Below are 141,550 nucleotides of genomic sequence, written 5' to 3' on the forward strand. Positions count from 1 at the left end.
ATGTGCTCACCTGCATCCATGCACACACCTGTGCACACACATTTATGCACGTACATACATATGCACACACACACACAGAGTACACGGGCATGCACCGCCAGAGGGCGGCAGAGACTATTTAAAGGGGTCGAGGCAGTGCCTTCCCCCCATCCTTCCCCGTACCCCCTATCTCCTACCCCATAGCCCCCTATCCCCTGCCCCATACCCCCCTATCCCCTGCCCTACACCCTTTATCTTGTAGCCTGTACCTCGGCTGCAGGTGGCACAGCCGCAGCTGAAGGGATTTGGGAGGCATAGGTGGAGGATGAACCGCCACCCAGGGGAAATGGGCAGGTCAGGGCTGAGTGTCTGGGTCCTGGTGCCACCTTGTTCCCGCTGATGAAGCTCCGTGTTCCTCCCAGCCCCAGGACCTGGAGGCCCCTCCGGCACACACCTTCAAGATGACGAGCTTCAAGAAGGTGAAGGCATGTGGGATCTGCCGACAGGCCATCACGCGCCAGGGCAGCACCTGCAGAGGTGAGCTGGGGCCGTGGGCACGCGTGTGCATGGGGACATGCCAGGGAGGTCAGGACATCGGGGATATGTGTGTATCCCTGCATGCACGAGGATATGAAGGTGGGAACATGTGCCTGTGCCAATCTGTGCACACACGCGTGCCTGTGTGTTAGAGGGAGAACTGTGGTTGTGAGAGAGTATGTGCAGTGCCTTTGTGGGTGGGAAGGTGGCTGGGAGGCGAGGGTGGCCCGTGGAGGCACTTTGGTGTCGCACATGTACGTGGCTGTGTGTCAGCTTCATGCGTGTGCAGTGGGTGTGCAGCGGCCACCACGTGCGTGCACATGGGTGCAGGTCTGTGCACACACGTGGGTGCTCACCCCCTGAGCCGTGCTTGCTGCCCATGGCACCCCGTGGGTCACAGGCGGGGCTGCGAGCCCTCGCACGTGTGTGGTGTCGTTGAGCCCCGTGCAAGGGGCGGACAGAGGAAATGGGAACAATGAGGCTTCCTGTGCTGCAGGAAACAGGCCCAAGGGGAGCAGCAACTGGGGTGCGGCTGTGGCCTGGGCCATGCTGCGTGGGACCCTTGTGTCCCCTGGGGATGGGACACGTGTCTTTGCAGGGCTGCCCAGGCAGTGTAGTGGTGCCCTGTGTAAGTGCGTGTCCCCAGCAGTGGCAAACACGCCTGCACTGCCCATGTGCACGTGGCCTCCGTGGGGGCGCGGGTGGAAGTGTGCAACAGCAGCGCACTGGAAGGAGGGAAGGAGGGCACTGGCAGCATCCCTGTAGTGCTCTCATCCATTCCAGTGTCCATGCGAGGCCCTGTGAGACCTGTCCATGCATGGCCTCTCTTCATGCTGTTCACCCTGGGCACTGGGGCTTGCACACGTGCACATTTGCTGGCACGTTGGCACAGTGTGTGCCCCAGAGCCACATTTTGTGCGCCTGCTGCTGTGCCGTGCTGGTTCCACCTGGAACGTGTGCGCAGCAGTGCAAGGTGTGGGCGTCCCTGCGCGCGTGTGCACGTCCCGGCAGCCAGTGCCCAGTGCCAAGTGCTCTGTGCCTGCAGTGCCCCCTTTCTGCCCTCACGTGGGGTGCCCGCAGACTGCCCCCAGCACTGCTGCCCCTCCTGCATCCACTAACCCTCTCTCCCCTCTCTCTCCCACAGGCTGCAAGCTCTCCTGCCACACCAAGTGCCAGGCCAAGGTAAGGCCAGTGCCCTGAGGTGTGCCCAACCCTGCCTGGGGGCATTGGAGATTCAGAGGGGGAATGCCATGGCCCATGCCAGCTGACCCCACTGGATGGGCACCCAGATGGGCTGGTGGCGCTGGGCTGGTCATGGTGGCACTGGTGTCACTGCTGGGTGAGGCTGACAGTGCCATCCTGCTGCCTGGTCCCTGACAGCACGTGCCTGTCTGTGTATGAGGCTGGGTTTTGGGGTGCAGCCCTTCTCAGAGAGGACCAGCAGGCATCTGTTCTCCAGTACCTGGAGCGGGGTGCCCTTTGCCAGGGTGAGTGCTGCCACACGTGGGTGCCATGCGCCGCAGCCGAGCGCTGCCAGCTGCATGCACACAGGCTGAGCACCTCTGCCGATACCCAGCCGGGGGCGGATCTTGCTGGCAGGAGACAGTGGAGCTGAGGATGCCCGGTGGTGTCTGCCTATCCAGCTGCTGCTCCGGCAGAGGGGGACCCTACAGCAACCCAAGTTCTCCGAGGAGCTGGAGGTGGGCACGGTGCCCACCACTGCACTGCCGGGGCAGGGGAGGCTTTGTGTTCTCAATCCCTGGGGAGGCGTGTGTGCCAGCTGTCTCTGGGGCTGGCATCCTGGGCGGGAAGAGGCTGGCATGCCCCGGGCAGACAGCGTAGGCTGGGACATGCCTGTTCCCGTGCCCATGCCTGTGCCCAGCTGGGCAGGGAGGGAAAGGAAAGGGGGGGTGCTGTGCCGGGGGCCGGGCACACGTTGGGCTTTGCAGGGTGCCACGGTATGGGTGGTGGTGCAGGGCAGGCACTGGCAGCAGCCCTGGCACCGAGTTCTGGCTGGGCTTTTGGGGGAAGGGGGGGCTGTGGGGTATCCTGGGCCTTGAGCGGGCCAAGCAAAGGCGGCTGGGAGGCTTAGTGGATCTGTGCCAGCCCCAGGACCCTGTGTCAACTCTGGGCCACCCCAGGATCCCGTGTCACCCCGGGCAGCCTGTGCCAAAGATGCCAGGAAGGCTGAGGCCAGAGAAGGTGGCCTTGCCGGAGTACTGTGGGGAGAGCTGAGAGGGGCGTGCGGTGAGGGGATGCCCATGGTACGGCAGGCGGTGGCAGGGAGCATCTGCCAGTGGTTTCCAGGAAGGAGGGAGTGTCAGGAAGCATGTGTGTCTGGCTGTGAACCCGGTGGGGACTCTCCAATGTCTGATAGGGGGTTGTATACCAAGAGGGGGTTCATACCAGGGTCCCAGCATCTGGATAGACTGTGCGCAGGGGCAGCCTTTGGCTCGCTCTTGTGGCCGACTGCATTTCATTAGCCTCCATCACCCTTCCCACGCTCGCTGGAAGCTGGAGCCCCCTCGGTGGGGCCAGCTAGCTGAGGGGTGTGCTGCTGGGGGGGAGCGTGCATGGGGCCAGGGCCAGGGGCCTTCCGCGGAGCTCCTTTGGGCCAGCGCCCAGGGAGGGGCTCCTCCGGTCGGGCAAATGGCCAGCTGACTCACACGCCGGCTTGTTATTGTGGGGTCTCCGGGGAGGGTGTGTGTGGGGAGGGGGCTTGGCATGGAGCAAAAATGGCCTCTTGTATACCTGAAGTCCCTCATATTTAACCCCTGCACCTCCAGGATACTTTGGAGAGGGAAGAAGGACTCGCCCCCAAAGTGCCGGCAGCTGCACCCCGCAATGCTTCCTCTTCCTGCCCTGGATATGCTGCCAAGGTCCTGGTGTCCCCTGGCTCTGGTTTCTTCTGGCCCTGGAGTCTGCCCCACCATGCTGTTGGCAGTGTCTTCTCCTTGGTCCTCATATTCACCCCCCTGGGACTTCCTCCACCTCCTTGTTCTGCCCCCCAGCATGGCCAGCTCCCAGCCTGCTGCATCCTGGCCCAGCCAGGGGAAAGCCCCCACTTAAAAACCTCAAATGGACTGGGTATAGGGGAGGGGGGAGAGATGGGGTTGTGGGTAGGGTGTAAAGGGTTTACTGCTGGTAATCAGTGTGGGGTGCTGGGGGGTACCACAGGTGTGATGGGGAGGGGGGCGCTGGAATGTATGTGGGAATACCTGGGAGCTTTTGGGGTGCCATGAAAAGGCAGTGAGCAGGCAGAGCTGTACCAGGGAGGGCAGGACCTGTGCCCTGACAGTGACTTGCACCCCTCAAGTTTCCATCCTGCCTGACAGACAGTGGGGGAGCAGTGGTGGAACCTACTGCCCTGTGGTGCCAGTGATGCTGGTGGGATGCCCAGTGCCTGTGAGTGGCTGTGGAGTGGCCAGGGCAGCTGCACACACATCAGCAGGGAAGAACAACAGTGTTCCCATGCCCATGTAAGGCCCTTCTTGCGCCCTGCGCCTCCACTCAGGGATTTTTCCTTGCTTAGCAAACCTCCCTCCCTCTCTCCAAGAGGGATGGTTGGATGGATGGACACTGGTATGTATGTGACACACACAGCCTGCCCCCTCCCTCCTTCCCTGCACCAAAACTGCCTGCCCAAAGCTGCGGGGGTGTATCTTCCTTTGGGAAGTGGGGAAACTGAGTCACAGAGCCCTGCCTGGGGCCAGCAGGAGTCAGGGAACGTGGTGTGGGGTGCAGTACTTCTGTGTCTGCATTCAGGCGTGGGTCAGCCTGTGTGTTGGCACGTGCCAGTAGTGGCACAGCCAGGATCTGGTGGTGACATGGCTCTCCTGACCGAAGATGCTCCAAGCAGTGGGGCCATGCAGGCATGTCCCAAATCAAGGGATATCCTGGTAGTGTCCCTGTCCCCCGGGATGCCTTCACTCTGACTGTGGCTGGATCTTGCCATGATGCTGGTTGGAGAGGCTGAGAAAAGATGGGGGATGACGCTGTTTCCTGTAGTGAGAGCTGGCCCTGTGATGGATGGTTTGGCTGGGGGACAGGGAGCGCTGTGGTGTTTGGCTGCCGAATCAGCTGGCGATTGCTGGTGCTTGGTTCTGGGAAATGGCGCCTGTGCCAGCCCCTGGGCCTGGCAAGGCTCCAGCCTGCCCTGCTCGCCCCTGCCACACAGGGGCCCACTGGTGCTGGGGGAGTGGGAGTGCTGGGCTGTGCCAAGAGGGGAAACTGAGGCACATCACTTAGCATGGGGCCAAGGGGCCTAGGGGGTTGTCCCCCAGTGTCTCTTCCTGGGGAGCTGAAAGTGCACACTGGAGCCATGCCAGGCTGCTGGGCCACGTGTGTATGTGTGTGCTGTGTATGTGAGCACCTGTGAGCACATGACCGTGTGTGCTCACAGACGCATGCATGAGTGCATGAGCTGCAGGGAAATGCACGTGTGTGCGAGAACATCCATCTGTGTGCATGAGCACGCGCGCACACGAGCAGGTGGTCACATGCATGTGCTCCCAGTTCACTGCCATCTATCCCCGCTGGCCTCACGCCAGGCCTGGGTTGTTTTTCAAGTGCCCCCTGCGATGGGACTGCGGGGGGGGGGTGGGTTTGTCCATCATTAAACCGGGGGCTGGAGCAGGGCCAGGGCCGGGCAGCGAGGCATGTCCCGGCCAGAGCAATTGGTCCCAGTGCCCGCGGTGTTGATGGGCCCTTGGTGGTGGAGGAACGCTGTAGGACCCAGGGCAGGGTGTGTGGTGGTGGTGGTGGTCGTGAAGGGGATGTGCCACCCCTCAACTGGTGCTGGGGATACCCCCTGCTTGTAAAACAAGTCAGAACTAGGAAGGGAAACTGAGGCAAGGAGTGGTTGGACAGGCTCGACTCCTGGTGATCAGCACCCTGCAGCCGTGCCACGGCCAGGGGCCCAGGCAGTGTTGGGGGGCATGGCCAGGCAGTGTATTGCAGGTTCCCGGTGGCAGTGCCAGGAAGAGGGGCTGCAAGGAGGGGACACCCATGTCCCAGCTGCGGCAGGCTCTGTCCATGGGACTTGTGGCTGTCCAGTCCCTGCTCCCTGCCCCAGCCACTCTGCCTCCTCCAGTGCTGTTGAGGGGATAATGTACTGGTCATGTGGGAGCTGCCCATCAGGTCCCTGTCCCCAGTGCTCCTGTTCAAAGCCACCCCCCCCGTGCTTTGGCACAGGTAATTAGCAACACCCCTGGTCTCCACAACAGAGTGGGCGGGGCGGGGGGGGGGGGGGGAAGGAATAGTGCAGGAATATGTCCTTGACCCTGGCATGGGTCCAGCTGGGGTGGAGGGATGAGGGGCTGTGGGGGCTCAGCCCTGCCCCGGTGCTGTGCCAGGTTGTGTTTGTGCAGCAGGTCCTGGAGGGGGTTTTGTTTTTTTTTCCCTGCCTCTTTCCTTTTTCCCCTTCTTTACGTCACTGCCCAAATATTCGGCCTCTCAGCTCCAGTGGGGGGCCGGCTCGGCTGCTTGGATGACTTGGGGCCCTCCTCTGCACCCTCGGGGTGCTGCACAGAGAGGGTGGGCAGGGCAGAGGGGATGCTGAGACTGGCCATGCTCGCTGCACTGGTGAGCACTGGCCAGGACAGGCCTGGGTGGTGTCACATGAGGCAGCAGGGACCACCAGCCTTCCTCCTTGGCAGCTCCTGGGGCTGCAACCATCTTCCCAGAGCCCTGCCGTGGTGGGAAGCAGGGTCCATGTCTGCCTCATTTCTCACTGATTTTCTCCCTTCCCAAACCAGTTTGCATCCCCCATGGCCACCCCTCCTGAGACCTGCCCTGGGAAGGGTGCTCCAAGAGGTGGCACTGATCCCAAAACAGCTGAAAGGTTTGGCTCAAGAGGGGCTCTACAGACCCTGCTCTGGGGCTTATCTCCTGTGTGCTTTCATCTCTGGAGATGAACCGCACCTGGGTGCCTGGTCCCCAGGTCTCCTTTCTTCCACTGACATCTGGGGTAATGATGCTCAAGGGTGTTTGTTTAGAGTCAGAGAGGAGCTGTTTCATGTGAGGGGTGGTTTGTTTGGGGGGGCTGGGAGTCACTGGAGCCACTTTGCAGACTGCTGGACTTGCTCCCGCTGGCACTTTGACCCTATGGCTCCGGGAGATACTTTGGCGGCTGTAGTTCAAGGATGTTGTCAGGACTTCTCTAGCTGTGTCCTGTGAAAGGGACACGTCATGTTCCCAGGGGACAGTTCCTGTCACTGTCCCGGGGACCAGGACAGGGACATGCTTTTAGTGCCCTTCACTCACCCACTCATTTCCATCCCATTCAGTTGCTGATACTTTCCCATCTGGCTCCAGCTCTTCCTCTGCTGATGTTTCCCAGGGCCTGGGAGCCATCCTGTGGCCTCCTCCCAAGGAGTTTGGGCTCTGGGGCCTGTGCAGGGGTCCATGCTGGAGCTGAGCTGGGGTTCACGCTGTGCTCCGCTGGTGCAGGATGTTCCTTGCCCCTCCATCCTTGTTGCATCACTCCCATGTTTTTGGGATGACTGGTTTTTGTGGGCTGTGGTGATGGTGGGACTTGTTTAGGGGTGTCAATGGATCCTGGCCATGTGGTTTTGTCCCTAGAGTGGTGGCTGTTGGGATCTGACCCTGTGCTGTTGGGTGCTGGGGAGGGTAGAGGGCCTGGCTGGTGCTTGCTTGGGATGGGGGTGAGGAGATGCCCTCCAGAGATGTTTGGCTCTGGCGCTTTGTCCGTGGCAGCAGGAAGGGTCTACAGTGCCTTTTGGTGCTCCCATGCCATGGCACTGTTGGGTTGCTGTGGAAACTGAGGCATGGAGGGGCTGGGAAAGATCTCCTGGAACTGGAGTGTACTCACAGGAGTGGTGTCCCCTAGGGGGACTTGGAGGAGGGCAAAGGGAGAACCCCTTACCACAGACCCTTCCCTGGTGACTTTTGAGGGGGTGGTGACATAGGAGGGGTGTTGGGGTCCTGCACCGCTCCAGCAGAGCCAGTTCCAGCCTTTTGGCTGAGCCCACGGCTTCAGGACGGAAATGCAAACAGGAACGGGGAGGCGTTGGGTGAGAAAATGTCAACAGCGCTGGGCCGGGTGCCTGGCTCGCCGCCTCCCTGGCCAGCTCGCCACTCTTTGGGCCGTGCTGGTGGGCTTCCCCTCTTTGCTGTGGGGTCTCCTGGCACTGAGCACTTGCTTGTACAGCAGGGCTGGGGCTGGGTTGCCCCAGGGGCGGCCAGGGAGACCAGGGCTCCATCCATCGACATGCAGCCCCCCGAGGAGGAGGAGGAAAGAGGAGGAAGGGAGGCAGGAGGAAGGCCAGGGGGATGCTGGGCACACTCCAGGTTTGGGACAGGCAAAGGGGGACTGGCATGACTTCACATGCTGAGTGACAGACGGGGCTTTTCCAGCATTTTGGCTTTGATTTTTAGTTGAGAGGCGGGCTGATAAATGTTCACATCCTCCCCAACACTGGGGGTGTGGGACACCCAAGGACCATTAGGTGGGCACTTGGTCCCGCATATGGCAGGGGGGCACCAAGTTGTGCCAGGGGGTGCCAGGCAGGCCCCAAGCAGGGCCCCACACACCGGTCCCTGCCACCCCCCCGCCAAGGGCACAGGGACGCCGGTGGCGTCACGCGGGGCGATAAGGCCCCGACCCCGCTGCACCCCGCCGCCCGCCGCGGCCCCTCGGCACCGGGTGCGAGGAGTTTTGAAGGGGGAGGTGGTGGAGGTGTGGTGGGGGGTAATTTTTTTTTTTGGGGGGGGTCTGCCCACCTGCCGGCACCCCTACCCCCGGGCCAGCTGCTCGAGTCAGGCTCCTGGTTGCCTTTAAGGGCGTTTTTGGGGGAGGCGAGGGGAGCGGAGCGGGGCCGGACTTGGAGCGCGCCGTGCAGCTGGGGAGAGGGAAGAGAAGAAAGAGGGAGAAGAAGCGAGGGAAGGGAGGGGAGCGGTGGAAAAAGTCGCCCGGGACCCCACTCCTCCCCAGGGCTGGGGCCGGCGCCCCCGGGGTCCTCAGCCCCCGGCCGCCCCGGGGGTGCGGAGGGGAGCGGGGAGCCGGCGGGACCTCCCTGCGCCCCTCCATCGCCGGGGTCCCGCTTGTGGGGAGCGAAACCCTTCGGCTCTCCCCCTCCTTCCCTCCCCTCCCTCCTCCCTCCCTCCTTCCTTCCTTCCTTCTCCAGGCTTGGCCCGGGGAGGGAGGGGGGCTCTGCCTGCAGTCTGCCTTCACGCCTGCCCGCCCGGGCGACGCCGGGCTCCCGCCTGCCCCCCGCGGCCCCTCCGGCCGCCCCCCGCGCCCCCCGGGCCAGGTGAGGCTGCGGTGCCGTCCCTCTCGGATGTAGGCAGGCGAGACCCCGGATGGATTTCGGGAGCGTCATGAACCAGGTACGGGCGGGCGGTGAGGGCACAGGGGTCTCCAGGCCCCCCGGGACTGGGGGGGTGCTGGAGGGGGTGTCATCTCTCCAGGGGGCGGGGGCCACGCGTGATATCCGAGCGGTGATGGGGTGGTGCGTGGATGGGGGTGCTGCCCCCCCGTGTTGGGGGGGTCCGCAGTTGTCGGTCACCAGAGGGGATCTCGGGGTGCGGGGGGGCTCGAAGAGGGCGATGCGGTGCTCGCAGGGAGGAGGACTTGGGTAGGGGGTGAGGGCCGGTTTGCTGCCGGCTGGGACCTGTGAGCGGCTCCGGGGGCCGTGCCCCCCGTGCCCCTCTCGCCGCCTCGCCAGGGCCGGTGACTCTCGGGGTGCCCCGGAGCGGGACACACAGGCGCTGCGGTTTGCGTGCCCCCCCCCCTCTCCGAAGTGCGTAGGGACACGTCCCCGTGGAGCGAGGACTGCGCGGGAAAGCGGGGTCCGCCCCCGGCACCCCGCTCCCGCCCCGCAGCCGGGGGGCGATGCCGGCCGCCTGTCACCGCCGCGGGGGGGACACGGTGGGGGGCTGCCCCTGGGCCGGGACACCCTGGCAGCCCACGGGTTAACCCCCCTCCCCGGCGGGACCGTCAATGGTTAAACTCCGGGTTAATGAGTGGCGAGGCAGCCCCGGCGGGTGCCAGCCCCCCCCGCCGCCCCCCCGGACAGGGATCCCCGGCCCCTCGGCGCCGCTGGGCCCGCAGAGGGTTAATTCCGTCAGGGCAGGTCCCGGCGCAGATGTTTTTGGGCTGTGCTTCTGGGAGAGGAAACGGCCGAGCGAGGGAGGCATCAGCCCGCTTGAGTTTAGGGGGAAAACAAGGAAAAAACGAGAAGTGCTCCGTTCCCGGGCGCCTGAGCCCGCTCGGCGCTGGCGTCAGCCTTGGTGCGGGACCGGTGACCCACACACCAGTGTGCGTGCTGGGGGACAGCTGGCAGGGACAGTGGGGTGACAGTGGCTGCGCCCCCTGCGTGCTCATGGCACTTGAGTCTGGGGGTTCTGAGGGGCAACCAAGCCGGCGCCTCTTGTCCCTACAGCGTGTTGGCACTGGGAAGACAACGTGTGTCCTGTCTGGAGTCTGAAACCACCCCCAGGGAAAGTGGATCGGTGGAAAACGAGCCTCCAGCTCTCACCCTCTCTAATGAAGCCACTTTGTTAGTGATCCTGCTGGCCCCGGGCAGGGTGCTGGGCCTTGGAGCTGGGCTTCCTGAGCCCCCCTTTTGGGGTCCCTAGTTGCGGGGTCCATTTGCCTCTGCCCTTGGCCACCCTTCTTCCTGCTTTGCTACTGTCTGGTCCCTGGCCTTGTGCAGGGTATCTCCAGGGTATCTGGTCACAGTGCCAGCAGTCCCTGGTCAGCACTGGAGTTTCCCTGATGGGTTTTGGGACACAAGAGAGAAGAGCAGTTCTACAGCACAGCTCCTGGTTGGGGGGGAGTATCTTTGTCTCCACTTCTCCCTCCTATTCCTGCATCTCCTCAAAACGGCAGATGGGGGGACACCACTTTTGGAGGTGCTGCTCAGCATTTCAGTTTCACTGCAGAGTTTTCAACTCTATCCTACAAGGTGAGGACACAGCACTGACTCCAGTCTCCATCTGCCTTGGGCCTTTCCCTCACAAGTAGAGCCCCTGGGCTCAGTACTGGGGAGCTAAGACCCCTTGGGGCAGCCAGGGCTTGTTTTGGCACCTTAACCACCCCTTGAGGTGGGTTGCAGACCCATGGGCACTGTCAGGTGCCCCTGATGCTGGGAGGCAGCCCAAAGCATGCAGCGGGATCTGAGTGCACAGAAAGGGGTTTGGCTGATGCTCCACCAGAGGGGATGTGTGGGAAGGATCCATTGCACTGGGCTCAGGGTGGGGCGCAGACTGCTGACAAGCTGGTGTGCTGACCAGTCCCACAGAAGTGCCCGTGCTCCAGCCAGTCCCATGCCAGAATCCATTTGTTGATCAGTCCCATGTGAGAATCCATGTGCTGGCCAATCCTGTGTGGGAATCACTGCTCTGACCAATCCTGCATGAGAATCAGTGCTCTGACCAATCACCTGTCCAAATCCATGGATTGACCAGTGCTCTGGGACAGTTTGTGGAGTGATTAATCCCATGTTAGAATGCAATGTGCTGGCCAATCCTTCGTGAGAATCCATGCATTTACTAATCTCAGGTGAGAATCCATGCACAGACCAACCCCACATGAGAATCCAGTTGCTGCCCAATCCCATGTAAGAATCATGCATTTACCAATCCAGTGTAAGAACCTGTTCATGGAGCAGTCCTGGTGGAACCCCCTGCAGCAGAGTCTGTCCCAGCCAGTCCTGGTGTGACTCCGTTCCTGGCCTATTCCCAGTGCGGGAGCTGCTCCCTGGCCAATCCTGGTGTCTGGTTTGACTCTGGGGAGTTGGTGAGAGGGTGGGGGGGGTCCTGGTGCTTTTTCTTGGGGAAGGCTGGTGCAGAGGGGGGCAGTGACCCCATGCTCTCCCTTAGGCTGGTTGTGGGATCCCCATGGGACTGGGCTTAGGGGTGTCCCCACAGTGGGATGGCAGCACACGTGTGTGGTGCTGGCAGCAGAGCAGGGCAGGGCAGGGCAGGGCTGGGGCTGTGGGGCCAGAGCCAGGCAGGCGCGTGCTGGCCCGTGGGGCTGGATCCAGACCTGCTGCCTCCAGATGTTGCCTTTTTAGGCACTGGAGCACAGCACATCCCTGCCTGTGGCCGGCCCTGTGCCGAGCCAGTGCCTGCAAGCAAAGTAGGGACAGTCCCTGTCCTGGTCATGTGGAGGCATCTCTGTCCCCCTTCTGTCCCCCAAAAACACCCTTCTCCCCCCAAACAGGGTCAGGGATGCTACCTTCTCTCCCTTCCCCTCATCTGCACTTGGCAGCACGGAGGCTGATTGCTCAAACCGCCCCGGAGCCGGGACCTGCCCTTATTTGGGTTGAAACCAGGGCTATTTTGGTGCAGCTGCCTCCATTGCAACCCCTTGAAGCTTCTCTGTACATTGTTTTTCCTGTCCTGTCCCATATTCCTGTGCCAGGGCTGCTGGCCAGGCCAGCCATGGGCTCCTGGGGACCATCACCCTCCCAGTGTGCCGTGTGTCCCAGGGTGTCTTGGGGTGCCACTGGTGGCCCCCATGGCCACTGTGGGGTGTCCCCTGTGGCATTTCATCCCTGATTTGCAGGGCTGTGTGTACCGGGTAACCTCTGTCCTGGTCCTGCTGCCGCCTTCCTGGCGGGGATGGGCCACAGGGCGGCTCCTCATCAACATACCAAGGGAGAGACAGAGGAGATAGCGCTTGTCCCAGCGTGGGGGACATCCCTGGATGGCTCTTTGCCGTGTGGTACCCTCCCTGGTGCCATCAGCATCTCTTGGCAAATGCAGGGGTGGGGCAGACTTGGTGGCCTCTGCCCTGGCATGGGTGCTGTTCAGGCATCCAGGCATGGAGGGGATGGCACAGTGACAGTCCCTGACCCAGCTGCAGGGTGGGCTGGGGATGCTTGGAGGGAAGCCTGGGAGCGGTGAGACCTCCGTGCCCCAGCATCAGCCCAGTCTGACTCACCCTGAGCTGCTGGCCAAGCCGCTCCCATGCCCTTTGGCGCATCTGTCAGTTACTCCCACCCGATGGGAGAAGTCCCAAAAGCAGCACCCCGGGGTACTGGTGGGGGGGCAGAGAGGAGCTGTGTGGTGCACGGGGTGCTGCCCCCTCCCAGGGACCCCCATGTTTGCAGTCTGGGGCTCTGTGTGGCTGCCCTGTGCCTCGCACACTGGGGTTGTGCTGGGCAGGGTGGAGCTGGGGTGGGGGGGGAGCGGGTGTGCATGGAAACATGCCGTCCTCCCGCCGGGGACATGTTGCATAAACAGGAGTTTTGCCAGAGCTGCAAAATATGTGAGGGCAGGAGCAGCCAGCACGTGGTGTGGGCAGAGGGTACCTGACCCCTGTGCAGGGCAGGGGGCTGACCAGAGCACAGACCCCATAGTCCCTTATGCCAGGCAGGGGAGAAGGATGCTGCAGCTGGTCACATTAGGAATGGGGGAACAGGGGTGCTGGAGAGGGAAAAACCTTCCCCAACATCCCCAATTTGGTGGTCCCGACCCATCCCCTAGAAGTGTCTTCTGCTGTGAGGTGCCCGATGGCAGCTCACATTTGGCCCCACACTGTGGCTGAGAGAGGGCTTGGCACAGCTTGGCTGTGGCTGGTCTGGAGGGACTGGTGAGTTGGGGAAGGGCTCTGAGGATGGCTGGGGAAGTTACTGTGGCCTGTGGCTGTCCCTGGGACTCCCTTTGCTTGAGGCAGGATCTCGGGGTGAGCAGAGAATCGTGGGGTGCATGGGGAAGTGATTTGCAGCCCAGCTGGGATGTAGGTGGCACAAAGCTGAGATGAACTTGCTTGGGAGGAAGTGGTCCCTCATGGGGTGATGTGGGACTCACATGGGCTGAGCTGGCGTTTATGCTGCCCTAGCATTGTCCTGTGGGATGCCAATGTGGCCACTGAGTCACATTCCTCTTTGACAACTGCATTTCCAGACCGCAGGGAGTAGTGTGCCTTGCTTCTCTCTCTTGAGTCCACATCCTTTCTGAGTAGTGGGGCCATGAAGGTCTGCCTGAAGCTGCCTTGCTTTGAGAGGGTCCGGGATGTCAGAGTGTCCCTTTTGACAGCATGTCTCCAGCTCCAACCACACCACCTGGGCTGGCTTGCTGGCATCTCAGTGCCTGGCCATGGGAAGCATCTCTGGTGTGCTGGGCTCTGTGTGAGGGCTAGGCTGGCTGGTGCTGCATCTGCTCCTGGCATAGTAAGGGTCAGCACCAGCCCGGATATTGTCCGGCTCCGGAATGTTTATCGGAGCTCCTGGGGAAGGGAAAAACAAAAACCGCCACCCAAAGGAAGGGATATGCGTCAGAGATGGGCCTGGATCACCCACCGGCAGCCGGACGGGCCATGCTGTGGGCTGTGGGCCAGTGCTTGCCCGGCTCCAGCAGCCCAGCTGGGGAGACCCCAGCACGCCCAGTACTGCTCTGATCCAGCCCGTTCCTGAATCGCAGGGTCCCTCCATGGAGGTTTGTTTTCCCCCAGCCCTGCTGGCATCTTGCAGGTTGGGGCTACAACCCACAGGGATGCCCCACTGGAGCAGCACCTGGCAGTGTCCCTGGACACTTCCACGGGTGTAAGGGCTGTTTTACTGAGGGAGGAGGAGGGAGAGGAAGGAGGTGCTGAGGGAGGGAGGTGTGAGCAGTGGTTGCAGCATGGAGAAGTCTCTGAGGTGTCTCATCCCTGGGTACGAGGTGGATGTCTGCATTCCTCCAGCCTCGCTCAGTTCTTGTGAAATGGTGTCGAAGTCCCGTCGGGATCTGTGGTGCAGAGGTCAGTCCCTGAGCTGCAGCTGGAAGGGTTAGGTGGAAGAGAGATCTCATGAGCTACTCTGCACTGTGGCGGTGTGGCCAGGGACTGTCAGGGTTTTGCCAGCCAGGTGTTTATTTCTGGGCTTGGATGTGTCAAGGGTATCGAGTTTCTCTAGGTATAGCGACAGCTGGTGATGAGCGAGGGAGCCCATCATTGCTTTGCAGCGGAAGGCTGCAGGGTGTGCCCAACCCTTTATGAGACATCAGAGAGTCCTATCACTCGTGGCCACGGGGCCTCGTTTGCTGAGAAACTGATTTTTCTGCTTGGCAAAACTCGGGTCTCACGGCAGCAGCTTGTGGGATGTGGCTGCTGGGATGGATGGGGCTGCGACCTGGGGGGCCGAGTGGGTGGGTGGGGGGCCATGGGGGGCTGGTGGGGTGGGCGGCAGCCCTGCTGCGCCTCGTTCCTCGCATTCCTGGGCAGGGCTGCTGGGCGGCGGGGTCGGCGGCGGGGGCCAGCCGGCAGGAATGCAAACACCGGTGAGGGGGAGAAGAAAGGCCGCTGTGTCTGCCACGGCAAAGCGAAGCCTGGACCAGGGCTGTGCGGGTCCCCCTGCCTGTCCCACCCCTCCCTGCACCGAGGGATGCAGGGATCCCTGAGGACAGAGATGGTGGCTCTTCTGGGGGTCGCTGCAGTCCTGTATGGAGTGATACTCTCACGGGTCCCATGGGGCGAGAGGGGTGCTCCTGCACCTCTAGGTCAGGAATTGGTCTTCCCTCGGGAGGGAAGGGAAGGGGCAGGGTCTTCCTTCTTAACTCTTGGTCTGAGGGCATGTTTGAGCCAAACTTGAGAGAGGGATGGAAGCTGGAAACAGCTTTACGTTCCTGCAGTCCTTGTAAAACTGCCTTTCTGGGATGCGAGAGTGCCATACAGCCTGAGTTGCTGTCTCCTGTGGATGGGAAGAGTGGTGTCGGGTGAGCACTAGCCCATAATAGACATCAGAGAATCCTCAAGGGCAGGGAAATACAACCACAGGCACCCCAGTTTTTTCCCTTTTCCAGCCAGAGGTGCATTTGTAGCCTGCAAACTTCCTCATGCCGACAGCAGAGGAGGGCTGGGCATGGACTCTACCTGGCTGTGGGACCAGTGTGTCCCATGGTGGGGGAGCTGCGCATCCCCCCCCATCTCTGGCCCTGTAGCTGGGGCTGGGCGGGGGTCAGGGGCGCTTGTTGAGCATCCCCAGGGGAAGAGCACGGCAGTGTGCGGGGCACGGTGCAGGGTACAGCACAGCCCTCGTCGGCTCCGTCCTCAGCAGCGGCTCGCTGCCGGAGAACATTCCAGGGAGGCTGGCGTGGGGCCAGCGCCGCGGGGCAGGGAAAGGGGCCTTTTATGGAAGCGTTTCTGCATTAGAATAAAATCATAATAATAATGCGCAGGGGAAGGGAGCGGGAGGAGGAGGAACCCCTGAAGAAAACAGCGAGACGGGATGGGAGCAGGCTAGCAGCTGGGGAGGGGAGCAGGCGCTGGACATCACCCTCTGGGACCAGTGTGGGATGGGATATGGGTGCTCCAAGTGGGGTGCTTGGGGCAAATCCTTCTTTCTATGGCCCAGGGCAGGAGAGGCAGAGTGGGGTGCAGTGGGTCCCCATGCTGCCACGGTAGAGGACCAGCCCCTGAGTGGTGTTTGCCGTCTTGGCTCCGTCCTGGGATGGGGCAGGGGATAGCTGACTGGGGTCACTGCTCCTGGTGGGGTTTGTAGAGGACGCAGTGCCGAATCACACCCTCCCACTACTGTTGGCATCTCTGGGCCAACACAGGGCTGGAGTGCCTGTGCCTGCTGCCCCAGCACCAGCAAGGCACTGCCTCTCCCACCCTGGCATGCTGCTGCTTCCCGACGGACTGGGGTGCACACAAAACCCAAGGTTAATTGTCAGTAATTGCCGCTGGTAATTAAGGTAACAATAGCTGGGCTGTTCAGCTGGCGGCTGCAGCAGCTCACGAGGCTGGGCTGGGGTTTGTTCCAGGAGCTGCTCTTGGCATCAGGCGTCCACCCTGCGCCACGCTGTGCTGTGCCCGCCATGCCCACCTGGGCTGGGGCTGGGACTGGGGCTGTCCTGGCTCCCTGGCCAAGGATGAATGGCACAGCTGCCATGGCCCTGAGCCTGCGCCCATTCCCAGGAAGCCAGCCTTGACCTTGGAATGCGGCCTATGCTCCTGCCTGGGGTGGCAGGAGTGCCCCTGCCGGGGGTGGCAGCAGTGCCCCTGTCACTTGCTTGGGTGGGTGCCGTTTTCCCTGTGGGGTGGGTGGGGGTGAATGCTGCATTCCAACCTCTTCCCATGCCGTATATTGGACAGGGTCTTCAGGGACTAATCCTGGTTCTTTTCTGCTTCCTTGCAGGCTGTGACCCCCTGCTCCCCCACTGTCAACTATGAGCTGGTAAGTGACACCTCCACTGTGAATCCTAGGTGACAGCCAGGGCTCTGGGGATGCTAAAGCATCCTGCTCTGGGTAGGGGGCTTTCTCTGTCCTGGGGCTTCAGGATGTGTCTTCCACCCTCAAAGCCACAGGGGTCTTGAGCTGGGGGTAATGGCACCCCCATTTTGGTGCTGTGCCCCCCACCATTGCTGGCTGAAGGGCATCCCACAGGTGAGCAGCACAAGTTGGAGCAGCCCAGCTATCATGGGACTCCTGCAGCTGGAGCTTTCAGGGAAGAGGGGCTTGCAGGGTTGCAGAGAGGGACAGGCAGATAGGACGTGACCATCCAGGGCTCCGGGGTCCCCTGGCGCAGAGGGCCTTCTCTCCCTGGCCAGATCTGGGGTGGTTTCTTACACACCCGGAGATGGCTGTACCAGATGTGCTTTTGGCTCGGGCGCCCAAGGCCGTGCATTTGCAGCTCTTGTTATTGTCACCCTTTACTATTGTCTCTCCTGGGAGTCTTTAATGATCTGCTGGGGCCAGGGCGTCGCACGGCCGTTCCCACCCTGTCCTCTCTGGACACCAGGAGAACAGCTGGATGCATCATCTCTGTTCACCCTGTCCTGGGGAGAGTGGATGTGGGGGTACTGGGCAGACAGCCACAGTCCTTTGTCACACTGCTCCAGGCCATAACTGGGCTCTGGGGGTAATGGGGCACTGGGATGTCACCTGGAGCCGGGCCATGCCCAGCAAGAGGTTTGGGAAGCATGGCATGATGGTGCCTACCAGGCAGTGTCCTGCCAGCAGAGCAGCTCCCCTGCCCCGTCCCCAGCCTGGCCATGCCCATGGCAGCAGGCAGAGCAGGCACGGGCAGTGGGGAGACTGGCATAGCCTGGGGCCAGTGCGGCAGTCCTTCCTATTTGCTCCAGAAGTGTGCCAAGGCTTGCTGGGGCAGGCGCCGGGGGGAGGAGGCCCTGGCACGATTTCAGCTGGGGCTCGGCAGCCTGGCAGTGCCGCAATATCCGTGCCTCACACAGGGCCCTGGGCTGGGCACCCCATAGCTGGGCAGGGGTCTCACCTGGAAAGTGAGTGTAGGGGATGTAGGTCTCACCTGCAAGCTCATGAGGGCAGTGCAAGAGCCCAAGTGAGCGAGGGCATGGGGTAGGAGTGGAGCATGCTCCCTGCCCTGGGGCCCCACGGTGGTTATCTGCCCCAGGTTTAATCTCTGCCTGCACCCCCCATCCCTGCCAACCTCCTTGGGCACTTATCGACAGCAAAAATATGTTGGCTTCGAGCTGGGATCGTTACTGTGGCTTTGGGAGGAAATCGAAAGGGGTTTGCCCTGTCTCGTGGATGGAAATGTCTGCTCTGGCCCTGCTGTCAAGAGTAGAACAGCCTGGTTTTGGGGGTAACCTCCATCCTCCTGGTCCCAAGACTCCCATCTGGGGACCCACCCATCTGGGTCCTTTTGCTGTGCCACCCCCAGGCACCATAACCACCATTCCCAGACAGAGGTATCTGTCTCCTGCTTCATATATTTGGGGTCCAGACACTTTCCCCAACCCAGGAAGTTAATTCCTGTCCCCAGCCTCCTTTCAGAGCTCTCTCCAGTGGCATGTTGCCAAATTTTCCCCTGTTTTGAGCATCTCAGACCCTGGCTCTGCTCCCACTGGGGTCCTTCACTGGCCCTGTGGGATCAGGCTTATCTTGGGGAGCTGGTCTTGCTGGTGGCCAGTGGCCAGGCTGGGTGTGGGACTGCACTGGGCTTGCCCTGTTGCTTACTTCCTAGCTGTAGGGTCTGACCATGGAGGATCCATCTGGAATCCCAGGGATGTGGGGGCACCAGGTGCCCATCAGGGAGCAGGCTCAGAGTTCAGCCAAGTGTTTCCCACTGGCAATGGTGGCCCCGTGCCAGTGGCTGTGGCTGAGAGGCAGGATGGCAGCGTCCTCGGTACCTGAGTATCCCAGCTCTGCACCTGGGTTTTGGGGGATTCCCGACCTTCAGGAAGAGCACATATGTTGGCAGGCAGGGAAGGAAACTGGACTGTGGTGCGTTTCCTAGGAAGCACCAGAAATAGCCAGGGGGAACTTTTGACCCTGGCCCCGCTCTGTGTGTTTCTCTCTCTCAAGCTCTCCTCTCTTGCTTGCCTTTTTCTCACCTTCTCCTTGCTCCTGCCTGCAGCCATCCCCGGGAGAGAGCATCACCAAGCAGGTAGAAGTCCTGGTAAGTGCAACCAGTCACAGAGGCTGATCTCTGCATCAAGACCTCCTGGGGGGACACTTGTACCTGTCCCATTGCTGCAAGCACCCCCTGCAGCCAAAATCCCTCAGCCTGGAATGCTCCTGTAGTTTCCCAATGTACCTGGGACCCTGAAGTCCTCTCTCCCTGCCAGCCAAGGTAATGATGGCCATGCCAAAGGCCAAGCGAGATGCCCAGGTTTGGTGGCAGAGGCGGTGGTGGAGCCCAGCATATTGGGGGCCGAGGCTTTTGCTGCAAAGCTGGCTTTCCTGTTTCAGAGCTGGGGATCTGTTATTTAATCTGTGGACATGAAATTGCTAAGACAGTGTAGACAAATGCACTGCCAAAGTCAACGCGGACAGCCTCCCCCCCGCCTGCAGCCAGCTTGCTGGCCTCCCTGCATGTTGGGGCTGGGACCCAAGGGATGGAGGCATGATGGTTCCCACGAGAAGGAGGATGAAAGCCTTCCTCACCTGAGATCTGGCTTTGCCTCATCCCTTTGGTTGTCCAGGAGATGTTTCCAGCCGTGAGAAAGAGCATCCTTAGCTAGAAACAATCCAGTCAGAAACCTCCTTTGCTGGCTTTGCTGTCTTTCAGGGATGTGTCCTGGTATTTCTGAAGCCTTTCTCATGCCTTTCATCACCTTCTCCAAACAGAAGGGACCTGCGGGTTTTGGATGCTGCCAGGAGCTTGGGGACATGCCAAGCTAGCTTGGGACTGAAAGGTGTATTCTTGATGGGGTTGGCTGAGGGATCTTCAACCCAAAGTGACTGGGACCTGTCCTGTGCTGGGCTGGACTGGGTTGTACTGGCTTGGCTGGAGTCTCTCTCCACAGGGGACGTTTGCAAGGTCTCTCCCAGTGCGGCGGCAGGCAGGAGTGTTTAATAACAGGAGCGCTGGCTCCTATCAGCTGATCGCAGGCTGACTCTTCCTCGTGCAGGGGCTGGCGGCAGAGATGCGGCGTGGCCGCGGTTGGGAAGGGGGGAGCAGGGCAGAGCCTGGGGAGCAGGCGGAGCTCAAGCGCCCTGGCTGTGGGCACCCTCTCGCCCGGGTCTGGAGGGTGCCAGGAGTGGGCCCGCCATGGCGTGGAAATGGATTAGCAAGGGGCTCACTGCTATCCAGGTATGGGGAAGGAGAGGGGCTCTGGTGTCCCCAGCTTGCTTGCCCTCCTGTGCCTCAGTTTACCCATGCGGGAGCTGGGGGTGAGTCCTGGTTTCCCCATGTCAGCTCTCTGTTGGGAAAGGCGGTGGTTTTGGGAAGTTGTTGCAGCTGGATGGGGTGACATGAACTGATGAGGCTCCCCTGGCCAGTGGGTGTGGGTGTGGGACCCTGGAAATCTCCATTATGAATATCTGGGGCACTGCACAAGCCACGGTGGGGATCCATCCTGATCACTGGTGGGTGATGCAGGGACGAGCCCACATTCAGGTTCAGGCTTGTTCCATGCATCCTGGCTCTCCCAGGAGAGGTTTTACCTCTCTTTTTGTTGCATTTTAACACCTTATTTGCCCTCAGCAATGCTGGGGGGTTTCTGGGGTGAGCAGGCAATTTGGGACACCAGGAGGAAAAACTGGAGGGGGAATTGTCACTACTGTCCAAGCACCTCTGGGCACTGAGGCGAAGCTGCTGCCTTCTGGAGTGGCTTTGGCTGGGAGGGGAGACATTGTCCCCAGGCCCCAGGGCTGCTGAGCCCAGCTCTGCTCTGCAGGGCAACCTGACCTTGAAAGGGGCACGCAAGGCTGGTGGAGGGTGACGCTGGCTGTCCATGGGAGCAGCTCTGGGACTGTGCTGGGTGGGCAGAACGTGGCAGGCAAAGGATATCAGGGAAACCTCTCTCCCACCTCCTCCTGTTTTCTTGGGTGTGCTGGCTGTGGGATGCCGCAGCCCCGAGGAGAGTGGCAGCAGTCCTGCAGCTCTGGGGACCAATGGGGCATCCCAGGAATCAGCTGCAGGATGCATCTCTTATTTCTGATTCTTCCAGGCGTGTTGCCTGTGTGAGATGAGTCTTTAAATGACTTCTGCTTATTAGCTGGAGATACTAAAACTAATGAGGTGCAAGTGTGTTTTTCCTCAGCGGTTTTTTTTGGAAACCCTGCTTTGTTTTTCGGCTGAGGTCACAAAGTCACAGAGCAAGCCGGCTGCAGATGAAATTTTCGAGGCCGGAGAACATGCATAAATAGAAGTTTCCTGCTCCAAGAGCTCAAACATTTCCTCCAGGCGTTTGGCTCGGTGGAGCCGGGGCCAAAGCAAACTGTCGTGCCTGGCTGGCTCCTGCCTGGCAAACCTGCCCCTGCTCTGGGCAGGGCCAAGGCAGCTCTGTCCCATCAGGTGTGTGCCTGCAGCCTGATGGAGACAAGAGGGATTTGTGACATGCCTGAGACTGTGTCTACCAGCTCAGCATCTTCCCAAAAGGTCCTCTGGGACCCTTTGGCAAAGCACCTGCCCCACAGTGCCCATGGCAGCTGGTCCCAGCTGCACTGGAGTTGTGAGAGTTGGGTTTTGCCTGTGGGATTAGTCTCAAGCTGCTTGTGCCACTGGGATGCTTGGTGGGATTTGGAGACAGCGATATTTTGGGGTTGTTAGGGTGCTCAGTGCAGTGTGGTGGTGTGGTGGGGGTGGGATGCTTTGGCAGCACCATCACACCCAGGTCTAGCAGGACCCCTGTGCTGGCTGTAGCTGCGTCATGGCAGTAACTTGCTTTTCCTCTCTGGTTCTTTAGGATGCCACAAAATCCCCCAGGAGTGGGCAGTCACGCTGCAAAACATCCAGGTAGCTGCCTCAGTTTCCCCTTCTGATGACCATCTTTGCTGTGCTTGAAGCTCCCTCTCACCAACACCTGCTTCTCCAGAGGTGCTACACCTGGGAGATGCTCCCAGTAGAGAAGACACAGGGGTTATGACCCACCACTCCCAACCTGGATCCCCAAGACACCCCAAGAGGACTGGGAGCAGGGGAAAGGCTGCAGGCAGCTGTGTCCTCATGTGTGCCAGCCTGTCTTGCAGGGTGGGGAAGGGTCCCTGTGTCCCCTCCCCGTGCCATGTCTTGACAGTGGTCCCGTCCCTTGCCCAGGAGCATGAGCCTGACTGCAGCCATGGAGAGCAGCTGTGAGCTGGACCTGGTGTACATCACGGAGCGGATCATCGCCGTCTCCTACCCCAGCACGGCCGAGGAGCAGAGTTACTCCAGCAACCTCCGTGAAGTGGCCCACATGCTCAAGTCCAAGCATGGGAACAACTATGTGGTGAGGGGCACAGCCAGGTCCCTGTCAGGCTGGGGAAGGGGCTGGGGTGCTCAGCCGCTGGGGATGGGTGCTTGCAGGGGATGGATGCTGCACCCTTGTCTCCATCTGGGCTCCGTTGAGGGAGGGTCTTTGCACTATGGGGGATATTTTCTCGTTGAAGGTCACCAGTGCCTTTCAGACCCCCTGGGAGTTTTTGGTCGTTGTATTGCCCTGTGGCAAGGTGTTACCCAGGGTAATGTGTCCAGGGAAGCCTCTCATAGCAGGATTTGGGAAGGCTTTGGGGTGAGGAAGAGGTGAGGTGGCAGCAAGGGAGGAAGATGTCCTCTCACTCTGTTTTTTGTCTTCCCTAAAGCTTTTCAACCTCTCTGAGCGGAGACGTGATGTCAACAAACTTCACCCCAAGGTGGGTCACAGCTGTGAGAAGCAGTGGGGGTCTCGGGGGCCTCAGGGCAGGCCTGTGTGCAAGACCTGCTCCCTGCTACAAGATGTCTGGGGGAGGAACCTATTCTACCCAGCTGGGAAAAACCCTGAGAAAAGCACTGAGACTTCACACTGTATTTGTGATATCTCAGCCTGACTCCCATTGCCCTCCCAGTCCCCCATTCTCAGCTGAAAACGGGCTGTTTGGAATCTCCTGGAGACCTCCCTAAGGCATTGTCCTCATCCCTGTGACAAGGGGGGAGCCCTCAGAAGCTGACCCAAGTAACCTGGGATGAGGAGCCTGAGATCTGGGACCACGATGGCCTCCCTGGGCCAGGGATCTGGGCAGGGGGGTGCAGGGTTGGGGCTGGGAGGTGCACCTCAGAGCAACACAGTTAATGCCCACCCTGGATACGTGCCCTGGGCTTTGCACAGTGGCAGGCTGTGGACTCTGCATGGGAGTGCATGTGGATGTGAGCCCAGGCTGTTCCCCCTGTTCAGGTGCTGGATTTTGGGTGGCCTGACATGCACACCCCTGCGCTGGAGAAGATCTGCAGCATTTGCAAAGCCATGGACACGTGGCTCAATGCGGCGACACACAACGTGGTGGTGCTGCACAACAAGGTGGGCAGGACCCGTCACTGGGGCACAGCGATGGCGGCACTGGGGGTCTGTGGGGCTGCAGGGATCGGGCTGAGCAGCCTCAGAGGCTGAGAGATGTAGGGAATGTGGTGGTTTGTGGCTTGGGGTGTGGGTAGGTGTCAGCACATATGTGTAGATTGGTGTGTGTCTAGTAAGGGTTGGGGCATCTGTGGGCTGGCGTGTGCATATAGGGATCAGTGTGTGCCTCTGTGTGGGGGGGCTGTGCCCAGGTGCTCACAGGCCCTGCTGCCCCTGTGACACCCCTTCTGCTGTGTGTCTGCAGGGGAACCGTGGCCGGCTGGGGGTGGTAGTCGCTGCCTACATGCACTACAGCAACATCTCAGCCAGGTGAGAGAGACGTGAGGTCTTGGGGTGGCCCTGGGGCCCAGGGGTGACCTCCATCCCAGTGGTGCTGGTGCTAATACTTTCCTTCAACCTCATCTGCCCTTTCATCCCCACAGTGCTGACCAGGCTCTGGACAGGTTTGCCATGAAGCGCTTCTACGAGGACAAGGTGGTGCCGGTGGGACAGCCATCCCAGAAGAGGTGGGTGCTGGCATGCCTTTGCAGGCTGGGTTTTTCCCCATAGGGTGGTTGGATGCAGGGGTCCCCTGTGGGTTCTGCCTCTGAGCTGCCTGTCTGCCCTCCAGGTACATCCATTACTTCAGTGGGCTCCTCTCTGGCAGCATCAAGATGAACAACAAGCCCCTCTTCCTCCACCACGTCATCATGCACGGCATCCCCAACTTTGAGTCGAAAGGAGGTAGGTGCCCCCAGCTGCTTCCCCAGCCTGCTTTCTCCCACATCACCACCCCACACTGCCTGGCCAGGCTTGTCCTCCCTGGGGGGATATTTTCTGCCATTTCCTTGGCAATTTGAATTTCCCTTTCCCTCTCAGAGACTGTTCACTTGTATTAGCAGGGTGCTACTCTTTCCTGGCAGAGGTGCCCTCAGGGGATGCTCTCCTAATGCTGGGCACTAACCTGAGCTGTGGGGTAACATGACACCTTTTCTGACAGCTTTCGGAAGGATGGCACCAGACTGGGATTGGGGTTTGGGATGCAGTACCCTGTCTGGTGCTGGTAACTCACCCAGGTCATCATCTCACCCTATCCCCAGCCCAGCACTTGCCCTAGGTGCTACAGGACCCGAACTGTGAGGGCTTTGCCCTTTCTCAGCTCATGCACAGCATCCTTTCTGCCCATTGCAGATGTTGCCCTCGGTCGGTGCGGGCTGGCTGGGGCGGGGAGCGGCTGTTTGCCTTGGCTCCCTCCCTGTTTGGATTTCTCCCCCGTGACTAATCCCTGCCCTGGCCTCTCCGCCCAGCCGGCTAACAGCAGTGTGCCTTTTCTCCCCGCCTTGATGTCTTCCAGGTTGTCGGCCCTTCCTGAAAATCTACCAGGCCATGCAGCCCGTCTACACCTCGGGGATCTAGTAACTATCTCCTCACCACGGGGCTTTCCTCCTGCCCAGCACGGGGGGGGGAGTGGCAAGCGGGGGAAGATGGAGAGGGTCAAGGACAAGTCCCCTGTGGTCTTGTGCTCTGTGCTTAGTCTGTTTGAGGTCCAGGGAACTGAAAAAAAGGGGATTCCTTTTTTTTTGGAGGTGGTAACTGCCCATACTGGGCCGTACTGGGCCATACTGGACCGTTCTACTGAGAGGGCTGTAGTGACTCCACGTATCAGCAGAGGGAGCCTGGGGCTGCACGGAGCCTGGGGCTGGGTGTCCCCGGAGGGAGTCAGGACAGGGATGGGGACATCTCCCTGGGAGATGACGGCAGTTCTTCTCTCCCTGCCCAAAGAACTGCTCCTCCTGCCTGGATTAGTCCTCACAGATCACAGAATATTCTTAGACCCAGAAGGATCATTGAGTCCAACTCTTAAGTAAATGGCCCGTACGGGGATTGAGCCCACAACCTTGGTGTAATTAGCACCATGCTCTGACCAGCTGGGCTAATATCCTCTTTTTTTTTCCCCCCAAAAACGATTTTCCCCCTGTTTTAATCTCCCCACATTTTTTTTCTGATGCTGATCCTGGGAGCAGGCACTGACGAAGGCAAAGCAGGAGTTGATTTCTCCAGCCTCCCAGACACTCTGCCAGTGCCACATCCCAGTCTGGGTGGGACCCTGGCTCCTGATCTCCCTGGAGGGACCAGAGCACTTCACCTCCGGGCTATTCCCATCTCAACCCCCAGGAGCAGGATCTCACTTCCATGCAGCCATGGGTCCCTGTTAGCTGAGATTTACTGCCATCCCAGCCTTGCCTTTCAGCTTTTAATAGACTGTTTATGGGATGCCTGTAATAAACTCCAGGTTTATCTTGCCTGTGAAATCCAACTCCTTTCTTCCCTTGTCCCTGGCTGCTGACGCCACCGCCCGTCGGCAGCCTGTCGGCCGTGCTCTGGGAGGGAGGGCTTCCCGCAGGGAAACTGAGGCAGGGAGAAGAATCTTCCCTGAGATTTACCCCTCTGTGTCCTAAGCTCCACTTGAGCTGTGGGAGCCGAGTGGATGGTGGAGGGTTTGCCCAGCCTCAGCACTTGGAACTTGGGCAAACCCTCCCACCCAGCAGTTTTTGCACCCTTGCTGAGCTGTGCCTCAGTTTCCCTTTCCCATCCTTCTTCCACTGGGAATGGGTGCCCCTTGAAGTGGTGGACAGGACCCCTCTCAGTCACAGGGAGGGCCAGCTCTGTGCTTTTTCCTGGCTGGTTTTGGGTGGAAGGGCTGGTTGAGGTGGTGCTAGGAGTTTTTGGGGGGCTCTGTACCGCAGCTCACATCCCTCCACCATTCCTCTCTGCAGCAATGTGCAAGGAGACAGCCAGACGGGCATCTGCATCACCATTGAGCCTGGCTTGCTGCTCAAGGGTGATATCTTGGTAAGGATCCTCAGCTCAACTCCTGGCGTAGGAAGCAGCCAGGGGTTGGGTGGTCTCCTTGCCTCAGGACCCCCAGATTTCCCCTTGCCTGGGTCTGGGGGCTTGTTCTGATGGCCCATCCCCATTCCCCTCTGCAGCTGAAGTGCTACCACAAGAAGTTTCGCAGCCCTACCCGCGACGTGATTTTCCGTGTGCAGTTCCACACGTGTGCAGTGCATGATCTTGACGTTGTCTTTGGCAAGGAGGACCTGGATGAGGCCTTCAGAGGTAACTGCCCTGGCACTTTCCTGCTCCAAACTCCCTCATCCTCCTGCCCCTGTAACTCTGGTGTCATCATGGGGACATCTGGGCACCCATCCCAGATCCACCCCTGCTGAAACAGGGCACCCCCTGCTCTGTCTGCAGGGTGTGGTGCTGTTCAGGAAGTTGTGGCACCATCGTCCCTTTCGTGTCCAAAACCATTACTGATGCAGAGGGGCTGCCTCAGGGTTGTTTTGGGGGCTAAAATGCACTGCCCCATGCAGGGATATCCCCTAGCAGCTCCCAGCCTTAAGCTGGTCTGTACGTGTGTTTGGGGTGACTGGCTACTACTGGAGGTATGGATGGAGTTAGTCCCTTTATTCTGCTCTCTCCTTGCCAGATGACCGCTTCCCCGAGTATGGGAAGGTGGAGTTTGTGTTCTCCTATGGCCCTGAGAAGATCCAAGGTATGGCTGGCTCAGTGCCATGGGGGTTTGGAGCTGGATGCTGTCTCCTTTCCCTCTCCTCAGCTGTATCCCCTGCTCCCTCCCTTGTGACCTCCACCTGTCCCATTGCAGTCCCTTTGTCACCAGGGTGGGATGAGGCATCCAGGCAGTTAAGACTGATCTAGGAGCACCCATGGATGCCCTATCTCTCTCACTCTCTTCCCCAGGAGGCTGCTCTCCAAAGCCCTTGCTGGCCCGGGAGAGATGGAAGGAATGTTTGGCAATGAAGGACTCCCTTGCTCAGAAAGTCCAGACCCATGCACACTCACTGTCAGTCTGTGTGCCGGTCTCTAGGCAACCCCAAAAGCCCCAGGCAGTCTTGTACACCTTGTTTGTGAGTCTCAATGTACATCCTGTGCTCATCCACGTCTTGATGCTGCCCTTCCTACAGGAATCTCCTGCCTTGCCCTATGGCTCCAGTTCTATTTTCCTTGCATGCACTTTTCTCCACCTGTTCCCTCGTTCCACCCTTGCTGGTTCCATTGTCATCCTATCTGACCATCCTGCCTCTTTCCAGGCATGGAGCACCTGGAGAATGGGCCCAGTGTTTCTGTGGACTACAACACATCTGACCCACTCATCCGCTGGGACTCCTACGAGAACTTCAACATCCAACGTGAGGACAGTGCAGAGGGGGCCTGGGCTGAGCCACCCCTGCCCAGCAAGCACCTGGAGAAAGGTTAGGGCTCACAAGGTGGTCAGTGGCCAAAGTGTCCACATGGAAATACCCCCTACCCCAGGAAAGTGGACACTGGTGGGCAGCAGAGCTTGGGACAGGTGGCAGCTGGTGGGAGCATTGTGGCCATGGGATGGGAGAGGAAGATCTTGTGGACTTTGCCTTCTGCCACTGTGCCAGGGAGCTTAGGCTTTTTTTTTTCAGCACTTTGCTGTCAAAGTCCCTGTTTGCACAAGCAGAGTCCAGCTGTAGCTTATGACCCAGAGCTTTTGGAAATCCAAACCCCATGTCTGCAGGACCATTAGGTATCCCAGCTACTTCCTCATGCTGCAAGCACGGCAGGATGTAGCTGTACCCTAGTTTCCCTGGGGGTGAGGATGTTGTACTGGCCTTGGAGAGTCTGTTGCATCTCTCAGAGCTGGGAAAAGCCCCTTGAGCACCCATTTTGTTGCAGCAAGTTGACTGCTGTCACCCACTTGGCAGGAACGGGCAGGACTTGTATGTCAAAAGGTGGGGGGCCCCTGTCCTGGAGGCAAGGCCACCCGTGGCCAAGCAGATGCCTGGACTGTCCTGGCCAGATCTGGAGAAGTGTCCCTGGAGCAGGGACAGCTGCGGTCCCTGATGTCCCTGAAGGTCACCGGCTGCTTCGAGTGGGAGCTGTGGATGCCATGCTCGCAGAGGAGGGTGGGGGCTCTGGGTGCCTGGGGCGGGCGAGAGTGTCTCTGCTATGGTGGTCACATGGAACCGGACCTGGGGCGGCTCTGTGGAGCTGGCACGGGCACTTGCCTTGGCACAGGGCAGTAAACAGGCAACTCGTGATGTGCAGGCTCAGCTATGTGGTAGGAGCTGGGGAGCTATGGGTCCAGCCTCAAACTGGCAAGACTGCCTGGCAGCCCCCTCCTGCCTGCAGAGACCTGAGTGCCTCATTGCATGTGTTCCCCTCTGAACCCTGGGCCAAAGTTTCTGCACCCCTAGCCCCTCACAGGGCTGCAGGGGTACCCCAGGACTCATCTCTGTCCTCTCATGGGGGTCTTGGTGAATATTTGGGCTGCAGAAGTGCCCCAGGGCTCCTTTCCATTCCCCCTTCGGGGGTCTTAGCAGACATCAGGTGCCTCCATGTGCCGACTGGGCTGTCCTCTGTGCTGGGAGGGTGGCAATAGGGAGTGAGGGCACCTTGAATTTTTAAACATTTCCCCTGTTTGGAGATGAGCCGGGACTGTGGAAGGGTGAAGCCACAGGCAGAAGGCTCCCCTCTGACCCCTGCCAGCACAAGCAGCTGCAAGAAGCCCATCTATAAGGGGTCTTTCCCCAGCTGTCCCATGGGCCACTTTGAGCAGTGGTGGTGGGAGTCAGTGAGGGCTCAAGGGGCTCCCATCTTCTTCCCTCTCTGTTGTCACTTTTCCTCTTTTCCAGCCTGTCCCGAGCCAGGATGGGGACTCTGGTGTCCGGCTGTGCAGGGGGGGGTCCCTGTTTATGGTCGTTCTTGCCTTATTTGGTCAGGGAATTGCACGCCACATTTTTGGCACCACCAGGCGTGAGCAAGCGGCGTCCGGGGGTGGAGGGGGGTGAGGTTGGCACCGGGACCCACGCCGGGCTGGGATCAGCCGCTGCTCCTTGTCCCGGCCACTGCCCGTTCTGCCACTCGGTGAAGGCTCCCCACAGACCGTCGCTGCAGCCTGGGCCAACGGGATCGGGATCGCCTGCCGAACGGTGGGTTCCCCCATGCCGCCTCTCTGCTGGCCACAGCCGCTCTCAGTGGCGGTGGATGCCCTTTCTCCAGCAGCTTTGTCTCAGCATGGAACGCCCATAAGGGCTGGGGGGTGCCTGGCAGGGTGGGATGGTCCTGTGGGACCCCAAAGCTGGAGAGGCAGGTGGGTGGCTGGGGATGGTGCCTGTCCTGGTGTTCCCCTCGCCTCTGCTGTGCTTATCTGTGGGGACTTGGAGAAGGGGAAACTCATTTGCAGCGGGGTCATCAGTTGGCTAAGCTCTTCCAGAGCAGGAGGCATGAGAGGGGGATCTGTACCCCCACATCTTCGTCTCTGGCTGAGGGGACACAGCTGGATTCAACAGGCTCTCTGTGAGCCACTTCCATGGGACATGCTGGCCCCATCAGTGAACTCGCCCTCTTTCCTTGCTCAGCAAGGTCTCTGCTGCCCACTGTGTTTGGGCTGCCCCATGGTCCTTCGGGAGAGTGGGGTATGCTGGGATTCCCCCACAGCCTGTCCTTCTGCCCCTCATCCATGTCTGCACAGCCTGGGGAAGGCAAGTGGCTCTGCGGGCCCTCCTTCCCCTTCCTCAAAGGGGCTTTGGGGTCAATGGTGGCTGCATGGCAGGTTCCTGCTGCAGTCCCCATGGCCATTGGTTGGCTGAAGGTGTTTGAAGGCCAAAGGGAGGTGATGGCATGCTTCTTCTTCTGGCTATTTTTGCGGTTGCCAGCACTGTGGTAGCTCTTCTTGGGGTGCCAAGCTGGCTCCAGGGAGGCAGGAGGAGGCTGGAAGCTGGATGTGGCATTGCTGGGTGTGCAGCAGGTTGGAAGATAGCTGCAGAGAAATGTTTGGAGTACTGCAGATGCTGGTGGGTAACTCTGGGAGGAGATCGTTAATGGCCTGGTTTGGTTTTGCTGATAAAACCACTGCTGATGGAGAACAGGGTGCTGGGGCTGGCATGGAGTCAGTGGAGGGGTTGTCCTTGAGGTCTTCATGCGTGATTGCTCTGCCATCCCAGGGTGGTGTGTGAAAATGTGAAAAGGCTGGGCATGTGTCCCCACCCCAGCAGTTCCCTGTAACCACTGGACCCACTGTGGGCTGGCCCTGCCTCCCCCATCTTTTTACCGGGCTTGGAAGAGAGTGGCCAGGGCCTGGCCAAATCCAACATCTGCAAGAGAGTTCCTAAATCCCCACCTGAGTCATGGTTCTGGCATAGGGCTCCCCTGCAGCTCATCCCCACTCACAGGGCAGGGCTGGCCGGGGTGGGGACTGGGAGGAGCATCCCACCCTTCCAGTGAGGGGAGGTCACAGCAGAGCCTGAACTGTGTGTGGCAAAGGTCAGGGCGTCCTGGAACCCCACAGGTGGAGCTGGATGCTGATCCTACACTTTTCCATGGAGGAGAAAGCCCCTCGATGGGGTTGCTGTCACCTGTTTGTCCCCCAGGAGTGGCATCTCATGGGGCACACCTTTCCTAGTGGGGTCAAATCCTGTCCCACTTATCAGGAGGGGCTGAGGCTGCCCAGATGGGCAGGCCAGGCTGTGCAGAGGTGGAGAGCTAAATGGGCCAGGCCAGAGCTGTTAAATCCATTGCCGGAGCTGCTGGCGGGCTGCTGCTCTCCCCCTGCGGCTGGATCGGTCCCTAGGCCAGGCTTGATGAGGAGGGGGGCCACTGGCTCTCCTCTTGCCTTCACCAGCTGACTAAAGCTGAAGGAATCCACTTCCCCTTCCTTATTCTGCCCCTCTCTGCTGCTCTCTGCTCCATCTCCTGCAAGGTGAGGGTGAGTTGAGGTGGGCATTTTGGAGGGGATTGGGGATCTGTGTGGGCTGGATGGGAATTCACAGGGAGTGTCCCCTTTGTTTCTGGTTATTCCCCATTGGAGAAATGCTGGAGCATCTGTGGGCTTGGCGAGACATTTCAGCTGGAGTGTGGCTATTCCCAGGGCAGGATCTGTCCTCTGACCTGGTATTTGGGGTTGTCATGTGGGGTGGTGATGGGGTTTGTTCCCACTGGGACCAGGAACCAGGCAGGGCTGGGATGCAGGGAGAGAGAGCCCAGCTGGTGGAAGCTCAGCCCGTTCTCTTCCCCCTTTAAACTGTCCTTAAAATCAAAACTTGTAGCAGTTCCTGTGCTTAGGGCTGGGGCTGTCCCCTGGCAGGAGTGGGGAGCTCTGTCTCTGCCCTCCCACAGCCGACATGGCCAGGACAAAAAGTAAGGCAGAGAAGCAAGCAAACTTTGGAGGTTTTGGAAGGACGCTGGCTTGGCATGTGGTATTATCTGGGAGCAAACAGGGCTGTGAGTCAGGGGGCCGGCTGGAAACACTGCTCTCATCCCCTGCCGTCATCCATGGGGGTGTGGGAAACGTGCGGTTTGGGGGATTAGAGTGGAAGAGCCTCACGTTTTGCCGAGGATGTTGGATCAGTTGAGGTGGGGAGTCCTGAGCATGGGTTCAGGCAGGGGCCTGGACGTGGGGTGGGCTTGCTGTCACCTGGACCAGCAAATTGTCAGCACCATCCTAGCATGGATTTTGCTTGGAGCGGAGCAGTTTGGTCTCAGACAGCTCTGGACTGGATGGGATCGTGCCATAACTCCTGTCACAGAGCAGGGCCGTGTGTGCATCCCGAAAACAGTGCTGGCGTGTCCATGCTGTGCCTGTGGTGCTGGCAGGGCAGGCAAGGGGATTGTGAAAATGGGTCGTCAGGGTCGGTGGCTTGTCCATGGCTGATTTCCACCCCTCTTTAGCTGTGTAGTTATTGCAAGACATTTGAATTTGCAGACCCGTCTGGATTTCAGCATCATGTGTGGCTTGGAAGTACATCCCCACCCCGAATGTGTTGCTGCTCTTTGGGGACAGGTGTGACGCATGCACACAGGAGCTGGGCAGGGCTGGGTGTCTCAAATGAGAGGGTCACCCAGCGGGGTGATGCTCAGTGCACGGTGCGAGGCGGGCAGGCTGTCCAGCTGTCCGGCTGTCTGTCCTGCCTAGGAAACAGTTAACGCGGCGGAGCCCTGCCTGTGGAGGAAGTAGTTAATATTCATAGCTGGAAGCTGTCTGTCTGGCTGTCCTCCCTCCATGGCTCCCACCCTCTCCGCACCTCACTGAGGTTAACTCGGGCTGGGGCTGGAGCTTAGGCGGCCCCGCCGCCCTCCCCGCGCCGCTCCCCTTCCCCTCCCGCTCCTCCCTGTGGTCCCTGTGTGGTCTGGGGCGGAGGGGAGCACGGCCGCACCTCCTCGCCTCCATCCCATCTCCGCCACCTTCGGCTCTTCCATCCTCCCCTCCAGTTCCCCGTGTCCTGGGGTTCCCCGTATCCCACCCCTTCCGGCGCCCCGCCGCCGGCCGGGTGCCCCTCTCGCGGCCCCGCGGGACACGGCGCTGGGAAGGGAGTAGTTCCCTCCGCGAGAGGGAAAGCAAAGCCAAAGGGACAAACGCCAACCCAAGCCAGCTCCAGGCCGTCGGCTCCTGTCCTGGACGGACACACGGAGCTGGCTGCGGACGCCGTTCGAGCTGCCGCCACACCAGGTGCCCCTGGAAGGCTCTGGTGCTGGAAGGGGTGAAGGAAAGGGATTTTGCTTCCTGCTCCGTCCCTTGGCCTGGGATCTTTTCATTCCCGTCCCTTTTGGTAAGTCCTGACTTCGCTTTTCTTTGGTCTGGGGGCTGGGTGGGGAATTCATGGCTGTGGTGACCCACGGCTCAGGGGCTGGGGTTGCTCCGTGCCGTCATATCTGGTAACAGGATGAAACCAGCGATGAGGAGGCTGAACTCTTCCCTGTGAGATTCAGCTCACACCCCAGATCCTGCAAAGGGTCCCGGGATCCCAGGGTCTTCCCTGCAGGAGCGCAGAGATGCATTGGGGCCAGGGCTCTGGGTGGTGGGGAGTGGAGGCAGCAGGTGGGATGTTCCTGGGGGCGGGACAGGGGGAGACACGGTGATGCCTCAGCCTTATCTTCAGCACTGGTGCGTAGCTGTGGACAGGATTTATGCTGGTGCATGATGCTGTGTGCTGCACCCCACTGCGTGTGAGGCAGATGCCTGGGATTTTGGGGATGCAAGCTGACCCCCTCAAGTGTTGTCACACTTTCCTGGACCAGTTTTTTTACTGGGTGTAGCCACAGGGTGCTGGGGAGGGAGAGGGCAGAGCATTTTTCCTCTGGGGCAGTGAGCCCGGCAGCAGGGCTGGGACCCAGCTCAGAGCTTTTCGCAGCTGCCTCCATACAGCTGGAGCAGATAGAGCCAGAACAGAGCTGCGTCTGGGGCTGAGCCCAGGGCAAACCCAGCCCACGATGGGATGGCACAGTCTGCCAGGCTGGAGCTGCTCTGACCTTCAGGGATGAAATCTGACCTTGCTGGGAGCTGCAGACACTTTGCAAATGGGGTCCTGAGAGCCTGCTGCTTTGAGGGTGGCTGGTTTGGCTAAGGCGTTCTGTCCCATTATCCCTTAGTTTTTATTTTATTTTATTTTATTTTATTTTATTTTATTTTATTTTATTTTATTTTATTTTATTTTATTTTATTTTATTTTTTAAAATTTTATTTTATTTTATTTTATATCTTCTCAGGTGACAAGCAGTAGATAGTCATATGAGTGATAGTGTGGCCCAGGGTTAGTGGAGGAGGCTTCAGAGTGGCAGTGAATAGCAGGATTTGTCCCATGGCGTCAGAACCCAGGAGGTCCATGGGGCTGAGGACAGGATGAACAATCAGGTGTGGGTCAGAGCAACCATAGGACGAGGGCTTGGCTGATGGCTGAACTGTCACAGGCTCTTGCTTACTACCCTGGTACTGCTCTTGAGGGGCAGTCACCAGCCCCCCTATGTCCCCTCCTAGCCAGGGTTTTTGGGGAAGGTGGGACATAACACTCGGAGCTTTCTGGCTCTGCCATGAACTGCATTGTGTCCCATCCTGACCTCTCTTGGAGACATTTCTCCCAGCCGTGGGGCAGTACCCAGCCCAAAGAGTAATTAAAGCCTTTCCCGTTTATTTTCTCCCTTGGCACCATGTGCTTACATTTATATTTATTTATTCCCTTTTGCTTTCCTTTCCTTTGCCCTTTTTGTCCCAGCCCCCATCCTGGCTTTTGCCCTGTTTCCCGAGACCAGCCAGCACCCATTGCTGCCATCAGACAGGAGGGCTGTGCCTTTCCTCCCGTCTCCAAGCAGTGTCTCAGCCTGTCCAGCATTGACACGGCCCTTGGATATGCTGCTTTTTTCTTTTTCCCTCCATAGAAAGGGTTTTCCTCTCTCTCTTCCCCTTTTCCCTAGTAAGGGAGGTGTTGTGGAGTTAAATGCTGCTGGCTCCTGGCTTTACTGGCTGGATGAAGAAGCTCTGAGTCTCTGGGAGAAATTCTCATCCTTTCCCATACCGAGTGCCCAGAGAGGACCTTGCTACATGGTCCTGAGACATCTTCAAGCCAACGGGAGGCTTTGGGGGCTCAACTGCCTCCTTGGGATACTGCCAGTGGGGGTTCAGGAGTGGAAAATCAGCGACAAGGAGAGGGCCATGACTTGGTAGGACTTGGGCTCGGTGTTATTGCCCCCCTCTGCTGTATGGTGAGGGGGTTGTTGGCGTGGGAGCTGCTGGAATGCGGGTGCGGCGGCGTGGGACTGGTTAAGCTGTCCCGGCTCGGAAGTGTTTTGCTTGCAGATAGGACCGCTCTGATTTCACACTATCGTGTTAGGGCCGTCTTCCGTCCCTGAGTCAGCCGCCTGGCCCCCCGCCAGGGAAGAGTCATTTTTTCCTCCAAAAGAAAGTGTTTAACACTGCTCGCGGGACCTTCCAGGAAACCTCGTCAGGGAGCTGGAAAAACAAGAGTTTGCAGCCTAGTCGGTCCTGCGCTTGCTCTGGCAGGGGGGGATGCAGCTTGGGAATGATTCCCATTGCTGTCAGTGGTGGAGGTCCCTCTCTATCCCCAAAATATGTCTGCTCCACTTGGAAAGGTTTAAAGTGTGCAGCTGGTTGTGGTGTTGGTGCTGACGGATGTGATGGGAGCTGGGGGCTCAGAACTGGAGTGCAGGATTACTGGTGGTGATGCTGCCGTGCCCTGGCTACCCCCCAGCCTTTTGGGGCTGCGGAGCAGAGCCAACTGCCTGCACTGGACTTGAATCATGGTGCCGGGACCTTCCTGGGGAGGAGGTGCTGCATGTTCAGGGTTGGGCAGTGGCACTGCTGGTGCGGAAGCTCTGGGGCAGACTGACCTGGCCTGAGAGAGGGAAGGGAAAGAACAGAGAGGATGGGAGCCTGTCTGTAGCCAGGGAAGAAAAAGTCAAGGATGTCTGTCTGGCTGGATCCATGCATCATCTGGGAGGAGAGTGGGCAGGGAGAGGGAAGGTGGGTCTGTGGTTCATCTGTCCTTCACCCGTGGGATGAATACATCCATCCAGCTGGAGACACAAAGAGCTGCAAGGCCACATCTTGACTGCCTCCACCCGTCCTCCTACGGCCTGTGGTGCATCTCCTCCACCCTCCCTGTTTGCCTCCCTGGTGCCACATGGCCCTTTGGGGCTGGATGAGCCCTGCGGAGCAGCGATGGCTGACTGTGTGGGTAGCCCTGGCCCTTGCCAGCCATGAAGAAGAATTGCCAGGAATGATGCCTGGAAGTAGGGCAGGGGATATTTGGTGGATCCCAGGGGAGCAGGCAGTGCTTGTGTGCAAATCGGGGGGCTGTGGGGGCATGGGGATGGGGAGGATCTGGCTCCGATGTCTCTGCATGGTGGCGCCGGTGGGAGTGTGGAGGGTGCCGAGGAGACATCGATGCTGGTCGTTAAGTGTTCTGGCACACGGAAGAAATCGAAATCACCAGCTAATGGGACCCATTAGCTCCGTGCAGAGAGCCAGCAATTGATCTGGGGTCTCGTGTTCGTTTCTCCCCTTGCAGAAGTTGGGCACACGCAAGGGCCCCTGGATGGGAGCCTCTACGCTAAAGTGAAGAAGAAAGACTCCCTTCACGGCAGCACCGGTGCCGTCAACGCTGCCCGACTCCCGCTCTCGGCAGCACCCAACCACGTCGAGCACACACTCTCAGTGAGCAGCGACTCGGGCAACTCCACCGCCTCCACCAAGACCGACCGGACTGATGAGCCGGGGGTGACCGGGGCGCCCAGTGGCCAGGCGGTGCTGAGCCCTGAGGAGAAGCAGGAGCTGGATCGTCTCCTTGTTGGCTTTGGCTTGGAGAGTGCGCCGCCCATGCACAACCACGTGCCCGGCCCTGTGCCGGCACGCCTGCCCACCATGCCGGGCCGCCACGTGGTGCCGGCTCAGGTGCACGTCAATGGGAATGCCGCGGCACTGGTGGCCGAGCGGGAGACAGATATCTTGGATGATGAGCTGCCCAACCAGGACGGGCACAGCGTGGGCAGCCTGGGCACGCTCTCCTCCTTGGATGGCACAACCACTGCCAGTGAGACCGGCTACCAGGAGGCACCCCGGGTGGGCAGCCTGTCGTCGCTGCCCAATGGCCCCTCGAGCTGCAATGGGGCTGAGAAGCTGCTGAAGGAGGGGCTGTACGATGCTGAGCCGCTCTCCAATGGTGGCTACCCCTACAACAACCAGAACACCCTGATGGGCCACCACCTCCATGACACGCTGCCTTCCTTGCGGCCCTCGGCATCCACTCAGGAGCACCTGGCTGGCTACCCACAGCGCCTGCCAGGCTCCCATGCCCCGGGGTGGCTCCAGCCTCAGCCACTGCCCAGCTCCCAGCCCTACCTGTATGCCTACGACCACCCTGGAACCTACCGCTCCCGGTCCTTCCCGGCAGTGGACACTGCCAAGTATGATGTGAACCCAGCGCTGCCCCAGGCCCCGGCTCGCAGCACCAGCAGCCGGGAGGCTGTGCAGAGGGGCTTGAATTCCTGGCAACAGCAAGGAGGAAGCCGGCCACCTTCCCGGCTGCAGGAGGGTGGCATGGAGAGCCACAGCCCCAGCGTCTCTAGCTGTAGCCCCCAGCCCAGCCCGCTGCAGACGGTGCCCCCTCACAGCCACAGCATGCCTGAATTCCCCCGGGCGCCCTCTCGCCGGGAGATTGAGCAGTCCATCGAAGCACTGGATGTCCTCATGCTGGACCTCGCACCTGCTGTCCACAAGTCGCAGAGTGTGCCTGCCACATCCCGTCAGGACAAGCCAGCCGGATCCCTGCCTTCCTCCCTTTCGACCCAGCCCATTGCTGGTCTCTACGCCCGGCCAACTCCGCAGGTGGCCCAGCCGAGGTCCTTCGGCACGTCTGTGAGCCCCGTGGTCTCCGAGCCCGGGGCCAAAGCCTATTCTCCCGGAGAGCTGGACTATGGGGTGCATGAGTATCGGGAAACCTATTCGCCCTACAGCTACCAGCTGGCACCGCTGCCGGAGCCCAGGAGCTACAGCCATGCCCCAGCTGGAACACAGATGGGCACTGTCTCACTCAGCACCTCGTGCTACAGCCCTCTGGGGTCTCAGCAGCAACTCACCTCCTCCCCACCTTCCCCCACTGTCCCAGCACAAAACCAGACGCCCCTCAAGGGACCGGAGAGCTATGAAGACCTGTCGAGGTCGGCAGAAGAGCCCTTGAATCTGGAGGGCCTGGTGGCCCACAGGGTGGCAGGTAGGATTCTTTGATTCCTTGGGGCGATGGGGAGGATCGCATGTCCCGAGGTGCTGGAGCATGTGGGGGTGGCATACATGGTGGAGCTGGGGATAAGTGATGCAGAGACTCCTTGTTCATGCTGGATCTGGGCTTGGGACTGAGCCACCTGCCATGGAGATGTGCAGGGCAGGGGAGCAGCCTGTGCTGCTCTTCTTTGCTGAGATCCTCCTTTGCAGCTTGCTGTCTGCAGCAGCATTGCCCAGAGGTGGGAAGGGGTGGCTGAGAGCATCAGATCTCCCCCATCCTCACCCCGTTAGGGCTGGTCCATCCCTGGTGGCAGGGCCAGTCACTGGGTGTCAGGGGGATTTCTTTCTTTTTGGGGAGAATATGCAGAGTTTGAGAAAATATTTTCATCTCTGGCTGAGGGTATCCTGCCTGTACCCCACTTGGGCATGGTGCTCTCCCTGCCCAGAGCATGATCTGGTGTAGGGTCCCAGCAGAGAACTTGCCTTGTGTTTGAGATAGCTGCTCTCATCCCTGATTTCAGTCTCTGCTTTCCCCCCTGGATTGCTGAGTTCAGTGCTTGGACCTCCTCCCTGGGCAGCTGTGATGCTGCTGGAGTGGGGACTAGGCTGTTGCCTGTAAGCTGTAATTCTGCCCAGCTTGGCTCAGGGTGGTTTGAATCTGGACCTAGCCATCGGGCAGTGGTCAGGGGCTCAGAAGACATTTCCCAGCCCTGCCAGAGGGGTTTGGTGTCAGTGCTGTGGCTGGATGAAGGCATTAACTCTGTGCTGTGGAGGGGAAGCTGCATCCACCAATGCCCTGCCTTCCTGCAGCTCTAGCTCAGGGGCTTAGGGGACACAAGAGTGTCCCAGCCGCCCCAGAAGAAGGTGCCATGGCGCTGTGGCAGCTTGGTGCCCTCCTTCCCCACTGCTTCAGTTGCAGTTCTTCAATTGTGGAGCGACATTTGGGAAGGGTTTGGGGCTGTGGGCCAGCTCGTGATGCTGGGGCTTGGCAGCTCCGTCCCTTCCAACTCTGTGCTCAGTCCAGAAACTCGCCCGGCATTAGAGGGAGGGGGAAAAGGCTTGGCTGGAAAAATCCAACAGCATCAACCTCCCAGGAGTGGGGACTGAGTCACAGGGTGGGGGGCAGGAGGGGTGCCCGTGGCAGGAATGGAAATGAGGAGGTTCATAGAGTCATTGGAGGAAGTTTGCATCCGTCTGAACCTGACCTCAGTGATCCAGATCAGATTCACAAAGGGTTGTGGGGCTTCTGCAAAGAATTTAAACAAACCTAAGGAGACATGGATGCCCAAACTGTGCTGTATGTCTGGACTTAATATAAGCAGCACGTGCCTGCCCTCCCCTGCCGCCCCATATGAAGTATTAAAATGGGCTGGAAAAGAGGACAGCTCTAAGGAGAGGAGGAAGAGTATTTGCAGTGTGTGGGAAATGGATTTTTGATGGTGTCTACCAGAAAAATCCATACCCCCAACCCTGGGGTCAGGCCCTCAGGGCTGGGCTGGGGTCACTGTCATGCCCCTGCAGCTACTGGGCTTCTCAGGGAGGAGAGAGGCATCTGGGGAATGGTGCCCAGCCTGTGGCCACCTGTCTCCGCTGGAGCTGGGCTGTCTGTGTTGAGGTGGGGACAGCGCAGGCGGGTGGCCTGATCTCTGGCAGGAACAAGGTGTCCTGAAGCCAGCATTGGGAGGGGACAGCCAGCAGGGACAGTGGGGCATGGACATGTTTGTTTACATTCCCTGCTGCTATAAATTGCCTGCATGTCCTGGCGTAGAGATGAGGAGCATCTCACACCTCCTCTGTTCTTGGTGGGGAAATGCTCCCATTCCTTCTTCCCGCTGATGATGGAGGGGAAGAGATGGCACAGGGCAGCACTGGTATGCCCAGCACCTCTCCACAGGGAGGAGGTGGTTCTGTCATCCTTTAAGTCCCTCTCATCTCCTAGCAAGGCATCTGGGGTCACCTCTTCTTGTCCCAGCCCTGAGCATTCTGTGGTGGAGGGGACCTGCATGGTGCAATCTCTGAGGGGATGGTGATGGGGCATTTGTAGTGTTGCACAAGGCTGTATATGGCTAGGAGGCACCATTGATTTCCCATGTGGGTTTATGTGGTGCCTGGAGGCAGGCAAGTTGGCTGATAGAATAGCAGCTCCAAGCAGAGACCGAGCTCCCTCAGACCCCAAATGACCCCAGACTCATCTGTTGGACCCCAGCTAATATTTTCTCTTCTTTTCTCTCTCTCTCCCCCTGTTGTATCTTGTGGCATTTGTCCTGTGTGCCCCTTCCTCTCTCTGTGGGGGACTGTGTCTGTCCTCTGTGACCTCCCACCCTCCTTGCACTCCCTGTCCTGGTATGCTGGCAGAGTACAACGCCAAGCTCAGGGAACTCAACAAGAGCACCAAAGTCCCCCGTCCTCCTCTGAACCAGCAACGGTCCTTCTCTGGTTTGTTCATTCCACCTCCTTCCTTTCCCCTCCTTCCTTGTTCTCCAACCTTCCCCATCCATCCTTCTTCCCTCTCCTGCATCCTTCCCTCTCATCCTTCCTTCCTTTTCCCATCTTCTCTCTCTCCTTCCCTTTCATCCTTCCTTCCTCCTCTATCACTGCATGCTGAGTGATCTGTGTGTTGCATGGATGTGGGATGGAGGGAGACTCAGGAGATCATCTCCATGCAGGATTGATCCCTTTCCTCAGCAGAGTGATGGTCAGAGCTCCCAATGAGCTCCTCCAGTGATGGGGGAGCCCCTGGCCCTGGATATAGACTCCCCTGCCCATGCTTGGTTTTGCATCTCATCCAAGCCTGGCACTGCTTGCTGGTGGGGTTTTCATTACTGGGCCAGTTCTGGACCCTTGCTGAATCCCCTCCAAGTTTTGCCCTGACCATGGCCTCACCCCTTTGGGAAGGAAGGGCTGGGGTGCAGCTCCACAGAACCCAGATTTAACCAGCTGTCAGCCCAGCAGGGTCTCTCCTACATCAGTTTAGGGATCCCCGTGGGCTGGTCTGCAGCTGGAGGGTGTGGGCTGCTGAGGCTGCATTTTATGCAGTGTGACTTTGCTCCTTGGAGGTGAGTCTGCCCTTGGTGATGTGTGCTGGTGACCTGCTTGGTGCTTGTTGTGCACCCACTTGTCCCAGGGCAAGGAGAAGGTGGTAGATGGAGTGGGGCTGGGGAGTCATCAGCTTTCTGTGTGACCTTTCTCTCCCCACTGGTGCCGTGGGTTTCTCCCCAGGATGACCAAAGAGGTTTGAACCCTCTGAGCCCTCAGCACAGAGTAAGGTATTTTATCGTGCCCATTTGGGGTAATCAGGTGGGAGGTGGGGAGCAGTCTGTGCTGGGACTGGGTGAGCTGGGCTCTGGTGAGGAGCAGCACAGGATAATGTCTGTTCCTCATGCAGACAGGGAGTGAGTTTGTATCACTCTTCCCTGGGTGTTGTGTGTCCTTGTCTGGCTTTATTTGCTGAATGCAGATCCCAAGGGCCTTGGGATGCTTCTTTGTTCTCTCCTGTCCACCATGGGGATATCACCTGGCTCTTGCCTGGCAGTAGTTCTAGCATCTCATGGCCTAAAAGCAGATGCCTCCTGATTTGGCCTAAAAACCTGGCTCCCCAGCTGCAAAATTACCTGGGTTTGCCACCCCTCCTGTTTCCTCCTTCCCCAGCTGTTGTGCTCCCTGCCCTTCCCCAGCCCTAGAGCTGTGCTGAGTCTGAGGGCAGTGGTTGGTACTAGGTTAAGTACTTAAACGAGCAACAAGAGGAGTGACAGTGCCACAGGTGCTGGGTGTGAGGGTGAGGAGTGGGGTGCAGGCTGCTGCTCCCCCTTTGAGAACAGGAATCTGCCATCCTGCATTCGGCCAGGGAGTCCTTGGGAGTCCAGTGACAGTACCATGGCTAAGGGAGGCTGTATGTCTGCTGAGGGGGCAAAGCAAGCTAGGGAAAGGAGAGTTTGTTTTTCAAGCATAGTTTCCATCCCATAAATCACCCAGGGGGTCGGGGGAGCCATGCTCAGAGCCTGGGTTTCCTCCAGGCTTTGCTCCGGGCGGCCTGTGAAGTTTCCCACTCTTCGCTCCTGAACAATGAGTCCCTTTTTTCCCTTCTCCTCCCTCCCCTCCCTGTGGCCCCGGCCGCTTTCCATGTCTGGGGAGTGGAGCAGCCAGAGCTTGCTGAGCTCCTGGGTGTCCCAATGGGCCAGATCCAGCACCCTGTGGTTAGGTGACGTGAAGCCCTGGGGATGGAGCAGGGGGTCCCATGCTGCACATGTGTGATGTGCACTGATAGCCAGGCTCCATCAATCTGCCATGGTTAGTGCTTCCCAAATGGAAAATGCAAAGCAAGGCAGGCATGCACAGCTCGAGGAGCCAGTCCCTGCCTCTCTGAAGTGCTTGGGCCCTGCAGCTCACTTTGGAATGGGCCAAGGGATGCTCCTGGTGATGCTCCTGCAGTGTTCAGGAGAACCCATAGTGCACAAAATGGAAGGAAAAAAAAGAAAATATTAGAATTTGCTTTATTTTTTCCCAGTATCTTGTTTCTCCTGTGCTCACAACTGCAGGCTTCAGTTCCTTAAAGTGAAGAGCAGGACAAAAGATATGGGGTGGCCCTATGGAATACTGCCCATGCCTGCAAGGCAGCTTCCCAGGCACCCTCTCTGTGCCCCTCTTCTTTCCATGGGTCTTTTTAATGGCCATCCCCCGTGCCGGTGAGCACCTGCAGAAGGGATCGGGAGTTGTGTTTCAAAGCTGCTCTTAGTGGAATTTTCCAGGCCGCCTCCGCGGCTGGAGCCAGCCCCGTTGGCTTGCGTCCCCCGCCTCGCAGCCTGGCCGCCTCTCCCCCCGAGCCGCGATTTTATTGTTGTTGCCATTCACTGGGCTGATTATTTAGAAATGCACCCAGGCCACCTCCTTCCCTCCCGCCCTCCCAGCCCTTTCCCCGCTCCCAGCCTTTTCCCCGAGCCGGGAAAGCTCGGGTGCGTGTGCCGAGCAGTGAAGAGGGGAGGTCAGCGGGCGTGAGGCGTGGGTCCCATGCGGAGCCCCGGGGAGTGAGGGGAAGCAGCTGATGGCTGGTTTTCCTCCGCCAGCCCGTGGGAAAGGAGTTGGTGTTTGAAAAGTGCATTTCCTGGAGCGTGATGCTGGCCTTTCTCCTTTTTTTTTCTTCTCCTTTTTCTCTTTTTTTCTTCCTTAATATGCTGACCAAGGAGAGCATGAGTGCTCAATGATTCTGTGGGAAAAGTAGAGGGGACAGTGTTGTCACCTCTGCTAGTGGGTAGGAGTGAGTCCCACGGGGCTCTGCGCTGGGCCTGTGATATTCTGTGGGGTTGCTGTGCACTGAACCTGGCACCATCATCCATGAGCCCAGATTAACCTCTTCATCAGGCGAGGTGGGATAGAAAGTGTGTTTGGGCACTGTCAGGTGCTGGGAGAGTTGAGCTCCCCTGCCCTGTGCCAACTTTGTCTGTGTTCTTGGGCTTTATCCCAGCCAATGGGGATCTCCACAGCCCAAGAAACCCATTCTCCTGTGATGACTTGCTCACTCTGTTCTTCCCCCCAGGCTGTGGACATTGGTGGCTCATACTGCTGGGACCTGGGAAGGAGGTTTGGGGGGAGATGGAGGGGAGACGCTGATCTCTCCTTTTAGAATGGCTTTGCACTGGGGACAGAGCAGCAGTGGTTTTTTTAGGGTTCCCTGCACCATTCCTCTGTTGGGTTCTTTCTTCTTGATCCAGTGCTCCCTCTGCCTTGGGCACTCACAAAACCAGACTTTTTCCACTGCTGTGGTTGAAGCCACATCTGGCGGTGGGAGCAGGGAGGCAGTTGAATCCAGCTGTCCTTGTGCTGGGTGATCTGGTCCTTTCCCATTATGATGCTGTCGGGAGGCCCTGTTACTTCCCTGCTCTGCAGAGCTGGGCTGTCTGGGCTAATCTCAGGATGCTCTTGCCCCTTACACCTACTGCTGGAGGTTGTTGTCCCTGGAAGTCTAATGGTGCTTGGGAGGGCTAGTGCAGCAATTTCAGCCACTAGCTACAACCCTGCCTTGCTTTATCACCTGGTCTGGGGTCGCTGCTGTAGGGTATATCTGCTCCAGCTACCCATGCTGGTCTGGGGGTTTGATGCAGTTGAGTTCTGAAACTGAGACCTCTCAGGTCAGACCTGAAGCATCTCCTGCTCGTCCCCATCTCAGCTGGCAGCTCCTCACCCCTCTACCACCCTGTGCTTGCCCTGCAGGGGTGCAGTCCCGGGAGAAGCCTCTGGAGGAGAGCGCTGTCCCTGCCCGCAAGCGGACCCCCAGTGACAGCCACTATGAGAAGAGCTCACCAGAGCCCAGCTCGCCCCGCAGCCCCACCGTCCTCTCACCTGAGGTGGTCAGCACCATCGCAGCCAACCCTGGAGGGAGGCCCAAGGAGGTGGGCTGGAGTAGAGGAGTGCTGGGGTTGGGGGGTGGCTCACTGGGGACAAATGCCTCCAGGGAGTGGGATGGCTTGGTCAGCATTCACAGCATCTGTTGCATTGGGGATCAGTGATGCTTCTTGTGGTGGTGGTGGTAGTTAGCAGGGAGGAGGTGAAACCCTTCCCTTTGCCCCCTCTCCTTGGGGTGTCCTAGAGGTTTGTGCCCATCATAGGGATGGGACTGACCCTTTCTTCTGCTCTCCCCAGCCTCATCTCCACAGCTACAAGGAAGCCTTCGAGGAGATGGAGGGTGCCTCCCCCACCAGCCCACCCTCCAGCGGCGGTGAGATTTCTCCCCCCACCCCAGCCTTCCCTGTGTCACCACAAACCCCTTACTCCAACAGCTGTAAGTGCCATGGCTCTGGGAGGCAGAGGGGCTCGGTGGGTGGCTCTGGGCAAGCCAGAAATTTGCCAAGGGTCAGACAGCTCCAGGTTCCAGACACCCACCGCCATCTTAACCACTCCTCATCTCCATCCTCCTTTCTCCTCCACATCCTGGCACTCCGTGCTGCTGTCAGTGTCCCGCTTACTTCAGCATCCCATGCTTGGCACCTTCCTCTTGGCTTTTTCCCACCCTCCACTCACTGGGGTGTTTTTGGATGGGATCCAAAGGTGGGATGAGGAGACAGGCATGCTTTCACCCCATCCCGGTCCTGCATCTCCCCATCTTTCCTGCCGGCATGGCATGAAGAGAAGCAAGACTGCTGTGGAGGGTGAGTGGGAGGGAGCTAGGAGGGAGTGAAGATAGGAGGGCAGACTGACACACCATGTCACTTCTTGCTCGCAGTTTCAAAGGCAGGAGGGGAAAAAGGCTGGGATGCATGCCCTTTGTGTGCAGCTTGTCTCCGCTCCTCCGGTGCAGCATCTCTGTTCTGACTAACCCTGATGCACTCACGGTGGGTTTGTGTGGACTGGGTTTGTGTGACCAGCTTGAGCGACAAACCCTGAGGAGCAGCCACACGTCGGCACAGCCTGACTCAGGCCAGAGCAGTGCAGTGGAGCAGCTGGTCAACTGGGAAACCCATTCAAAAGATGGCAGCCCCCCCATCCCCTCTAAAACACTTCTGTAGGCTGACGGCTGAGGGATACTCTAGGGTTGGGGCAGCCCCCTCTGATGCCATGTCCTGGTTGCAGTGAAGCCACCTGCCCCCCCCACAGCTCAGCCTGTGGGGCTTGGGGTTGTTTCCTTCTGTACTGTTGCTCTTCCTTCCCAGCACTCCTCTGATGTTTGAGCCCTGTCTCTTGGGAGGAGGAGAGGAGTGTGGGAGCATCGTAGGGGTGCTTGGCAGCTCAGAAATGGCCCTGTTGTTCCTGGGGACTGAGAGCTTGGCCCTGGGGGAGCAGCAGCTCCTTTGGCAGTAGGTCAGTGGCTTTGGGGGATGAGTCACTTGCAGAGGTGATGGCAACAGCCTGGCTGGGGTTGTGGCCCCAAGGCCGTGCTGCTTATCCAGTGTCAGCCAGAGAAGCCTGGGAAGCTTGAAGCTGAAGCTTTCAGACTTTGCCAAAGTGGCCCTGGGGGGATACAGGAGCAATTCCTCTCTGTTGGGGGATGGTGGTCCTGGGAGAATTCCTGGCCCTGTGGGAATCCTGATGCTCATCATCCAGCTGAGGTGTGAGCTGACATTGTGCCTTGGGGTCAGCTGGATTTGAGGAAATCAGACACCCACTGGGGAAGGTGCTGCCATCTTAGTTTCCCAGGGACTTGGCTGCTCGGCTGCTCCAGCCCCAGGCTGCTGGGTGGACCTGGCCTCAGGGCAAGGGTCTGGCTTTCCTCTGGAGCTCCCACCACCCACCGCCTCCCAGCCTCACCACAGGCCCTGTGCCTGTGCCACCAGTCAGAGATGTTCGAACACTGCTGGAGGCTCGGGCCCTTTGGTCCCTCTTGCTGAAGATGATGCCCTGAGGTTTCCCCTGGTATGGGAAAATACAGTGTCAGGGAGATGAGGCAAACCCAGTGGGTAAGAGGGGAGAAGAGGTCCAATTTGCTTGGGGCGATCTGCCCTGCCCTGTGAAACCCTACCGCCATCCATACCATAGCCAAACAAACACGCAGCTGCTCCTGGTGTGTTTGTCTGGGCACAGGGGTGCAGACCTCACATGTACATTGCCACCCCTCTGTGTTAACATCCTCACCAACCCATTGAGCTGGTCTGGAGGGCAGGGTTTTTTTTGGCAGTCCTTCTGTCCCGTTTATGGGGGTGATGAGCTGCTTTGGGACAGCTGGATTCCAGCTCGGCCAGATGTGGGGATTGGCAGAAAGGAGTTCAGGTGTGAGAGAGCTGGGTTGGGATGGCTGCTCACATAGGGGAAATGAAAGGGGCTTCATGCCTTTATGCTGGGACTTTATGGGGATGGTGAAGGAGATGGGGTCTGGTCTGTCCTGGTGGGAGTTGTCCCCTTTCTCCATCCTGCTAGCTTTGCAATAGGGCAGGGTGCTTGTTCCCAGTCACCTCCTGCCCTGTGTCCTCTCCCAAATGAAGAGGGGGATCAGTATCCTTCTGCAGGGTGTTGCTTCATACTAGGCCATCTCGTGTTCTCAGCAGCCCTCCCTTGCAGCCAGTGGGTGGGATGGGCTATGGGGGCTCGGAACCTGTGGGCAGCTCCAGCCTTTCTGAAGCATCACCTCCCACCTCTCCATTAACACTCCACTTGTGTCCACTGTGCCGACAGTGCGTTCTCCCCCTGGCCTGGCCAAGACCCCGCTCTCAGCACTGGGGCTGAAACCCCACAACCCGGCTGAGATCCTGCTGCATCCAGTGGGAGGTGAGTGTGGGCATGGGGACTGCACGCAGGTTTTTTTGTGGGGGCGTCTGTGAGGATACCCCGGAAGGGTCCCTAGTTTGGAGAAGGCACTTCCACCTCCCTTTTGGGGCCAGGTGGCCATGGGGGTCCTTGTCACCTTTTGTGGGGACTCTGGGACTGTGTAAGTGTGGGGGATGCTGGTGCTGCCCTGGGGGGCTCAGCGCAGTAAGGTCTTCAGCGGTGAAGGCTAGATAACCCTGTGGCCCTGTTTCCTGCCCAGCCCCATATTCTTCCCTCTCCCACCCCCTACATTCCTTCTCCTCTCTAGGACAGCTGGAGACAGTTTGCTCTCTGGGAGCTGAGCCTGTCAGCCAGAACAATATCCAGAGCTCTTTCCATCCTGGACAGCAGTCCCTGAGTGCAAAGGCCCTACCGTCCTGGGGATGTGTCCTGAAGTAGCCTGCCAAGCCAGACCTTACTGCTTCCCAGCACCCAGGGCCCCTTCCTGAGCCAGCTCAGAGCTGAGTGTGACCTCCCCAAATCCATCTGAGCCTGGGGGCAACAGGCTGATTGAGCTCACACTGCAAGACCCTTCTCCCTCTGCCTTTAAGGGCAAGCTGATGCTTATTTGGTGCTTGCTGGGCTTCTTGGAGCAGCCCTTTGGTCACTCTCTGCTGCACTGTTCCCTCTTTCTCATCTGAAGCCAGCCTCCTGGGTTTTGGACATAATTTCTGGGATGTTGATGTGAACTGTGGGGGTTTCTGAGGCTGGGTTTCCGTTTGGAGCATAGTGTCAGGAGGTGTGGGGCGCTCCTTTCTGCTCTGTGTGCCCCTGCCTGAGAAAGGCAGAGCTGCTTAACTCTGATTTCTCTTTCTGTCTCGCACCTCCCTTCCTCCTCTTCCCACTCCCATCACTCCCCTGCCCCTCCGTCCCTCAGAACTAGAAGGGGAAGCAGGCGGTGACTCTGAAGAAGGTAAGAAAGGCTTTTCTTTCTCTGTCTCTCTCTTCCTCATGCAACCTCACTGTTGGGACTGTGACTCAGAGCAAGCCCTGGTGTCTGTTCCAGCAGCCTTCCCTTGCACTGTCGCTCAGGGATGTAGGAGCCTGAGTCTTGCCTGTCCTGCTCCCTTTAGAGGAGGGGCACATCATGCCTTGTGTCGTGATACGATTTCTCAGTGTCCAAGTTGGACCTGAAGGTCTGTATTTTGTGTGGCAGTCTTCTGAGGGACTGAGGGCTCTTTGTCAGTGAGTGGCATCCTTACTGGTAGCACGCTGGGGATGCTGGCACGCTACGGCCAGCTTTGGAAGAGCCTGGCGGGCATCTGGGAACAGCAGCCCCAGTTTTAGTCTCCTGCCCTCCCCTTTTGGCTTTGCTGTTGCCATTCAGAGTGAAAAATAAACCAGAGTGCAGCACAAAAGGTCAGTGGGCGCAGAGGCCACCAGTGTGTTGCTGGCTCAGCCGGCTGGGCAGTGGTGCAGCACCGGCAGCTGGTGCACATCTTCCTCCAGCCAGGCAGCTGCCCAAAGTCCCCCCACCTCTCCTGTCTCTGGGTTGTGCCACTTTGGGGATGCCAAGGATGGGGCTGAGCTGGGACGTCAATTCAGGAGTGGCTGTGCTGATGGTGCAGGCACTGCGGGCTCTGGGATGGCACATCTTATGTGGGGACAGAGGCTTTGGGAGTGGCTGTGATTCCTTGGAGTGCTGCCTGCTATGTAACGGTTGTTGGGTGGTTTTGCTTCCTCCTTTAATGAATTTTTGGGCCCTTAGAGCTGGGATGAGGAACTGTGTGTTCAGGATGGGTTTTGGGGAAAGGGTGTCTCTTCTTGGTGGGTGCGGTGCTTCCTCTTGCCCTAGCAGCCGTCAGCATTTCTCCTTGGAAATTTCTCAAAATGCGCATAACCCAAACCTGAACATTGTGTAGTACTGGAAAAAGTGTTTCCTTGAAAAGAAACGTTCTGCTTTCAGAACTGATTTTTCAATGATGGCTTTTTGGATACATTAAAGGAAGCAAAGCTGGGATAAAATCAGGCTTTTCCCTCATAAGTTCCCCCAAGCTTTACCATTTCTGTCCAGCTTTAAGCCTCCAGAGACTCAGACATTGCCTCTCCTCTCCTTCCCACTAAACCCTCAGGAGCTCAAGCTGTGCTGCTTCTCTGTCTGCTTCCATGATGGTTGACCCCCAAGCAAGGATGTCCAGTGACCCTGCACTGCCCAGGCTGAGTGGCCACCATGAGCCTCTTGCCCTGCTTCATCCTCTCTGATAAAATGATAATTTTTGGGGATTAAATCTATGGTTCTGAGAAGGGACTGATATTTTGGCTTAACACTGCTGGCTTGGGACCCTCTGCACTCAGCCACACACTCTAGGAGGGTCCCTCCCCCTCCATGCTCTGCCTAGCAGATCCCAGCTGGAATGGCTGGCCTGTGTATGGGGCTGGAAGATGCTTTGGCAGTGTGGGAGCTCAGGATGTGGCTGTCAGCTCTGAGGAGGCTTTAAAACAGCCTGACACAGATGCAGCGCTGGGGATTTCTGGCCACAGTGCAGCCCTGCTCAGATCTGGGATTCCCAAACAAATGCCCATCTCCCTGGTGACTCAGAGCTTCTCTGTTCTTCCACCCATTTTCCCATCTCCAGAGTCCCTTACAAGAAAACACAAGGAGGCAAGGTCAGATATTTCAACCTAAAAAAGTCCTGCCTGAAACTTCCTAACTTTTCATTTCTCTTGTCCTGTATTGAATCAAAGTACTGGAACCTGTGCCCATGGCCACACACCTCACTGGCACAGCCCCCAAGCCTCCTGCTCCTGCCTTTTCAGGAGGGGCTGGCATTTTCACAGCCCTGTGGTCTTAACCTCTTGCAGGCTGACTCATATGTACTGTCTGGCTAATTTTAGTCTGGGCTGGGGAGCTGGGAAGGGGAAAAGTGAGTAGCTGTGAAATTAATTGAATTACCTAAGCTGCGATGAATTTCTTGCAGCTGCCCTGGGCAGTGCCTCATCCCTGTCACTCAGGATGTCCTGCCTTAGATGCTGGTACCCAGCCTGTGTAGAGGTCCATCATCTGGTTTTGGCTCAGATCTTTCCTGGGGTTGGGCAGGGACATCAGCCTAAGGGAGGGACTCCTCCTCCCCTCTCCACCACAGATGGGGCACAGAGATGCTGCGGGGGAAGGAGTGGGACCTATGACAGTCTTTTTCCTTGTATGTCTCTGCTCCAGCTCTGAACGTGGAGCTGTGCATTGGCGTTGCTGACTGTGAGCAGGCCAGCTTGCCAGCAGGCTGAGCCAGAGCCCAGCTGTTATGACTAATAATAACAATAATAATGTTTGTCATGCTAATTACTACTGCAGAGCTGCTTTGGGCATGGCCAGCCTGGAGCCAGGGACCTGCAAGGCTGCCCAGCCCATAGCATTTGATGCCAGTGGGTCTTGCATAGAGCAAGCTGAGGTGTGACACGGCTGCAGGGCTTGGGGGAATGGGACTGAAGCTGCAGCCTGTTCCTCTGGTGCAGCTTTTGGTGGGGGCTGCGGGCTGTGGGGGCTGTCATAGGGATAGGGACCAGCCTGGGTGGAACAGGAGGTAGGGGGAAAGGTATGAGAGGGGGCTGGGTCTGGTGTCTGGCATGGCTGGTAATGGCCAGCCCAGCCTGCTGCTCCTGGCACGGGACAGCTTGGCGGCTCTAAAGGAAAATTGCTTTTCTTGGTCGTGCTCATGGGCTCCGGTTTCAAGCTGGGCTGCGAGTGAAAGTGTTGGATGCTGCAGTGGAAATAGCTGGAGTTGCCCTCTGGTCTGCTGCTGGAGATGGCTGGCAGAGGTGGGCCACAGAGGGCAGGGACCACGGGGCATCATCATCAGTCCCGTGTGAGTCAGTGCGGGCTGGGCAGAGTCACTGGCTCTATTTTTAGGGGCTGTGGATGAGCAGGGAGCAGGACATGTTCCCTGTGGCATCCTGGGTGGGAGGGACGCTGACTCAGAGCAGGGTGAAGGGGCTGTGGCATGCGAAGGGATCGTGGTCCCATGTTCCAGTCCCCTCAGGGAAAGCAGTGACCCTGTTTCCTGTGCCCTGGCTGGGGTCTTCAGCATTCTTGAAGCAACTTAAGGATCCTGAATGAGCCAGATGTGTTTTTGCACAACTTGTGGTGGAAGAGGTAGGGGGAAATGTTCAGCTGGAGGAGGTCAGCTCAGGCACCTTCACTGGCGTGAAATGTGGATCCAGGGAGAAGGGTGTGGTCCCCTTCCCATGCAAGCTGTAGGCTCATCTGTTTCTGCTTCTCTTTGCCACAGAGCCCAGGAGCTATGTTGAGTCAGTGGCTCGCACGGCCACAACGGGCAGGGGAGGGACACTGCCCGCTGCCCAGCCTGCTGCCCAGCCCACTGCTCAGCCCGCTGCCCAGCCCGGAGGCCCAGAGGTGCCCACGAGGAATGGCACTTTCTCCAACTCCTTCATCACCCCCAGCCCTGTCTCCACCAGCAGCCCTATTCACAGCATGGATGGGTAAGGCAGTGGGTGCACGTCCCAGGGACTGGTGGGGCTGGGGCTGAACCCTGCCTGGTGCGCAGGTTTAGAATCACAGAATCATTAAGGCTGGAAAAGACATCCAAGATCATCGCATCCAGCCTTTGACTGAACACCACCAAGCCAACTATGCCAGAGCACTAAGTGCCACATCCAGCTGTTTTTTATCTCCAGGGATGGTGCTTGCTCTCACATTTTAACTGCCTTTGCCAAGACCCGCATCTCTCCATGCAGGGTTTGGGCATCCTGGCCAGCTGTGCACCTCAGTGCCTTGAGAACACAAATCTGGGTCACTGCTGGTTGGTTGGTGGTTACTGGACCTCAGAAGCCTCTCACTTGGAAGGTGTCCCCTGGAGTGGGAGGAGGGATGGGTTGTGCTAATTCCTAGCCCTGGGTTAGGCTGAGCATGAGTCCTCTGGGGTGAGATAGAGCCATTGTCCCTGTCCCCTGAGATCTGCACCCACACAGGCTGGCAGGTGTGGGTGTTTGCTGGGAGCAGAGCTGGGAAAAGGCTCTGTTCCATAGAAGGTCATACTTTGAGATGGAACTGGGCTTCATGGTGGAACTAAAGCTGCCTCTGGTTGCTTTCATGCAGCTGGCAGGACCCATCCCATGATTGCTTCTGGACAACCAAGTAGCTGCTGGGCTCTGTGCCTCAGTTTCCCTGTGTGCCACATGCAGGAGGGTGCCAGTACCAGTCAGCAGCAGGAACAACTGGTGGAGCTGAATTCTACTTTTCTTTGTCTCTCCTCAGGGCCTCCCTCCGCAGCTACCCATCAGAAGGCAGCCCCCACGGCACGGTTACGCCTCCCCATGCCTTGGCTGAGCCTGTGTACCGGTCACCTGTTGGCTTGCAGATGCCCTCTGCTCACAGCAGCTACCAAAACTCGTCTCCATCTTCCTTTGCAATGGTCCAAGGAGGGGTCCCAGGCTCTGCATACAGCAGCCCCGACTACGCTGATGGCCGAGCTGGCCTCCAGCCAGAACCCCAAGCTCGACCACAGCCACAGGTCAATGTGGTGGGGGTGCACACCCTGCCAGGGAGCCCCCGCAGCCTGCACCGGACAGTGGCTACAAATACACCACCCAGCCCTGGCTTCGGGCGAAGAGCCATCAACCCCAACATGAGTGGTGCTCCCGGCAGCCCTGGGCTGAGCAGGCATGCTGTGGTGGCCCATGGCAACCTGGTAGCCCCACCAGGGAGCCCCAGCTTGTCCAGGCACCAAGCAGCAGCAGCCACATCCCCTGGCAGCCCCCTGTATGGCTACTCCAGCCCGGAGGAAAGGCACCTGACGCTGTCTCGGCAGAGCAGCTCCTCTGGCTACCAGCCTCCCTCCACACCGTCCTTCCCTGTCTCCCCAGCGTACTACCCTGGCACGAGCACGCCGCACTCCTCCTCCCCAGACTCGGCTGCCTACCGCCAGGGCAGCCCCACGTCGCAGCCTGCGCTGCCTGAGAAGCGGCGGATGTCAGCTGGGGACCGCTCCAACAGCCTCCCCAACTACGCCACTGTCAACGGCAAGATGTCCTCACCCCTCTCCAGTGGCATGTCCAGCCCCAGTGGTGGGAGCACCGTCGCCTTCTCCCACACTCTGCCAGACTTCTCCAAGTTCTCCATGCCAGGTGAGGGATGCTCTTGGAGGTCCCTGTGTCCCCCTGCCCTGCTCTAGGCTCTCCCCTCCTCCTCTTTGCTGGCTGTCAGGAAAGGGATTGCAGCCATGTCCTGATTTACCCCTCCTGTCCATCCGCAAACCAAAGGCACCGCTGGGGCTTGGGCCATTTCCTGCGCTTTCTGACAAATCCAAACAGGAAAAACACCGACCAGCATCTCTGGCATAAACAGTGCTCAGAGATGTGTATGGGGAGATCAAAGCTCCTGGAGATGACTTTTCTCTGCCGTGGGGATGCACTGACCTCTTGGCCCCATTCCCAGTGGGCTTTACCCCACTGAGACCCCGCTGCGGTGCTGCCTCCTCATTTCAAATGGTGCCGTGCCCTGGGTGCCATCCTGCCTGGAACACTTTTGCCAGCTCGTGTTACAGACACCTTGGTGATGCCAAGATCGGGCTGATAGGACCAGGGGAATAAAGCTGTGGGGCAGTGGTGGCTCCAGCTGCTGGGCCAGTTTCTCTGCTGAGCGGGCAGCCCTTTGTGGGGACGCTGGCACTCGTCCTGGCCCCGTGATTCCTGTGGCCAGGGACCTTTCCCAGTGGGGAAGCACGAGTAATTAAAACCTGTAACAATTAACAAGCAGCTTGGAGAGGGGAGCGAGCCCCCTGCCTCTCCAAAGGTGACCAGACTGCAGAGGACTGATAACATGTCTCCAGCAGAGATGCTATCCAATCCTCTCGGTTGTATGCCTGGTTGTTTTTGGAAAGCAGGTGGTTGTAAATGTTGCCTGAGTAAATGACAGCTTCATGGCCCGAGGACCAGCTCCGGTTGGGGCTGTGCCACTGGTGGGCACTGAAGAAGGCACAGTCAGGCTGGGGCTGGGGCTGCTTTGCCCAGGGTGGATTGACCCATCCAGTTCTTCTGCACAGAGCAAAGATAAGGGAAGAAATTTATTTTTATGAAGTGTGAGCCAAATCTTTAACATTAGAGAGCAGTGAACGTCCTCTGAAGTCAGAGGATCTCCCCAGCACCTCCAGACATGCCTCTTTCCTCCAACAGTTTTTATTTCACCTGGCCAGCTTCCTTTTAAATGAAGAATTCCCATTTTGTCTCTGGCTGTGGGCCAAAGAGGCTCACCTGATGCACAGCCCTTCGAGGGCCCTTGAGCTTGGATTTAGCTTTAGATGCCCAGCAGCCCCATAAGCTCCAGGGGATTATCGGCCTCTCTGGGTATGGGGAACTGGGTTGAGGTTAGTGCAATGTGGTGGGTCTGAAAGGAGGTGGATGTATTAATGCTTTGGCTGGATGCAGGGTTTCAGATACAGCATCTTTTAAGTTTTTTCTTGTCTTTTCTTCCCTTTCCTGCAGACATCAGTCCTGAGACTCGTGCCAATGTCAAGTTTGTGCAGGATACTTCCAAGTACTGGTACAAACCAGACATCTCCAGGGAGCAGGGTAGGTAGATGACACAGGGTCAGGAGCCAGGGTGTGTCTGGGATTGCAGGGATTAGCAAGGATTTCCCTTATGGACTGGGTTGAGAGTGAGGGTGAATAATGGCTGTTCAGGCCGTTGCAGATGGGGGTTGAAGCCCCATTCAGCTGCAGGTTTGTGTGATGTGGGCTCGTCAAACCTTCCTCTTGGAGAGGAGCTCCAGTTCCTGGAGTGTGCAGTGGGTCTATGTTTGCAGTTTGGGGTGCAAAACACCCAAATCTTGAGTTGATAATGCTCAGAGGCATCTTGGAAACATGGCTAAAATAAGCGGGGAGAACAAGGAGGCGGCAGGACGCCTTTGGGGGCATGGTCCCAGCATTTGGCCCTTGGCTCCTGCTTTCTCTCCAGTACTTGGTTGCTCAGATAGGCAAGGTGGGAATTGGAGATGCCCACAAAAGGGCGATGGAAGTGGGGGGAGATGAGCCTGTGCCTGGCAACCCACTCAGGCGTGCAGGAGGGGCGGTAACATTGTGGTGCCTGGCTATGAGGTGTGGAGCTGGGGCACCCCATCCCAACCCACACCTGCTGGTGTCTTGAGGGTGTGTTGGTTCTCACCATGCCATCTCTGAGCTCTGCCATTCTCTCCTGCAGCCATTGCCCTGCTGAAGGACAGGGAGCCAGGGGCTTTCATCATCCGAGACAGCCACTCCTTCCGGGGAGCTTATGGCCTTGCCATGAAAGTCGCTTCTCCGCCTCCCACGGTCATGCAGCAGAACAAGAAAGGTATTGTGTGCCCTTCTCCTTCCCACGCCGAGATGCTTTCCATCGTTCAGCCGGGGTGAGCGGGCAGCTGGGGCTGCTGAGCCAGTCATGCCCTTGGGTATGTGCCGATGTGGCAGGATCCTTGCCTCCCAGGGCACAGAGAAGCACCAGACACTCTCTGCCCTGAGCTGTGGAGGGCTCAGGAGCACCTATGTCTTGGGCTTTGGTATAATGAAATGGACACAGCCTCTCCAGCCCACCAACACTGTGGGGGAGCTTGGCTTGGGGTTGACCCTGTGCAAAGGGGCAGGTTGGAGGAGGGTGTGTGTTGTGTTAGGGACCCCTCCCTTGAGCTGGAGCACTGGTTTCCTAATGGGACTGCATAGTAATAGGAGGGTGGCTCTGGTGTGAAAACATCTCATCTCTTCCCAGGAGACTTGACTAATGAGCTGGTGAGGCACTTCCTCATCGAGACTAGCTCACGAGGTGTGAAACTAAAAGGATGTCCCAACGAGCCTAATTTTGGTAAGTGCCCCCAGTGTGGTTCCCACACGCGGGGTTGGGTTGGGAGAGCCTTGCCTTTGCCAGACTGTCAAAGCAGAACTGTTGGGTGTCTGGGAGAGCCTATTACTGCCTCTTGTTCCTGTGTAACTGCATCCTGTGGGCATTTGGAGCCTCTAAGTTCATGCACACTCATGAGAACACACAAATGTGCCTGTATGCATAGGTACATACCTGTCCACACACACATGTAGGACAAATGATGCTGCTGGGCAGGGTGGAGGGCAGGGGCTCCCCTTCTTTCATTTATCCCATGGCTAATGTTGTCTGAGGAGCAGCACGAAGACCTTTGTCTCATTTGTTGTTCCTAAAGTGGCGCTGGCATCTCTGTCCCCTCCCTGAGCCCTCTGTGGAGGGCTACATGGTGGTTTCAGTGACCATTAGGACCATTAGTGAAGAAACCCACCTAAAAGCCTGTTTCCATCCACCCAGAGCAATGCTGACCTAATCAGGGAAAGCTGGAGTTTCTTATTCCTTTCCTTGGTTAATGGTTAATCGTACTTTGGATTGTGCAGTTCCACAACCTAATGATTTTGCAAAAGGGTCATTGTATTAACCCAGGAGGTGCAAACAATTCTTCATCTGGCAACACTATGCTGACCATCTTCCCTCTCTCCCCAGGCTGTCTCTCGGCACTGGTGTACCAGCACTCCATCACGCCCTTGGCCCTGCCCTGCAAGCTGGTCATTCCTGACCGAGGTAAGAGCCAGGAGCAGAAGGCATTGCATCTGTCCCCACAACCTGTGGGGAGGGGGTAGGTTTCCAAGCAGGGAGCACCAGTAACCATCCCATGTCTTCTAGATCCCATGGAGGAAAAGAAAGACTCTACGTCAGCCACCAACTCAGCCACGGACCTCCTCAAACAGGGTGCAGGTGAGTTGAGAGGGGCAGTCGTGGGGTGAACATGACTTGGAGTAGTGGCTGACCCCATGCCTGCTGTCTCCCTTTCCAGCCTGCAACGTCCTCTTCATCAATTCAGTGGAGATGGAGTCTCTGACGGGCCCCCAGGCCATCTCGAAGGCTGTTGCTGAGACGCTGGTGGCTGACCCCACGCCCACAGCTACCATTGTTCACTTCAAAGTCTCCGCACAAGGCATCACCTTAACGGATAACCAGAGGAAGTAAGAGCCTCCATGGCCACATATCTGGCCAAAAGCCAATGTTGGCTCGTTCCCAGAGCCAACAGGGCTGTGATTCAGGAAGTGTATTGGTGTGTTGGTGAAGGATGTCCCTGGGATGGCATCAACCTGGTCACGGACATGGCTGGGATTTGTCCTTGGCTCTTGGAACATCCTGTAGGAGACCTATGGCAGTGTTCCCTGGGCTGGTGGAGCTGGGTTGTGGTGGGACAGTGGTGGAGCCTCCCTGGCCCTGACATTCCTTGCTTTGTGTTTCAGATTGTTCTTCCGAAGACACTACCCCCTCAATACTGTCACCTTCTGTGACTTGGATCCCCAGGAACGAAAGTGAGTGCCCTAACCTGGGGGGAGCACGTGACCCTTGCCCCTTTCACTCCTGTAGCCTCCTGGGATGCTTGGAGCAGGGTCTTTGCTTGCTCTCTCCCCTGCTGTTGCGGAGAGCAGGAATGCAAGGTCTCCTTGGATACTGTGGGGGAGTGCCAGCTTCTTCTGGTGACTTTTTGGTGTCTCAAGCACCTTCATGCTGAAGGAGAGGTGCATCATTTTTCCATAAAACCAAGCCTATGCAAAGCCAGACTGGCCTTCCACCATTGGTGTGGTGGTCCTCATCTTGGCCCTGTCTCTCTGTGAGGTGCAGGAGGACCATCCCTCACACCTTCTCTTTTCCTTGCAGGTGGACTAAAACTGATGGCAGTGGCCCAGCCAAGTAAGTACTTCCTGTGCTTCCAGCAGATTCCTCCCAGCTGCTGTCGAGGTGGCTTCTGCCTGTTTGGGCATTGGCTGGGAGATGCCCTGTGCAGGGCATCCTGGCTGTGTGTGAGATGGGCTCAGCTCCTCACTGCAGGAGTGTTTCACCCAAGCATGAGAGTATGGTCTTGTGGACTCTGGATGCATCTTTCAGCCCCAAATTGCTGGTCAGAGCAGGCACGTCTCTTGCTGAACTGACCAAACTGGAAACTGTCCCGACAGAGCCACTGGGAACCAGCTTATGGAGCAGAGCTGGGGTTATGCTGATGGCCTGTGAGCTACTGGTCATCTCTTCCTCTTCTTCCTGTCCTTCCTGTCCTGACCCATGGGAACACAGAGCTGTTGACTGAACCCATTTCCAGGGGCCAGCTCCCACTAATTTTAGCCATTGTGTTAGCAAAGGGGTTTTTATTAGGATGTCCAGCTGCTGTGGTATTTCCCCTCCCCAATTAGAAATGCCGTAGCCTGGGCCTGTCTCACATTCTGTTCCCCCTGTATTTATAACTTGAGTTTGCACATTCTAATTAAAAAAAAAGAAGGGACATTTTATTCATCAGGGGGGAGACAGACAGAAATAACCAGATGGTCTCACTTAGCTTCCTGTGTCCTTGCATGGCCTTCATCTCCAAGAGGGTCTACCCCAATGGCCAGCCCATCACACTTCTGGCTTCAAGAGGCCAAACCAAGGCAGTGCTGTGATCATCTGGAAGGCCCCTTCTTGGGGACGGACTTGGGAAGGGTGGCAGAGATGTTCAGAGCAAGGGTGGTTTGGTCAAGAAATGATTGAAATCTGGCCTTCAAAGAAACTGCAGCAAAGGGAAGAGGAGGTGGGCCTTCATGCAGGCTGGTTTGGGATGTATCCCTCTGTGTTGTGAGAGGTGGATGTGAAAGAGGAGAAGAGGGACAAGACCATGTTGGAAGAGGGTGGTGGTAATCCTTGTGAGAGCAAAATTGGCAAACCTTGTTGAGGCTCTTGCCTTTTCCCCTCATAGGCTCTTTGGCTTTGTGGCCAGGAAGCAAGGGAGCACCACAGACAACATCTGCCACCTCTTTGCTGAGCTGGACCCAGACCAGCCAGCTGCAGCCATCGTCAACTTTGTCTCCAGGGTCATGCTTGGCTCCGGCCAGAAGAGATGAGCTGGCACTTGCGGGTGATTCTTGAATTTTGGAGAAGGACTTGGAGCTGATCCGAGAAGGAGTGTGAGGAAGTGCATTGTGGGAGAGGGAAGTGAATCGGGGGGGGGAAAAGGGTTGGAATTTTGGAGGAAAACAGCAAACAACAAAAAAACCCCAACAAAACCCGTAAAAACTCAACACAAGCCAAACACACACGTAGAGGAACCAAAACCACGCACCCACAAAAGAGAGCCACAAAAGTCACGCCAGACAGGATGCATGTCCCATCACAGGGAAGGTGACCAAAGCAAAGGCGGCAGTGAGAAGCGTGTTCCTAGCTTTCAGCATCACGGCCTCAAGTGGTGACATCCATTTGGGACTGAATGCGGGACCATGAGTGGTGTTTTCCATCTGGAAAAAAAAGAGGCAACTGGCAAAACCCATGGAAGAAGCTTCATCCCAGCAGCCCCATCTGCTGTGTGTTTGAACTGACCTGTAGGAGATGATAACATGGGCTGGGTCTGTGGGACACCAGAGGAGATACTCTCAGAAACCTTCCCTTGTCCAGCTGCAGAGGAGGGTCCTCACTGGTCCCTGTGCTTCCCCTAAAACCTGCTCATGACCTGGCAGCTTGCTGGGGACATGGGGAAATTGGTCCTGAACCTTCCCATCCGTGGGGAGCTCAGCCATGGGCTGACCTTTGCTGACCCACAGCCCAGCATCAGTCACAGGTGAGATGCTGTGAGTCCACCCAGAGAGGGGGTCCTGCTGTTTCTCCACTTCCCCAGGGGTTCTTGTGCCCCCCAGCATGCGAGGAGGTGTGGAGGTTCCTGCCGCCCTGCGCCTGGGGAAGGTGGATACTCCCCGGGAACCCGGGGGATGCAGAAAGTCGCCTCCTCTCCCATCTTCCCCTTTTCCCTCCCATCACTAGTCCTCTTGGGCAGTTTTCTCCTGCGGCCTGTCACATACTCTTAACACAAAAAAAACAAAACAGAAAAGAAAGGAATAATTGTAATAATAATAATAATGATTATAATAATAGCGGATGCTGGCACGGGTGGGTTCCCTGTGCGAAGCAGCAGACCCGTGGCTACCCCTATCTAGCTCTTCGGAGACACGCAAGCGGTTTTTAAATTGCATGGACATTCAAGTTGCACGAAAGGCGAATGACTACAAGTAACTCAGGCGCTTTTTTCTCCTTTTGTTTTGGAAGCCACGTTAAAAAAATAAAGAAAAAGAAGGAAGAGAACTAAAAAAAAACCAAGAAAAAAGGAAGGGACCTGCAGTGGTTGGGCAGCTTTGGCTCAGTGGGGAGGTAACAGGTCCTCTGAGAGCCATCCCAGTTGACGCATGTGTACCCCCAAAACCATCTGGCTGGAGGCTCATGCCCCTCAAAATGCGCCATAGTTTTGCAGTGATTTCAGTGCTGTCGGCTTTTCCCTTAGCTTTGGTAGGTGAGGAGGGCAAGTTGGGTGGAGAGAGGGGCAGAGGGCCCCTGTGCCACTGCAGGGGGAGAGATCATGATGAAGGTGCAGCAGGTGGAGGTCCCAGCTCTATGGTGCTGGGGAAGGGGCAGAGGATGCTTCGGTCACATGTGCAGGTTTAGGGTAGGGGGAATGGTCCAGCTGGAGCTGCGGGGTCATTACTGAGCCCTCTGCTGCAAATATTCCCCCTGAGGGCTTTTTTGGGTGAAGTTTTCAGTGCAAAGTAGCCCAGATAGTCTTTTGGGGACAAAAATTAGAAACGTAGCACTGCAGTCCCCCGGAGAGCTTGTCTCCCGTGGACCACCCTTGCCTTGATAACTATAGTATATATGCAAGCTATACTGGCAAAATACTGTAAGCTAATGAAATTTTAAGGAGAAAAAAAAGGTTAAATTTACACTCCAAAAATATTTATTTTTGCCATATTGCTTTCTGCGCATCATATCTCCCCCACTATATCCTCCCCCTTCCCCTGCCTTGGGGAAACACCTGCATGTTAAAAGAAAATCCAGAGCAAGGCAAAATACAGATGGGGGAAGAGGCGGGGGCCCCTGTGTCGGGGTGGCCGCGTGTGACCGGTGCGTGTGTGCGGTGTGCGCGCGTGTGTGTGTGAGGGGGAGTGAGCGGCGTGGGCGGCCGGACGGGGCTGCCAGGGCCAGAGGCTGTACTGATGTACTGAAGTGTGACAGGATGGGTAGTGAGGAGTTGGTTGTGAGATGGTGGTGGGACAGGAGGTTCCGGGGGGGCTTTCCCCCTCCCCGGCTCCCTGGCCGCACAGATGCAGAGACCTTTTAATTTTTGATATTTCCCAAAAGTGATTCCCTCCTTCTGCGAAATTCAAGCGAGACAAGAGACGATCTCACCCGTAATCTCCTCACCCTGCCATTCACCCATCAGAGAAAACACTGTGTTTATAGATATATAAAGATATATTTTTGAAAGCCTCTATTTTTCAGACTTGGTTTTCTCACTGCTAAGAAAAGAGATGATAATAATGTAATTTTATTTTAATCTGCTGCCTTGGAAACTGGTGCTTGGAACTCCCATTCCTCTTTTTCTCCCCATACAAACGAAGCAGATCTAAGCACCCCAGAGATGTTGCGTAGAAGCTGACCCCAGCAGATACCTGCCAATAGCATCACGCCTGCTTCGGGCCCTGAGCCTCTCATGGCTTCACCACTAACCCACTAGCTGAAAATTTAGACCGTATCCAGATCTCAAACACTAACAAAATCATCTGATGATTGTATTATTTTTTTAACACACAGCTAATCACCTTCCAATGATGTAGTCAGGTGTTTATCAGCTCCCTTTAAAGGCACTTTTTTTCCCTTTAGGTCCTTTTTAAAATAAGGTTTTAAGGTGTAACAACCCTTTCTGTCCCCGGGAGAGACCATCAGCATCATTTAGGATTGCCCAGGTCCTGGGGCTGATGGGGACCTAGTGTTGATATTTTTTCCTTATGAAAGGGACAGAAAATACTCTTTTGGGTTTTTTTCTTTTTTCTTTTCTTTTTTTTTTTTTTTTTAAGTGCAGTCATGCTATTTGAGATTCGAGCTTGCACGAGTTAAGCCCAGCATATGTTTCGTTGTAATCACACTGCCGTTGTCAGCAGCCGGATGGTATCTCTCTCTCGCTCACACACACACACACACACAAACACATCCCTCCTTCCTGCACAAAGAACTGCATATATTCTTGCCAAAGATATCCTTAAAAACGCACTTTCCCCCACATATATATAGATAGATATATATTATTTTTTTGTGTGTGTGTAAATTTATTGTACGTGCCCTTTTTGTGTCAGTTTGTTCTTTGGAGAAGCCCGTCCTGCCTTTGCTGTCATTATTGCTGTCTATTGGGAAATGCTCCCTGGGGAGGTAATTTGCTGTCTGTCCCGCTCAGTGGCACCTGCAATGCACGAAATATGGGGTTCCCATTCAATGGGGCTGCCTCTGGCTCTGCCCCTGGGAGCTATTTTGCGAGATGATCCATGTCATCAGCTGCTGATGGGATGCACCACTGAATGAAGTCTTCACCAGCCCCTCGTCACTGGTGGAGGGGGGGCTCATGGTTTTGAGCAGAGTTTGGGGTTGCTCTGAATGCAACATTTGCTGGCTGCCTCCTGGTCAAATTACACATGGAAAACAAACCAGGTAGGGAGAAAAACCCAACCCAGCCTCTGGGCATTGATTTTTCAGTGAATTCAGCCGCCTGAACCAAAGCGCAAAGTAAATCCCCACCCAGCAGGTCGGGCAGGTAAAGAAACCAGTTGCCCCGAAAACCCCAGACAACAGCATCAACAAAAGGCAACCCTTCCCGTTGGAGCAGGCAGGATGATCAGACAGCAAAGGAGCCCGCAGGGGCTTGTTTCATTTCGTTCGTTTGTTTTGCAAATTGCAAGGTTGGTTTGGGGTTACTAATTTTTTTTTTTCTTTTCCTTAAAAAGGAAAAAAAAAAAAAAAAAAGGAAGCAATATGACGTTTCTGTTGGCGGATCCTGTGCCGCCGTGTTATGCGTGGGGTTTTTTTTTTTGTTGTTGATGTTGTCTTTGTTACTTTGGGAATGTTACAGATTTATTTGCTAATCAGTGTTAACAAACAGTTTCAAACTTTTAGACTTGCCCATTTCTGTGTATTTATATAGATGGAAAAAAAATACATTATATTTTGTATCTTTATGCCCATAATGTTGTCGTGCGTGTAAGGATGACTTCGGTCGCACCATGTCCGTGTGTGAATGTCACTCCGCTGTTGTCTTCCCATTGTACAGATGTTGGATTCTTTGCAGTTCATTGTATGGCTTTATAAAGTGGTAAAAAACAACAAAAAAAGAACCAGTTATATAAAATATACTGTTGCTTGGAATGCCAGCTTGGTGTTTGGATTGCTGGAAATGTATCTTGAAATTTAAGGGAGCATAGGAATAAATGCTCTTGTTTTTTTTGCACAGGGGAAAAAAAAACCCCAAACCCAAATGAAAAGCTGGCGGGTGCTGTGTTTTCTCCAGGCTGTCGTTCCCCCTGTTCCTCGATGGCAGATCGGGGCCCCCGGACAGACGCCGGGTGGTGGGTGTGGGAAGAAGGAGGGGTTGGGCTGCTGCTTGTCAGCCTCCAGCCGCAGCTTGTGTTCACCAGATGCTGGCTAACCAGACAGCCCCCAAACTTCCGACATGGCTCCAGCTCCAGCCTGGGCTTTTGTTTACCAGCAGGGATCTCTCCGGCTTGCCCTGCAGCCACTGGCTGCTCTTCAGGTCCTGTTGCTTTTTCCCAGGTTGCCTTTAGGTGCTGTCTGTCCAGCCTTGGGCATCCCTTTTGAGTCCATCTCCCGCAGGGGAACTGGATAGGATGATGCTGGTATGGGTTCTTTGCTGAGGTGGTGGTTTGGGCTCTGCTCCCGTTAAATCCTACTCCCTATGCCTTTCAGAGCCATCCTGCTCCCTTGTGCCTGGCAAAACTTCCCCCAAAGTCTCAGGGCAGGCTTTTCCAGCATTTGCAGAGCAATTCCCAGCATCTGTCAGAACAGTCAGCCCCTGGCTCTCTGGCTCCACTCCTTCCCCTCCTTGCTGAGTTGGTGGCCAAGACCCAGCCCCCGGGATGGATTGAGTTTAATTATACAAGAAATATCAGCCAGAGCAGCGGCAGTTTCTCTGGCGCCAGCACTGCTGCGGCTCAGAGGCTCAGAGTTTCTCCCGGGAGCCGGCAGCACTAAAAATACCTCCTGCCTCTCTCTAAAATAGCTGCAGGGCGAGGGGCGGATTGAGGGGACTGCTCGCGCCGAGACCCCGTGCTGTGGAGCTTGTGCTGGGAGGCAAAGGCAAGAGAGGTAAAAAAAGAAAGGGGCGGAGATGGAATGGTTTCTGGCCCTCCCGAAATAGCTGTGGGGCTGTGGGTGGGCACCCAAGCGACCAAGTGCCCTCCAAGTCAGGCTGCACCACGGGACCTTGTGAAGTACCTGTCATCTGCCAGCCTTGGCCTCAGTTGTCCCTCATCTACCCGCAAGCAAGATGGGACCTGCAGCCTCCTTGCCCTTCCTGACACTGCAGGGATGGTCTTTTCTTGCCAGCTTCTCTTAGTTTTGTTTCTTCCCTGATTCCTGCTGGAATCAACTCCCCAGGACCCAGCACCAGCCACTTGCCCAGTCCCACTGTTCCTGCCTGGCTGGGATGGCCACTGCTGAGTATCCCTGGGCAGGGAGGAGAGGCAGTGAATGCCTGGCGAGGTGGCACACACGGCCTATTTGTTGCAAGCCATAAACTGCCTTTCATTCCCCCCCGCCTTTTCTGCAGTTAATTCCCTATTTCCTTTCCAAAATTCCTCCGGAACTTCTGGTTTGTGTTTTTCCTCAACATGTTCTTATCTGCCACCCATTTCCCCTCGCCAGCTCTGACAGCACAGGCTTTTCAGGGTCTCTCTCTTTGCAGCTTGCTGCTGTACTCAAGCCAGGCTTGTGGTTCTGGTGTGACCATTGGGAAAGGCAGGTTCCACCAGCTCCATGCTGGGAAACCTTGCCCCCATTGCATCTCCCCTCGTCTATCAAGTCCTCACCTTCAGGTTCCTAAACCAGTGTTTGTTTCTCATTTCAGCCCCAGCTGGGGACCCGGGGCCATCCAGGGAGTGTTTCTTGTGGGGCTGTGAAAGGTGGCAAAGTTTCTCTCTCCTCTCTGCCTGCTGTTTCAGGAGGAAAGGCTGGGTATGCTGTCAGGCAGTCAGGAAACCCTGGGTTGAGAAACCCTGGTGGTGGGTTTGCTCCCCTCTCACCTCGTTATTTTTGGTTGACTAAGCTATAAGCAACCCTCAGATCTGGAGAAAAACTAGGGTCATGGTGGTGGGGATGGGGCAGTTTCATCTCCCTTCACTTCTTCTACTCTTTCCCAGGCTTCTCAGCAGTGCTGGGTACCCCTCAGAAGTGTCCCCAAGGGAAACAAGAAAGTATGATACAACATGGCTTTTCCTGAGGATCATGTCTGGGCAAAGGCCAGGAACCAGACAAATTCCACAGGGTGGGAAGGGCGGAGCAGACCTGATGTGGGCAAAAGCCACCTAGGGCTGGTGTTACCTGTGCTCATGCTATGCCTATGGGAACAGAAGTGTCTCCTTCTGGGCTGCAGACCCTGCTGTGGTGTCCAGGACGCTGCTGCCGAGTTACTGCTTCCCTGGGTGACTCAGCCACTGGGTGCAATGTGGACACTGAGACCCACGGATGGAAAGGCAAAGGGCGCCTTGCCCAGCTGTCTGGGGTTCCTACGGACACACAGACCGGAGCTGAGTTGAGCAGCACCAGCAGATGAGTGCTGCCATCCAAACCAACAGGGCCTGGCAAAGTCCATCATAAGAAAAGGTGTTAAGAAAAGACAGCCCAGAAATGACTCTGGGGGCTTCATCATCATCCCAGGAGGATGCTACTGCTCAGAGAAGGGCATCAACATGCAGCCTGTGGTGCAGGAATTACCCACTCTCCATGGTTGTGGCGGACAGGAAAAGACAACAGAAAGGAATTTGGGTTAAATATGGAATAAAGAGGGACAATGTGACACTTCGGAATGGTTGATTTGGAGAGAGAGAGGAGACAAAACCCTGGATGTGTTGGAGGGAGAGAGAGAGGGAGGGAGGGAGGGAGGAGAGGGGCTGAGCTAGTCTCTCTTCAGAGCAGAGCGATTGGAGAAGGGTGATGGATAGGACTGGGCTGTCCTTCTGCTTTGTGAGGTTCTGGCTCCATCTACAGGGATGTGTCTCCAAGTGATGGAGCCCTTGGACCGCTGTGTGTCCAATGCTGGCTGGGCAGGAGGTGATGTCTCCTCACCTGCAGCCAGCTTCTTCTGTGGCTTCTTTCCTGAGCACACCTCTGAATTGCGTTCCTGCTGCTCTGCAATGGACACCTGGGTTTGTACAGGTGAGATAAGGAGATGTCCTGAGATGGAGAGATGCTCAGAGGCAGCTGGGTTTGTGCATTCCTGAGATAAAAGGGTTGGGAACCAGCCCAGTGGCTGCAGGATGCGAGTGCAGTCAGGGCACCTTGAGCTGGGTGCAGAGCACTCCCAGCACTGCTGGTCCCAGACTTGGGTGCTTTGCACAGCCTCTACCAGAGCCTGCTTGTCTTTCACATGAGTGCAGCCCAAAGATGTCCCTGTACAGGGCTTCAGGGCCAGCAACTCTTACTGCCCCACAGCAGTACCATGCAGCCTTGGCTCCCATAGGACCACGTAGTCCAAGCAAATCAGGCAGGCAGACTAATTCAAAAGCTCAGATGAGTCAGAGTAGCACTAGCCAGGTCTATTCTCCCTGGTTAGTTGATGCTCACCATGTCCAATGACATGCCCAGAGAAGAGCAATGAAGCTGGTGAAAGATCTGAAGCACAAGTCCTATGAGGAGCAGCTGAGGGAGCTGGGATTGTTTATCCTGGAGAAAAGGAGGCTCAGGGAGGACCTTATCACTCTCTACAACTGCCTGAAAGGAGGCTATGGCCAGGTGGGGAACAGTCTCCTCCCCAGTTACAAGTGATAGGACAAGAGGAAATGTCCTCAAGTTGCACCAGGGGGGGTTTAGATTGGATGTTGGACTGGAAATTTCCTCACCAAAAGGATACTCAGGCATTAGAACAGGCAGTCCATGGCAGTGGTTGAGTCACCATCCAGTGAGATAGTTAAAAGACGTGTAGATGTGGCACTTAGGGACAGGGTTACGTGGTGGACTTGGCAGTTCTGGGTTAATGACGCAATGATCTAAGGATTTTACAGTCTTAGGATCATTTAGGATCCAACCTAAATGATTCTATGATTTTATGTCATTGTCCTTCCTTGGATGCCCCTTGTGTCGGCAGTTTTAGGCAGATATTAAGTAGTGATAAATAAGAGTCCAGGCAGTCCCAACATGCTACAGCCAGGCTAAAGAAAGCAATGTGAGTCATGAAGGGATGTGAAGCAACTTGTTCACAACCTCTGTGCCCCAGCACAGGGCAAGGGGTTTTTTCTAACATGCTCAGTGGTTCTTCATTTATCACCTCACTCATGCTCTGCTTCATGTCTTCTTCAAACTATCTCACTGATGGCCTCTAGCTGGCTGTACCCACATGTTCTTGGAACTGTCCTCTGCCTCCTCATGCCTCGATGGTCACACCCTCTTGCCTCTTGGCTGCCACCCCAAATTTGCCCTGTTTCATTGCTTTAACCCCCCCCCATCTTGACATAGAGCTCAGGCAGAAACAGGCATGAAGTTCATCTCCAGTCAAAACCAAGCCTTCCTCACACATCACATCACCCAGGGCTTGGGGCATCAACACGTCAGCATTAATGACAGCTGGTCCCAGCAGAAATTTCCCAGTTGAAGGCAGGGAAGAGTGTGTTTAGTCCCAAAATGGGGGTTATCCTTTTGGATTCCAGACTCCCCTCCTCTCCACGTCTGGGCCTGCCAGAGTGAAAGCACAGAGGAATGTGCCTCTGTCCTGATGACACTGTGACAGCTGTGTGCCTTTAGCATGGGAAATCTTTCTAGTGGTGGTGACAAGGGGTTCTACTCTGAGCTTTCCTGCCTGTGTCATGGCAACAAACGTGTGCAGTTTGTGATGGTGCTGGACAGCTGGGAGAGCGCTCTGAGAGGGCAGGTGTGAAACACACACAAGTGTGCTCACATGCATGTGTATTCACAACAGGAAAGAAAGACCCTTCTGATCTCTTTTCCCTCATCCCTCCTGATCCCAAGATCCAGTGCTATCTCCTATGTACCTCTCCTCTCTCCTCAAAAAAAAAAAAAAAAAAAAAAAAAAAAAAGAGAGAGAAGGAAAAGAAAGAGAGGAAGTAAGAAGCAAGCAAGCAAGACTGCGGGGGAGGAATGAAATATTTGCAAGCTCATTGTTTTAAGCCTCTAACAACTGGATAAAACAAGCCACCAGTGAGCAGCTTCTCATGACTCTGCATAGTGCCCTTGCCAGAAGATCCAGGCACTAATGAAAACAGCATGTGGGAGGGGAGATTGTGTTGAATCAAAGCAGAGTGCAGCAGCGACCTCGGCCCTGGCTCAGCGCAGCTCTACTGGGATGCAATGCACTCACTCGAGAGGGCTGGGGGCGGGGGGTGGGGAGAGAAAAGTGCTTTATTGCTGAGGCACCTCGTTGTCTTGGCTGTCTGTGGGGCGGCTGTGTGAGAGCACTCTCCTAATAGGAGATGCTTAGCAAATGCCTTTGGCTTTGCTGAGATCTCAGTTTTTCCAGTGCTGCTGGGTAGCTTTGTTGAATCAATCTTGCCGGTTCCTCCAGCTGGGGGAGCAGTGGGAAAACACTCACCCACTAGCCTCAGGGTAATCTTGAAAGGCTTCGGCTCTTGTGGGCTCCCTCTCTGGCCTTGGATTTTGCAAGTGCACTTGGTTGAAAAGGGCAGAAACAAGGAGGAAAGCTTGGGTGGAATGGGAGAAAATCGTTATGGTTATTCTCCCTTTGAGGCAGCTTGGATTGATCTCAGGACATGAGGGGGGTCTCTATGGTCCCTCTAGGATTTTACTGTGGTACTTTGGGGGGGTCCCTAGGAGATGCCTCACTTGTGCTCACTCAGGGTGGGAGGGAAAAAGTGAGTCCCTGGGCACAATTTGCTTAATGGTGTTTTTAGAGACCTTTTATTGTATGTTCCCAGCCCTTGTTTCTGGCACTTCAGGGAAAATGCTTCTCTTGCTCCTCAGCTGGGGAAATGGTGCTCAGGGGCCACTGGGACCCTCCACAGCTGTGAGAAAAGGCTGTTTGTGGAGGCAGCAATCTCCCCGGGAGCACCGGAAAGGTTTGTAGGACATGCCTGGGATGTCTGGGACGTGTGGAGCAGCCAAGATGACATTTTGGCAGAGTGCCGCTCAGCAAGACGTGAGGAGAAGCAGGAACCTGTGCCAAGGTCCTATTTTAAATCAGGCCCCTTGAAATCTTTGATATGGATAGCAGTGGAGATAGCATTTCACATGTCTTTATAGCTCACACTTCCATGTGAGAGAAACCTCAGCCTTGCCCCATCAGGCTGCTCTCTGCCTCAGCCAAGCAATGGCTGTCCTTCATTCCCAAGGACCCCCAGCTCCAGGCTCAACCCCTCTCAGAGGGAGATCCTACCCTCCAGACAGGAGAAAATGCTTGGCTGTGAGGTTTCTCAGAGCTCTGTTGCTCATTCCTGGCTTCCCTCCTCTTCACAGTGCTGAGAGCTAGGGGGATACCCTCTCTTTAGACAAGTCAGAAACTGCTCCACGAGGGAAGGAAAAATGACTGTATGGAGCATGGGGTGTGAATTCAGGAACCCTAAACATAATCCTCCTGGCCTCACAAGCCCCCTCCGAGGTCATCATCCTGCTGTCCCATTTCTGCTCTCTCTCTCAGCCTTCAACATTTAACCAAATATCCTCTCAGAGCCGCTAGTCCTTGGGGAACATCTGTGGTAGAGATGGTTTGGTTACGCAAGTCCCAGGGTGATGCTGGAAATCTGAGCTTTTGTGGCTGCTTTCCTCTGGTCTCCCTAGATGCTCTCCCACCCTTTTTTGTTTCTCTAGTTCTGTGGGACTTTTGATAATTCAGGGACGGCGCCCATGCACGTAGAAGATGCTGTGCCCTGAATGTAGGCGCCTTCCCTGCGCCTCCCTGCCAGCCCTGCGGGTTGATACCACTAGAGGGCGGCCGGTCCCCACCGATGGGATGGCTGGAAGCAGGAAAAGGGAGCAGCACTCCAAAGATGAGTGCAAACAGCTTGGCTAATGGAGCTTTGTGTGTGTGCGTGTGTATGTGACAAACGCTTCCTCTCCTGTAGGCATTTCTTCCGGCCCGGGGCCAGCTTTCCAGGCTTAGTGCTGCTCCTCTTATAGATCGGTGTACTAGACACAGTAGAAAAAAAAGTCGGGTCTTTGAGGGCAGGGGAGGGCTGGAATAGCCAGAGTTCCAGCTTTTCCTGGAAAAAAAGAAAAAAGAAAAGGAAAAAAAAAAAGAAGAAAATAAAAGAAAGAAGAACAAACAAACAAACAAAAAGCAGGCAGCTGGTCACACAGAGCTCTGGCAGCCTCAGACTGCTGCCCCCAGCCATTGGAAAAGGCAAAGACAATTGTCCACAACCTCAGGGAAAAGGCTGTGCTCCTCCATTGCTCAGTGACCTGCAGGAGCTCAGGACCTGGTCATGCTCTCAGGACCTTTCGTTGAGCATGAAAATATTATAACCACCAGGTCTGGGTCCCACCCCCTGTCAGTGCAATTAGGATTAGGAATTCTGAGCAGGGGAACAGCCAGGGGCCGTAATGAAGATCCAGCTCCTCCTTTGCTCAGTTCTGTCCATCTGTGGAGCATATATATGTATTATTGGTAGTCCTTCTCCAGTTCAGCAAAACTGTGAACAGCCAGCAACAGGTTTGTCGTGAATGTAGCATTAACTTAATAATGAAGGAGGGGAGCTTTGCTATTATCAACTACTCCCTGAAACCATCTTTTTTGCCACCCTCCTCATCCTCCAGTCTAGCTGGCTCATGTGACCCCAGCTCTTTTTCTTGGTACTTTATCCAAATAACATGAGACATGACCAGCAGAGCTGCACTGCTCTGTTGGAGCCAGAAATTTAAGTACAATGAGGCAGAAAACACCAGCAAGAGTGCACGTAGCTTCTTGGGCCAGCACCCAGCCACCTTCCAACCTGTCTGGAGATGGGTAACTGCCATAGGCTGCCTAGACCCACACTGCTTTGTTTATGTGAACACCGCAATGACTTTCCTCACCAGTTTTTTAAATTCACGATCTCTCTCCCCTTTATAGAACATTTTACCCCCAGCTGTCTGCACAGGAGCTTTCCTATACTGTCTGCCCACAGCTAGACTCAGTTTAAAGAAGTCTGGTTTTACTTCTGTTTCTTCATAGGCTGCTTGTTTGGTTGCATGTCTGGGTTGTATCTACTACAGTCACAGGTTTCTCAGTTGCCTCTCAGGATGCTATACTCCAGCAGCTGATGAACCATGGTTCCATGATTTTTCACCAGATCTTCAGGTGTCAGGGAGTTTTTGGAAGGGGGATGTAGCTCCCTTATTTACCTATCTAAGTTTTAGGTCCCTGCAGGGGTGAACCACTGGGAGGATGTGACTCAGTCTCCCTCAGCCACAATGATTCCCTCTCTAAATGGCTCTCAGATGTCTCTCCTTTAGGAGAATAGCTTGGTACCTAACACCCAGTTTGATGTGTGGCTCAGACAGGATGATCTCTGTCCACTGCTTCCAAGAAGCCACCGATCCAGTGGCTTCCTCAAGTTGCCAGGCGTTCAGTCCTGCCAAGCCTTCTCCAAAGAGATGGTGATGACACAGTGCACTTCACAGAAGGGGAGAAGCCAGCCTACCTCCAAATATCATCTCTACTAGCCACAGGGAAGTGGGTGAAAAAACTGCAAAGCACTGGAAAATTGGACCTCTCCCCTTGTCATTACTGTCCCAGTAGTGGAGGGAATCTTGGGGGATGGAAGTCAACATTCTGCTGCTGGACTTGGCTCTTAACTTCCACAGGGCCTGAGGCTTCGCTGGTTTGAACTCAGTATCTCAATTCTTCCATTTGTTACCTAAACCAGGCCAATGTTTGTAATTTTTGGAAACTCATTTCATGTAATCATAACTCCACGGTACAAAGAAAAAATACATTAAATAAATACCAGCATGTTTTGTGACACAAAAACCAGATACACTGTATGGAAAATATAACCTCCTTCCATCTGGAAATGGCTTGGGATTATCTACTTTTTCTTGTAACTCATTTTCTATGAGTCTCTACTTTGAGAGTGGTTTACTGCAAACATCTCTGTGTTCTCTTTGCTGTATTGATTCATAAGAAATCCTTTCACAATGAAATCATATTTTCCATGCACCAAAAAAAAAAAATCAGATAGAAAATGAAGAATATTATTGTAACAGGAAAATGGTTAGGACAAAGAAAGCTTATAATTTTGTAAACAGAGGTTGGGAGGAGGCTTTTGGGATTGAGTTTCTGGGCAGCGAGTCAGAGGGTTTTTCTTTTCTTATTCTGAAGACTCTACTGGCAAGATCTACAGCCCAGAAAAAAACCCCAAAAACATAAACAGTTGTCCCCTTGTAGTGGTTTGGTCCAAAATATTCATTACTGTTTACCTTCTGTGAGATAAGAATTAGGAGAAAAGCAAAGCAGGCACAAAACTTGAAAGAATATAAAGAAGTTTATTAACAGACCTAAAAAAGGAAAAAAAAAAAAAAATCATACCACACCTTCAGAACTCTTCTCCTTCCCCCCACCTTTCTCCCTTCTCCCAGTGACAATGTAAAAAGACAACCCTTGAGATGGTCTGTTTACCACTTCCATAATAGCCTTGTTCAGTTCATTTAGGAAGAGGAGTCTCTCTTGCCCATACTATGGAGAAATTATCACGAGAGAGCCGCCCGGGTTGGTTCTCTGCTCGCATGCGAGTCCCTTCCCCTGACTTGCAGCTTTTCCCACAACTGCTTTCGAGGGTCCACTCTTGAATTACTGGGGTGCAATTTTAAGGTTGAGCCGTTCAGAAACAAAAGTTCTCTTCACCCTTCTCTGGGAGCATTTTCATCTCTAAGAACAGAGGCCCTCCTCCTTCTCTGGGAGCAAAGGGTCCTCCTCATCTTCATCTCTAGGACTATCTCTGGGAGCATCTCTAGGAACTGAGGTCTTCTCCTTTCCATGTGGAGTAAGAGTCCACATTAAGTTCCATCTCTCCCTGTTCAAACTTCTCATCAAATTACAGCTGCATCAGCATCTGCCTATCTCAGTGCAGGTGCTTTTGCTCTCAAGTACAATTTGAACGCTCCACCCCCCATGCCTTCATGAAATTACAACGGGTACTCTGATACATCATAGCTTTACAACAGAATTTCAGCTTTAAGCATCTCCTCTTTCTTCTTGCTCGGGTTTTCAGCTCTTCACAGCACTAAAAGGGTTAATCTCACCTAGGCCTTGCAGCTGGAATGTGGCTTATCGCTGTTGGTCACACGATCTTTGCTGGGAAGTGGGGCAGCTTTCTGCTGAATCTTGGCCACATGGGAGAGGGGGAGCCGAGCCTCTCCATCTGCACATAGCAGGGCTCTGGGGGGCCACGGGTGGAACAGGGCCCATTGGCTCCAGGATGGTTGTGGCCCAGCCCGGCCTGGCCCGAGCAGGGCCTGGGCTGGGCCCACCAGCCCCCACACGGGGCCTGCAGCCACCTGTCCCAGCACTGGAAATGAGAGAGAGCTCTGCCCAGGGTTTGTCCATTCTTAAATGTGGACCACAGAGGCGGTCACAATTTTAAGTGGCTTAAAAAATTGTCCATATTCAAACTGGCCAGCTGACAGGTTCTGTCAGGTCATAGAGGAGCTGTAAGAACCCCTTTGCAAGAACATCACTTCTGGGACTATGCTTTCCTAACCCATGACACCCCTCCAACCCGAAATTGATAGCTTAATTAGCAGAACTGAGAATTTGATGAAGGACATGCTGAGGAACCTTGGCCATCTTGGAGAAGTGTTATAAACTTAGAGGTCTTCTCTCACCACTCCCACTTTGCCAGTGGGGACTTAGATACTATCTTCTACTGCTGAATGTTTAAGTGAACAAAGCCAAAGGATTTTGTGCCACAGACAGGATGGTGTCACCCATCCTGGGGGGGCAAAGAGCAGGCGAAGAGAGTGCGTTCCAACTAAAATGAAAGTTTTTCAATTAAAATCCACTGGGGAGAAAAAAGGACAACAATCTCTTTTCCCTCCCATTAGTCACAGTGAGTAACTGGGAGAAGGGGGTGATGGTTGTGTAAAGGAATGACATTTGGCTAAGAAAAACAGTTTATGTTATTTACAAACACTTAGCAAAGCAGGTGATTACTGATGTTTTGCTTGTTTAAGCCATTCTTCTCTTTTGGATAACCCAATATTTTTTGTGGAACAATCAGGGAAAATATGCAGGAAATTGTGAAATTTTTTTCTGCTATTTTTGTCTGTTTCTACAATTGCCAGTGATGACCAATTTGGTTTCTAAACATTGCCACTCTGCTTATTGGGAAGGCATGTGTGGAATGACTCCTCCTGAGGGAATCATTCTGTGCTGCCTGTGAATCTTCACTTCAATGTATTTTGGCAACAGGGAATGGGGAGACAGAGAGAAACTGGTGAACAGCTTCCGGGCAGCTCCACACAGCTCACCTGGAATTGATTTTCAAGAGACCCATCTTCATCTGATGTAAATCAGCTCAATCATCTTTGCTTGGTTGGGTATTTTCCAAAAGTCTTGTGTCAGTGAAGGCAAAAGCTTTGCATGTCATAGGTCTCTCTGTTCCAGTGTCCTGCCTTTACCCCCTGAAGCTGTGTCCTCCAGGATGGCTGGAGATGCTTCTGACTTCTAAGCATCTATTTCAACTTTCTACACCAGTGGGAGACAGGTACTTAGCTGGGAGATTTTATTTGTCTGCGTGGGCAGAACCAGGAAAATTTCTTTCTGGGGAATATGACCCTTCTGGGTTCAATGCCAGTGACACATTTGAAGCTGCAGATCTGGGGATCTGGGGCCTTCTAAGTCCTGGCTCTCATTTCACAGGTTCTGTGAGCTGTCTTAGAAAAGTCTCCAACCCTCTTGTCCAGGTTCACCACCTCCTTTTCCAGCTGTAAAAATAAACCAGGGTGGGACAGAGAGCTACACCCTCTCCCCTTCCCGTGGACATCAGCAGATGCCATGATGGATGGTGTAAGTCAACTTTGTGGAGGTGTCATGGAATTTGGCTGCAGAAGGAACTTGGTTTATTCTGTCATTCCTCAGTCCTGTGATTGCTGCCTGACAACTGGCAAAATCAGTTAATTTTATCCAGCCAACAGTGAAACTCAAGATCTCTCCCTGAGCTCTGCTTGGATATCTTTCCAACTGTCTGCATGCTCCTCCATGTTCTCCAGACAGCTCCAGCCACCCAGGCATGGCCAGTAAGACTTCAAACTGATGATGAAGTTTAGCTCTGACCTAGGCAGATGTAGGAATAATTAGCCTTAGATCAGTTTGGCAAAGTTGACAAATCAAATTATTCCTTCTGTTTTGCCTGCCTTCCTGCAGATGATATTTGTTGCTGTCAGCTGTGATCCAGAAGGATGCAAGTATTTCTGATTGGAGAAAGACTTGGACCAATAGAAGTAAAATTCCCACATCCATGCTTTCTTGGACCATGTGTCTCTGCTGTTAACCTGCAGAGCAGCAATGGGGATTCAGCCCAGGCATTGAGGCAGCAGTGAGCTCTTGAAGTCACTGGTCATCTGGAAATATGGGACACAGTTCCCTACACGTTTGGGTTGAATCTGAAAACCCTTGTGCTTTCTCTAAAACTTCCACTAGTTTCCCGTGATATTTTTCTGACCTTCCCAGATGTGCAGGCAGGAATGAGAAAGAACATCTCAAGAGTGAGACACAGGGGAGAGGTTCCATGTTGTAGCATCATTTTATCATCCTTGGAAGACTCTTTGGGTTAATTTGGGATCTCTCTCTTTCATTTCCAGTGCAGAATCCATGTTCAGGAAGAGGACTGGAAATCTTGAACTGTGGTAGGAGCAATAAGTTTCTTCTAGCACGGATCTCATTGCCAGCTGCAAGATGAAACAGTACTTCCCATGGTCAATTGCCAGGACTCTCTGAGACAGATTCCTGTTAGATTCCTCTGCCCTGCTCATCCATCTCAAATCACAGCTGATACACCTGATTTTGGCTTGATGAGACAGCTGTAGTTGTGGTGGGCAGTCCATCAGAGAGCTTGGGGAAGCTGCCTAAGTCCTGTGGATTGACAGTCTTTACAGCTTTCACTCTTCAGCTCCTTTTCCAGTTGTAGTCCCTCTCCCTGCCATGGACAGGTTTCTACATGCCACCCTAGTCCTAGACAGAGCACTGAACCAAATGCAGTGTTGCAAGGGTTCACAATGCTTCAGCTCATCCCAGCACCTTAGCATCTTTCACTTTGTGCATCCTTGCAAACGGTGATATTTTGCTCTGTGAGGCCAGGCTGCCTAGCCCAATTCCCAAAGCTTGTAGTCTCAAGCTCCAAGTTGATGGCTATCCTTGCCCCTTCTGCTGTCATCACTTGTGATCAACACCCGGGGTTTCTGAGAGAGGGATAGAAATACCATAATGCATAGAATTGAGAAGCATGATAGTGTATGTATAGGGAAATCCTCTGATGATGCATCTTGTGCCCAGGATAGTGGTTTGGAAACGGTTTGTCAACTTTGGATGGTTTTCAGGGTCTGAACAGCTAATAACATCCCTGTTCATGTCAGAAGGTGCATCTTTTGGTGGATGTGATAGGCAGTGTGTGCTTGTGGTCAGAGTGCTTCCTCCTGATTGCCCTGACTCTATCCATGACCCCCTCTAGGCTCGAGCTGCCCACTGAACTTCATTATTTTCTCAAGCATCTCCTCGATTCAGCTGCCTCCAGCTCTGAAAAATGTGGCTGCTTGAGCAGTGTGGTTTCTTTGACTGCATGGCAAGGGCTGACATGCCCTGACAGTAAGCAATGAGAGAGAGGTTTCAGTTGTGCTGTCCATTACGACACAAGGCTGGGGTGGAGGAAGAGGAGTGCTCCTGTGCTAGTTGGATAGCTTTGCCAGACCTGCGTGTGCACCCCAGCTGTAAAGATTTGCTGGGCTTTGCTTTCTGAAACGGTTCACTTCAGTCATTTCCCAGTCCCCCCAGTCCTGCTCTCCCTCTGTTTCCCATCCCACTGTGTGCCTGTTGGTCTCACTGTCTGCACAGATGTTTCTGAGCATCTGAGCAAGCAGCATGTTCCTGCCTTCAAAATGCAGCCCCACATCTGTGTTGAGAAGAGCTGGGTGGATGACAGTGCCTGACCAGGGGATTTATCCCTGTGTTGAATCTCATTTCAAAGACAGACCCTTCTCCTGACCTGGGGCAGGACTGAGCTGGGCAAGAACAGTCAGATATGAGGGATTTCCACAGGTGATGAGTGTGAACCTTCTGGCCCTGGACACAAAATGTCTCTTCTCATGGGACTGTAAATGGCAGCCTACATGACAACAGGCTGACATTCTGGAGCTTCACCCAGAATAGGGCTGAAGTGAGCAACCATGAGAGATTTTGCCAGTGCTTCAGTGGGACCAGGATTTCGCTGAGATGGAAAGCCTCGTTCTGCCACCACTGCTTTCTGTTTCCTCCCCCAAGTACTTCTGTGTCCCTTTCTCTTGAGCACAGTTCCTGCCCTTTACCTAAGCCTAGGGGCCATTGCTAGTGTGTGTTGTGTCATTAAGTATTAACAAACTTGTTGAAATTTGTCAAATATAATTTTGGAGGTCTTCATTAATTCAGGCCTGACTTTGACTCTAGACACAAACTCCTAGTCACCTGCACAAAGCCCTGAAAACATGACATGGAAGGACAGGCTCCTTACAAGAGGACCTCTTGGACTCTGAGATGTGTCCTTAACCCTCTAACCCCCTTGAAGGTAACAACTGTGTTCAGGGAGGAGGAATAGACAGAATCTGCACTCCTGCAGCCAATATTGGGAGAAATGGCAGCAACTGGATTGGGAGATCTTCACTGTCCTCTGGGGATACTTGAGATAGTGGAGATAGCACATTCTGATGATCTCTTTGCCTTCAGACCCCATCTCCACACAGGGTGAAGTGGAATCTGCTGACCCTCAGATGCACAGAGGGGCACTCTAGTCAAGGAGCACCCAGGAAGATGGCAATGCCATGGGCTGGGAAATGTCTCTCAGGAGCAGATGACTTTAAAGAAAAAAAAAAAAGCCAACCGAAATGCTACGTGTTGGAGGAGGAAAGCAGAGAAGTCCCTCAGCTGTTGAAATTGCCTTGTCAGCATCTGCGAGCAGTTGGCTGGCTTGCTGGCTCTGACAAAAATTGATGGGGACCATGTGGCAGTCAACACGGGAGAGGGTGGGAGGGTGCCAAGTTTTCCTACGTATATGTGTGTGTATATATGCGAGTGCGTATTTATTATCCCATCTCTTCTGCAGTTGCCTGTGTGACTTGTGCCAGCAAGCTGTGGAGATGTGGCCTTTCCCTGGAATGAGGAATGCGTCAAGGAAAGTGTGGTTGCATATATTTATGAACATATGGAGGCCCTGGAGTCACGCCACACGGTTTGCCACTAATTGAAATAGGCTGACTAACCTCTTATTGTGGCCACCAGGAGCAACCCCGGGGAGGGGCTGGCAGAGGGGGAGGGGAGTGCTGTGCATGGGCACAATGCAGCTTCCAAAGCATGACTGGGAGAAACAAACATCTCCCCCTTCTCCTCCACCTCTGCCAGGATGGAGAGAGGAAGCTGCAGGGATACAGTGAGCAGGTTCTCTGCACACAGCAAAAGCAGCACAGACACAGATAACTTCTGGCTGCTCCTATACAGCTGAATTTCCAGGGTATGCTCATGTATGGCCAAATGCTGACTGTCCTCCTTGTGCCCACACAATGTCCAAAGTGAGCTTGCAAGAATAAGCTGGGTCTAGGCTGAGGGACTTGTGCACTTCAATAGTGTGGAAGAAGAGTGCTTGTCTCTTCCTCCAGGTACTCTTCCTTCAGATTGCATTGTGCCTGAGCATTTCTCATCGCTGCACTTTTCTTAAACAGCTTTCTGCTGCTGGATCTTTCCTATGGATGGTCACATGGTTCCTGAGTGCTCAGACACATCCAGGCTGAGGTGCTCCAGTGGCTGTTAAAAGGTCACCTGCTTTGATTCTTGCATGTATTACAAGCAGTGGCATTTGAAGTGGTGGAGGTTTAGCATCACCTGTCCTTGGGACATATTGGTGACGTGAAATCTTGCTGTGAAGACAGCCAGAGATAAATACCTCTGTATATTTTAAACCAGATATCTCTGGATTGCCCTGGATCCAGCATCACACTCTCTTCAGTTTTTTCCCAGCTGTGGAGTGGAATACCTGCTTGGACAGCTATTACCACCTCCTGACTGCAGACGTCCCGTGAAACTGTCTTGCTCCTTAGCCCTCAGAGGTTCAGTCTACATTTCTTGGCTGTAAGGGGACTTGGGTATGCCAGAAGACTGGCTGCCTTGGGGAAAGTCTTCCAGCTTTAGGTGGTATGTTGATCACAATGAAAGATGCAGCTCATATCACTCCTATTTCTTTATAACGATGTTGGCAGGTGAATTCCCACCAGCTTCTTTGCTATGATTTTTCCCCATCTCTTGTGTTCATTTCAGAAGAATTTTGTGGGAACAACTGTGGGAAAACACGGATGAGAGGACTATCAGCACCCTTGTGATTTTGTCAGATCGGTCGCTTCAAAGCCCTCATGAATATCTCAGCCAGCTAAGCCTGTCCAGGTTCAAAGCACCTCCAAACCCACATCCAGGATTTTTTCTTTTCTGTAGAAATGGAAGAGAGAAAGTAGGTTAAAATTGAGACAACTTCTGAACTACCTGTGCAGTGAGGATATAACATGCAAAGAAGCAAAGAAAGGTATAAGGTTCTCTAGAAACGAAAATTCACAGGAACATAAGGAATTTTCAGCAATAAAATGGGATGCCACTGTTACCGCTGTTATTAAAAGAAACTAGAGTTTAAACAATTTTTTTCAGACAAAAAATGTTTACAAGATATCATCAAGAATATATTACACTCATGTAATCGATTTTTCAAATGCAAACAGTCATAAAATGTTCCCCATTTTGTTAATTGTTTAGGCCTAAGGGAAATAATATGCAATATGCTTTTCTACTTTATTCATGGTTTTCATAAGAGGCTGAATATTTTTCTTGTGTTGCTCTAGGAATTTGCTTAACTGATTTTGATGTATAATGTTGTAAGAATACTTTAACAAAGGTTCAGAGGGTTTTCTGAAATGGATCTGTAGGCTGATCCATTCATCATCAGACACCCTGGATGGGCACAGAATATCTCAGGGTACTTCACTGCTGATGGTGTGAATCTGTACTTTACAGTTCCTTAAACCCATTTTCCTTGGACTGCTGAATCTTGGGTAGATCTCTGACTTTCTGCTTATGTATAATAACATATGAAGTCAAGTTTGACAATGCTTTTGAATGGAAATGAGTCTGTAAATACTATTACAAATATATATGTTAGGAGGCAGCTGAAGACTCATACATGGCTATAATCATCTTAATTGGATCTCCATGTCCCAGAGATGCAAAAGACGAGAGACAGCAGCTGGACAATGGGTAAATAGGAAGGGGGAGGTGGCAGAATATGTGTAACCAATAAATATGGTAGGAGATGTGCAATTCCCAGCTGGCCAGGGACGGTGAACACAACTTGCCGTCTGTTCACAGCCTACCCTACACTACGCTACACCACTCACAGCACACACTGAGTTTCTTTCACCACTGAAATCTTTCGATGATACAAAAAAAAACAAAGGAAAGGAACAAGAAAACAAGTATCTCACCATCATCCCCTCTCTTTACACGTATTTGTGCCAGGTCCAGATGGAGATCAGGGAAGGAAAAGGCTTTTTGCGCCTGGCATAGCTGGGCAAGGAAGCCCAGGATAAAGTAGCAGAGGTGGCATTCCAGAAGTTAATACAGAAAGAGTATCGGGTGTGTGATGAGACGCAGCAGGTGGGACGAGGAGATCGATCCTTACTGGATACAGCTATGCACTAACTCTGGTGGATATCCTCTTGCATCAGCCTCTGGAGGGAAAACTGCAGACACCTGTCCTCCAAACCAGTGATGTGACCAGTGAAAAGAGGAGTGTTGGGAAGGGGAGGGGATTGAGGCCTTTTTAAAAACAAGCAAAGAATTTTGTTTGGCATCAGTGCTCTGGTACCTCCCCAGGCACATGCTGGTGCCAGGTGCTACCAGGGGAGTTGTGCTTTAGTATTCCTGTGTTAGCACCAGCTGCAGAAATCAACACCATGCTGATCCCTTGGGCACTGGGGTTTGCAGCTTCCACTCAATTCCTGTGCATCCTTCCTCACCATCCAGAGCACAATCTATACCAACGAGCATACGTGTGTGCTTGTGTCAGGACATCTCTGTCCTGGCCCGAACAGTATGATAAAGGGGACAAGGACACCAATTTATGGAAAACCTGAAGCCTAAAGTTGTCCTAAATAATTGTGTGAATGGGAAAACTGAGGAAGCTTTGTTTCTAATGCAATTTTAAGGTGAGCATCTCTGCAGATTCTCTGAAGCCTTGTAAAGGGTTGAGCTCGTGCAACAGTAGGTGTTTTTATTAGACCTACACTTTTCTCTTTTTTCCTTCCACTTGGTCAGTCATTTTCATAGAAGTCAGAGAAAGTTTCTATTTTGGAGACTTATACTCTTCTGTTATATTTTCTTAAAACCGACCTGTGAGTTAAAAAGCTATTAGGAAGGACCCAGACAAATGTATTGGCAGACTAAAAGACAATGTGATCTCACATGCCTGTTTTCCTAAGTAAACCTGTCTAAAAGCCCCAAGGATCATTAGTACATCATCTGTTACTTCCATCAGCATTTTTTTGAATGCAGGAGTGTGATTTCTCCCAGAGCAGATGGGACCTGGCATCTCGTTAGAAAGATTTCTTTGTAGTGATCTGTGCAATATTTGTTCATCCCAAGGGAAAGAGTGAACAGGAAAGGTAGCTCTATTTTCCACATGTCCAGCTACTCTGAAACCAATGACATGGTAAGCTGAGGTGGCTTGCAGACCCAGCCTACATGAAAACTGCAGCTCCTATGGCTTTATGATAGCTCAGCAGCTGCAGAGCATGCTTCTCTGGCTGTTGTGACAGTGTAAGCCAGCCCTCTGGCTCTCCCTTCTGTCTGAAGATTTCTCCATCAGGTGTATTTCTGAGCTCTGTGGGTATCTTTGAGGGGAAAGTCCCTGCAGAAATGGTGGCAAAGGTAAGACTGGCTGACAGGTGATCCTGTAGGGAATTTTAATTGCCTTGGATGCAACTCCAAGAGAAAGCCATGTCCAAGATCTCTGAGACATTAGACTGCATTAAGATCTCTCAATCTCTCACAAAGCAGGGGGTTCACAGTGTTCCAGCCTAAAGAAGGCTGTTTCCCACTGATCTCAATAGGAATCAAAGTAGCCCCTGTCACATAAAACACACAAGGAGGCCCAATAGTGGCAAAAAATTGAAATGAAAAGATTTCCAATGGCTTTTGCTGATGTTTGAGCTGTGTTGTGGGCAAAGCTTGTTTCTGATTTTCTAATTGTTTTTGTCCCTGCCTGCTGAGCAGATTACATAGCAAAGCCAAATCCTTAGCCCTCTGGCCTCATACGTCTCCTCTTCACCTCTTGTTTCTTCATACGCAGATCTCCTCAGTTCCCAGCCAAAGCACACCCTGATCCAAGCTTGCTCAGGAGGTGCTTTCTGCCAGAAACTTCCCCTGGGAGATTTAAGAAACAAATAAACAAACCAAGCAGCCTTCACAACATCCCGATGACAAACAAACAAACAAACAAACAAGCGCGCACACACGCCCCTGTGTTCCTGAAACAGCATCTGACCCTGCTCTCCAGAGCCCAGGGACAGGAGGTGTACCTTGGTGGTAAACACAGAGCACTGTGTCAGGGTGAACACTTGGAGCAAACTGCAAATCACTGACGTCTTCCCTGGGGAGGCAAGATGAAAACTCCAGCAAAACCTGCTTTGTGCATCCAGTCCCTCTAAAAAAGAATGGAGTCAGGATGTTGTTCCTACAGCCATTTCCTACTTGACAAGTGTGTTTCCTTCCCTTCCTTCTCTGTAAACAAGACAAAAGCATTTCAGTGGTGTTGGGTCTCTCTTGGAAACCTGTCTCTTCACCACTGCAGGTGGGATTGGCAGGCGGTGTCCTGGGGCTTCCAAGCTCACATACCATGTCTCTGGACTACCTGCATGTTCCTCCTGGTCAGAACTGCTTGTGTTTTGTATTGAAAATGCTAAGAGTCGGGCAAATGGTTACTCTGAACCTTACCTCTTGGAGAAAGTCCCATTCCTGGGTCTGGAAAGATGGTTTAGACATTCAGAACGGCCCTGTCTCTGCTTCCTGAGCCCAAGGTCCATGAAAGGAGGAGTCCTCATTGGTTTGGTCCTGTGTATGCTGGATGGACTAATGTACTGTACCATGAAAGTGTGGTCCCACTCTTCCACATGGAGGAGCGTGCTAGCTGGCTCCTGTGGGGAGGGTGAGGCAAGGTACATTAGGGACAAGGCAGGCAAGTGGCTGTCTCTTACAGGTCTAGCTGGAGCGCTTGGGGATTATACTGAGATGAAGGAAATGATTTGGTGAGTTGTTCCAGTGCAGACTCAGTGCTTCACTCCTTTGCTGAAATCACTCCTCCACTCACAACAACCCTGCCTCTGGCCTCCCTTGGTACAGAAGCTCTTCTGTCAGGTCCCTCAGTGTACTAATAAGCATTAATTGCCCTAAATAATTTCTCCTAGGACCTCCACCCACACCCTCGGCCCAGCCCCAGGAGCCCAATTTCAGCTTGTCCCATGGTATTTAGGCCTTTCCTGTGTTGTGGGTGTGCTTGGTTGTAGTCTTGCTTCTGATCCTGCCTTCTGGATAGACTTTGAACTTGTGCTCCAGATAACTTGTATCCCATATCTGTCCTCTGGTGTGGATTGTAGCTTGTCTTTGCCTTGTAGTTGTTCCTGACTAAGTTCTTTGTACAAAGTCAGGACTGATTTATTGGTTGCCTCCTCTGGGGTTGTTGTTGTACCTGGTGATCAGCATGTGGCCCTGCTCCTGGACATAGTCCAGAGGACAAACTTCTCTGGGATACTTGTCACTGTACACCTTCCTTGGGTGGATATTCCTGCAGCTCTTCCTACAAAGCCCCTTAATCCTAAACTCTGCTACTAACAAGCACAAAGCTTAGTCATATATATATATATATATATATATATATATATATATTTTGGTTTTTTTTTTTCCCTTTGGTAATGTTGATTTTTTTTGTTTTCCGTGTAGAAAATATTAGCATACTTGTAGGATTTCCTGTGTTAAAATAGGATTTCCTGTAATAGGATTTCCTGTAATATTTTTGACAAAAACCTTGGTAGTTCTGCATGCAGGTTTGGTATGTTATTCCATCAGAGCTGCCTTGGGACAAGGAATGTCTGGTGGAGTCCGTGCTTGATCTTTAAACACCACATCTGAATGCACCACCTCCAGGAAATGTTGGACTTGTCAGTCTAGCATGAACTGGAGGTGGGTTCTGGTCTTTCATGTTTCTCTTCTGACGCTGACCCACTCCACACTTTTGCAGTGTGGGTGGTCTGAGGCTGCAGCATAGGGCCTGGGTCTTGGGATCATGCTGTTGTGGGTTGGGGTGAAAGTGCCTGGAGTCCCTGGTCTAATGGCACTCACTGAGTGTGCTTCATGAATGCTGTGAGCACTGGCCAAAGCTGAAAGCGGGGGTGAGATAGAAACCTGGGTCTTTTACACTGGGAGACAGACAAAAAACGTGGATACTGCAACAGAAGTACCATGCAGGGATAGATAGAAGGCAGGGGGATAAAGAAATAATAAAGGGTGCATAGACAGACCTGTAATGTGGGAAGAGCTGATCACTATCACCTAGAAATCCTACACCAGCATAGACCCCCTCCATCTCCCCCAGATCATGCTCCTTCCAGACTCTCAGTCTCAGCCAGTGTTGCCCTTTTAGGGGCAGGCAGGGAGAGCAGAGATAAGCAGATGTGGAGCACACAGTGGATTTTATAATAACATGGTGGTTATAGACAATTGCCTAATGAGGACCAGATGGTCAGTTTTATTTTAAGTTGCCCTTTAACAACATTCCCATCTAAGCTGTGTTTTTTAAGTAATAGGTTTTTAATGAGATACCCATAAGATCTTACAACACGTCAGGTTTTAATCATGCCGACCTATTTAAATGGCAGTGTGTGTCTTTAGCACTCCTTTTACGTTTTTATGGTGTTTAATTCCTTCCCACCACTATTCCTCACCCCAAACCTCAAATGGGCTGTCTCAAAGGGATCGTTCCTCTCAGCACTGGATGCTGCCCCTGCTGAACTCATCTGTGCTATTCCAGACTGAGACTGGGAACAGACCTTCCAGGAGAGAGAAAGCATCTTCCTCCTTCCCTCTGAGGTCAGGGTGCAGCTCTGCTTTGCAAAATAAAAGCTCTGATTATAAATGCTGCTCTTGGATGGAGAAGGCAGGGAGCGGTGTGATTTATCTCGCAAAGATACTGTTATGAAGCCAAGCAAGCATTTGCTTTGGAATGGTGCCTCTAAATCCCCTGGGCAGCACCATGTGGTCATACTGCAGAGGATGTCTGAGAGCCCAGACACACGGCAGACATTTCGATGGTGATAAGCCATGAGGAATCGCTGAGAAAATATGTAAACCTCTTGCTGCATTTGCCCATCAGGAGGGGGATGTAACTGCAGATTATCTGCACTTCTTAGGTGAGGGCACCAAGGTGAGTTACCTGCCCAAGGGAGAACAGGGCAGAAACCTGGGTTTCATGCTTCTTTACTCCTCATTTACCAGGCAAGGTGCTGGATAGCACAGGTAGCTCATCTCGTTTCTGAGAGCTGAGTTATGGTAACCCCACATACAATTGCTCACTCATCTGAGCAAGGAGAGGATGTGTGAAGGGGGAGTTGAGAAGCATAGCCTGATGACAACCCCAGGTGAACAGAACTCTTCTGCTTCCTATCTCAGTGTGAGGCACATGGGTTCCTGTGTTCACCTTTATGATCTGTGTCAGCTCTCCAGCCAGCCAAGCACTCATTCCATGGCCTTCCTGGTAAAGATCAACATGAATTGTGTTTCCTGCTGCTGGTGCTCAGCCCAATAAAGAAAAAACACCCTCTTGTAAAAAAGTCTGCTGTCAGGACTCAAAATGGTGGGTTTTTTTCTGTCCTACTTTAGAGGCTTCAGCAAACACTGGAAAAAAAATGCAGGACTTTCACCTCTTGCCTGTCTGGGGATTTAATTTTTCCTGTTAATGTCAGAGGCTCTGTGAAACTGCAGATGAGATCAAGCTCTGCTTTCCTTCCCGGATTCTTGGTTGCCCTTTGGTGGAACTTACACAGAGACTGTGACTGTGCTGGCTAAATGACATCATGTTTCAAAATTTTATTTCCTTAGCTGTTTTCTTTTTTTAAGGGTATCTTGTATGTTTACCCAGTCACCTTCAAGCAGCTTCAAACTTGGACACTTTCCACTCATTGGAGGGGAAGGCACATGGTAAATGACATGGAGGTGTGGGGGGCATTCACAGCCTTTCCTGTATTTGAAGTAGTTCACTCAGACAACTTCAGCAAAAGAAATCTTCCCCTTGCACCAGACTGAACCCTGTTTTCATGGCAGTTCTGTACTTAAGAATTCTTGCGGGTAGACCCTGGGAGGCACCAAGAAGCCCATCTTGTGTAGGGCATAAACCAAAAGAAGCTGTAAGGGATTATTTATTTGGGAGTTTAAGTTCAAATGTGACCTTGGTCACACAAAGAAGTGTGATTCAGGTCTTGCTGTATATTCATTTCTCAGGTCTCAGTGTAGAGCCCAAGTTGGTAGGTGCTTACCTGGAGCAACTCAGGCTTTGCTGATTTAGCTCTGAGCAATGGCCGTGCTGCAGCATGAACAACTGTGAAAGATACAACAACGCAGGTAGGAAAAGCTACAGTGTGAATCCAGCTGCTAAAGGGCTGCTTAACACCAGTCTTGACTACCCTGGGCTGGACTTGGCAGCAATACGTGTATATAAAAGGTTTCAGTGGTTTTGGGGTAGACATCAGGTTTTGCATTTTATCTATTTTGAAGGAGGCTGTGAGCACATTAAAAACATAGATCTGTTGAGAGCTCTCCTAGCAGTGTCAAACTTACAGGCAAGATGTTTTACCTGGTCCTTCCTTGGAGGGAAGAGAATCTGGAGTCACTGATGCTGTCAAGGAGGATAATCACAACAGATCTTCCAGGTAACCTCTGGAAGAATAGTGTGGACAGTGTTTCTCCACAACAGTACTTGAAGGCTAATGGTTATTTTGTCTTTCCAAGGGTCCCAGCTGAAGCCTCTGCCCTCAGCCTCAATTCCAGTGCCATTTTTTGAGGAGATGAGAGAAGCAAAGCTCCAAGCTCTGAATCTTTACACAGCTCTTTGGTGAAACAGGAGCAAAAAATGGTCTTCTCCATCTTAGACAGGCCAACAGGTACCTGCAGTTCCAGGAAAGGGCTGATAGGTTTCAGCCAGGTTGCAGAGTTCTCCCAGGGAAGGAGGAGGAAAAGTAAATACTATTGGTGATTGAAAATTGCTCTGCAGCAAGAGTGGGGAGGTAAAGTGGCTGCAGATGGAGGTTTGTTCCTGGAATTACACCATCAGGAAGATAGTGAGAGGTGCCTCCTGTGCAGGCACCTTGGCAGGCAGTGCTGCTCCTTGCTGAGAGGGCTGCTCAGGCCAGTGGGGCTGCCTGCCCCAGAACCTTTTTCTTCCTTCCTGGCCTTCCCTTTGGAGGTTTGCAGACTCCTGCAGCCTGGCCTCTGGTTAGCTGAGCAGCATCTGTGTGAAGTGGAAAGTGTGTGTGAGTGCAGGGGCTGGGGCACAGAGCCACAGCTGGGCTTAGGGCCCTGAAGCTGTGTTGTCTGATCCAGTAGCTGCTCTGTGGGTTCAGGGAGCTTTCCTCGGAGCCGTGGCAGCCTTGAAGACAAAACAATCAGAGTTGGAGGGTGTGTGTGTTTGGCACAGAGCTAAAGACCTCTTCTTGCCCACTCCCCAATGATGGGGCATGTTTCTGCAGACACAGGGAGTGGTGAGCTCCACTGCCTGATAGTGGATGGACGAGCCTCAGCACAGCTGGGAATGAGAAGATACATGACAAAGTGACAACTAGGGACATAAAGTCTGGCTGTCAAAGATGCAGGAGTGGGGAAAACATTGGGATGCCATCTGACTGGGGGTCCCCTTTGCCAGGAAGTTGGGTTCTCTGAACCACAGAGATGCTTCATACCCACAGCACCCATTCCTGAGCTGGTGCTGAGAAAAGGGCAGGATTGCTCAGCTTTGCACTCCCATAGTAGCGTGAGACAGGGGCTGAGCCCATCAGCTTCCCCAAAGCTGAGGCTTGTTCATCTGGTTTCTTGCTGCTACAACGGGGGGTGGCAGCCTGAGAAAGTTGGTCTCTGCTGGTGATTTTGTTTGGGCACATCAATAATGTCCCCCAGGGAAACAAGAGTGCCTGAAACAGTCTTGCAAAATGAGGCAGGCTGCAACAAATCTACTGTTGTCAATCCCAGTGTTTCTGGGATCTGAGCATTGCAGCTGCAGGAGCAATAGGATTCAAAGGGCTCTGCTGGAAAAATGAGGCATGGAGGGGCTGGCAAGCAGTTGTTGCTAACAGTGTAAGACCTCTGTCCGAGTGGCTCTGAGTCCAGCCATGCCATAGATCCATGGGGCAGCTTCTCATTTTCCCCTTCTGTGATGATGGAAACATTGCATAACTGTATCTTCCTTCTGGGAAGAGAGGGGAACTGTCATCCCATCAAAGAGATGGAGACCACCAGACACAGCCCTGAGGTACAAGAACATTAAACCAGGCTGTGAGGAACATTTCCATGAACTGTCTCCTAGGGCCCAGGTCAGAAATTCAGTGAAGAGTCCTTATTTCTCTTCTCCAGGGACCAGAGACAGCCCAGAGCACAGCACCCATACAAAGCTTTGTAATGCCTTTGATTCTGCTCTGCTGGAGATGATCTCCTCTCAAAGAGTGAGGCCACCCAAATGCATCTACCAGCTTCTGCCAGACTCTTTGGTGTTTCCGCCTGGGTACAAACTGAACCCGCTACAAATTGATGGAGAATGTGGTCAATTGATGACAGCTGTGAGATAAAGATTAATTAGGAGGAATACTGGGCAAAGCAAGTATTAAGTCATAAGTTAGGTAGAATGATAGTGGGAAACTGATATTGTAATTGTAGTGAACTATCTAGGGGTGGAATTTGGTGTACAAGTTGAATGTAATTTTTATAATAATTCTTAAATGTGTCTTCACAGAGGCGAGGGGTGGAGAATGTCATGGGTTAGCAGGCATAGTCCCAGAAGTGATGCTCTTGCAAAGGGGTTCTTACAGCTCCTCTATGACCTGACAGAACCTGTCAGCTGGCCAGTTTGAATATGGACAATTTTTTAAGCCACTTAAAATTGTGACCGCCTCTGTGGTCCACACTTAAGAATAGACAAACCCTGGGCAGAGCTCTCTCTCATTTCTGGTACTGGGACAGGTGGCTGCAGGCCCTGTGCGGGGGCTGGTGGGCCCAGGCCCTGCTCAGGCCAGGCCACAACCATCCTGGAGCCAATGGGCCCTGTTCCACCCGTGGCCCCCCAGAGCCCTGCTATGTGCAGATGGAGAGGCTCGGCTCCCCCTCTCCCATGTGGCCAAGATTCAGCAGAAAGCTGCCCCACTTCCCAGCAAAGATCGTGTGACCAACAGTGATAAGCCACATTCCAGCTGCAAGGCCTAGGTGAGATTAACCCTTTTAGTGCTGTGAAGAGCTGAAAACCTGAGGGAGAAGAAAGAGGAGATGCTTAAAGCTGAAATTCTGTTGTAAAGCTATGATGTATCAGAGGACCCGTTGTAATTTCATGAAGGCATGGGGGGGTGGAGCGTTCAAATTGTACTTGAGAGCAAAAGCACCTGCGCTGAGATAGGCAGATGCTGATGCAGCTGTAATTTGATGAGAAGTTTGAACAGGGAGAGATGGAAGCGATGAGGGCTCTTACTCCACATGGAAAGGAGAAGACCTCAGTTCCTAGAGATGCTCCCAGAGATAGTCCTAGAGATGAAGATGAGGAGGACCCTTTGCTCCCAGGGAAGGAGGAGGGCCTCTGTTCTTAGAGATGAAAATGCTCCCAGAGAAGGGTGAAGAGAACTTTTGTTTCTGAACGGCTCAACCTTAAAATTGCACCCCAGTAATTCAAGAGTGGACCCTCGAAAGCAGTTGTGGGAAAAGCTGCAAGTCAGGGGAAGGGACTCGCATGCGAGCAGAGAACCAACCCGGGCGGCTCTCTCGTGATAATTTCTCCATAGTATGGGCAAGAGAGACTCCTCTTCCTAAATGAACTGAACAAGGCTATTATGGAAGTGGTAAACAGACTGAACATCTCAAGGGTTGTCTTTTTACATTGTCACTGGGAGAAGGGAGAAAGGTGGGGGGGAGGAGAAGAGTTCTGAAGGTGTGGTATGATTTTTTTTTTTTTTTCCTCTTTTAGGTCTGTTAATAAACTTCTTTATATTCTTTCAAGTTTTGTACCTGCTTTGCTTTTCTCCTAATTCTTATCTCACAGAAGGTAAACAGTAATGAGTATTTTGGACCAAACCACTACACTAAATTGGTGTTTCTTCCCGGTTAAAAACCGAACCCGCTACAAGGAGGCATAGGTCCCTTTCTATCCCCCATGGGGAATACCGTGACAGCCCTAGCAGAGCAGTTGGGATGCCCAAGATGAAGTCTCACAGGCTCTGACTTCTTTGGCACTGAGTTTATATACTGCCTGTGAGGTTCTGTTAGCTGTTTTACTCCAGCAAAGCTTTCTTGTGTTCCTATGGATAGTCTGGAGGCATCTCCAAGCCCAACAATGTCTGGGCTCAGAGGGGTGCAGCACCTCAGACACTGTGAGAAGCGTGGTTTGATTTTGGCTTGGTGCATGTTAGCTCTTGCTAATCCTTGATCAAGGCTGTGACCCTTGGACAGCCCAGCCTTAGAGCCTAAATGTAGTGTAGTAAGTGATGGTGCACCTGTACGTGGATTGATATGGCTGAGTTCATCTCTCACCCTACTGTGAGATCTCTAATAGAGACTGTATCCTCTCTCTAAATCCTTTTCACAAGTCTGACAGTAGTTTCCTATCTTTGGGATCTCTTCCCTTTGAAAAAATTCAGAGGAAAGGGCCTATGGGTTTCAGAGCTGCAAAGGGGAGGGCCAGATGGAGAATGAGTGAGATTGCATAAGCCTGTTCATTTAGGGAATAATGTTAAAACAAAAAAAAGGCACTTTGTAAAATAGGAGGGATGAGAAGGTGGAGCTTGCAGGCAGTCTGGCAGCCCTCCGGGTTCTTGGTTGGTTGGTTTCAGAAATACAAAGCAAAGTTGTCAGCAAACAACAGACCCTGAGCCCTTGCCACCCATCCCTCTGTTTATCCTGAGAACAGGGTCATGGAAACTTTCCCTTTCTGTTATTGTTTCAATGGAAACACTTTGCCCTCTTCAGCGTTCCTCAGAAAGGATGCATCATGCGTGTAATTAAGCCTCCATGCAAAAGATTTTTCCTTTCCTAGCCAAAGCTTTTCCACTGCAGCTTGACTTCACTGTAAGGAGGCTTTCTGTCCTTCCTCTACATAGCCCTGGGGCTGAGCCACTGGAGGGTAGGTTGAGTGTCTTCCCATGCAGGGCTCTTTTTTTCATGCTGCTTAGGTATGCTCTGGTGCTATTGCTGCTTCTAGTGCTCTGCCTCATCCCTCTTCCTTCTAAGAGGTTGCTCTGCTCTGTGTTGGAAGGGGACAGGGCAGGATGATGGGTACCAAAGTACCTGCAGAGCTCTGTCTCACATCTGGATCATTTTGCTTTCTCAGAAGGTTCTTGCTGAAACTTGTCCCACGGCTGAGGCCCTTCAAAGGGCATGTGGTGTCTCATGTAGATGCTCTGGTGGCTAATCACATTTCTCTTATAAGAGTAGGATTCAATTTTAGACACACAATCCCAAATGGTGGTGTTTAGCTATCCCATTATGGGAGTTGGTTGAAAGAAACCAGCTGGCTTACCAATTACACATGTCAGAGCAGAAATTCATCACACCAGTCATGTTTCTTAGGAAGTCATTGTAACAGGAGGTGACAAACAAAAACAGGTGAGTCCTAGCTATGGCCTGTGACTGCATGGCACAAAGTGAGCATCACCCTTTGAGATGACTGTACAACCCTCCTGTTGGCTTGGAGGTGATGTGGTTGTTGTCCAAGTAGAGAAAAGCCATGAAGATTTTTGTTTACTCTGTGTCCACATGGACATATGGGATGCTCTGTTTCCCACCTCAGTGATTACACAGGGGTTTGGCTGGTGCAGCTGGTCATGGCAGCAGAGGATGTGCTTGCATTGCATGCAGGATGGAGAGCAGACACCAGAAATTTCAGAAATGTGGTGGCTTGCAACACAGTGAAGTGCAGATGCAGATGTGCTTGCAAGAGGAAAGGGAAGTAATAAGATCTTAGGCATCAGCAGAGAGATCCTCCTGGAAGCCAGGAAGGAATTAGCCCAATCTTTTGCTCCTTTTAGCCACACAGAATTGGCCCAGTGTGTTATGGCAGTTTATTGCTTTCCTCTGAGGCATTAAGTTTTGGCTGTTGTCAGAGAAAGGATATCACATTGGTTTGGGATGGAAATCTTCATTCCTATGAGTGGAAGAGCCAATATTTCATTGGATGAGAATGTATGGGGGCCAGAAAAGCCTTTGCCTCAATGAATTTGCTTTTCCCAGGAAAGGTCAGTCTGAAGGGAACATCCATTTGCCCCCCACAACTTTCTACCTGCCTTGCTGCTGGATGGGTGGCTGTAGAGCATAGGGACAAGCAACCCCAAATGTCAGTCCTCATTTGATCCTAGTTAGCCACCTTAGCAGTGAAACTGATCCCCTCTGGCTCCTGGTGGGGGCCCTATGGGCAGAATTAGGCTCAACTGCCAAAGTTCCCAATGCTTTGGAATACCTCTGTTCTAATGAAAAATGTCTGTGCTTACGTTGTGGGTTCAGGGTTCAGGCCTATGAGAAGTTCAGGACATGAGGGAAACCACTGACTGGGTTTCCCATTCTACTCCTCTCACTTTCTTTGGCTGTTTGACCTTTTTGGAGTTAATTTGTTTGTTTTCTTCTGTTCTGTGAATCAGATTCAGACTTGGTGTGACTGTGTAGGAGCTGATGGCGTTACTCCCAGGCTGAATATTTATTTCTTTAGTCTTATCTGAAGAAAGCAGTTCATATGCCCGTAAATTGAGGCTGCGTATCTTTTTCTCATGTGTTTTAGTTCAGCTCTTAAAAAAAAAAGGCTTTGTTGGAAAAATGCAAGATCAGTCAAATGAGTGCTCAGATGATTCCTTTTCACTGCAAAATCCATGGCTCCTGACTTTTCCTCCAAACTGTATGCTCACCCTCTGAAAGCTGCAGATTGTGTTGGTTTCATCACTGAATAGCAATAGTACCTCAGCTGAGAAAGAGAGTGAATGGTAGAAGTCAGGCTCTGCAGGTGGCTCATGTTCAGCCTCAATTTCTTCAGCCAGCTGACCCATGGAACTGGGACAGGTCCCACCTCTGCAAAGCAAAGGGGCTGCCAGTTCCCTGTTACTTCATTTAATTAAAGAACAGGTCCCTGATTTCAGTGGGACTGGAAATAAAAATGCCCCTTGAAAGTGGTGATGTCCTTTTGCACAGCTTGGAATCAACAGCATGGCAGTGATGGTGACATGAAGTGAGCTTGTCTTCTGTCACCTCCCAGGTGTCACTGCACCAGAAATTCGTTGCATAGCAAGTCTGAAAATGACCTGCTTCCTTGGTCTGGTCCCACTTAGCCTGGATACCCCACTCATCCACTGGAGTGGGTGGGCATAGCCCTTTAGTCTGTCCAGGCCACAAGTCAGTAAAACTCCTGTCTGGACTTTGTCATTCACTTGGGACAGAGAGATCAGCTGCAATGTGAATTTCCTGCCTAGACGTGGCTCCTTGGATTCTAAGGGCAGAAACTCTCCTGTTATAGGAGGGCACAGTGACCTATTGCAGCAAGGCTCTAATTAAGTGCATATCACTAATGATTGGCAATGAACAGGTTAAAAGTCAAAATGCCAGCACAGCCTTGACTTTTGAATTCACAAGCTGGTGGAGTTGCAATATCTACAGACTATATCTGAGCATAGCATCATGTAATACAATCTTGGGGCAAAATAAGGTAAAAACAAGGAAAAAAATGTTGGGTAATGATGGAGAGTAGAGGTCTGAAAGGGAGAAAGAAAGGAGAGAGTAGGCATGAAACAGAGCAAATGCTTGGTTTGGAGGAAGAAGAGTTGGCTTGTCAGGTAAGGAGTTTTTTTTTGCTCCAACTGCTCCCCAGCTCTAATTCATACAATATAAATAATTAAGAGCTGTGCAGGCCCATTGCTAATCCTTGTGGTATTCCATATGCAACTTCCTTCCCACTTAGAAAGAATTCCATTGAGAATTATCTGACGGTTCTTGCTCTGCAGCCAATTTTCCGCTCCTGTCAGTGCATGGAGTCTGAGCTCTCCTTTTCCTCGGTTCAGCCTTCCCCAAATTGCACGGCAGCAAAAACCCACAATGTGAGGTCCACTTCCTCTCATCCTGGAGTCATCTGTGCTGCTAAAATCTCGCTGCAGACCTAGAGGGGAGAGGAGAAGGTCTTGTGGAAAAGCTGTGATTTCTGAAGGCCAATTCAACCACACCACATCCATTTGGTCACATAAATCAGTTCTACAATGGTCCTGCCTTCCCACGGCAGCCAAAGTTTGAAAATCTAAATTGATATGGTGCTGTGCAGTTATCTCAGCAGCACAGGGCGCTAGTGGAGGCCAGTTTAACCTGTTCAAATGCATTCTGTGGTAGCAGCAGTAATAGGATGGAGACCCTCAAATAAAGAAGAGGTTGTTCTTTCTTCCCTTCACTGTACTAAATTTAATGGATCTGCCTTGCTGTCACGAGGAATATATGGGCTTAGAAGAAATTACAGAGAAATGGTAAAACTCAGTGGCATGTATCCCATGCATAAGCTGGAAGATTTCTCCAGTGCTTTGGGCAAGATTGATTATTTGTGGCCTGTAAAAGTTGGGATGTAACTGAAAAATGCTCCTGAGCTGCAATCCCTCCTTGGCACTGGGGGACAGATCAGCTCTAGGCAGTCTTCCCCCAGAGAGGGAGCCAAGCCTAAAAAGCTATCAGCCATGTGTTGCTGAAATGGCACACATCTAGTCTGGATGCTAACATTTTGCAATGGAGAAGAGAGAAAATAAAAGTGTATTTGGGGAAATGGGTTGTAAAAGCTGAAAGAGATTTTTCAAGCAAGAAATTACTTGACTGTGAGCAAAGGTGTAAGATTATCACACAGTTAGAAATTTGGGATCCTTGCAGAACTACTATGCTCAGGCTTTCTAAGAGGAAGCAAGTGAATTCCTAGTCGCTGAGTTAGAGGTTAGGACTCAAGAAATTGATATGAACTGGCTCAACTGCAAGAAGTGTTTTCAACAGCAGGTTTGAAAACCAAGTATGACTTCAACAGCCAGTTCTACAGGACCACACCAACAAGTATTACCCTCTGCCCTTACTTACTGTCCTTAATAGTTCCATAGCAGAATAGCCAAGGAGCTTGCTTTTCCATCTGGGCTGACAAGCTGTCATGGTGTCCCTACAGGTACAATCAATGAAACACACACTTACCTAGAGACCCTGGATAAGACAGTGGTAGTCTCTGCATCTCATCTGACCTCAGACAGATGGTCAGGTCACCACATCATCCCTGCAGAAGTAGGTTTTTTTGGGAGAGGGGTGGGAATATTTGAATTTCTTGCCCAGTGTGGAGGATACACAATTTAAAGGGGAACCATGGGTGAATGCTTTCATTTGACATTTGAGACTCTATTTTTTGATGTGCCACTAACAGACCGTGACCTGCTGGTCCAGCTTTGCCTTTGGTATTTCCTGCTCTTGAGATGCTGGGCAAAGCAAATTTACGGGGAAGGCAGGATCTTCCAAGTGAAGATTCAGTAAGGACAGCAGTGAGGCAGCTGCGAGGTGAAATTCACATCAGTGTTTCTGCAGAGGGGACAATACTCTACTACTAACACAACTACTCCCATAAAAACCCGGGACATGTGCTGCTGCTGCGTGCTCTGGCCAGTCGCCGCTAATGAATCATCCAGCTCCTGGATCACTCCCATGAAGGGAATGGAAAACGGATCCAATCCAGAGAGATCTTGGAGTTCATTGCAATGTGATAACCCTGTTTACAACTTTAAGAACTCCAGCAATTCAGGAGGTGCTGGCAGAACATCTGCTCATTGTAGGATCTTGCCAGCCACTCTTTGGAAATATTAGGTCTGTGCTTCATTTGTCCAGTTGAGATACCTCAGAAAGAGCACATTGTTATGTCCTAAGACTAATGGGTCTAGAAAGAAGAAAATCCATTTCTCCGTGGAAACTGAAAGCTCTGATAAACATTCAGCAAGTTTTAGCTCACATAAATATCCCAGGGCAGAGCAGCTGGGAGCCAGGTGCTACACTGCCACTATGGTTCCCCATTTTTTAAAATTTTTCTTTTCTTGCTGATCTACCTGCAGAAACTCTGAAATTACTGGAGGAAAACATATCTGTGGAAGGTTTATGATCAGGCCTGAAAAACTTTTCCAAGCACATGTATTAAGCTGTTGGTGCACATTTTCTGCATGAAACTGATATGGAGAAGAGGTGAGTAGGGATGAAAATAATCCTGGGGCTCACCAAAAGAAGATACTATAGATGATTTGGGAATAAATGAAAACCTTGGCTGCACAGGTTGCTGTTATAGAGTTACCCAAGGGCAGATGACCACCCCACATTTCTGTTGTGGTGGAAAACTCTTGAAGTTCCCAGCCTTTTGTCTGTGAGTAAGAGTTGAGTGGCACAGGCAGGACTCTTACAGGGGCCCATCCTGAGGGTGGTCTGGTGAGCCGTGTTGCCTCTTGCAGCCATGCAGTGACCAGAGAGAGACATCAGTCTGCCTCTGGGGAGAGGCTGGTGCAGAAGCAGAGCTGGGATCAGAAAGGGAGCTGCCTGGTTGCCCTCACGCTGCTCCTGACCACTGCTTGTTCCCAAGGGATGGTGGGGATAGGCTGTGCCCACAAAAGGAGGAGGGCTGCAAAAGACACACTATGTTCCACCAGTAATGCCTGTGCCATTGCCTGTGGCTGAGGTGCTGAGTGCTCCCAAGCTGCTGAGGATCTGGCCTCCCATCAGCCACAAGGGCAAAGCCAGCCTGATGCCTGCGGGCAGCTTTCCTCTCTCAGGGAGCTGCTGTTGGGAGGCAGGGCCCCACAGGGGAGCCCCATGGAACTCAGGGTGACACAGCTGGGCATGTCCTCCTCCCCGTTCCACTGACCAGGAATGGGATGCTGGAAGCACTGGAGCTCTGTGGCTGTTTCGGGGAGCTAACATATTTAAGGTCAGCCCCAGTGCCATTTGGAGAGGAGCTCATATTTCCTTGACTGAAACAGTGAGTTCTGAATGTAATTACAGGATTAAAGACATGTTCTGGGGCTGAACTCATGATTTATAAGCAAAGAGTACACTTTCAGTCTGTTTACAAGGTGCTCTTGGCCCTGCTTAACCCCTTCTTTGCTGAATACAAATGGTGATTGGGTTATTCCTGTTAGGGTGTTCATGCATGGAGTGGAGGGATGGTCCCCAGTGGGGATAGATTAGGGAGCTGTTGGATATGTTCATCCCACAGAAGGGGTGAGTGACTGTTCTGGTCTTCTCCTTTACTCTGTCCTAGCTGACAAAAACCCCAAAGCAGAAAGTCCCCTAAAAAGCTCTTAGCTGATTGTCATTTCTCTAGTTGAAAATCTCTGGTTCTTTCCAAGGACTTGGTTCTTCCCAAAGGCTATTTGAGTGGTGGTCCCTGCACAGCAAGGTTGGAAAAGACAATTATGAAGATAAATCCTGACATGTGGCAGATAAACCCTGTAGAAATTTTTCTGGTGATTAATTTGTTGAATTCACCGGTTTGAGGTAAAGCCAAAACCTGTCATGGAGAAAGGCTGCCACAACAAAATGCAGGCCAGCAATTCCAGGAAACTGACCTCATATCATGACTACTTCTCTTCCCCGACTGCATAGGTATCCAATGATCTTACAGCCCTGGTGAGAAGACAACCAGAACTTCTTGCCTTTTTTTTTTCTTTAGTGCATAGCATGTGCTATGACTAAATGAAGCATCTAGAGTAGGTCATCTGAATATGGGTTCAGTCTTACTCTAAAGACTGTAAAGGATGGAAAATCTGCTGCAGTTCCAATGAAATTATTCCAAAAGTAAGTGTACAGTTTTTTAAATTTGCATTTTATATCCACAGAGGTGTCAAATTTAATTTCCTGCTGTTAGCTCCAGGAATGACTGTCCCAGTTTGCTGCTTTTACCATAGCATTTCTTTAAGAGCGCTGGTTGATTCAGTTACTCACAGTCTACATCAATAGTACTTTAGATGGAGGTGCACTTGTTGGAGACCTATGGGTTACATTTTTCTAAGAGGATACACAAAGTAGAACTGACACTGCTCTTTTTGTCTAGTTTGTAATTTGCTGTTTCCAAATGGAACAAGATACCAAAGCAAATCAAACATTTTTCTGTAGGGCTTTGAGTTCAAATTTTCTTTGACACTTTCAGAAAAATCTTCCTCCCAAGCTGTGAGTAAAAAGCTATCTTGTGGCTCTGACTGGGCAGATCAGAAGTGGTGGGGATCATGTGTCTCTTGTCTTAGGAGGAGCAGCAAATCTACTAGGCATAGAAGGTCTGAAAAGAAATATTATCTACAGTTTACAAGTGGAAATGGATTTTATTTTCATTCCTCAAAATGGTTTGTGGCCTGCTGAGGAATGGACCTGCTGAACCTCAGTCTTGTGTCCCCAGAAGCAGGTGCCCCATGATCTACGACTGCAGCCCGTGGTGTGAGCACACAGAGAAGGAAACATTCCTGCAGGAAAGTCCTGCCTAGGCTGGGCACTGGGTGTCAAACAAAGAACAGCTATGCCAGGTTTGTCCCAAAGCAATTGTGGTCTGTCTTTCTTTCCTCCCCCTTGAACAAACTTGTCCATTCTGTATCACTCTTCTGGGGCTGCCCCAAGCTTTGGGGAAGAAACACTCCTCTCCTTGCTCTTGTTTCCTCTGCAGTCTTTGAGGAATGGGGGAAATGTGGATTTTTCTGTAAGCCGCAACCCAAGAAACAAAGCAAGAGGAGACATGCAGGCCTGGGAATTCATGTAACCAATGGGCCAAATTGATGTCATGCTCCAAATGTGAGAATTTTTGTGTGGAATCAATGCTTAGAGCAGTTTATGATTGGCTAAATCTGTCCTTACAAACAGAAAGGATTTATGGAGCTGGGAAGCCTTGATGTTTTTACCCAAGATAAAGAGCACTGTCTAATGAGAGAGGAGGCTGTATCTCATGCTTGCTATCTCTGTTTAGATTGTTTAAGGTTAACCAACAGACGACCCAAAAGTTGGATGCAGGTCCAAGTATCCAGGTCACAGGAGGACCTACCATCCTGGGAGTGTTTGTTTTGGGAGCAATGCAGACCCATGCTAGGTCTGGTAGGGTACATTGGTAAAGTTGCAACATTAACATTAACATCAGGACTTACCTGGTCCCTAAACACCTGGCAGGGAATACAAGAGTTTCTTAAAAATTTAGGAGTTAACCATTCTTGGCTTAAGCTGTGGTACTGCTCAGCTGTTTTTGTTGGCTTGGCAAGCCTCCTACCACCTAGACACCCATCTATTTTCTTTCTATAGTACCAATGCCCCAGGTAGTCTAAAGCACTGTGCTCCCATCTGGAAGACCTAACTTCTAGGGAATGATGAAACAGAAGACATTAGAAACCCTATCATTTGTGTGCCAGGGCAATGTTGTCATCACCACAAGTGTGCAGCGTTGCGTCCATCTGGCTCAGTCCCTTCGCTGCTAATAACCAGCTGAACAGTGATAGTTGGTTGTGCATGGAAGTGGGTTTTAACAGGGCTCCATGCTTTTATCTGTGCCCATGTTATCTCTGAACAAAAATGAAAGGCAAATTGGAAAAAAAAGGAAAAGCTTTCTCCCAAAGATGGTGACTATGCAAAAGACAGGGTTTATGGTGAATGTCCAGCCGAACACACATTCCTAGTGCAATGATGTGGTTAGAAGAGCTGACATAATCCTTTGAGTAATAGAGACATGAAGGAATTCTGCTGATATTACACCAAATAAAAATGAAGTGAATAGAGTGCTCTGCTTGCAAACTCAAGGTCAGGAGATCAGAAATATCTGGAAATAGTCTTCCTGTGCAACATTCATTTAGACATGGTGGTATGTGTTTTTTATTTTTTTACTCCTGTGAGGTTCCTGAATGATTTGGGGCACAGTGGACGTTGCTCACTGGTGTACATTTGAAATCCATCTCCACTTGATTTCAACCGCAGAATAAACACTTGCCATTGCACCTGAGTGCTTCGATGGGGCTGTTGGGAACCAAAGAGAACACATGGTGACTGCTGGTGGAAGCTGTTTTTGATGGACTTGCCCAGCTTGATGCTTTCCTGTCCAGGGTACCGTGCATTTCAACTTTCCATTGCACCTCCCATACTCTGACATTGACAAACTGATGGGCTGGGATGCTCCTTCTCTCACTGTGCAGTTGCATTTTTTAGTGGTGGAGGAAGAATCTTTGTACAGGATGAAGTCAACTGGACTCCCTGGATTTCTAGTATCTGAGAAAGCAAGCTGATACTTGGAAGGCTGAAGCAACTGCAGCTTCCTTGGGCTCTGCCAGCAAGCATGGCACAGAAAGATTGTTTTGGATGGCAGTGAGAGCACTTTCTGTGCCACAGGGACAAGCCCCAGCATTGCTTCAGTCTTTCTGGCAGGGGTGTTTTGGAAGTCTATTCTGCCTGTGGGGTTCTGGTACAGCAGGGAACTTGTGGGCCCTCAGCTGGGGCAATTGCAGGAGGGGGAGAGGAATGATCCTGTGGCTCAGCCACTAGTCTGGCTCTTGGGAGCCATGGGTTTAATTCTTGGCTCTGCTGCTGTCTCCCAGTGGGCAAGGCTTGGAGTGGCACTCTAACTCTGTTTCCCAACTGCTCATTGCATGGTATCATATTATTTTAAAACCCCAACCCATCTGCAGTAAAATGCTTCATATTACATGACAGCCCACAGCTTTGCTTGTGTCTTCAATGGGTAATTTGCAAGGGGACATAGGTTTCAACCAAAATCCTGAAGCCCCTGGCCCCCCAACATTGGAGTCTGGATCCTGCAGCTTTTGTGAAATTGAAAATGAGGTGCTGCAGCAGCTGAGTCAGCGATCTCTGATAATGTTGCTGTGGTGAAACTTCCTTCTCTGCATGGAGTTTTCATAAAGCCTGCTCAGTACTTAACTGTCATTTAATGCCACAAAGTATAGCTTGAGTCGGACTTCATTTGAAGCTTAGACCCTGCTGGGATGGGGTTCCCGAGGTCTGGGCTGGTGAGGTGGGGTCCTCCCTGTAAGTGCAAGAGAGATGGGCAGTTTGTGTTTTTGTCTCATTAACGTTCATTGATGTGGAGGGAACACTGAGGAACCGGACTTGTTCCCTTTCCCACTCCTCTCTCCTTTTGCCTGTTGCTATTTAAACCACAAAATTAAGAGTAAGCCAGCCAATTTACAGTCTCCTGCAAGACAAAAATAGGTGGATACAGAGAGATGAATGCAAAGGCACAAGACCATATGGTCTCAGGGTTTCATGACAATCTTTGCGGGGATCTCAGTCTTGGAGAAATTTAAGGAAGGATTTGTCAGGACTGATGGTACAGTCACACCTGTACGACAACACTTGGCCTTGGACATGCTTTTGGCAATACTACATAGCCAAAGTGGGAGAACAGACAAAAAAATCTGGAAGTGAGCCGGAGAAACTGTGGAAGTATGAGGAGATCACCAAATTGAAGGACAGCTGGCTGGGGAAAGAAGTGACAGAAATCTGTGCTGCAAACAAAGGACATAACCTTCTTCAGGAGATGCTGAGGGTCCAGAAGAACAGCATACAGTTTAAGAAAAGGATTGCAGAGACATATGCCATGGTGGAACAGCCTAACTTCCTCCCATACAAGCTGCCATCTGTTGGGACAATATTTTTGCACCATGGTTGAGCCTTTAAATCCTGAATGGGACCAGGGGCACTTTGCAGCTGACACTGGAACACCCTACAGCTCTGGAGCTCCAACATGTGAGATGTAGCCCCATCAATGTGGAAGAAGGATGGGGAAGAGGGAAGCCTTCCCAACAGACGCTTCAAAACCCTGTCCCTGTCACACTGTGTCAAAAAAGTTGAGAGGTCATCAGGTGAGTTAAGAAGTAACCAGATTTTACCCCAATAGACAGAGTCAGAAGGAAAATCTCTGGCCATTATATTTTCTCTTTTTCAGGGAACCACCATCATTTGAGCTATTTTAAGACCAGACTGGATTGAGCTCTAGGAAATATACAGTAAGAAGCTGCCCCAGGACTGGCAAGGAACGATGCCAGCTGGTCAAAGTCTTTTTAGTAATGTCGCTGTTTGTATGAATGTTTATCTTTCCTTGCCAGCCCTGTGGACAATTAAGAAAAGGCTTGGCTGAGATTTGAGCTGTCATTATTGGTCTAGACGCTGGATTGGCTCCACATCATAAAAATCTTGAAGATGGAGTGAGCTGTATGAGGCAGTCATTTGCAAACTGTACAGAGCATTCTGCAAATCTATAAATACAGCTGGTGAGAAAAACAAAGGAGACGATGCACAAGAATGCTCCCTTGGGCATCCACGGCCAATGGCTTCACCAAGAGATTGCACGTCTATCACTGGGAGACCAGTCAGCAGCTCTACTCTCTATACATATGCTTCCACTGAAAAAAAAAAAAAAAAAAAAGACAGCAGTAGCTCAATTTTCTTTTCTGGCTTTGCCTTAAAAGCTTGTTGAGTTTCTCTGACTCCTGTTGCTGTCAAGTGGTGCTTAACACTTCCAAAAAATTGCTAGCACAATTGCTGGAGCTTTGGCAAATATCTGGACTGTTAGATTTGACCACTGGAAAGTGATTTGTGTCTTACCTCCACAAGCCCAACATCTAACATAAGGTAGAGGAAAGTTGGAAGGGGAGGCTGAAGGGAAGTGACTCATTGGAAGTCAGTCAACCATGTCAAAGCACTGCTGGGGACTAGAAGATAGTTCTGAGATAAACGGGAACCTGATCTTTTCTCCCCACTTGGCCTCTTCCTTGGCTTTGGGGACAGAGTTTAGTTAGCACTCAATGGTGAAATTCATGGGTTGGAGGCTTGTTTTCAATTTCCTATTTCCACTGGGCTGGTTAGTGAAACTTCCGCCTGAAGAGAGATCCAAGATTTGCTTGGGATGAATGACATCAGCCTGATCTCATCTCTGCTCATTTATTTGTACTGGTTATCTCTGGCTTCAGTCCTACTTCATTCAGATAATTGCATACACTCTCCTTAGAGACTCACTAGTTCTGTCACCAGCCTTGCCAGCAACACCCCCTCCTCATGTTAGCTCATTATTATTCATGCTAATGAGGAGGGGGAGGAAATAAACCAGAGTAGACTGGGGCTCATGAACTTCTTTCTCCCTGCCGGTATCTGTCTAGGCTCTGTCCCAGTACCATGTTGTCCAGTGGAGAGTGCTTTCCCAGTGCTGTTCATCTGCCTGCTCCTAAGCCTGTGCTTGGGTCCAGGAAATGGCTTGGGTGGATGTCTCCATTAATGCCTGGATAATATATCTTAGGCATTTGTTTCTACCCTGCAGATGGACTTTGCAGTCACCAGGTTATCTGAGAAAAGTATCTTGCCCTCTGCTTTATGACTTGTGTTTTCCTTCCAGTTCCTATCTGTGTTGTAAAACCAGTGAGGTGGAAGATGCCCTTTGTAGACATGTTTGTGCTGGATAGAGATGTGTGTGTACAAGCTCTGCCACAGCAGAGGTATGAACAGCTTTGCCCCACTCCCAGACTCATCAGTTGGTGGGACTGACTGATGGGATTTCATACCTGTGTCTCACACTCCTTTGACAAGGGTGGTCAGAAGCAGGGAAGAGCTTTTGTAAGAGAAATAAGCAGACTAGAACTGTTCAGCTGGGAAGCAAGGTGGCCAAGGGAGGATTTTATAAATATCTGTAAAAGCAGGAAAAGCATGAAGAACAAAAACAAGCAAGGAGACAAATATAAACTCCCAAAAATTAACTATAGGAGCTGCTTGCCACAGGAGGCTAGGAAGGGTAAAAAGCTGGCATGGGTTCAAGAACTAACTGGATAAATAGAGGACTTATTAACACAGAGCCACTGTCTTACTGGAGAGTGGGAGAACACTCCATGGAAGCATCACTGTGCGCTTGCCTAGCCCTTACATTCTTCTCTGGGCACCTGTTACTGCATAATGTCAAAGAAAAGGTATTGGGTCCTCGGGGCTGATCAGATCTGGTTGTATTCATGTGCTAAGGAAATCAGCACAGTCCCATCCATGTAGTGAGTGCTGAGGGTCTGGTCCAAAGCGTGGTCTGCAAGGTAGCTTGGAGCAAAGCACGGAAATCAGATCTTGCTTGCTTAAAATCAAAACCAGGCTTAGAAAGCAATCCCAGAGCAGAAGCGCTGTTCTCCAGGAAAGTTTCCAAAACCAACTCCTGGCCTTGAAGAATAAGATGGCAAGCCACCAATAAATAAATAAGTAGATAAAGAAGTAAATGCAAAACCTGTGAAGAAATCTCCCAGAACAAATGGCAAGAATACTTCCAGTTTTCAGGCCACCTGCTTGTCATCTATCACTTAGAAAAAATGAGTGCTCTTTAAATATTCATATGGGGAAAACAGACCCACCCTCCTGGATTTCCATGGTGATTTATGCTGCGGCATTTTCAAGGTCATCCATTGCCTAAATCTCCTGTCTGTCTGAGGCCTGCGTCTTGCAAGGAACCCGATCCCCATGCTCATATATATTAGAAGGGATAGAGCCTGTTTCCATATGTGTCTTAGTGCTGGCATCTGAATTTTAAATGAATGTGCTGATTCCTCAGTCTGTACTCAGACACCAGCTTTCTCCTTTGGCTGTTTCAGTTAAGGGTTTTTATACAAAGCATTTTCAGTTGAGGAGCTTTCAGTGGCAATATTCTCAAAGACTCATCTTGGAGTTGTATTTCAGGCTCTTAGGGCTGCCTGTGGGTTGGAACTTGATATGTCCAAGTTGTGTTCCTGTCTCATAAGGAAACAGAGGTATATTAAAGAAGTCCTGCCACTTGGGAATCAGGATTAAGATAAAGCCAATATATGCATCCACTGCTGTTTTGTTGCTTGTTTGTTTATTGTTTGAAATAAAATTAAGAATATATAGCATGTGATGCTTAGCATAGGAAAGCTTGGGATCAATGAATAGAGAATAAGTTTATTTTCTCTTTTTAGACTAGAAGGGTTCATTGCCTTTCAGGAATGAAGCAAGAAAGGTTGGATAAACTGCTCTCTGGAGATGCTCGTTTCTCCATCCACTAACAGAGCTTGCACAGCCAGATATAACAGTAATCAGCCCTACCCTGGCCAGGGGTAGGTCTGCAGAGATCTAGTGTGGTCAGGGACCTGGAACAGGGACCTTAAATCTCTCTCACCTTCAGCCTCTACTGGAACATCTAGAGGCTGTGCCTTCTCTAGCATGCGCAGACCAGGCTTTACCCTGGAGCTCTTGGAAAGTGGGAGAAGGGAATGACCAAATTCGATTGCACACTTAATAGCCACTATGGTTGTCATTCAGGTTGGCATATGAAGCATTGCCAAAAGACTAAAGAGAAACCATGGGTGCATTGATTTCAGACAGCACTTAACCATCCTGATCAGAAAAATCCCAAATGCTGTACCAAAAGTTACCCTGTTTGTTTCTTCAAGTGGAAAAGATAATGAAACTATAATGGATGGGGATTCCCCAGGGGTTTTTTTCTCCCTCTCTTTCTTTCCCTCATTAGGCAAAAATCTGCTTTGTCAGTACCTTTTCTGAGCACCCTAACAAATATACCTGTCTGTGACAGGCTTCTCAACACAGGCTTTTGTGTTTTGCTATGTGTGGGGGGAAAAATGGCACAACAACAGGGCAGATCTATTAACTCTTTTGGGACTGACTAAGACATCAGGTTGTGAGGAGGTTCAAAGCAAGGAAACCTGCACAACACATCCCAAGGAGCTGATCATTAGCAGGGGGAACAGAGCAGCAACTTGGCCCCAAGAGCAGCTAAGGACTGGGAAACTTGAAATTGCCCACTGCAGCTACAGCCTCCTTTGCCTTCAGCATGGAGGTGGGGCCAGAGCAGGCCGGTGCTGACAATTGTGTGTGGATGAGTAGGAAGGAGAGCTCCTCCTCTGAGCTCTGCACATCCACTCTGCACCTCTACATCCTGCAGCCGAAGGCACACCATGGCATTCTGTATGACTGTGTTCTCTGTATTAGTTTTTCTCCTTAATAAAATCCAGCTTTGGAAAAAATGGCTTATTTAGCTTAGTTCAGATGCGAGAGCCTTTCAGCTGAATTTGGAAAAAATGAAAGAATTTCTTTCTTCTCAGTGTTGTTTAACCTTAGCAGCAGAGCTGAAGAGAGCTGAGAAAACAGGAAGAGAAATGGTATTTTTGCTGGTTCTGTACGTACTGGTGGTGACCGCATAAATGGACTTGTCTTGGTCTCCCAGAGTACAAGCTTATCTATTGCCATGAAATTCACCCCTTAAAACATGAAGCCACAATTGAATCCTGATTTATATTTTCTGAAATGAATATATGTCCTTGTCTACCAGGATACCTCTGTCCTGGTGGAGAATTTTTACCCCATTTATTCTTGGTATACCATGCTCTCCCCACCAGATCTCCTGCTTCTTTCCTTGGTTCTCTCCTGGGATGAATTCATGATAGCAACCATCCTCTCTGCCTTCTAAGCTGCAGGTATGTCAAAAGAATAAGGGACAATATTCAGGTGTGAACAAGAGTGAGCAAGGGGGGGAATTGGGTAAATTAGCAAAGGTCAAACAAAGCTGGCAGAGTTACCCCTGACCCCCCATGACTAAAAGAAACCGTGTTAAAAAGCCAAGGATCTTGCTCAAGACTTGGAGTTGCCAAGGCCAGCATCCTGTGGGAGCAGGACCTGTAGGCATCAGGCACTGCAAAATCCATCTCCTCTCCCCACTCCAGATTAGGACACACATCTGCTGCTATTCCTCTGATACGTACTTTACTCTGAGCCATCTGCAAATGAAGGAATGGTCTGCTGCTGGTGAACTTAATCCAGAAAGCTGAGGTGAAATCAGACCACAGTTGTGCTGCATGCCTTGTGTGTCTCTGCTACTTCAATTAAAGTAGCAAACCAACATATTTCCTGTCTTTATCTCTTTGCCTTTATGTGTATGTGGAACAAAACAGAAGCCAAAGAAAATAATTCAAAACTTTATACACTTTTTTTTCCAACTGTTTTCCTCCAAGGATACACCTAGAAAGACTCTTCCTGCTTTCTGTAATGTTGAATGAAAATCTGAACGGAGAACTTATGTTAGGCTATAAATCATGCACATATTTGGTCCATACATGTCTCTGGCATAGCATCATCTTTCATTATGAACACAATTATCAGGAGAAAATTGGGAAGGCCAGTCCATATTTTCTTCTTCACCAAACCATTCTCTTTGGCTTCCTCACTTTACTGAGTTTCAGCTTTTAAACCAGGTATCTGGAGCACAGTATTAATCAAGCCAGGCCAGCATGGAACTGACCAAAGCCTAGAAAACCCACCTCAGAAGTAGTGTGGATTATGCTGAGCTCTGTGCTGTCTCAGCCAGCTGGCAGTGACCTCTCTGCCTCTGTTCCATGCTCCAGTCACTGCTGCAGCATCAGTTTGGGAAGTGGTGTCCATCTCTCCAGAGCAACATCAGCAAAGGCAGACCAGTGCCTCAGGATGCCGTACTGTTGTCAGTGTGTGAAGTGCGTGGCCTGAATTGTCCTCTGGCAGGTGCTGAACTATTTCCACTGGCTGAAAGAGGTGCCTGAAAATGGGCCGTGACTGAGCACTGGTGCTAGAGAGAACAGCCCTTCCCTGGGAGCTGAAGTGCCTTTCCATGTGGCATGGGGCTGAGTGCTCTCAAGGCACACAGGATGCACTAGAAAATCTGATCCTGAGAAACAGGAGACCAGTTTCAGAAGGCTGGAAAATATCAAGTCTTGAAATAGTTGAATATGGAGCTTGAGACCAGGACACTGAGTCCTTCTTGAAGACAGAAGGAAAGTAGTCCACAAGAAAGATCCATTGGATAGATGATAGTATCCCTGGTGATGCCAAAGAGGCACAGCATGGGGTCAGCAGACAGCTGGATCTCTTCACCTCATAACGCTCCCATCACACAGCAGAGAGAGGAGAAGAAACATCAGAGGCAGGTCCTTGGTGTGCCTCAGTGAACCTCTCTCTGATGACTTCCCGGGCTCCCTGGTTTGTTTTCCCTCCAGTTTGGGACTTGGGCCAGATTGTGCTTGGACTGTGAATGCTTCCAGATGTTCTCAGCCCTTGAGGGGGGGGGGGCAGAGGCATGCCAGGCTTTAATTGGTATGCAAGCAAACCCATGCAAGGGGCATATAAAACATCACCTATCCCTTGGCCAGTGCCTGGTGCCTGGAGGTCTGCTGGTCGCCAGTGGCAAAGGGGAAGGAAAACATCACCAAGCCTGGTGGAATGGTTTCTTTTACTGCTGTGTCCCTTCGGCAAAATGGCCAGTGTGTTAAGTGGCACCTGGATGGAAAGGCAGGAGAATGCAGCAGGAAGAAGCAATGAGAATGCAATCCAAGCCAAAAGCATTAAAAACCTGAAGGAAAACATTGCTTCTCTCACTGCTGCCAAGTTTAATTCAGTATGTGGCAACCTGGTGAAGTACATTCCTTTATAGGGTAGGAATTACAGAGGACAAGACCTTAAATTCCTCCCATTTGCTCAAGAACTCCAGCAAACACCTCCTCCTTCTTCCCCCTCCTGCTGGTCCAATTTTAAGGAGATTTTAATTTGAGCCCAAAGTGCTGGAACATAGACAGGAAACAGCTTATAATTTGCAAAAGTGTATATAGTTTCATGGAAAAGCAACATATATACTGAAACCTATGCCTTTCAAATTCTTCCCAGCAGCCATCTCTTCTGGCCTGGGGACAATGGAGTCTCTGTGCTCAGGTCTGTTTTCGGTCGAAATGGTCCATGACTGCTCTTTTGTGACCAAACAGAATGCGGGAGTGAGCCGGTCAGAGCACTCGGTGCCTTAATTATTTGGGTCATGTGGCTGCTTCCACTGCTGCAAGTGGCAGAGGACATGCAACTGAGGAGCATCGTTTCTGCTAAAGGGAGACTTGGGGAAAAAAAAAACTACACAAGGGAAGTTCAGGCATTTCTCAGAAATCAGAGGCATGGCTCCCATCAGCTTGGAGAGGGTCAGGACTTCAGCTGGGATGGATGGATGGATGGATGGATGGATGGATGGATGGATGGATGGATGGATGGATGGATGGATGTGTGTTTGCATTGACTGCCATGAGGTCACTGTGAGTTAGAAATGCATTTGTCTTTGGCTGGTTAGAAAATTGGAGTCCCAAAGCCTCTTCTGTTCAGCCTTTGCAGTTGCCCTAGAATTTTTGCAGGCACAAAGACAGGCTGAGCGGACAATGGCTTGCTTGACTGGCAAGCACAAATGCGAGATTTTGCACGTACAAAGGATTGTTTGTGCAAGCAAAAATGTCATGCAAAATGAGGAGCATGTGGCCATGACAGGAGGGACTTCAGAGTGAAGAAATCATATCCAAATGCATCACCAGTTTGATTAAGGAAATTAGGGCAAAATTTTGAAGCACATATGTTGGCTTTGGAGTGAGAGAGAGGTCTCTAGCCTTGGGTGACCAGGAGACACATTAGCTCTTAGACAGCAGTGAATTGCCTGTGCTTCTGTTTGGATGTGGGCATATGAAAGAAACCACCTGTATAGAAGTTAGACATATCATCTGAATCTGAGCCACATTGCATCCTGCTCAAACACTGATGGCTCAAGAGTGTTGACAAGCATTAGCCTTGAAAAAGCTTCTCTAACAGTACAGACATGCAAGTGTGCATGCAAAATGCACATCTAATTGTTCTACTTATTGATTCAAAGTTATCAGAATTACTTAAATACAGAACAGGGAATTTATTTACTTTTTATCACCTGTACTCGTATTTGTTGTTATTTGTTGTAATAATTAGTTGTTAATTGTGCCCAGCATTAGGCATCTTGGAGAAGATCTGCTTGGCCCAAATTGTACTATTTGTCAGGAGTGAGAAAGCCTGGGCTGGCTTTCTGGGCTGTGATATTACTAAATACACTTGCCTGAAAACCCTTTCAAATCCCAGTTTTGGAACCAGTGCTTTAGAGTCCAAATTTAAAATGCTGGTCTTTGAAACTCTATGTAATATAAGTGCCCTTGGGCAAAAATCTTAACCTCCATGTTTTTCTCCCTTCTTTTGAAAACTGAAGGTAATTATTCCTAACTATCCTTGTCAATTAGGCACAGCCTAGAGATGGGTGGAATGTCATGTTTTCACTTTGGAAGGGTTCTATTTCTCTTCAATTTATAATCCCCTCTCATTGCAACTGGGGCTCATGTAGCTGCTGTTTAACCATTGCCACCCATGATTTTAGGCTGCTTTCTGTCCTCCCAGCAGCTGCCTCTGAGGCCACACAGGCAGCACCATAATCTCAGGCCTTTTTGAAGTTCTGAAGCTCAGATGGAGGATGCTTGGTCTCTGCAGATGACATTTTGTGGGTGAGCATTCAGGACTGCTGTTTCACCTTGTCTAAAGGACGGTGGCATTGGGATTCTATGGCACTCCTTGAAACTGCTCCTCCACCTAAGGGTGGGTAGAGCATCACTGGTGCATGACCTCCAAATTAGGAATTTAAAGCACACATTGAGGAGAACTTGCTCTATACAGTGGTCAAGGTTAATGAGGAGGTACAAAGAGCTGGATCAGGAATATCATAACTCCTCTTGGGCCTTGAAAAAGACACTGGGACCTATTGGCATTTTCCCAGCTAATTACATGCAATAAAAAAGGCTAGGGCTTGGCTTTTGAGATGCAAAATGAGGTATTATGCAAAAAGAACACAAAATTTAAATCAAAAGAACAGTCAGATCCCTGTAGTTTGAGGGGCACTTTTCTCTGCTTGGATTGTCTGGGCTGCTCCCTGTTGGGATGAGAGGCTTTGTCCTGCCTGGGGTTGTGACCAGAGAACCCACTTAAGGGTTAAGTTGTGTAGCAAATGAACTAGGGATGAGCAGCTCTCTGTGTGTGCAAGGGATGAGCAGGGCACTGATGAACCTGGCTTGAACAAAACAGCTCCAAGCTTTCTGCAGCACTGAAAAAAATCTCAGGGCACTTTTCTTGTAGCACACAAACAGTAGTGGCCCCCTGACTCTCCCAGTAGCAACAGGCATTACGTCCCTTCAGAAAATCTGGTGCTTTTGCCTGAGCAAGCAGGAGATTGCCCCCAAGTCATCTTCTCTGTTCCTCCTGGATTGACTTCTGTGTTTCTAGGGACTGCTTTGGGAGAGCAGCAAGAGCACCTACAGGAATGGGGCCTCAAGAGGATTTAGAGATGTTGCCATATTCTGCAGATGCTCCCATGTGTCACAGGAGTCTCTTTTAAGTGCAATGTGCTGTAGACAGCATAGACCATCTTTCCAAGCCCTGACATGAAGGGAAAATGTGTGTAGAGATGAGGTGAAAAAGGAGTCATAAGGGCCTTTCAGTACATGCTCAGATGCAGAGGTTCTGCAGCTGGGAGAGAACACATGCCAGAAGTTTGAGTATGCTGATATGCAGGAGGAAAATCAATGGAACCTAATGAATCTGGTCCATTTCAAGTCAACCTATCCTTTCAGCTATGAGGGAGCAAGGGTTGCTCATGGTTTTGGATATGAGACCAGCCAACTCATGAGTCAGGTCTGATTCTAGAACTTAGAAACTGGGAGTCTCTGGGTTCAGCTGTGTCATTTCCAGTTATTATCATATGATTCAGATCTCCAAATAAGCCAAATGGGTCCCAGCTCTACGAAAAATTCAGTTTATATTTCTTTTGAATAAGGAGACAGGGGACAATCTATTTGTAACTGTCTATTACATTGAGAGGGAAAAACTGGATCAAATTCTAGCTCCAAAAATCCACAGGAATGGGTCTTCTGGTTATTATTTTATTAGTCTGCTTTCCCCTTAGAGATAGATCTGAGGTGATACACGTTTTCACAAGAAAGGTCTTGTTGATGTCCATGGGACTTTTGCACAAGGCACCAGGTACAAGGAGATGCTGGTGTTTGCTGGCAAGGAACATGGATTCTTTTTGATGCTCTAGTGACATGTAGCTGATCACGGAGGTGTTGGGCGTTTGAATGAGTGCCTTTGAAAACAATGCCAAAATGGCTTTGGTCCTTTCCTCCTTTAGTGAGGAGCTGGAGTTTTGAAAGTGCCATTTTACCTCTTTTGTTGTCGAAAACAGAGAAACATATCAATTCTGCTCCAAGCCAAAAGCTACTTGTTGTCCATTATTCTTTCTTCACTGGCCCCAAATAATTTAATTCTTGGAATTCAACAGAAAAATCCAAGCCATTTCAATAAATATACATGCCAAGGAGACATTATTTAAGCTCTCTAGGAGATTTAAGCTCTGTAGGAGATTTTCCTTTCAGTCTTCTCCAGTAGCAAATGTTGAATCAGGAGGATGAACGTCAGCTTCTTGGAGACCAGTCCTGTAAGGTATTTTAAACACAAATAAGGAAGTCTTCTGCTACTTTCCTGTTGTAGTTTGTTATACATATCTACAGTGTACAGTGCCATTTAATTGAAATATTAAATGATGTAACTCTCTTCCTTGGCTCCCACTTTCAAATAAACATGTTTTTCTAGCTGTATTTAACCCATAATTAATTAATAAACCAGACCCCAATCTGTTTATTAACGGCCCTCTGCTCCCTTGTCAGGAAAAGCTGTAGAAAGGGTTACACAAGGATCATAAAAAGTCTTAGCTCTCTCATCAGAGCTAGGATATTCTTGTGTGATGGATGTGGATAATTTTATGGTGAGGATATGATCTGATGACCTGCCAATAGCAGAGATCTGGATTTTGCATCACAATAGGTTCCCTCACATCCTTGTGCTATTGCAGATATCAAGTATAGCCCTGGCTGTCAAATTCACAATATTTTCTTCAATCAACAATCAGCAGAGGATCTCTGAACCTGTAGCAGAGAAATTCCTGTGTCTAAGGTCAGATAAAAAATGGAGGAGGGGCTTTTGATTTGTTTCTAACCACAAAATAATTTTATCTTAAATGCAAGCGGGATATAAAACTATATTCCTAAGTGAAGATGGGAAGCGGTGGGGGGAGACAAACAGCTGTGTTCCTCATTCCTCAGCTTTTGGTTGTTACCATGAAGCTGCAGCTTTGAGAATCATGTGTTCTTCATAAGACAGGGTTCTTTGCTTTCACTTTCTGAGAAACACACTTCTAACTTGTGCAATAAGGCAGAAAGGCCCAAGTTAGTGAAAAAAAAGCACCCAGAGTCCAATAAACAAATTAAACATAATTTTGCATTCCTGTGAAGTCTCATGACATCCAAGAAAACCCTGTGGTTTCCTGGTACTCTGGGTGTAGGAGAGCCCACCTTGGGATGCTCCAACACTTATCTTTGCAATCACTCCAAAACCTGAAAAGTCAGACCGGTCTTGGGCTGCTCTCAGCCCTTGAAGTTGGTACAAATGCCTTTCCAGGTCAGAACTGTGATGAACCAAAGTGATGGTCACCCTCCCCTGAACTCCAGGCCCTCCACTCCAGGCAGCGGAGACACCTGGAAGGCTACATGTGCCTCTGCTTAACACGTCTGAGTCCTTCTCCGGAGGCATCACATCACCTTCCCGTCGCCAGCTCGCCTGTTCTCTGAGCAATCAGCTGCAGAGGGTGCTCTTGCTCTGCCTGAAAACAAAAAAGTTTGGGAAACTCCCGTCCCGTCTCCTCCCTTCCACCCGCTCCGTCTCAATAGAAGCAAACAAATGAGTCTGCCGCGACCTGAGTTCTGCCTTGGAACGAAGGAGCCAGCGGTGAAGAGCCATTTCAGAGCATGCCCCTCCCTGCTTGCGTGGGGAGCCCGGGGTCGGGCTCGAAACTTCGAGGGGCTGCGTGGATGGGGCCAGGCAGGGAGGGCAGGAGGCTGCTGCTGGAGAGAAGTGCTGTCAGCAGTGGTGTGGGCAGCAGGAGAGCTGCTCTTCTCTCACGTCTGGCTAGGGAGATCCTGACCTGGCAGCTCAGGGTGTCCTCCCGTTGTGCTGTCCTCCTGCTCTATAGGAAAAACGGGCTATTTCTGAACCACATTTGGGTCAGGGTGTTTATTAAAGCATCCCATGGGTGCCTCTGTTTCTAGCTGCTTGGCACAGAGGAGCAGACAAGGCAATCTGCCGAGAAAGCATTTACTTGATGTGCTGCTTGCCTCTGGAACACCTCAGTGCACGGCAGGTCTTGTGTGCAAATACATCTCGACTATTTCAGAGAACAGAGAACTTTTGGAGCCACAGAAAACAGATGGGAGGGATCCTGAGAGGCAGTTCACTGCGCTGACCTTCCCCACGACAATGGCAGCTCAACTGAAAGCAGCCTTTGCCTGGGCTGCTCTCAAAGTCCCCCAGTGATGGAGATTGCACAAACTTTCCAGGCCATCTGTTCCAGAATTTTACTCTTCTTGCTTTGGTGGTAGTATCTGGATTACATTTCTCATTCCTCATGGCTAATCAGTCACCAAAGAGACCAAGGATTTTCTCTCCTCCATTATGTGCATGTGGACAATAATTAGTAAATAATAAATCAGTGTTGGGTTTTGCACCTGTGTGCTGATTTGAAGACAGGTTTAATAAGCTTTGTATGCACCTGCTACTTGTGTTTCTCCCTGTGGAAAAGTACATACCACTGAAATGCAATGCTGCTGGCAGTGAGGACACCAAATAACAAAGGGACTGGTGGAGTGAGGTGCTGAGGGTTTCCCTGAGAGCTGTGGAGGCTCAGCCTTTCTTGGAAAGGTTCTCCACAAAGATCTCAAATCGGTTAGGGACAGTCATGTTTGATGGCCATGAAGTAAAACTTTCCTTCAGTCAAATCCATTTACAGCTAAACTGCAGCACAGGATGGAATTTGAAGTGGAATTTGTTTCACAACACTTCATCCCAAGCTTTAAGCAGATGTAATCTTTTCTTGTTCTCTAGCCTTGTGCTATAATCAAAGGTGAAGGACTGGTGCCCCTAGAGGATCTTCTCCCTTCTAAAGTGAATTTTTAAGTTAGATGGTAATGGGAATGAAATGTAGTCACTTCTCATTTATTTTCTTTTGTTTTACAATATAGACTTGCAGAATTCATACAGAATTCCCCTACACTGATGTCAGGCTAGCCAAACAGTCAAAAAGTGTTAGCATTCTAAAACAGTTGGAGATATTCATTATTTGTGGAACAGAATTTGCTTGCCTAAGAAATTCACAAATAAATCCTCCATACTGCACATGTCTGAGAATACTGAATTGGTCATGACCAGTTGCTAAGACAAAAAGCCGCAGTCACCAAGTAAATCTCTTGTGCATCATTTGAACTTGTAATATGTGTAGCTAGCCCTTGAAAGCAAGCTGCTTTCTGCCATCCCCTGAAGACCTGTGGTCATGGAACATTTATCCATTTTTCTACATGATTTCAAAACACATTATTATTTACTTTGATGAACACTCAACATGAGCACCATGTTTAGGAAATTACAGATATCAAAGTGGAGATGTAATAAAACTATAAATCTTCCCATCTGTTCTCTCTGTCCACTGAAAAGATAAATCAGTAATTATCACAACTATATGATTAGTTTAGAATGTTTTAGAAAATGGGACTGGTATTTTTTTCTCTGCTGGGAGACTAATCTAAGACTAAGTCATTAAGTCTAAGGATGTTTGTCTTAGATCTTTTACCAGGAGGCACACTATCCTGCTTCTGGTTAATCCATTTTCTAAGTGGGACAGATAAAAATATTCCTTCCAGAGAAGGGGATTCTTATGAAGCCTAACATTACACTTTTGAATCTTCCACTAGTTGCACACTCTCAACTTGCTTTTATTTGAAGAAGTAAGGAATTGAAAAACCAACACAACCATTTTTCTCCTCCAAAATTTTCCTTGTCAGCTCTGACCAGCTGGCAATTTCCATTTGGATTTATTTCTATGTATTTCCATCCTGGTGCAGAGATTATGACAAAATATTCTTTTATATCCTTCTACTGCAGAAAAAAAAAGTTATTTTCTTGCCAAGTCAGACACATATTTATGGCAGAAACTGTCACACCTACCTTCTCTCAGCAACTTTCAGTCCATCATGTGAGCTGTAGCCAGTAACCTACACAGGGCAAACACCTCCTTTGTATTGTCAATTTTTCTATACCACAGTCTTCAGCTGGAAAGTCTTAATTTAGCATTCTGAGATAGGATCTGAAACACAAATTTCCCATGGATATCTACCCAAGTAGTAGCACAGTCCTGTTCAGTGTCCTTTCTAATAATAAGTGGGTCTTTGAACCACCTATGCAGGACCAGAGAAAAAAGTGTGGCATTTTTGGTGGATGGATGGCTAAGAGCTAAAATTCTAGGGGGATGCTAACTGCTTAAGGATGCTTATGTCATGACATAAAGACATCTGTTGTATCTATTTGTCTAGAAGAACTGGGTTTAAGGGAATGCTTCCTATCTTAGTCTTGTTCTTTTCTTTCAATATCTCTGTTCACTGTGTCTGTAGAAGCACCATGTCAAAATGGGGTCTACCCCCATTTTCATGTCACCACTTTGCCAATGTTGGCTAATGGCAGATGCTTCTTCACAAGGAAAACTGATTTCTAGATGAACTGGTCAGTGGGAAGTCAGAAAGGCTTTGAAGAATTCAAGTCTGGTGACTGCTCTTGCTACACAAAGTTCTTTAAATACTTATAACTTGAATATTGCAAAGCAAATAGAAGGAAGGTGGGGATGGGCTGCACAGGTTTACCTGCTTTCTTACCTTTTAGAAATTACCATAGCCCTTCTAGCAAGGGGAAGAATTCAGTATACCTCACATTTCTAGCTCAAGCCTTTTGTTTGTTGAGTCATTATGTCTCAGTCAACAGCTTTCTCCCCACAGCTTTCCAAAAGTAAAGATTGTCCTTGAACTCCAAACCCTGCTAAGGAAACATGGAGCAAATGTCAACATTTCTGAAGTTATTCACCCTCTGCCAAAGCACACATATGGCTTGGACAGCAGAGCTGTAGCAATGAAATCCACTGGGGTTAACAAATAAAGGCAACACCAAGTCAGTGTATTTTACTAAGTCCTCTGACACAGGTACAGGTGAAAGATCAATAGAAGTTGGCCAGGTTCAGCTCCCTCCTATGGGAAACCTTTGAACAAATCTTGTTGGTCTGGGTTACTAAAGATCTTTCTAAGTGTGATCCTTAAGTTGTAGGCAGACTAATGTTTTAAATAAAGTGAAAGAACTTTTCAGTCTTTTTCTCTGTACAAAGTTCTGAATCCTGCCCCATCCATCCTGTCCCACTTGCAATTTCCATGCAATGCTTCCTCAGGCATGTCTGTAGCTGGCCTCCAAAGTGCAATGTTTCTATGTCCAACACAGCCATGGGAGAGAAGGACAAGCCCCTCTCTCAGGTGAGAAAATCTCTGCCCAAAGCTCTTTTTTTGGGCCAAAAGGACCTTAAGGAAAAAGCATGAAGAAAAGCAGCTGGGGAAAACATGGCTGCTCTTAATAGAAAGGAGCAAGGAGACACGAAGTGTTGGCCATGGATTTGTCATCTGCTGTCAGAATTTTCTCACCTGTCAGGCAAGTTTCCTACAGGAAGATTCCTTCCTGCTCTCAGCTCTTTTTAAACTCAGTATCTTTTCCTCAAGCTGTTAAGTCTCTTTCTCCCTCTTTCATGTACCACCCTTATGATCCTCACATGTAGTGGACCAACTTGGGTGTGTTTTACTCGGGTCCTCACACTCCCTCTCCTTTAAAAAGCCTGTTTCAGTGATTGATATGAAGCAAACTAAGCAGGAGTTTTCTTTCTACCTTTCTGACAGCAATATATTGCTGAGGACCGTGCACAAAGTAAAGAAATAAATAAAAGGATATTTAACAGCTAGGCTTTTCTTGTGCTGAAGGATCTCCCAGTATCTGGATGTAGGAATCCGTTTTCAGAGTGGAGAACTGCTGCTGGGTGGAATGTGTCAGCTGCTTACCAGGTCCTGGGCACGCTAGCGAGCCGTCGGAGGCGGTGCTATGAACGCAGCCGTGTGCTTAGCGTTAAGCCAGTGAGAAATTCCACTGAAGTCAGGGGGGTTTTTGCATGTGCTTAAGGGCTTTGCTGGACTGGGGCTTACGAAGGATGGACTATGGGTTCATCAGATGGGATTGGACCAAGAATCTTGCACCCATTCTCTTGCCAAAGCCTGGAGGATGCCTCTGATTCACAAGTGATAGGAGTAAATTGGGTCATTGAAAAGAAGGGAATTCAGCTGACCAGCTGGCCATAAGCTCCCTGGTTGGAGGCTGCTATGAAAAAGTGAATTTCTCTTACAGCCACTTAGGCCCTTGCTGTAGGTTTTGTATACGTGTTATGTGTATAGTTTTTTTCGGTCCAACTATTCAAAGTAAGGTAATGCATGTGATGGAACAGGATCCTTGCTCTCAGATTTTGGCTGTCATTATGGATGAAAACCCATCAAATAATGATTAACAACAATATTTGCAGAGTCAGCTGCTGAGTTCCCTGACTTGCTACAGTTGCAGAGCAACAACATTGCAGTGGGCAAAAGATTAACCACAAAGCCTGTTAAAAAGAAAAGAAAAAAAAAACTGGCTGGATTTGACAGATCAAAGAAAATAAACTTGATGATACTTAGAGATTAAATTGTCTCAGGATGATATATGTAGCCATAAAAGCCTATAGGAATAAACTGGAACTCAGCTGCTGAGGAACTGTCAGCAGCCTAGAGGACATTGTTTGACCTTGGCTGAGACAGAAGGCTAAGAGAAGAAGGGGCATTCACAGTCTCATATCTGGAACTGAGTCACCCCGTAGCTACAGACACATCACTTCTGCCTCATGTTCTCCTCTCCCAGGCAAACTGGTAAAACATAGAGATGGGAAAACTGATTCCAACAGGAAAAGTGCTTCATGCTTCCTGATCCTTTGAGTGCAAGTCACCACGTGATACATCTCTGATTCAGTGACACTGCTATGCTTAGAGAAAAGGCTTGTTAATTGTCTTCTGGGTGCTTTGCAAAACTTTTCTTAATTCCCTGTAAGTCAAACCTTGTTTTTCCTTCCAGAGTTCAGTTAGAGAGAGAGATATTAATCCCAACAGCAAGATTCCAGCCAATATCCTAAACCAGGAGGAAGGTCTAGGGTCAAAGCTAGGAAATGATGTTGGAAGAAATAAGTTTACAGTCAGTGTGTTCTTTCATGAGCAGATTATGGAGGTTTGGAAACTCTGTCATCGCAGAGGTAGTGAAATACTGCTAGTTTGCTATAGGCAATGTCTAAACTCCACCCCCTCCATTCTCTTGTGAAAAGAAAAATACAATCACTGAGGTTTCAAATAACCGATGAAGAAACAGTCCTCCTTTTCCAGTGGTTTTGAACAAAAGGAGAAGGCAAAGTGTTGGCACCGTGAGCAGAAACACAGACCTGTGTGAGCTCAGCTTTTGGCGTTGGAAGTCAGCCATGAAAACAGAACTAGCAGAAGTTCAACAAGCCATTTAACCATGGTACTAGCATTTGTGTGGGACTGACTTTCGTCCTTTGAAGACACAGTGGTGCTTAAAGAGATAGGGCTTTAAATGCTAAGTTTTGTTAATTTTCAAGAAACTTTGACAAAACCGGCAATTTCGGGTAATGGGAGGGATGGTCAGACTTAAAAAGAGATGAAAGCAGAGATCTAGTTCATGATTCAGCCAGAGACCTCATTTGAGCTCAGGAAAGTCACTTAGCCATGGGACTTGCTGTCTACAGACCAAGTGCCTAACCTAAGAGAGTAGTGTGGACTCCTTATGGAACTGTAGGTGTGGTTCAAAGAGACATCTGGGTTCAAGCTAATGGAGAGAGACCGGCACATCCAGAAGCTCCTCTCACCACTGATCCTACAGTGCCTGGGGGAAATAGCACCATCTTTTCATTAATTTATCCTCCCTGTATTGTTATAATGTCTTCAGTGCAAAGATAGTCTCTCACTTGGTCTGCTTAGTGCACAACTCATTTAGACCCTGGGTATTTGGTGGCATTTTGCCATTACTACCCTAAAAGTAATTACTTCTCCTGCTGGAGATGAGTGCTAGATTTGCTGGGCTGGACTATCCTGTAAGTCAGTGCAGACTCAGATGTTCATGCAGTGGATGACAAAGAGAAACGGATGTTTTCCTTAGAGGCAAACACCAGTACATAGCAAAGGGACACAGCCTCCTTTCAGTCCTAAAAGCATTGTAGAAAAGTCTTGCAGGAAAGGCTTCTGTTGCCTTTACCTAACTCCTGCTTAGGTAACTGCATGCTGCTCTTCCCAAAGACTTCCTGAGTCTTTGGCTGGGGGAAGTGTTTCTGACCCCTTGCATTAATCTGCTGAATAAGGTCAAGACTACGTTTAAACACTCACCGTGTTTCACCAGCATGAGATAGTTGGTATCCAGCAGGGAGGAGAAGGTTGCCATCAAAAATGTTTTGTGGGATCTCCGGGGAGCGAGGGGGATGTGGGGGCTCAGATCACTCTCCAGCCTGGAAGGAGAAGGGAAAGGCAAAGGAACACAGATTCTGCCTCATGGTCAACTCTGCCATGAATGCACAGGGCATAAAGCAATTTTGGACCGTACTGGACTTACCTAGTAAAGCTCTGTGCTGTGGCATCCTGCAGTGACTGGGTATCAGATACCTATTAGATCTTATTCTGGAAATATCTCCATCTTGAATGCCCCATATCCTGCCCAGATTTTCCCAGATTTAGCCTTTGATACATGTGACAGCATGGACAATTGGATATTACTGAGATGCAGAGCCGTAGAAAGCCATTGCCTCTCTGTTTCACACAATAATCCCCTGAAGCTTCACATCAGAGAAAATCCATGTGATTTCTTGCAATGTGGTGTCACATGAAAAGACATCTCCCCCAGTGCTGTTTTGGAAATACAATAGCTGTTTTTGTTTTATCTACTGTGCCATCAGCCCCCCCAGCTGGGGACTCAAATATGCATTAATTCTGCTTATGACTGCCAGGAGAGTTTATTATGGCCAACAGCAAGAAGCATGTAGGAATCTGCGAGGTGTGTGCATTTCTGCAGAAAATGAGCCTTGGTCCCTGCTTGCTGTCAGCTTTCATTACAGCAGGGGAAATTTCTTGCTGGAGAGGGGATCATGTAGTAGGCAAACATTGCACAAGAGAGAGAGAGATGCCAGGACTGGCTCAAAGACTGTTGTAATGGGACAGGGGGGAAAAGAGAAATCCAGAACCTGAAAGGCAAGAGGAGAGATGAGTTGCAAGGTAGTCCTCAGGAGCTTCAAGTGTTAGGCTGACAGGATGGTTTGCTCTTGAATGAGGGCTTAGTAGTTTTCTTTCTCTCTTTCTTTCCTTTTTTTAATCTCTTTTTTTTTTCTTTTTCTTTTCTTTCCTGCTGAGAGAAGCTCTTTTGTGTTGATTGGCACAAGTTTTGGAAGGATTAAATAAACCCAACAAATGGAGACTGCCTTTTCCACTTTTGCTGGAGGCAGCTGTCTTTCAGCAGTCAAACTCGTGCATTGCTGTGGAGGTTCATCCTATCACTGCCTGATTGCATCCCAACAGCAGGAACGTTGTGGCACATCTCCAGTGGTGTTGTCCCCTTGGAGGGCCATGGTCTATGTTGAGACAGTTTAGGTAGAAAAAAACTTCAGGAGGTCTCTAATCCAAACTTCTGCTCAAAGCAGGGCTCATTTCAAAGTTATGTCAGGCTGCTCAGGGCCTTGTTGTGTTCAGTCTTGTGTTTTCTTCCTCAGGTGGGCAGGATAACACTGAAATTTTACAAGCTGCTGGGAGAGGCTGGAAATGTGTCAAGTCTGTGTGTCCCTAAGGGCAGACCAGGGAGTTTGTCTTGCAAGGATGTGCAGAGTTGTCTGTGTCTTGGTGGCAGACAAGGAGTGGGTGACGTCTCAGAGACAGTCATTTCAGGGAGGGCTGTTGCCTTGTTCACCCTGGTTCCTAAAGCAACAAGACTGCACTGTGTGGTTTTGTCTTTCTTCCCCCATAACACAGCATCATTAAAGTTGGCAAAGACCTCAAATGTCATTAAGTCCAGTTGTTAACCCACCACTGCCATGCTCACCACTAAACCACATACCCAAGCACCACATCTACACGTCTCCTAAATACCTCCAGGTATGATGACTCTACCACTTCTCTGGACAGCCTGTTCCAATGCTTGACCATCTCATGTGTACTGAATCAATGATGAGATGAGAAATTGGCTGAAGAGGGAATGTCTTTCACTTCATATGTCTGGGGAAAGCTCAGTCTTTGCTAACACTGGCTAATTGGGATGGGTGATGACTCACAAGACACAAAGCCATAGGAACCCGGGATTCATCAGTCATCCTGTCTGCTAAACGACCTGCTTAGCTACTCATTACCTGCTAGCTAAGCTAGCCTGACTCCATCCAGCAGTGCCAAGGACAGGACACTTGCTGGGGCCTGAAAAGCCACAGAGTTGTGTTTTGTTTTTCCTGATCAGAACTGGCACAGGGTAGATAATCTTGATCAAGTCCAACAGCACTGTATCAGACCTAACCCTTTCTCATCCATCAGGTGTATAACACTTCTCCTTCTGAAACTCTGGCCATTGCTGTCACTGCTGCTGACAAGATTTCAGGCATTTAATGCCCTATTGTAGATGCAAAAAGTCAAGCACTGTTTGATGAATTTCATGGAACGATCTCCACATCATCCAGTGTGGAAGTTCATGGCGTTGCAGAAGGTGCATTTTCCCTCTGTTTCCTAAACATTATCTTCAGTAAACTCCTTTTCAGAGTGAGGAATTAGTCAGTGGGAACTCCTGGGTTCAGGCATCTGCATTGCTCTGTGGACCAGGCCTTTATTGGAAGGTTATTTTCAGTCTCCCAGGGGTCAGCCCCGGAGGTACAGCTCACACCCCCACAGTGCTGGCTCCTTTTCTCTCTTGGTAACTGTATTGCATCTTTGCAGTTTCTTCTCCTGCAGACATGGTTTCAGTCTCCTCTTTGTCCTGACTTGCTGCTGTGGAATGTAAGGCTTTTATTATTTTTTTTTTCACTCTGTAAAACAAAAATATGAACCTAAGCACATCATGTCAAGAGTTTGAGCTTGCATTTTCTGTCTGGGTCCTTTAGAGAAAATAAGAGCAGCACCTTGTTTTTCCACTTCTTTTTACCTTCCCTTTGTACTCCTGCTCTCAGAGAAGATTTATGCCCTGTTGTGAAAGCACTGCACCTAACACAGCCAGCTCTCACAGTTTCACTTGCTGTGCAGTTCCAGTATGATCTTGCTTCAATGCATACTTGATTCAGGAACAGTGGGGTGTGTTCAGATGGATCACACATGAGCCAAACTCTTATTTTATTGCAGTTTATTTCTTCAGGAAGAGCCAGGGTTGAACTAGGAGTTCATTGAGTTTTAAGGTAACACATTTTCTCTCTCAGCAGGAGCAGGCCATCGACATATACGGTTATTTACAGCAGCTCAGCTGAGGGAGAGTAACCCATAAATAGCAACTTCTTGTGTTCACTCACAGGCACATATTCTTAGAGAAGGCAGAAACCTCACGTTCCTGCCCATTCGTTAATATTCAGCAATAGGATTTTTGAAGGAAAATGTCTCCCTAGGTAGGATATCCTATAACTCCTGACCACAGGGGTTTCCTCCAGCTTCACCTCCAGCATCTGGTGTTGTCTGTTCTCGGAGACAGGCAGATGGGGTAGATGGACCCCTGATCTTATTTGGGAGGACAGCAGTTCCCGTGAGCCAAATGCAACACCGGAGAAATACGTCAGATGCATTCCAGATGGATATCCCTGGAGAGCAGTGCCTTAATTCATAGACCAGGCAAAGAGACTCAAAAAGGAAACGTCTTTCTCCCATGGCAGTGGGGAGCCTCGAGAAAGGAAGGGTAGATCACCTTCTTAGGCTCAGATCACAGGCTTGGTCACATCTTTGGTGATAGAGGTGTCTCTGATCTGGACTGAGCAATCTCTTCCATCTCTTCCTTGGCATATTTCATAGGGATGCCTTCAAACAGTGCTTAAGGGTATCCTTTTTCCATTACTGCTTAATGCAGAGAAATAACTTAAGATCCTCTGCTGTGAATGAACTGTCTCCCCAGTGAATGCTGCCTGTCCTGCATTTTCAGATCAACAATACAGCCAATTTTTGAAGTACACTGTAATAAGGCCAAATGTATGGGCAAAATTCTCTTATTCCAGGATGTCACATTTTTCCCATTTGTTACAGTGACAGTACTTCATCTTCTCTGGGAAAGAATTATTCTGCTGCCAGGTCTCTATCCAGCCAATATATTTGTTTCATAGATCTGTGAGATATCCTAGACACCACATCCCCTCTTGCTTTTCTCTAAGCAATGTATTTGTATGCTTTATAAAAGGAGTAGACACCTAAGATGGGTCATCTATACAGTTTTCTGGTCATGTATTGACAGTGCTTGTTATAGTTCAATTAATTACTTGGGAGCTTAGTCTTACATCTTTCATGTAGAACTTGTTAGGCTTCACATCTGTAGGTAACAACCCAGCCTGAAAATACCCAGACCATCCCCAAGAGCAATCACTGACATGATAAAATATTACAGTATTTACATGACACTTAAAAGCTCTAGTCATCAGTAAAGCCCCACTTTGCTAGACCCTGAACACAACTAAGGAAAGAAACCAAACTCTTCATCTCAACATTTGTTACTCAAATTGGTGGAGCCAGAGAGAAAGAGGTTCAGAGCACGACTGTCAAATTCTGCTGCTCTGACAGGAACAGCATTTGCCCAGGGAACAGTAAGGTTATAAAATATACAGTCTATTGCAAAAATCTACCTCTGTCCAGTGACAAATGCAGAAAAACTCCCACATGAATGAACTGCTCCCAGGAATCCCATTGCTGTCTTCCAGAGAATTAAATCATGATCCTAACAGCTGATGATTGACATCCATCCCTACAGAAAGGCAAGGCAAAGCATAGGCTCACCTCAACGTTGTGCTGTGGATGAAGAACAGATTTTGCATTGGCAATATTGATTCAAGCTCTGCTGAAAGCTTACAGTGGAAAGGACTGAGGGCTCTTAGGAATCACATGCTTTGGAGACCCTCTTACTGCTGACTAGCCTTGAACACATTTCAGTCCTCTGTCCTGATGGAAGCATGTTTTTGTGTGTAGTAACAATGCATTTCCCTTCCCACACTGTATTTACAGACATGTGCTGCTTTCTGGCAGGTTGGTTATGGATGACAGATTGGGAAGGATTTCACGTCGCCTGTGTTTTCTCTGTGGGGTTAGACAGCGTGTGGGTGTGGTGTTAGATTCCTCATCTCTTGCCTCAGACCTTGTGTTAGAGGATCAGGAGGATCTCTGACAGGTGCTACAAGACAGTCCTCTAAAGGGGATTCTGTTTGTGTAGTTGTCAGGTCAAGTGGTGTTATTTAAGCATATGTACCATGGTGGGTGTTGCAAACAGTTCCTTTAGGTTGTTCACAGCCATGAAACCATTTCAACTGACTTGGTAGAGCTGCAGTTAGGCCATCTGCTCTACCAAAACTCTTTGACTAGGCTACAAACATTTTATGCCTTTTTTAATAGTCTTTCTCTCTGACTTGTCAAGTGCCATGTTGCACTCAATGCCTTTGTGGAGGCCTCATTTCTACCTTGACCAGGTGGCCAATCCATTCAGCAGACAAAGGGCTGAAAGGTTATCTGCAGCCTTACCCAACCACACTCTTCACAGCTGGTGAGGATCTGTAAATGCCAGAGATAATATGGAGATAACTGGTGATTTAGTGAGCTGAATCTCTAAAGCTTTGTGTGGCATAATGATTTGTGATGACAGGGATGCCCAGTCCCTGGAAGTTCCATGTCCTAAGTCCAGATCCCATTTTATCAGATGCCCATGAGTTTGTGATTCAGTTAAATTGACAGGCTAACAAACTACGAATCAGTAGGAGGTGTCCATCTCTTTCTAATCACCTGAAAATATGACAGTTTACTGTTAAATAAGAAGAAAAACAGAGGAAATTAAAGATGCCTGTCTAGTGCCATTGTACCATTAATTGACTTTTTGGCCTTATAAATTCCCAGAGGAACTGACAATTTGCCCACATAAAAGTACAGAGATGTTTCCTGTCTCTAAATGGACCTTGTCAAAATGTCTCCAATAAATACAGAGAACGGGATCCTTGCAGCCGCTGAGATGACTAGAACAAGGTGTGAGAGCTTAAAGAAAATGAAGGAAATAATTACTGGCTAGAGGAAATAGAAAAATCAACAGGAAAAGCCCTTTTTGTTCCAGCCAGTCCTGATGACAGCCAGGAAAATTTCATTAGTCTTAAGAGCATTGCTGTACCCTTTTATTTCTACCAGAAAGTTGAATTCCCCCTGCTCAGATGTGGTTACATTTCTTTACTGAAACTACACAGTGCTTGTGATATTTTACTATTTCTAGTGCTGGGGAGCCAGTGCCTCTGTGCTCTGCACGGGGAACAGCTTTAGCTGCCAGGCATTGGAAAAGCACAAAGCAAAACCCTAATCTTCTGCCTAAAGATCTCCCATACAATACAACTCTTGGGGCAGAGGGCAGTCGTGGAAAATGGGGAAAATGAGTGAAAGGGACACCTGCAGCCCGGTCTTTGTCATGGATCAAGAGCTCCTTTCACCACATCAGGGAAGTATAAGAATTGGGGCCTCCCTTGGCGTTCAAGGGACTGATCCCTGTGGACCTCTGTTGGAACTCCAGAGAAAGGACCATCCAGTCTGCCCTCCGAGGGAGCTGGAAAGAGAAATGCAATGTTTTTAGGTACAACTGTCTTGCAGCCACCTGCAGCCATTCTGCTGCTTCAAGGCTTGGACATCCCAGTTTGGTGCTCTGTCCACCCTGTTACACTGTTTTTGATGGTGAGCCAGCACTGGATGTTACAAAAGACTTTTCTCCTACACTACTCAACATAATAATTCAGGTCCTTGGCACCAGCTCTGCATGATGCAGGGGAGGAAACTCTTGCTGAATCCCAGCTGATGGGCTGCCCAGACCTAGAAACGGGAGGATTGATGGTCTCCATAAACGCCTTTGCCGTAGCACTGCTGCCTGTGCTGCTGAGTGATCCCCGCCTGTCCCCCCAGGGCCTGATTCTCCCCTTCCCTGCTAGGTGCTGATGCATTTTAGCAGCTGATGGATCACGATTTCTTTACCCCTTGCCCCAAGCGAGACATATTTCATTCATGGGGGGGTTTCAGTGTGAGGAAGGCTCTGAGACCCAAGCCTCATTCCATAGGGCACTGCTCTGCACCTGGGGTTATTTTTTCCCCCCCTTCTGTTCTTTTAACTAGTGCCTTTAAGAGGGATAGGAGATGAGCCCAGAATGTATTTATTGAGCCCAGGGGAGGTGCAAGCATCTGTTAAATATTATGAAGATATCATTGATGAGTTGGTTTCACCTAAAGGCTGAAAGAGATATGATGTTTACATGTCTCCTGTGGGATGGTGCAGAGCAGGAGAGATGGATGCTCAGTGATAGCTCCCCTTATCCAAGGGTAGGATTTCACACAGACTCAAAACACGAAGTCATCTGTATCTTCTGGTTGCATTGGATGTGAGGAAAGGCCGTGTGCTAGTCTTATTGGCATCATTCGTGGCAAGATTTCAGTCACTCTTCCTCTCAGATAAAAGATTTGTGTTTGCTTCATCCCACTTGTGCTTCCTACAGAGATCTGCCTGCTTGCTAAAGGTGTCAGCTCCTGAGCTGTTTTCCTAGGGAATTAAAGGCACATTTAGATTTTCTCTTTTTCACTGCTTCTTTCTCAGCTGTTATCTTCTTGAGCCTGACAGCAAACCTCACTGGCCCTGGCTCTCAGACAGTTCCCTGGGAGCAATCCACCATCCGTCTCTGTCCTTGCTCATCCCAAATGATCTCCCAGATTCGGGACAGCTGACCCACCTCAGTTCCACAGACCAGTCCCTGGTCAAACCACTGCTCCACTTTTGAAAAAGAGCACAGAGAGGTCCTGGATCCCAGGTTAAGATATAAGACAAGCTTTTCTTGGGTGAGACCCCCATATAACATTTATGCTTTCAATCCCTCCCCTGAAAGTTGAATAAACAGTAATTGCAGTCCTGTTGTGACAGGAAAAAATTCCAGCCCTCTGCTCAGAAGGGAAAGTGTTGTCTCCCACTGGGCTTTGATTCCCTTTATGTTTATGTACTGACCGAAGATCCTGACAATAAAGTGTGATATCAAAACCAGAGAGAGTTTGGAAGGGAGCAAGAAATTAATTTTTCAAAATGCCCTCAGTATTCACTGGATCTTTTCAGTCCTCATGGGGGAGGGGGTCCCTGTATCCTATCGCACACCTGACATTGCCCCTAGCAAAATTAGTCACAATGGCCCCATGCAGGTTTTGGATTTATTGTCTGCAAATTTGGCTGGTCTGATCACTGGTCTGAACACCTGTGGAGCCTCAGAGTCCAGACTATTAGATTAATCTGTCAGTCACTCTATATAACAGCCTGTCCTCCTCTCCATCCCAGTTCGACACTCCCTTCCCAATTTTGGTGTACAGCTCCGAGATCCAGTTTCACCGGAATGTAAACAGTGTCTGAATCCCCCAACTTCCCTGCTTTGCTTCCGCTGTGAGTGCACGTCGGCTATATTGGCTGCTTGAAAAGTAATTATCCTCACTTCCCACCTGATAAATTAAAGACCCCCAGGTTCTTTGCTTAATGGTGCAGAGCAATTCAAGAGCGATTCTTCTGCAGAAGCTGTTAGGAGAATGTCCTAGCAACCTCACACCCTTCTGGTCCTCGTTGTGCTGGGACGACAGCCCATTAATCAGCCTGACCTGGCTCAGAGATGGCAAAGGTCGTGCTGCGTGAAGTCTAATCGGAAAAACAAATTTCACCCCTCTGGAGCGCTTCCTGGCAGGGACCAAGGGGGAGACTCGCTTGGTTTCACACTTAAGCACCTTAAGTATTTTTCCAAGGCTAGAAGGCAACTGATACGAAGGGTTTGTACTTCAAATAGAGGAGCACGAGTCCCTAGGGCTGTGTCCACATTGCTCTGAAGTGTGGTTTTGGGAATGATGGGGAGAATGATCCCAGATCAGCACACTTCACATCTGTTCAGCCACCTCTGGGGGAAGCAGGGGTCAAGTCTGATGGAACACATGGTGCCCCAGCCCCAGATTCAGTACAACCTTGGAGTATGCTGGCAGATCCACTCCCTATAGGCATAGATGAAAAGCCTGGTCTCATGCTCATAATGGTCCTGAAAATTCAGTGTGGCTCTCAGTGGTTTCTGCATAAGAGAGACTGAACCGTGTCAACACAAAAGCCCAGCTGTCCTGAACCCTGTCTCAGACAGAAGCCAACAGTGGGGAGGGAAGATCCATGATAGGTAACTCTGCTAGCATCTGGTGGCTTGGAGGTGCTGTATCTGTGACTGGGAGACCGTGATGGATTGTTTTTCCATTAATCTATCCATTTATTTATCCATTTTCTCAGTGTTTGGTGTCAGACTTGAACTGTTCAATGACAAATTATATGAAGGGCTTAGTTTTCTTTGTTATGAGTCTGTCTCCTTTCACCTTTACATTATGAGGGCCAAGCTACAATCATCTCCTATTAATCTTCCTTGTTTAGACCTCTGTAATGCCCTTTTGCAGTTCTGGAGATGTGGTCTTGTCCTACTTTTGATGGTATTCTTGATTACAGTCGGTATTGCTAATGAAACTGGAATAGTTTATTGCAGTGGATCTAAAATCCATGAATCTAGGAAATATAAATTAGATGATCTATCTGTGAAAACATCTCCTCCATCCTGGCAGGTGGTGATGTTCACAATTTGATAAGCCAATGTAAAGACAAGCCAGGAAAAATAATGCAGAAACTGCAATATATCCTTGTGTTGGCTTAGTACAAGAAAAAGGCCCTCAACATCTCTGGTTGTCTAATATCATGCTTGAGCATTCTGGCCCAAGAAAGCAATCCTGTAGATGTAGGATTGATTTCATTGGCAAGCAAAGAAATTACTGCCATTTGGCTCCAGGACAAGAACAGCATTGTGCTATAGATTATTGTTTTCTTTTGGACTCTGCAATAGTTGTACACAGTTAATCTCCTGATCCTTTGGTGTGAAATGGCATATTCCTTCATGGGTGAGAGAAAAACTGTTTAGCACTGACACCACTACAGGTGCATCACTCTGCAGCACCAACTTTACCTCTGGCAAGGATTTGCGCATATTTAGCAGTGAGCCAATAGTGATGTTTTCATCTTTGCTGTAGGGAACACAGATCAGCAGTTTGTGGCTTGTGCTGATAGCTTCAATTTACACCTTTCCTTTAGTAGTTTCAGCCTCTTGTTCCTGCTGTGTGAATACTGCTGTATGTATAATGTAATACTAATCGTGTTTGTATCATAAACATCTCTGTTGCTGGTTTGTGACACTGAGTTGTTTCATCTACACACACTCCAGTAATGTAAAGAGAATTTTAAGATAAGACACAGGTGCCATTACCCTCTGTTTTTTTGGACATATGCAAAATCATGTGCTCAGCCTTTTAGTCCACAAGAGCTTCCAACTAATTCTGACTGATTTTATTTTTTCCCCATCTCTTTTTGTAGAAGGGGTGCTTCTGTTTGGCTTTGTGTTTCATCTTGGCTTTGTGTTTCATCTTGAAGTTTTGTTTCCTTGTGTGCCTGAATACACAAATGTTCAGGAGATGTTAATAATCTCCCAGCTGTAGAGTGTTTGAGACAGCAGGGAAAGGTATGAGGACCTTGCACCCATCAGCTCTTCCACAATCCCATACATGATTCAAGTTCCCCAAAACTCTGATGGCAGAAACTTCCAGTGGGTCTCTTGAACTTTGACATCACAGTAGGATTTAAAGTTTATTTTAGGTGCTGTGGGAGGCAATTTGGACAGGTCCTGTTATGCCTCAGCTTCCCTGGGTGAGCAAAAGCCCTTTTCTGTTTCATAAAGGGATTGAGAAGTCCTGTCTCCATGCAAGCAGCGAAGTATTCAGACAATACTGCTGAGAATCAGAGAGAAATGTTCTGTGTCCAGACATAACCGTGTCTAAGTGCCTTGGCACAGCATTATCTTTGGAGCTTAGGACTTTGCCACCCATCATGCAGGGGAATGAACAGAGGGGAAAGACATAAGCAAGGAACACAGTTTGTAGAGGTGTTATGTGAGAGAATAATGAGGAGGAAGAGGCTGTGCTGGTTCAATGGATGAGAGGCCAATGTGGAAGTGTTCCAAGGAAGGGCTCTGCCTAGGCATGGGTTTCCTCTCCCTGCTGTAAAAGTGTACTGGGTTTTAGTGGTACCAGTAGGGAGTGGATATCTAAGTGCAGAGTACCCATATGGGACTCCTGGTTCTGTGCCCGCCTGTTTTACCCTGTCTCATTCTGCCCTATTCCAGCTAAAGGATGGAAGTGAAATTTAGGAAACATTTCATGGAAAGAAAGAACGTTATATTATTTCATTCTACATAAGTGGATTCTCACCCCATATAATTTCTGTGGGTTGCCACCCCAGTGCTTGGGGATCACAATCCTTCTTGGCTAGAAAAATGGTCCTTGCTGAACTTTCAGCCATTTAGAACATGTTCTAGGTGCACAGAACTTAGACTCTGGTTTGATCCTGCTGTAGGGGCTCATTTTCCCTGCTATGTGTCCTGGCACTGGGATCATCTCAGCAAAGTCTGTTCCTGGCCCTAGAGAATGGATGTAGGACCTGTTCTGTAGGCCAAGCTGAAGATCCTCTTTCTCTTCTCCCCTGAGCTGAGGCCAGCAACAGCGTTCATGAGAGTCTGCTACAAAGTGTGCCCTAAGTATCCTGATTGTAGGCTGATCTTTCAGTTGAGTGGGGATATTAATCCATGGAAATGGCCATGCACCTCCTGGGGAGAAGCAGATGAAGCTCTCTGAGGCTTTACTGATGAGCTTTATCAGTGAGGTTGAGCTGAAAGGATTGGAAAAAGACCTAAGTAGAGGGTCCATGAAAGCAACTGTTGAAAAGAGATCTTTTGGAGGGAAGATGAAGCAGAGGCAGTGCTTTGGGTAAAGGAAAAGGACTGTGGCAGATGCTTCTCAGCTGGAAAGGGTGGAGTTCTACAAACTCATGTTCTCCTGCTGTAAGTGCGGAGAAGAAAAGCTCGTGCAAGATACAGTGGCTTCAGCTCTGCTGCCATGTTCTCAGCCTCCTCACCACAGTGGGATGTTACTCCATGACAGCAGCATCACTGTCCACAGCTTAGGAGCAGGGTGTGGAGTTTGGAGTTTGTGATACTGATACTCATCAGTACTGGCACGAAGGGAATTCGGTTGTGGGAAACTGAGTCATAGATTATATTCTCTACTTCTGACTCTCACAGCTGATGGCTCACAGACCACTGCTGATCCATGAGAACTCGGAAGATGGCCTGTGAAACAGCAGAGAGAAAAAGGAATACAGCAAACCCACAGATGCCTTCTTGCACAGCCAACATCCTGTTTCTGTCCTGGGAAAAAAGCAGAGGAAGCTTCAGACACACTGGGACCTGCTGAACACAAGGGCTGGCAGTGAATGGGTCAAGGTACCCTTCTTTGTGGAGAGCATTGGCACCATCTTACTGCAAGGGAGAAAGAGGGATGTGGTGAGGTGCCTGCCAATAACTGAGGGAGCCAGAGGGAGATTCCTGAGAAGTCAAGAAAATATTTTGAAAATGGGGACCCAACCCAGCATGGCAAATGCAGCATGACCCTTCCTAACACAGCATGGGGAAAACAAAGAGCATCCCAGCTGCTTGGACACTTGACACCAGGATCACACTCAGCAGCTCTGTTCTCTGGTGCTGCTTGGAGTTGATGACTGAGGGTCATTTCCAGCATGGGATTTCACGTGTGAAGCCTTATTCAGTGTACAGCAACTGCTGAGACTTTCAGAGGGCGACTCAAGTTAAAGGCCGGGAAATGAACACAAGAAACTGTTGCTAGAAACCAAGCTGAAGCACGTGAAGATAATAAAATGGATGTCCAAACTGGGACCTCTTCTGGTGCTGTACAGTGCTGACAAGCTGACCTGGATGTGTCACATCTCTCAGCTTCACAGCTCCTGACACACGGCACCAGCTCTCCCATATGTCAGGAGTCACATTCCCCATTGCTGGAATGCAGCCACCTCTGGAGCAGAACCCAGCAGCTGTTTAAAGAATTGACAGAAACAAACCAGGGACAGGATGCAAAGACACAGCCAAAGTGCTGAGGAAAACAAGGAGGGAAAAATGTCAACCAAGTCCATAGGGTGAGTGTGGTGGTCATAATCAAATGATAAAGAGCATGGCAATTTACAGGTATCAGCAGAGCTAAAGGAACCACCTGGATGTTTTCTGTTGGCCTGAACCAAACACAGTAACATGGCTTATCTGGGATCCTTCTTTTACATATGGTGCCCTGCCATATTCCCTTGTGTTTGTTACAGCTGAGACTGCTGATGTAGACTGATATAGTAATTTAGCTGATTCTTAGTAATCCGTGAAGCCATGATAAACTGGAAGAAAGCATAATCTCTTTGTCTTTGGTAGATAAAGAACATGAGATTTAGTTTCTCTCCTCAAGCCTCTCTCACCATTGGTTCAAGCTCTTAACCTGTTTTTGCTTGTCCAGCCCTGCTCCTCAGACTGTCTTGGACACTCAAAGAGGGATAATCTAGAAAATAATCTGGACACATTTTAAAATGCTATCAGAAAAGTCAGGAATGGTTAAAAGCATGAGCACCTCTGTGGTTTAGAGGTGCAAGATTTATCTGCTGAGACATGAACCTTGCAAGGGAAGGACCATTTAATGCGAGTCCTGTTCCCCAGAAAACTGCCTAGGCCTCTGTTGCAGAGAAGACATTTCACTGGATCATCAGATAATTCAATCAGAAGTGTTCTCAGGAGTTCTGTAGATCTACTTGTTGATTGGGAGGCATCAGTGGGGTGTTGGTCTGGCACAGCAGAGCTACTCTTACCTCTTTCTCTTCCAGCCCAGTACTGAGCATTCATCTGAGCTAGTCAACAGTATCTGGACTGGCAGTTATCTCCAGACTCCAGCTTAAAAGGAATTAATTAGAACGAGCCACCAGCTGAATCCACCAAGGAGACTGCTGTGCAGAGACATCCGGGCTTTGTGTGGTGGCACCAATCTGAACAGGCTGGCTCTTGAAAGGAGGTGGCACAGGGGTAGAGAAGCGGAAGGTTTTGAGGTAGATAATGGAAGAATGAAGAGACAGGAAGCCGTCAGTTCCCACACTGTCATTGCCCCTGCCATTTCAGTCCAGATAAAGCCCTCTGCTCCCCCCACACAGATTGCCCCTTGCCACCATTGTGTTTGGCTACTTGGAAAGCCATCTACAAGCCTCCCTGCATTGCATTCAGTGTGCAGCCACAGAAACAGCAGCCATCTGGATTCTCTCCAGCTCTCCAGTGAGAGAAAGGGAAAAGTATTTAGTAGTAGCAGAGAAAAGGGGGTAAAAAGAAAAAAAAAAAAGGAAAAGTCAGAAATAATTTTTTGTGGCACACTATTACGCACAGATTCGGGAATGAGGGTTGTGAAAGCTTTTTGTTTAGCTTATTCTTTTCTGGTCTGACAGCTGATAAGTCCCACAGCTCAGAAATATCTGACAGGACTGGCTGAAGTAAATTCATCTTTCATCTGCCCATCATGCTCCTGAAGTGGAGAGTGACAGAACTGTTTCTCCTCTGTCTGAACGCTGCTCTCCTTCCTTTTCCCTCTTTCGTGTGCTGTTGTTTGGAGCTTGGGAAAACTGGTTTCCTTCCTGCCTACAGCCTTCTCCCCAGGTTCAGGGCAGCATCCGTCTGCCCTTGCACCTGCTCCCTACAGCTGCGAGCTGCCTCTGCTGAAACCATTTGCACCCGACCAAGCAGCAGGCTGCTGGGGCCCCTCTGGCTTTGCCTTGACTCCTTTCCCTGTCATATTTTCCTTGCTGCTCTTGCAATTAGCACGCTTGTTCGCTGCTCTTCTCGCTAGCACCTTCTGCTTTCCCAGCACACTCCCCTTCTAACCCCCCTCCAGTCCCCGTCTGCTTGCTACAACAGGGCTTCTCAGTGGCAGCTTTCGAGACACAGCTTCTCTTCTTTACTCCATGTCCTGTCCCCAAAGCTGCTGAGTATCCACATCCCAAGGGCAGAGATGTATTCTTTGTGTCCCACTTTTTTAAAATTCCTGTAGCATTTCCCGTGTCTTTACTGGTGCTGGCCCTGCCTGACCAGTAACATAGACACTTCTCAGTGGGGAGATTCCCCTGATGTACCAGCCACTGCCTCCACAGTGGGTCAGAGAAAGCAGATCAACTTCATACTCACCAGTCGGTTGTCACAGCTGAACTGGTGAGGAAAAATATGTTCGTTTTGCAAATTGTCACCCCAGGTTATCAGTGGTAGTGGGTGGCACACAGGCTGTGGCACCCATGGGGGTTGTGTGCTACACCATTTGGTACCCTACACCATTTGGTACCCTACACCATTTGGTACGCTACAAGTGTTGCCCTTTCAGGTAAGGCTACATCAAGACCATACTCTCTTGGTAGACCAGCAATTGCCATGGGATGGGAAATCTGAGTGTTCTCATGGTGCATGCTGAGATGACAGCAGTGAAGTACAGCAAGGAGCAGTGTCTGAATTTGGGTGACCTGTGTATCTTTCTGTATGTGGTAACAATTCTGTGTCCTCTTTCCTTTGCTAGTGCCCATCCATAGTGCATTTTTATTGTGGGGGTAAGTAGCAACCTCTCTGAGGCAGGAACTACCGTTTCAGTTGAGGTCATGTCTCACCTAGAATGAGGTGTAGGCTTTTGATAAGGCACTGGCTTTCTAGCCTGTTAGCAGGTGACAGAGAAATAATAAAGGTTGCAAAAGAAGACCTCAAACTACTGAATGGAGATGTTTTATTTCAAATGTGGGGTTCTTTCCCATAAATAGGTGAGAAACAAAATAATGGGAACAATTAACAAAAAAGAGGCTACAAATTATTTGTATTACAAATGGCATTGTATTCTGGCATAAATTTTAACAGCAAGGAAAAATATGAATTCTAATAAAAAAAGAAAACAAATAAAAAAACCCAACCCAAACAAACCACCCTTCTGACTGCTGGGAAATCTTGCTGTGCTTTCTGCAGCAGAAAATCAACGATCTAATTTCACTTGAACTCGACAGGCTGCATCTCCCAAATAAGGCACACCATTGGACACACTTGAAAATGCAAAGTTGTTCTGGCAAACTCCCTCCTTTGCATCACAGGGCTGTCATTTTGGTCTCTGGTGATTTGTTTTCTCATGCATGTGTTTTGCTGAATTAAAACATGCACCTGTTTTGCAAAATGGGACCTCTAACATTTTATTCACTCATCTCTTGTAATAGGCTGCACACAGTGATTTTTTCTGCCATGGGTTCTGCAGTCCTTTGCTCCCACAGCTCCCCAGCTCATCCCTTCCCAGATACAAAACTATGTGTCCGAGTTATGTCTGGCCACCAGCTGGGCCCTAAAGTCTGTGCAAGAAGCTTAGCTGAATCCTCCCCATATCTCATGGCTGGTCTCACAGTATCTGTTTATATCCTGTAAATTAGTGCAATGTGGCCCCTAACCAGGATCCTCACAGTTTTACAAGCAGTTACTCAAGCCTTGCCAGGCCAGTCGAGAACCTGGATGGAATGATAAAAGCTCTCAGCTTAGTGTGCCTGGTGGATCTTTGCAATGCAGCTTGAACAACAGAGGAAAGGAGAGAAAGAAAGAGAAGGAGGGGGCGAGAGAAAGAGTCTCAAGTATTTTGTTGAGTTCCCGGATCTGGTTCAGCACCATTAAGAAAGGGGATATTGAAGAGTGCTTTTCATTCCACCATTTTGCAGTGGGTAATTGCTTTCCACACGGTGCATTGGGTTTTGATGTGAGTCCAGCTGCAGTAACGCAAGTTACGGCAAGGGCTGTTCCAGTGCAAATGTGTTATTTGAGTGTCTCTTTGCTCACACTATGACTAAACAGAAGCAGCTGTGGCCAGAGGGCCATCAGTGCTTTGTATCACACAGTCTGGCATTTAACGGAAAGTTTTCGTGTTTTCAGTTGGAAAAACTTTCTTCCTTCTATTGCTGGAAGTTTTGAAGAAATTAATATTTTGCGTGATGCAAAAGAGTGCCCTGAGAAACAATTGTCCTTTCCAACACAAATACAAGCCTGGCACCATCTCTGCCTCCAGTATGACTTTCACATACTATGAACCTCAGCATGCCCAGGAGCCACCAATGTATGTCAGCCAGGGAAGCCACTTGTATATTTCTGGAGGCCATCAGTTTCAAGAAAATGATGTAGAGCAGGAGTAAGGACAGTTTGGAAAAACAAGACTATGTTGATTAGCCAGAGTAAGAAGATCCCATCAGTCTGCAGCTTTATAATCTTCAGGGATGAAAATTCCTTATTATTCTCTATTCAAAATTAGCCTGAAGAAAGCACTGGAGGGGAACAAGGTTGCCTTAGCGCTAAAGTGCAATAAATGTGTCTTACCCTGCTTCATCTGGGACTTGCACAAGGTTTTAGGCATCAGCAACAATGAGAAGCTCAGGACTTTGTGTGAGCAGCCCTGACTGACTCCATGAGAGACAGGCAATTAGGGCAAAGATACATGTCTGTGATAGTTGTAAGATTTGGGGCTGGCTCACAAGAAGCAGCAGCCAAAGATCTGGGGGGAGGTTTTCTACTGGGCATCTCTTAAAATTTTTCAAAAATTTGTTTTGAGGTTATTTTCAGGCCCTCAGGAACAAGCTGTCTTTAATGGGGCTGCTTGTAGTCCACACCAGTTGACAAAGCAAGCAAACAAACAAGTGAATGAATGGAAACATAAAGATGGACCATCTAAATAGGCCCAATTTTATTTATTGCCTTCCTCAGAAAGAAGCAAGGAAACAAGAAAGATCTACTCAATAAAAAACATGGTTCCCCAAAGGTCTCATATTCCTTAATTGCATCTAGAAGCAAGTGACTTTCTCAGGTTTGGTGCAATGAGCCTTTGGGAACCACTGGGGTTAAAACTCAGGATCTTGAATCCAACTTTTATTTCCCCCTTGAAATATTAGACCACACAGCTTTCTGATTATAAGTGTATGGGCACATCTATGCACGTGGAGAGGAAGCTCAGCATCACATAGGTGGTCTGCTCTCTTTCTGAGGGGACACACATAGTAACAGAGGTGAAAACCATGAGTCACTCAAGAGAAGAAGGATGCTGGTTCTGACAAGCCCATCAGCTGCCTGTAACTCTCACCCTCTGAACTTTATACCTTTCATTTTCAAATGCAATCTGTTTTTTTGACTGGCCTTGATGCTTAAACCATAATTTACCAAGGACTTTCCTTGGTAATTAATTTCACACATTCATTACAGACCATTTGGCTATAAACACATGTGGATTTCCTTTTTAACTCTTCATTTCCTAAGTTTTCAATAGAGAGGTTCCAAAGCTAAACCACAGGAATGGTCTGTATAGCTCAGGTTTATTAAATCTACCCCACCGTGTCAAGTGTCTACAGTGCATACAATTATTTGGGCTAAACTACAGTTATGAGAGAATTCATTTCACCCAAGGGTAGATTAAGTCTCTAGGTGTTTTGTATCAGAATGGTGATACTCATGTTGCAAAATGAGATGGAAATGCTAAATTCCTAGACTCTCCTCAGATCCCAGTACATTCTCTGGAGTTCACGACTTCCAAAGCCAGGTTCAGTCAACTACTTCCTTTCCACACATACTGCATAATCCATGTGCATAAGACAACACTAAAAAACCTGTGTAAGTGCCAGAGGTCAAGCTCCTTTGGATCCTCTGTGAGAAGTAAATCCAAGGTACAATTAACCCTAAGTAGACAGAATGTCTACGTGTAAGAAACAACAGATGGAAACACCTACAGTCAGTTTTACCAGCAACTTTTTATGCCTTCAGGTAATGAACATTTCAGGCTACTCAGGTAAAAATAGACAGGAAAGAGAAGGCAGGGAAAGTTGTTAGTATCTGTCTGTCCATATACAGTATAAAGAATCCAGCAGGCAAATGCTGAAGATTAGAGAAAGTCCCAAACTCCAAGAGAACTCCTGTGGTTTGTGCCTGAAGGTGATGGAGCCCTGAGGAGTAAAATACTGAAAGATTGAGTCTAACACCTTAGCTGTGAGATGTAACTGTATGAAGAGTTCATCATGTTTCTCAATCTTTCTATTTTGGACACCTACTCTGTAAAATATAGTGATCATAAAGTAGCTCCTTACCGTGGATAGACTATCTATCATGAGATAAAAAACACTGTTTGTTTTTCCTTGTTTATCTTAGTTTTATTTTCTGAGGAAAATGTTGCAGTTGTTCACCAGTTTTATCCTAATTAAAGAAGTTTTTACAGGAGGGTTTCTGTGAGGACACTGATGAAAGGAGGCTGCTGTCATTTGTGAGGTCGGAGTAGATGGCAAGTCTAGAGAGATGGCTCCTACCTCAGCAGAAGATTGAGACACAGAAGATGCAGACTCCATGAGGGTCTGTCATGGGAGAAAAAACCAAAATCAGATCAGAAAAATCTCCTTTTGGAAGTTCTCCACTGGAACCCAACACAGTCTATCCAGTGGGAGCTTTGGCGTCTAGGAAGATAGCTTCCTCCTATTAAAGGATACTCACCAGCCTCCCTTTTATGCTCTGCAGCTGGTGGAGGCCTCAAGCCCAACCTCCTGCCTCTGCCCTTCCTTGTACATTGTGCTCAGAGGGCCCCTCTGGCCATCTCAGATGGTGACTGTTCACCTGCTCTAAATTTCTCTCATACTGGGGGCCCATAACTGTCCAAAGTGTATCAGATGGAGACCTTTGAGTAAAGAATTAAGGGAAATGCTAATTTTCTGTACTAATTTAAAGTCCATTGCCTTACTGTCTCTGTGGCTGTTTCTCCCTTAGTCACTTAGAGCTGCTAAGCACTGTGCAAATCTTTTCTTATTTGCCCCTGAACTGGACTGCCAGAGGGTACCTGTCCATCATTGTTACAGACTGACAACAGCACTGCAAAGACCTGAGGATTTCCCAGTGGTTTTGATGGTTTCAGCTGGGCTGACTTGTGCTGTTTGTATGCTGCATTGAAGCTCATTAAATCTATACCAGCGATTCACCAGGGAGGAGAGATACCAGCCAGTTGTCTAAAACCCAACCTGTAAATATCATGGGGTGTGTTTTGCTTTGCTTTCAGCTGACAGACGAGACAAGTAAAAGGATTTCTTTCCTCTATGTCATTGGAGGAAGAGAAATTCGTTTGGACAACGCATACTATGTAGAAGTTAATCTTTCCCCTCAGCCTGGACAAAGTTTTGTGATAGCCAGAAATCATGTTAACAGCTCCTTCTGCCCCCAGCAGCGACAGACCCCTCCCAGCCACATCTATGAGTCCTCTTGAGAGCCTGCCCTTCTCTCAGGAAGTGTCCCACTGCCTGACAAGCAGATATAAGACAGCATTAAAGAGACAACATGTTCTCAGATAAAATGTTCCAAATATAACAAGTCTATTTTTATTAAATTTGACCAAAGGCCTCCCTGCTTTCTAATCAGAGAGCCTGATTTGCTGACTCCCCCAGACCTAGCTGCCCTGGCTCACTACAGCTGTATCGTGAGATAGAATTACATTTTCATAATGATTCAAATCTTTTCCCAGGTCCCTAAGTATTTTCACAAGAAGGAGAAAAATAAGGAAAGTAGTTTAAAGAAAAAATAAAAGAAAAAAGAAAAAGGAAGAAAACCCCTACACACTCTCCTATAAAATCCGGGCTCCAACTCTGAATTGTGTGTGGTCTTTTTTGTCTTTTCATTTGGCTTCCCTCAAGACATGGCTTATTGCATTGGTCTGGATGCTGTCCTACCAGCAGAGCTTGCTGGCCAAGCCCAGATCCCAACAACAAAGTCACCTTGGCAGGTGCCAAAATAAACATCAGCCTCCAGCTACCTGCACCGACTGCTGACACTTCCATGTGTATCGCAGGCCATGAGGCTGAAAGGCAGCGCCTTTTCCCTCCGCTCCTCTGATCTGTATCAGCTCTCAGCCCTGGTCTTTTTTATTCAGGGGAGCCTTCAGGAGAACTAATTTAAAAGGCTCTTTATTTTGAAAGATGTGAAGTTGTCCAGAGAGAACTGGCTGTGAAATGGACAGAGGCTGAAAACCGTGGGTATGATAT

General features: G+C 51.1%; 1 protein-coding gene across 6 annotated transcripts; it reads left to right on the forward strand.

Moving 5' to 3' along the window:
• The first annotated feature begins 8,241 nt into the window (after positions 1-8,241).
• Positions 8,242-63,144, forward strand: TNS1 (tensin 1). 6 transcript variants are annotated; one of them, XM_069020941.1, is made up of 32 exons: positions 8,242-8,865; positions 16,605-16,643; positions 18,805-18,846; positions 21,581-21,630; positions 21,931-22,102; positions 22,455-22,505; positions 23,024-23,146; positions 23,448-23,512; positions 23,626-23,709; positions 23,814-23,926; positions 24,537-24,597; positions 25,960-26,035; positions 26,173-26,302; positions 26,676-26,741; positions 27,298-27,459; positions 36,034-37,734; positions 40,098-40,178; positions 43,947-44,125; positions 44,376-44,451; positions 46,839-46,931; positions 47,848-47,883; positions 51,194-51,404; positions 52,180-53,048; positions 54,405-54,491; positions 55,120-55,251; positions 55,663-55,755; positions 56,413-56,490; positions 56,593-56,664; positions 56,744-56,912; positions 57,189-57,257; positions 57,604-57,636; positions 58,670-63,144. In XM_069020941.1, exons 1-32 carry the CDS (start codon positions 8,839-8,841, stop codon positions 58,812-58,814), a joined length of 5,385 nt encoding a protein of 1,794 aa, XP_068877042.1. In that variant the 5' UTR covers positions 8,242-8,838; the 3' UTR covers positions 58,815-63,144. The 6 variants fall into 6 exon arrangements, with proteins under 6 accessions (XP_068877042.1, XP_068877044.1, XP_068877045.1 ...); XM_069020943.1 differs by lacking the exon at positions 18,805-18,846; XM_069020944.1 differs by lacking the exon at positions 36,034-37,734 and having other exon boundaries at positions 8,245-8,865.
• Positions 63,145-141,550: the final 78,406 nt, after the last annotated feature.

The sequence above is a fragment of the Aphelocoma coerulescens genome, chromosome 7 (assembly GCF_041296385.1).
Source record: "Aphelocoma coerulescens isolate FSJ_1873_10779 chromosome 7, UR_Acoe_1.0, whole genome shotgun sequence".
NCBI classification, from domain to species: Eukaryota; Metazoa; Chordata; class Aves; order Passeriformes; family Corvidae; genus Aphelocoma; species Aphelocoma coerulescens.

Excerpts from the sequence above, each read along its gene's own strand:
- TNS1 (XM_069020941.1), top strand. The coding sequence starts at position 8,839 with ATGGATTTCGGGAGCGTCATGAACCAG. Across the intron at positions 18,847-21,580 it reads CCAAGCAGGTAGAAGTCCTG|GATGCCACAAAATCCCCCAG; the intron begins GTAAGTGCAACC and ends CTGGTTCTTTAG. Across the intron at positions 56,491-56,592 it reads GCTGGTCATTCCTGACCGAG|ATCCCATGGAGGAAAAGAAA; the intron begins GTAAGAGCCAGG and ends CATGTCTTCTAG.